Source organism: Thermobia domestica, chromosome 3 (genome assembly GCF_964235325.1).
Source record: "Thermobia domestica chromosome 3, izTheDome1.hap1.1, whole genome shotgun sequence".
Taxonomy (NCBI): Eukaryota; Metazoa; Arthropoda; class Insecta; order Zygentoma; family Lepismatidae; genus Thermobia; species Thermobia domestica.
In genome coordinates, this window is record NC_137456.1 from 9915233 (window position 1) to 10059411 (window position 144179).

Sequence of the window (144179 nt, forward strand, 5' to 3'; positions counted from 1 at the left end):
TTATCCACCCTAGTTGAAAATCTTATCTACGCCGCTGCAAGGAAATATTGAACGAGATACCTGAGACTAGTAGTAGTTTATAATTGAAAATGAGAGGGAATGCTCTGAATTTTCTGAGTGAGTATTTTCCTGAATGTAAGGTAAAGTTCGGTTATATTCTCGGGTGAACACAATTTTATTTTTGCATGTGGGCCTATTACGAATCTCTATATTTTGATAGTATTTTTTTTTTTTCAAATTTTGCCGCCTATTAAACGCCGTCCTGGGCGGTTGCACGGCTCGACCCTCCCCCCTCGCGCCGGCCCTAGCACAACTGATCAAACGTAATTTGAAATTAGTTTTGAAATGTTTAGATTGGTGGCGATTCTCACTTAACTATCAAGTCAGCATCGCTACTTTATTTCGTTTATTCCAGTTGATAGCACAAACGAATTTTTTTTTTGAACGGTACAATCTGGCACAAATGCCACTATTTTCGATAATAGTTCTTGAATTGCTAATTCATTTTGACATAAGTTTCCTTCCCGCCCCGCAATTTGCATCATGATGGTGCAGACGATTTAATGTTAGTGCTGCCATCTATAATGTCTTACTCATTGTGACAAATGACTATTTGGGATGCGCACATTACGTTTATTTCAATTTGTCAGCTGATTGTAGATGATGGTGAGTTGCAAAATATTTCAAGGGCAAGGTCGTCAGGATCACCAAATAATTATGTAGATTTGTAGAATGCGTACCGTAAGTCTAAATTATGTGAATTTTTGTGTTATTGTAGCATTTAAACATTTGTATACTATTTTCTCTGGTGGCAAAACTTGATAGATTTAAAGCACCGGTTATATACTAACTTGATAGAGGAAATATGATTTTTGGACCCGGATCAAGGTTTAAATTATTATGATATGTTTGCAAGATGTAAATTGCTAATGGGGATCTTACTAATCAAGTGAAACCTATTACTTCGTAAGACTAATGGGTTTTACGTCTGCGGACGGCTTCTACCAAATACCTTTGTAGACGGAATTTCTGTATTTTCCAGTAAAGTGAAATGAAATTATAGATTTGTATAGAAGGCAAAAATATAGACAACCAAGATAAAAATTTAGAGATGATGATACGTAACCTAACTTAACCAGTCTCGGACTGGGGGTTATAGGGCACCGGCAGGAGCCTCACAAAGTGTACTAAATTTCATCGTAATTTTTGCGGCCCCCTTCCCCCAGAGTAGGACCTGTACTGTTTCTTTATGGTGTTGCAATGGCTTGTCAAATCACTAGAGGGCCCCAGCAGGACTAAAGAAATGAAATCTTTGATTTTTACGTCCCACGATTATGCCGGTTAAGCTAAAGAAGACGGTGATGATGAGAAATGAATGAAATGGTAGAATGAAGAAAGTGGGAAAAAACGGGAGAACCCCGAGAAAACCCACAAGCACGGTGTTTGTCCACCACAGTCCACACGGCGTAAGCTGGAATCGAACCAGGGACCCCAAGCACCGGAGGTGAACGCTCTACCACTGAGCCAGGGGCCCCATTTTTCATATTGTTGAAATATATTCGTATTAGATTATGAACAAAGGGCCCCAAACAGGACTTTATAATACTATTAGTTTCATTCCAATAATGGGACCCCAAGATTATATTCTATGCTGGGAGCCACCGAAGTCTGGAAACGGAACAAACTACAACGTGTAACTATGCTTCAACACAACAGACATGTTTTATCTTATTTTCCACGTTATTCAATGTTCATTATTATATATATTAGAGAGGGCCCCGGTAGGGACCCCTGGCCAGTCCCAGCCTGAACCTAGCAACCTGTCATTGTAATAGGCAACCAAGATAAAAAAAAAAAAAAAATAGAGATGATTACCTACCCAATATTAAGCTTAGACCGTGTCCAAAAGTGCAAAGCTCGAAGTACACAATTGGAGTGCACACTCCGTTGCAGCATCTGATCGTGGTAGAATATGAAACACTGATAACTAAAAAAGAGACTTTCGTATGCCGGGAAAAAAAAATACTCAGTTTTATTTTCAGACAAGTTGAAGACTGAATGACTAGGTATTCAAGATAACGTACAGGTTTGCTTTTGGCGCACCATTAGAAAAGCCATAGTCTTTCACTAATTTATATCTCATTGTCTCCGGAAAGGTTTCCACTGGGCGACATGAAATTATGTCACTTGGCATAGTTAAAATTCAATGGGACCACCAGAAGTAATTGTTGAAAAATTACAATTTTATTACAATTTGCGTATAAATACGGCTTTCGATTATGTAACATAAAAATTGCAGTGCAGAACCACAAATCAACCTGTGCTAGGTGGCTACCAAAAGCATGAATGCTGCCTAACCGAGTCAGTACAGGGTGAAACTGGTGAGCTAGCGAGGAAGCGAGCGGGTGCGTTCGAAGAGAACAGGCCCGTCTGCGATGGTGGGTATGCGTGCAAGTGATGGTAGTGGAAATTAGTGGGTTTTGTCAATGATACGAGTTTCAGTAGCACGTGTCATGGTTTTATAACGCTTCACTTGTAAATATAAAATAGAGGTTCTGTACACTATGTAAAAATGTCCCACCCGTGCGAAATAGCATCTAATAGAACCACGTTTCATTTGCATTCACATATTTTACTTGTAATGATTTTACACCAATAACCATACAGTTGTAAACCTAAAGCTGCATTACTTTGTATTTAGTTCTGTCACCTGCAGAAATTTATTCCTTATAAACATGTCTTTTCATGCAAAGTGTTGAATTTTATCTGTTTATCTTCCAAAAAGTGGTGCGTCAAATCTTCACCTGCACCGAAGATAAAAAAATATCGTATAGATTGACAATATGGGGCAACTATCAGATGACTTGTAAAAGTGTTATATTCATTGTGCTAACAGTTTCAAAAGTTGTATTCAATAGAAAGTGGAACTTAAAGGCAATGACTATATGCATATTATGTTATATGCAAATTAAACTCGTAATACTATAAGAATTTACCGAACTATTAGCGATGACCTATTTTATTAGGCATGATGCGCGAGGGAATATTTCTTAACCCACCAGGAGGGTAGTAGCACTGCCTGTTAGGGCGCTGATGACAGTGCTGCGGGCCAGGGTTGGCAAAAACCATGGTTATTAATTTTGTGTGTGTGTGTGTGTTTAAACCAGATATTTTTAGTTTAAGTAATTTGCTCTATGTATTTATATCACATATGCACAGAAATAAGTATCTTTCGCCTTGGTGTTATTACGCAACAACCAGGTTTATGCTGGAAGGGGGTCATAAGCTTAAAGCGGAATTCAAACCGTTTCTCGACTTACATCCGAAAGAAATTTTTCCTCCGTTTGGAATCAAAACCGGGACTAATTGGCCACAAATACGATACGTTTGTCGACTCACTCACAAAGGACTCCTGATAAAAATATGTTGTACTGATCTTTACATACTTCTCAACATAATTGTCAAGAGTCATTTCAGAAGGACAAAAAGATAAATAGTTGCACAAGTGAAACCATTATACAGAATTACATATGGACAATTTCAAAATACTGCAGAGTACAGAAGAACTAATTTAGTCCAAGTTAGTTAACTACGATTTTTACAGTCCAAGTTAAAGAAATACAACTACTTAATTTGCATATCAGTAAGAAAAGTGAATAAAGATACGAATTATTTGAGACCACTTTGGCTCTGACCCATTTATACATAAATAGATACCAAAGATACTTTTGATTTTAATAAATTCCTCTCGTGGGGTTTGTATGACTCCCCCGCCCCAAAGTACGGCATTTCGATGCATTTTATCAATAGTAAACGTTATTAAAACGAAACCATATTTAGAATTTTTCTTTGTAATTGCATAACAATAATAATAAACTATAAAAAAATTACACAAGGAATATTCATAAACTTATGAAAATAAAAATAATAAAAGTTGCTTTTGTAGTATAATCTCTTTGAGTAACGAATGGGGAATGTAGGTCTGCATATAATACGAATAATATACGGGAGTGAGACGTGGTAAGCCACAAATGTGTGTTCATCAAAATTTTACGAACGCTTACACTTTTATGAACATTTTTTTTTTTTGTTTTTTGGTTTAAACCAGTTTTTTTTTTTTTTTTTGAAAAAACCAGCTGGTTCAAACCAGCCGACCCTAGTGCGGGCGCTTTTTTATTATTATTATTATTATTACAACCAATGATTTAATTTCTTAGTTCTTAAAAGTAACTTAAACATTCATTGCGAGTGAAAGCAGGTAACTAGCAAGAACATTATGGTTCCGAAGATACTGAATGGAGTACTATTTAGAGTAAATGTGGGACAAGTTTACTTTGGGAGGCACATAATGTATCAGGTCTTAGAGAGTTCGTATTGCGTATTATTGCTTCCTGTACGGTGAATTACTCAACAATGACACCTAAAGTAAGCTATTTCTACCATATTGTTTTAGTTACAGGCATACTATTCTAATGCCACATTGACTTGATTCATAGTCTTTCGTTGTAAGCGCTGCTATCGGCTGAAGAAATTCAACTCGCTTTCTCTCGCTTAGAAACAGCTGATCCCTTATTGGCTCAACGCGTGGGTGTGTGAGCTTTAGTTCGCATTTTTGCCACGGCTCAAGACATTTTGGTAGCACAATAGTTGGTTTATTTCTATCATATTGCGACAATAATAATGTTACTTAGGGTTTTATTTTATTTATTTTTTTATTTTATTTTATTTTTATTTTTATTTTTTTTAATTTTTTTTATTTTATTTTATTTTATTTTATTTTTTTTTTTTTTTTGAGAACGTATAGATTTTACCCGTAAATCTCCATATACTTAATCTACACCAAAAGTTACTACTTACGGAGGTGAAAGGAAGTGGTTGAGTAAAAGGGTTAAATTCCGAAGTTGGTCGTCCGTTTCTAGCAAAATTCCGAAAATTTACCGGGAAGAAAGGGATAATTTGCTCGTTTATGTGCTTGATAATATGTAAGGAAACCGCAAGTTGTGTTTATTTTTATGTAAGCGGTTATAAACATGGACCTATTTGGCAATCGGAGGTAACTGCTTCGTGCAAGTTTATCACATACTGTTTTCAACATTTTTACTACTGAACGAAACTTTAGAACACAACTGAAGAGAATATTGTAAATTTAGAAATTTACTTTCTTTGGGTTCACTCGAGCAAACGGTTCTACAAAATAGAAAATTTGTAGGTAAAATACGATGTGAAACATATTTCGTAAAAGAATTAGTGTGTGAATATAAATAATTACTGTCAGTGCACAGCACATTGAAATGATTTTTTTTTTTTTTTTTTTGTGATAGTGAAAGTGTTGTATGTGTTAGTATGCTCTTCCACTATTTATCCTCGTTTATGCGTACGCCCCCGTCGGTGATGCACCCTACGAACTCACAACTCACCTTACGCTGCAGCTCCTGCCCTGACTTGGTTAGATAGCATTCGTGCTTTTTAGTGTTCACCTAGCACAAGTTGGGTCGTGTATATGCACTGTAGTTTTTATCCATACGTCCACACTGTATTTATGCTGAGCCGTCCTGAAATCAATCAGCAAGTAGTAATGGAGCTCCTCGTTTAGTGTATGCTCTGCTGAAAGAAATACCTAATCTGAAAATGTAAGGAATGTGTCAAAATTTGGTAGAGTCGAGTAAGGCCCTTTCTTTTACTTGTTTTTTTTTTTTTTTAAATTTTTGAATTGTAAGGGGAGAAAAACAAGGAGTGTCCATGTGTATGCTTTAGCGGGAGCTTTGCCATATCTGTTGGTCACTCTTGGTACTATTTGACTGTATATGCCATGCATGCGTAGATGTAGAAATATCCGTGTAAAAAGGAGCAAAAATTTGACTAACCGTGTTCATTTTGTACGCGGTTTACAATATTAAAACAACGTTTTCTCGAAAATGCAGTTTTGTGACATTCCTTCTTTTTTCCCCTTATCCTTCATTTGTGTTTTCAATATTGATGTTGGTCAGTTCCATCCAAATGACCTTGTGCTGTGTGAAACTTACTGAATAAATATATCAATATGAAGTGACACTAAATTTTCGTCCAATTTATAATAGTTTCTTCTCGAGTAAATCATGCATTGCTTCTTGAATGAAGTGTTTTTTCAGTTGGTGATCATTAAACTTATTAATAGCCATAGATATCAGGTAGCTTTAGTTATACGAATATACCGGGAACGTATATCTATTAAACGAAAAAAAAATCACGGAATAGTGAAAATTCTCTCTACAAATTCTTATCACACAAAAGTACAACATTTGTTATTTTTTTTTTAATTCGTGGGGAAACAATATCCGATGCTATAAAAACATGGTCTCTGACAGTGGATACCGTAATCGAGAAAGTATACGACATATCAGATATTATTTCCCTACGAATACTGTAAAGGCTAGCTAGTACCTTTTATTTGGTAATATGCATTCTATTCACTCTTTTAGTCGTTATAACTTAACTGTGTAATGATTCTGAAGTTAATTTGATACCTCCCAACATAACAGGTATCGTGTTGCGTATAACTTCGATCACCCTATGTAATAAAACAAAAATTAGGTACTGAAGTTAAAAGTATAGTTTTCTGGTTTAATTTTGTTGGGTAAGGATAAGGATGTCATGTGAAGGAATATGTAGGAAATATTCGTGTGGCGGTCGAGTATTGCTGCTTGATGATTAATTCGTACTGAGTAAAAAATAATAATAATCAGGGTGGATTGATTTAAATCAGTCTGATTTAAATCAAGATTTAAATCACTTGATTTTTTTAATAAAAATCGTTGATTTAAATCGAATTCCGAAATAAATTAATTTAAAGTGAAAATAAGTAAAATCCCGTTTCTGTTTTGTTATTTCGATTATGGAAATTAATAATCATAATACAATGAGACTCAAATGTACAGTATAGTATGAAAACAAATGTCATGCAGAGGATGATTAGGGAAAATCCCGTTTTGAACAGGTAATGGAGCAATCCTGTTTTCTTCTTTTCGTAACATTGGGTTTGGGTTTTAAGATCGTTAACTATTCCAGCGGGGAAATCACTATCGACATTTAAGACGAAAATTCTTTTTTGTGCGTGTCTGTTTGTTTGTTCCTAGATAATAGGGTGTATTTAGAGGGATCCTATCCTCTCTCCATTTTTGTTTTTTGTTTTATAATTTTAGGCGAAATTTATGTTTTTCTTGCTGCAAGCTAGTTCTGAGTTTTTAAAAATAGGCCCCTGGCAAATATAAGTAACTTTTGTGAAAAAAAAAAGTGTCATTTTGATAAACGTTGCTGTACTTTTTCCTTAATGCTTAACCTTTTAAATTATATAATTAAATTATTCTATTTAAATTATATTATATTTTTAGGTGATAGGGTAGAATCTTCATTATTCGATTAAAAAAGTACCAATAAGGCTTTTTGCTTCGTTTTCTTCAAGACTGGAGGCATTCTAGAACATGTTACATATGCTTTCACGCCTTTCTGCGTTGAGGCATAGTGTGATGACGTCAAATTTAAAAAAATGATTTTTTTGTTATGCGTATTATTATTATTATTTGGCATTTTGCGGGTTATATTTTGCATTCAGAAGACTGAAATTTTGCACACTCGTTCAGTGCACCCCTTAATAATTTTCAGATGTTTTCAGATCTCTGTGGAAACAGCGGAATAAATAAACAATATTTTTAACAAAAACAGCTTTTTTCGTGATTTTCCCGTATCAGGTGGAGACATATGAATGGTACCGTTTCAAAGGCTGTTCTATTCTGAAGAAAATGATGTACGTAGTATGCTCCTAGGATAAATAGGTATGTCGCAGGAAACTATTATCTGAGATCCTGTTTTATACGGGAATCTGGGGTATTTGAGGAATATTATTTATCGCGGGCTTACTTTTGCACATACAAGATTGAAATTTTGCACATGTACTCAGTGCACCACTCAGTAGTTTTCAGATTTGTTTCAGATCTCTGCCTTAAAACAGGGGCAGGGTCCACAGAGGTTTTTTTTTTTTTTTTTTTTTTTTTTTTTTTTTTTTTTTTTTTTAAAGATATTTTTAACAGAAAATTCATTTTTTTCGTGATTTACCCGCCCCAGATACATGATGGAGACATTTGAAGGGATACGTTTGAAAATTTGTTTTATTCTGGAGAGAATAATGTACAAATCATGATCCTAGGATAAATATGGATGTCTGAGGAAATTTTTATATTACATCCGGGTCATCGTGGGAATGTTCTTAGCTCATTGTTAAATAATTTCCTCACCCTTACTACTTAAGATAGAAGCTTGAAATTTTGTACATACATTCAGTACACTCCTTAGTATTTCCCAGTTGATTTTGAGATCTGTGCGTTAACACAGGGGAATAAAGAGGGGATTAGAATTTTTAAAAAAAGTAAAAAAAATGCCGATTATTCTCAAAATTTCCCGCTTCAGGGACATGATAGGGAAATGTGAATATTACCGTTTCAAAAACTGTTCTATTCTAAAAAGAGTGATGTGTGTACCATGATCCTAGGATACATAACAATGATACTGTAGCTGCTTGTCTGAAAGTCTATAATTTACGTTTAAAAAGAGCCGTAATTTAAAAGGGTTAAGAAACATTGTTTGGGATTGATATAGGTTAACGATTGGGGATAATTCAAAATTCAACCCCAATACTTTCACTTAAATGGCATAATTAGCATTTAATACTAATTCCTAATGCTTTTTCTTCAGTTCGCGACTTGCATTATACGAGGAGAAAGATTTGATTTAAATCAAAAAAATCGATTTAAATCAAAAAAATCAACAAAAATGATTTTTTTGAAAAAAATCATGATTTTTTTCCACCCTGATAATAATAATAATAATTTGTTTAAAAGAAGTGTTGTAGCACACGAAATCATTGAGCAGGATGTCTGATTCCCTGCATTACAAATATATTGGAAGCTTGTTGCTGATGCATAATAATTTGTAATGAAAATAATTAACGGTGACGGTGTAGTGGCAGAGTTTATCTGTTGAAATTTAAGTAAACATTCGTTGTTATGAACGCATTGATTTTTAGGTAAAATACATTTGTAAGATTTAATACACTAATCTAATGCGAAAAGAGAAGGTGAACATGCAGCAAATAGTAACCTAAGAAATGTAGACTAATTATACACTTTTTTTCTTTAGAAATATACCAAGTAAATAAATAGCAATCAGAGTCGTTTTTCTTATTTCAAATAAAAATGTAGAGAAAACCCAGTAGTTTTAAGAAAATTCAGAAACGTTTGAACAGAAGTGATACAAGGGTAGATTCAGAAACAATGGTTTATAATGATCGCAGAGAAAAGGTTGACAGAAAATGAAATGGTACGGATAAAGTTTAAGAGGAACCCAACAGTAGATATAACAACCTTTCTAAATTATATATATATATTTTCTTTCGGTCGTTGCGCAGAATTATTCAAAATTTTCACATATTACTCCTTTTGAGTTCAGCGTTCCCACATGATAGTGGACTGCACGAATCTTTTGTGGGTTGCCAGACGCACTTCTGTGTGGGTCCGAACAGACTTGTGGCTGGTTAAACTTGCAATGCATTTGGGCACACCTCAATCCAGGGAAGGTGAGCGTCATTAAAATACACAAGTCAGATGCATAATTACATTTTCTTTTATGTAGTTATTTGGAAAACATACTTTAAACTTTCTAGTTTAGGGAGGTTACAAAATTATCGACATATAGGCCTATCGTAGTGTTACCAGTTGTTAAGCATATCACAATTTAAGAACGTTAATAGAGTGTCTGTTGTTTCTGAACCTACAGAAGAACCACATATTAAGAGGTTTTGATCACAAATTTTCGGAAGAGAAGAAAATTTCATTGATATTTTAAAAATTTACTCGCTAAACCTGTGCTCTCTACACAGCGCGTCATTCACATATGAACATGAGTCTCCTTGTCATTCCTCACAACACCTGTACATGTCCCTTTACAGACACAAGTGAAAGACGTCTTGATAAAAAGTCGCACGGGGTACCATAAAGGGGAGATTTTTTCGATTTTTTTTTCAATATCTCGTACCGTTTGCAAGATTTGAGCCTACTTCTGGTTGGAGTTTCTAATTCATGTATGATCAGTGTTTTCTTTCTTCTTGCATGCAGTATGTAATAATCAAATACATTACATATACAATTAATTATAATGTCAGTGATATATGGTGTTCATTGGGCAGAACACTCCAGACTGGAGAAATGGTTATCCTTCGTTTTTCATTATCATTTGGTCATGAAACAAACGCCGGAGAGATGTACTACCCCGTATACAAATGTGTGGTTGGAATGTATAACTCGTAGGGTATGGTACTTTACTTTTTTAAAATTTCAATACTTCCAGTGTACCTCCAAACAGTGTAATAAAGAAGTAACCCTCCTTCTTTAAATATTCAGTTAGAACTGAACAATGTACACAAAATCTCCAATCGGTCAGTGAGAACGGCATCTTTTTAGAGCTTGTGATTTCCGAGATATTATTGCAGAAAGAATTGATCACAAACATATACACGTCCACTGACATATAAACTTTACTTGGCCACAAAAATATAAACCTAACATTTTAATACAGTGAAACCTGTATTTAGCGGAATCGAGCGGGACTTGCAAAAATTTCCGTTAAAGTCAGGTTTTCGCTTAGTGGAGGTAGATCTTTCCTTTCTTTCTTTTTTTAAAAAAATATATGCTTATAAAGGGGCATACTGAGAAAATATATTGCTGTACGTACATTGTTCGATTACAGTACTTCTTTCTTCTACGAATAAATACACACACACACACAAAAAATTAATAAAATGAATATAAAATATACTATGCACACGTTTTTTTTTTTTTTTTTTTTTTTTTTTTTTTTTTTTTTTTTTTTCTGATAGCCAAGCAGGGTTTTCTGTGTACATTGCTGCTTGACTTTCCGCATACACTTTAGACTGAGAAATTATACTAAGTGAATCAGAATCATTTTTCCGTAAGGCAAATTTTTGCCTTTCCTTTAAACTTCTGAGAGCATTTTGATATGTATTTATTCTACACTTTTCTTGGAACTCTGTATCGTATTCCTCTTCTTCCTGTATCTTGTTTTCTTCCTTCCGACATTCCTTATGATTCTTGATTAAGTTGCGGGGATTAAGGACAATTTGTGGGGGGTGAGTATAAATAGTGGTTGGGGAAGGTCAACACTGTCCAGAAATATTTAACAAAAGAACGAACATTTTATCGCAAGCAGTGTAATGTATATGTCTCACAGAATGTCTAAACATCTTCTAAACGCTGTAGTCCGGAACTCAGAATTTTCCGTTAAATGTTTATTTTTCTTTCCGTTGTCCGCGTAACACAGTTTCCGCTTAATGAAGGGATTTTTTACACGTTTTGTTCTCCAAAATTCATGGGACCGTGAAATATTTCCGTTTAAGACAGTTTTCCGTTTAATAAAGGGTCCGTTGAAGACAGGTTTTACTGTATATAGATTCTATCCAATCGATCCACAGGTTGGGAAAAGATTCATGCATCGTATCATTTATGTGCTATTTTTCGAGAATGAAGGGTGGAATACCATCAAATTGTGCGCAGAAGTTTCTTTTTATCGAATGTTTACTTAGGAGAATTTTGGTATCAGGAGAAGAACATTACAACATTTTCATTAATATGTTGATTAGTATATCATAAATATTATTTTCCATCCCACTGAAGCTTTGCTTGGGCTCCTAACGTTTATAGTTACAATAACTTCTATCACTTTTTTTTTTTTTTTCAGGTGCTAACAGTGTTACTAGAAGAATGAAAGCAATGGATAAGCCTGTTGAAAATGGAGGTCCTGTGTCTGCAGGAAACAGTATTCAAGTTTGGCCAATGATGTGGTGGCTGCTGGGAACTTTATTTGTTCCCATTACATTTCCATTGTTAATCTATAAACTTATGGCGAGAAGGAACTATAGGAGAGAGAAACTTAAAGGAAAAGTAAGTGTTTATACACAGATAATGTGTTCGACAATTTTATAGCCCTTAGTGTGTGTATCATGAGCTTCATATTATTATATAAGGTACGGTTAATAATATCTGTGTCACAATTATAATGCACTGTTGTGGTCTACTGTGTAATAATGTAAACAGTCCGGAATCGACTCCCAGTTTTTATAAAATCCACTAATAACTACAGTATTTACAGAGAATACTATAGAGTACTTTCTCTAATTTGTAACGTAGAAATTTAGTAGTCCTTGACTGTGTGGTCGCAGACAGGATCTCTACAGAGCCCCGAACCAGGCGAAGCAAAGTGACGTAGGAATCCCCAATGCTCCGAAGCAAGCAATGAGGGTCTCCAAAGCAGGCTAAGCAACTGAGGTTGGAATCCAGATAGAGCCGCCCCGAAGCAGGCTTATCCAGGAGGAAAGGAATGGCCAAGAGTCCCACAGTAGATTAGAGCAGTGGTTCTCAAACTTTCCGATAACGCGGACCCCATATTCATTCAGGAAGTGATCTGCGGACCCCCTTGCAATGTTATCTGAAATTTCACATGCTATTAAATTATACTAATTAGAATTATCACTATCAAGAAAAGGATCAAGAAAAATAATGCAATAAATAATTTATTCTAAAGATACATGATTGTTTCCTAGTGAACGAAATTTCAATTGAAAATACCGTAATTTTAAGACTGAAAATCATTTTTTTTTTCAAAAAAAAAAAAAATTACTTGATAAACAACGTTCTCAAATATGAGGTCACTAATGTGATGAACGAAATTCTTTGTATTTTTCCATAATTGCATTGAAATCTAGAAAAATTTTTGTCACCATTAATCTTAGGTCCGATTCCACATTAAGACGATTTCGCTTTAAGGTTTTAATACTGCTAAGAGCAGAAAAGGTCTGCTCACACAAATATATGGTAGGGAAAGGCATCAAATGTTGCGATGACCTTTCACACAACTTTCTCTACTCAGCGCACACGCAAACCAATTTGAGTCAAGAGTTATTCGCAGTGGCATATCTAGGAACATTTTGGGAGGGGTTTCCCATTTTTTTTTTTTTTTATAGAAATCCCAGAATTGCGGGGATCTTGATGTTTATAAGCACAGGAATGACTAACATTTATTTCTTTTTCTTTAAAAAAATCTGGGATTGGTGGAAGCTTTTCGCCACTTGAAAATGAAATGCATCAGATTCCGAGGCGTCGTACAGTTAATGTACAACTGTTTTTTGAAAAAAGTGCCCTAAAAAGAAGAAATTTCTCTCACTTGAAGTAGTCCTATGTAACAGTTGGCCAAATGCAGGGCAGAAATTTAGTAAAGTAGGAAAACATTTAAATTTACAAACGTAGGTATAATTTCTAATTGCTTTCTTTTCAGTAACTGAAAAAAATACTTCTTGCGTAACAGCTGTGAGTTCCATTTTATTACAACAGATCTCAATTTTTAGGCGCCGCGGACCCCAATTTGAGAACTACTGGATTAGAGGCTTTGAGGGTAGGTTACTCCTAGTGCTCCAGGCAAGCAAGAGGAGGGGGTCAGAAAACTGGTGCCGGTCCGATGTCCAATATATAGGCGCCCCAGAGCGGCGGTGGTGCTGCTGCTGTCCTTGTCGTTATGAGATTTGTAGGAGGTACATGTGGTCTGTCGTCTGCTTGTCGTAGTAATTCCACGTGGTGTGTAATACTCCGACGTAAATCCATGTGGTGATGTTCACAAACAGAGGCATATGACATTGTACACAGAAGCACATGGTGCATTACAATAATTATCTTTATCCTGAATGTGATAGTCCTTTGGCCGAATGAAAATAATTGTGGGTTTTTGGAGACAGGTGCCATTAAGATTTGATTTCCTCGAAAGATCTGGCGGCTAGCGTTAACTTTCTTCAGTAGAAGAAGTGGACGATATTCAGAAAATTTTAGACGCAGCCAAATTATAAGACGAAAGATCTTGGTCCAAGAATTGACTCCAAGATAAGGAAACTGGAAAAGGAAGCCTTTCAACACTTTAATTTTCTTGATATTATTCTGCTAACTTAAAATGTAACTAATTACTCATAAATAATTAATAAGATAAAAGAAAAATAACTTTCGTTTTGTTTATATTAGCTCATTCAAACCTGTAATACGAGGGAAGATCAATAAGTAATGTACACCAGCTTACGAGGAGGAGAGTGTAATTGGTAACATATCAGGAATATGTGCATTAAAACTACTTTTACACACACTCGCATGAAAAAGTTCAAAGTATTTTAGGCCGTCCATTCTTAATGAGGTTTTCATAGTTCGCACCAAGCAAATGACGGGGTTGTACCTAACATATAGGTCCCAGGCCGCTTCCTTCCTTTTTCCCGATAATGTGCTCGCCGAGGGACGTCATCCCTCAAACGTGACGGGCTAACTTTCATAGATACCGAAAGCCCATAAATCTAAATCCTAAATCCCTACTTTTAAACATAGCCATCTTTGCACAATCAATTTCACTTCATCTTCGAAACTGAAACGTCTTCCAGATAAGAATTTATTCATCGAGCCAAAAAGATGGTAGTGTGGATCCTTGAAAATGAATTCGTTGGTCGTTACGAGTTGCCTCTTCAATGGCCGTAACTGTCCGTCCATGCTGTAGACGCCAGCACGTAGTTCACACGACCCTTTTCAAAGAATTCGTACAACCTGGAGATATTTCTACGGTCCATACGGTCTTTCCCATACACGCACATCATTTCCCGGTGAACTTCGCTCGGATTTTGTCCTGTTGCGTGTTTATCTTTTCTGTTGTATTTTACTCAAGTTTGCAGCTGTGCATGGGGTCCCGGGTTCAAACCCTGCTCCCGTCAAGTGAACTTTGTGGTGGACTAACACCGTGTGCGTGGGTTTTTCTCGGGGTTCTCCCGTTTCCTCACACTTTCTTCATTCCACTATTTCACTCATTTCTCATAATCACCGTCTCCATTAGCCTAACCGGCATAACCGTGGGACGTAAAACTTAAGATTTCATTTCATTTTCAAGTTTGCAGCTGTGAGCTTCTACGAGGGAAAGAACGAAATTTATTTGGTTCAAATCCTGAACCTTCTCCTTCACTAGTCCTTTAAAAAAAAAAAAAAAAAAAAAAAAAAAATCTTTGAGCCTGACATACTAAAGATAATACAAAATTTACCAGTTTTCTTTTGCTTGTTTTTCATAAGTGAAAGGAGAAAATAAAATGCACATTATCACATTCATAGATAATGTTATTCTAAAACAGTAAATATGAACCTGAAGAATTTTCAGTGTTACCAGAATAACATTTCCCCCAAAATCTAAGTTAAGGCACCGTCTATAGGAACGAAATCAACTGCATTTGATTACGTATCATATTGTCTTGGAATCCTGAGTACTATTTTTTTTTCTTCAAATAATAGTTGTATTTAGTTTGTAATTAACAAAATAGTTTTAACATGCAGTTTTTAAAATTAAATAATAATGTTATTTAAAAAATAGCTCACAGGATGCCAAAACAATATGGAACGTAATCAAATGCAGGTGATTTCGTTCCTCTAGTCGCTGCCTTAACCTAGATTTTGGGGGAAATGCTATTCTGGCATCACTGTTATTTTTATGGATGGCAACACTGAAAATTCTTGAGATTCATATTTTCTGTTGTAGAATAATATTATCTATGACTGTAGTAAACTGTATAACGTGCACGTGGTAAATTGTGTAAATTGTGAAAACGTGCATAAACTTATGCGGCAGATAATACCTATTAACGGTGGTTCAGTGGTAGAGCGCTAACCTCTTGTGCATGGGGTCTCTGGTTTGATTTCCGGTCAGGTAAGTTTGTGGTGGACAACATCGTGTCCGTGGGTCTTCTCGTGGTGCTCCCACTTTCTCATTCCACCAATTCTTCCATCATCATCATCATCCAGTTCCCTTAAACGCTGTCTCCCTTAATCTAAAAGAGCATAATCGTGGGACGTTAAACTGAAGATCTCATTTCATAAGCTCTTATTGAGTTATGAGTAATTTCAATTTGTGTTATACCACATTGACTTGACACCTAGTCTTCCGTTCCAGGCACTGCTATCGGCTGAAGGAATTCCACTCCCTTTCGCTAAGGTTCTCTCGCTTAGCAACAGCTGAACCCTTATTGGCTCAACGCGTGGGTGTTTCGAGGGTGTGAGCTTTAGTTCGCATTTTTGCCACAGCTCAAGACATTTTGGAAGCACTATACCTCCCTATAATGAATTTCTCATTTACGTACAAATAATTGTCTTATGTCATAAGAGGTTCCAGGTATTTAGAGGTTCCAGTGTATTAAGTATACAGGTATATGCTGAGAACGTTTTAGAGAAAGATAACTTTGCTTTCGAAGGGAACAAGAATAGTCGTAGAACATTTTGTCCAATAAAACTACTTCATATTTGAAAAAAAAAAAGGGAACTTTATTCTCTAACTTTCCCTAAGTGAGAAAATTGGCACCTATGTCATTCTTTATGTAATCTAGATATGTAATTTTACTACAGCTGTAGCTGTAATAAAGCACATCATTTGGCAAAAAAAATAAGATACACTTTCGTTGCTGTAATATGCAAAATATTCCTTGATACTTGCGAAAATGTGTATATTTATTTCTATGAATACTGTTAAATGTAGAATATACTATATTGTGCTAACATCCTTTTGCTTTTTTCAGGTGGTTCTAATTACAGGGGCAAGTTCTGGATTAGGAGAAGCATTAGCGCATGCATTTTATAAATGTGGCTGCAAAGTAATCCTTGCTTCGCGAAGAAAAGATGAACTGGAGAGGGTGAAAAACACTTTGCTTCGAGCACACCCGGTATGATTTCTACTTCACTGGTTTTCTTTTTAACTCTTAAGCTTCTTTTAATATTGAAATATATATATTATGGCGTCCCCAAATAGAATTTGAAGCACAAACTTACCTAACTGGAACTTAATACACTAGTAGGCATTCCAGTCTTACGTCTTTTCGTCACAAGTGGGCACTCGTCCAAATCTCACTTACCTTCACGTCCCCTCCGTATATCTCAACCTCACCCTCATGGATCCTGAGTATCCCTCAACCTTACTCTCACGACCCTCACCACTCCTAAACCTCACTTGCCCTCACTATCAATGAACCTCGCCCTCATGGCCCCTCAGTATCTCTCAACCTCGTTCTCACGACCCTCACCAACCCCACTCCTCATCATCCTCACGTCCTTTCAACTCCACCTCTCACCTCACGGACCCTCAGTAACCCTCGGCCTTATGGCTCGTCTATCGCTCGCCTTCACCCTAACGGCCATTCAGTATCTCTCAACCTCGAGTATGAGGTTCATCATCATCATAGGTATTCTGCCTTTATTGGCAGGTCATTTGCCGCAGCTGAGAAGCTTCCATGCTCCACGATCCTCCGCTAACTTCTTCGTCTTCGCGTATGATCTTTCTGTTTTTTATATCATCCATTAATTGTAGTCTCCTTCGCCCCCTCCCTCTCCCGACACCATACCCTCTAGGACGTCCCTCATGATACAATCTCTTCTTAGGCAATGTCCCAACAAGTTTCTCTTCCTCTTCCTAATAATATCTAAAAGTGTTCTTTTCTCACCCACCATTTCTAACACTCTCTCATTCGTTTTGCGCTCGACCCAACTAATTCTTTCCATTCTTCTCCACACCCACATTTCGAAGGCTTCCAGTCGATTTTCATCACCTTTACGTAATGTCCACGTTTCCGCCCCATACAGTACAACACTCCATACGAAGCATTTTATGAGTCTTTTTCTCAACTCTTTATTCAAGGTCCCACAAAACAGACTTTTCTTCCTCCTAAAGGCTTCTTTCGCCATTCCTACCCTTGCTTTTATTTCACGTTCGCACTTCATGTTATTACTAAGAATACTACCCAGATATCGGAAACTATTCACTTGTTCTATTTTCTCCCCTCCTACTTTTATATTTGACACAGACCCCTTCGTTCCAATCCCCATGGCTTTTGTCTTTCTAACATGTATTTTCATCCCATATTCTTCAAACCCCTTTCTCATTTTTTCTAACATTTTATTGATTTTCTTTTCAGATTCTGCAACAAGCGCCATATCATCTGCAAATCTTATGCATCTAATCATTCTACCTCCTACCGAAATACCATCATCATCATTTGAGGTTAAGAAATACTAAAATACGTACTAAAATTAATACAAAATTTACCATTATTCTTTTGCTTGTTTTTCATAAGTGAAAGGAGATAATGAAATGCAATTTACCACAATCATAGAAAATGATATTCTACAACAGAAAATATGAACCTGAAGAATTTTCAGTGTTACTTATTCATAGAAATTACAGTGTTGCCAGAATAAAATCCCCCCCCCCCAAAAAAAATCTAGGTTAAGGCAGCGACTAAAGGAGTGAACTCAATTGCATTTGATTACGTATCATGTCGTTTTGGTATCTTGTAAACTACTTTCTAAATAACATTATTATTTAATTTTAATAACTGTATGTTAAAACTATTTTGTATATTACAAACTAAATACAACTATTATTTAAAAAGTAGTTCACAGGATACCAAAACAATATGATACGTAATCAAATGCAGTCGAGTTCGTTCCTCTAGTCCCTGTCTTAATTTAGATTTTTGGGGAAATGTTATTCTGGCAACACTGTAATTTCTATGGATAAGTAACACTAAAAATTCTTCAGGTTCATATTGACGGTTGTAGAATAGCATTATCTATGATTGTGTAAGTTGCATTTCATTTATGAAAAACAAGCAAAATAAAATAAAAATGGTAAAGGCTCTTAAGGGGTAACCTCATAACGGTGCCCACCTACGTTTTCCGTATTCGAGTGTTTACTTCGGATGACACTTCACAGTGACGGGCTAACATGGCCACAGATGCCGAAAGCCCAGAAATCTAATTCTTAAACCTAGTGACGGGCTAACTTGACCATAGATGCCAAAAGCCCAGAAATCTAATTCATAATCCTAATCCTAGTGACGGGCTAACATGACCACAGATGCCGAAAGCCCAGAAATCTAACTCTTAATCCTAATCCTAGAGACGGGCTAACATGGCGATAGATGCAGAAAGCCCAGAAATATAATTCTTAAACCTAGAGACGGGCTAACATGGCGACAGATGCCAAAAGCCCAGAAATCTAATTCTTAATCCTAATCTTAGTGACGGGCTAACATGGCCATAGATGCCGAAAGCCCAGAAATCTAATTCTTAATCCTAATCCTAGTGACGGGCTAACATGGCGATAGATGCCGAAAGCCCAGAAATCTAATTCTTAAACCTAGTGACGGGCTAACATGGCGACAGATGCCGAAAGCCCAGAAATCTAATTCTTAAACCTAGTGACGGGCTAACATGGCCACAGATGCCGAAATCCCAGAAATCTAATTTCTAATCCTAATCTTAATGACGGACTAACATGGCCATAGATATCGAAAGCCCATAAATCTAATTCTAATAAGTTTTGCTGAAAGGCAAGTTCAGTTCACTTAACAAGAGCAGTAGAACAAAGTACTCATAGAAAACTGAAAAAGAGAGAACTGAAGTGGTACTGAAGAATTAGGATTTAAAAATACCACGTGTATTAAAACGCATTTACTTAGTCTGTGGACTATGGAACCCGAAGGTTGAATACTGCATTTGTAAAATCTCTCCATTGACTTCTGTCCCTTGCCAACTGGATCCAGTTTCTAGTTTCTACTTGCACACGTTAAATAATACTCCCCTAGCCGCGGCAACGATACGAACATCTTGCGTGATGTCGGAGTTTCTGGTCCCCGTTCGATCCCTAGTGAGAATACAGATTCTTTGAATTCTTCGCCTCAATTATGAGTTCTGATGTATACACCGTAAATTGTAGGTGAGGAAACAAAAACAACATCAGTAAGGGTGAAGGCTAAAAAAGAAAGTAGCTGGCGCTTGCAAAATGTAACAAATGTTTTTACTTTTAGAGGCGAAGCGCGGGAAATGAGATATTTAATAATTGTTCGTGAGATTTCCTTTTAGTCACTAGCCGTGGGAGCTCTAGTTGAGAATAAGTTAACACAATATTCACAGTTATAGAGTGATTCAAAACAACACCTACTACATTTGGGAGGTGATTCCTGACACCAAGATAAGATAAAAAGTATATACCAATCTGGGCGGACAAATGCTTCCTTTAGGAGTTATAGGCTGCCGAAAACGAAGGAAAATGAACTTTAAAGGTCTATAGCTCCAAAACTATGAGACCTACCATAGTCGGGTCAAAAACTAGTATGTGCTCTATCCAAATATCCAAGTTTGAGAATGCTGCGGTACTTCCGCAACGATTTTTATAGAAGAATACTTCAAATTGTGTGCCCGTACCCAAAATCCCTCTATAAAAATGCGCTTCGTGAGTACCTTAGGAGTGTGAAACATGTATTTTTGAATAGCCCACACATTAGTTTCTAGGTAATGTGTTGACTCGACTATGGTAGGTCTCATAGTTTTGGAGATATGGACCTTTAAAGTTAATTTTTTCCTCCTTTTGGCAGCCTATAACTTCGAAAGGAAGCATTTGTGCACCCAGCTTAATCTATACTTTTATCTTATCTTTATGTCAGGAATCACCTCCCAAATGTTGTCGCTGTTGTTTTAAAACACCCTGTATATCTTGAAATTTTGAAATAAGAACAGTAGACTATTAATACCAAATTATCATTAATTTTAAATAACTTTTTATTGAAGGAATTTTTAATATTTCTGACAGAGTATATACGCTCGTTTATTAAAACTAAAATACAGTGTAACGGTTTCGACGACTTACTGTTATTACTGTATTTTAGTTTTAGTAAATAAATGTATATACTGTGGTCAGAAGTGTTAATTATTCCTTTAGTGAACTTTTTATTATTTGAATCCATTTCATGTGAGTTATTAGACTTCATTTGATACGATTGTGAGAACCAGTATTGAACAGGGGCGTGTTTCTTGGATTTCATTCACTTTACACAAAACAAAAACATAGAATGTGGTCTTTTCTGTTTGAACGAAGTAGAAACATCGGTCATTTTTGAAAGTTTTCTTTCGTTTTCTATGAAGATCAATTGTTCAAATGTCATAAGCATTTTTTATGTACGTATTTACAAAGTACTTAGAGTTTCCGTCCACCCCACCATGTTAAGAATAAATCTGGTTACTAATCTCGTTTTGAAAAGCTGTGGGTAAAATTGGGTGAGGGAGAATAAAATACTATTTCTATGTGTTGTAAGTAAAAACACTGGAAGAGAATGAGGGCCCGTTGCCTATCACTGATTTTATTTTTGTGTGTATGTGTTAATAGTTCTATATAATGCGAATGTTTCCCTCTGATTCAGTTTGGGTAGTATATGATTCAATAGCGCTCAGAATCTTTCCATTTTGTTTTACTTCGCGGAAAGGGACATAAACGGAATTAAGGAGCGTTTTTTTATTGTTATTTTTTAATCCTTTAGTGACGAGTGTGGCATATACATAGCCAATAGCTTTCTTAAAAACCTGATATACTAAAAATAATACAAAATTTACCATTTTTCTTTCGCTTGTTTTTCATAAGTGGAAGAAGATAAAGAAATTCAACTTACCATAATCATAAATAATGCTATTCTACAACAGAAAATATGAATCTGAAGAATTTTCAATGTTGCCAGAATAAAATTTCCTCCAAAATCTAAGTTAAGGCAGTGACTAGAGAAACGAACTCAACTGCATTTGATTATGCATCATGTTGTTTTGGTGTCCTGTGAATTACTTTTTAAATAACATTATTTTAATAACCGTACGTTAAAACTATTTTGTTTATTGCATACTAAATACAACTATTATGTAAAATGTAGTTCACAGGATTCCAAGACATGATATGTAATCAAATGCAGTTGAGTTCATTCTTCTAGTTGCTGCCTTAACTTAGATTTTGGGGGAAATATTATTCTGGCAACACTGTAACTTTTATGAATGACAACACTTAAAAATCTTCAGGTTCATATTTTCTGTTGTAGCATTATCTATGATTGCGGTAAGTTGCATTTTATTATCTCCTTTCACTTATGAAAACAAGCAAAAGAAAAATGGTAAATTTTGGATCATTTTTAGTATGACAGGCTCTTAAGAACAGAAATACAGAAATATAGAACGGGTGTGGTTTATAAGCCACATTTACGTTTAATTTGTCAGATAAGTAATTCAATACCCAATTATAAGTTTGGATGGCTTTTATGGCGTCCATTTGTTCTCATCTGTAAAGAGTCCCTAAAATCGTTCCAAAAGGGTTAAACTATACTTTTTCACGCATTAGTGGTTCCATATTCCGAGTCGCGCTTCACGTTAAATATAATTTGAATGCTGAGGGTAATCGTTATAAAGTAGCTTCACTTGAAATTTACTAATTCAGGAAATCTAATTTAGAAAGGTGTTTGTGTTTGCAAACTACTACTACTATTACTATTACTATTATTATTATATTCTTTTTCTTGTTTTAGACTGTACCGACATATCCCCCGGTGGTCCTACCTCTTGATCTGGCTGATCTGAATTCATTACCTTCTCGCGTTTCAGAGGCTGTCAGTATTTACGGCCACATAGATATTCTTATCAACAATGGAGGCATAAGCTACAGAGGAATGATTAGTTCCACAAATATTGAAGTAGATATCAAAGTTATGGTTGTAAATTATTTTGGCCAAGTGGCTGTCACGAAAGGTATGTTGATTTAAATGTTTGATTTGCTTTATAAAATTCTTCAGATTAACATTTTTAACTCTAATGTTCTTTCAGAAATGAGATGTTTAATCTAATATCTGTAGACTTTTTCGAAATACAAATACAAGGGTGGTTCAGCATGCTCCGCCTCTGACATACAAGGAACCCCCGTAGGAAAACCAAACCACAATTGCTTTTCAATATAGTCCCCTGCAACGTGAACACACTTCTAATCGGCTTTCCAGTGTTTCAATTCCAGCGGGGGGGGGGGACTTTTGATTGGTCCTGCTACCATTTACTCACAACATCCATAACCTCTGAATCACTGGCATTTTTTTTCATGAATATGTTTCTTGATGTTGGGGAACAGGTGGAAGTCACTGGAGTCAGGTCTGTAGAATAAGGGGCATGGTGAACAATTTCGAGCTCTGCTGCATGAATTGCAGCAACTGCAACTTAGTAGGAGGTGTGGGCGGGAGCATTGTCACAATGGAACAACACACCACGAGCCAACATTCCGCGGCGTTTTTCCTTTATGGCAGTACGTAATTGTGCAATTAGGTTTGCAAAATAAACACCTATCATTGTCTTTCCCTGTTGGAGATAATCTATCAAAAGAATTCCTTCTGCATCCAAGAAAACAGATGCCATGACTTTTCCCTTTGATGGTTGAACCTTAAATTTCTTTGGTGTGGGGGGGGGGGCGCGGTGGCTCAGTGGTAGAGCGTTCACCTCCGGTGCTTGGGGTCCCTGGTTCGATCCCAGCTCGCGTCGTATGGACTTTGTGGTGGACAAACACCGTGCTCGTGGGTTTTCTCGGGGTTCTCCCGTTTCCTCCCACTCTTCATTCCACCATTTCACTCATCTCTCATCATCGTCGTCTCCTTTAGCCCAACCGGCATAACCGTGGGACGTTAAACTTAAAGATTTCATTTCATTTTTTTTTCTTTGGCGGTGGAGAATTGGGGCGTTTCCATTGTATACTTCGGTGTTTACATTCGGGATTAAAGTGGTGAACCCACATTTCATCCATTGTAACAAATCTCTTCAGAAACTTTGGCTTCTCAGCCTTTATTGTCCATAATAGGTTCTGACTTGTCACACAGCGTGTCCTCTTTTGGTCGGCCGTCAGCATTCACGGGACCCAACGTGCAGAGATCTTTACAATTAACAAATGTTTATGTAGAATGGAATGCACTCTGCCAGTTGAGATGCCACATGTCTCAGTTATATGGCGCCTGACAGTCACTCACCGGTCTGCTAAAATCACGTCATGCACTTCTGTAATATTTTCTGGTGTAGTCAGATGGACCACCACCATGCTCATCTTTACAGCTGTGCCGACTACATTTAAATTCAGGCACCATCTCTTCACTAGGTCATATATAGGCTAAAGTTTCCAAGAGTTCCCACTATATCTGCATGGATGTCCTTCGGTGTTAGATTTTTCTTGAGTAAATATTTTATCACTGCTCGGACCTCTGACTTTTCCATTTCTTCAAATGTGGCTACACTTCTTACTGATCATCAGCCTGTAACAAAAAGAGAAATTGTTGTAAATTCTTGAAACTTTGTGGATATTAGTCTAAAGTATACCAATATTATGTATAAAATTACAAGTCTACTGTCACTAGAAATCGGTCAGGAGCGTAGCATACTGAACCGCCGTCGTATCCTGAAGTTTTGATAAAATATAGGAAAGAAATAATGCTTAAAGTGTATTACATATTTATTACAAAGTTAAATGAAGTAATTATATTTCCGATTGCATTTGAAATGAAGAGTAAGTGCAAGAACCAGCAGAAGAACGTTGTTGTATACCAATGTTTGGATGTTTATAATGTTTATTCATGTTTGTAGACCGATGGTAGCATACACTAGTGAGCTTTTATAAAGAACCCGCCCTTCATCTCAAATAAATTGGAAATACGATCACTTCATTAAAGCTTTAGACAAAAAAATATATTTTCGAAGAGTGAAGATCAGAGCCAGGAGTCATACTTGGAGTCCCTGAATTACTGCACTGATACGTTAACCATAATACTATACAGTTCTAACTTACACTATCAAACTATTTTCACTTTGTCTAAAGCTATTGATTTAGTATCTTGTTTTCAGAATCAAAATGGTTTAGTAGTTTTGCCTGAATATTTAGTTATAAGTAGAGATGCAAGGGCTCGGAAAAAAAAACGGCTTTTTTGGAAAAAAACTCGGTTTTTTCTGCTTTGCTTTTTTGCTTGGGAAATTTTGGGCTTTTTTCAAAATACTGCTTTAAATTGATAAAACAGACTTTGTATCGCTTCTCTATAACACAAAAAATCATTTAATTAGTGGTTGATGCTGATAATAATATAAAACATCGAAAATAAACTATGAATTTCGAAAAAATATTTCAAACAATTTTTCTTCAACATATTTACATTATGAATTCCACAGGATTAACCAATGTATATAATAAGAATTTTTTAACCTCCTATATACAAAAGTAAGCAGAGTTGGCAAGAACCGTGGTTGTTTTTGAAAATGCCAAAAACCCGTTTTTTGGGGGATGTTTAAACCAGGCTTTTTTTATTTAGATTTTTTGCTTTATGTATTTATATTACATATCCACAGAAATAAGTTTGTTTCGCCTTGATGTTATTATGCAACAGCGGGGTTATGCCGGAAGAACTCCCATAAGCTTAAAGAACTGCGGTCAATAAATTTCTTAAGTTGAGAATCTCCCGCCCTAGCCATTGGGAAAATCCCGTCATTACTTGAAATGTAAGACAATAACGGGAAAATCCTGTTATTGCTTTGCATGTAAAATTTAAAGGTCAACGTACCATAGTCAGTACGCTAAAACTGAGGTATTAAATTACAAATTTAGTACGTAGATATCATTGAAAATCCAATCCAAGCTAATGTTGGAAGCTACGTAGGCAATCGATAAATTTTGCCAATTTCTATCAATATATTTAAGCAATATTGGCTTCTTTATAAAACAACACGCATTTAGGAATGCAGAAATATACAATTTGTTTTGTTTCGTATATTTAGACTTAACATCCTTACGAAATACCGAGGTTATCAAGAAGAAGACTTTCGCTTAAACTGACATCCGAACCGCTACTTGGGTTACGCATGAAAGAAGGTTTGTGGTTCGACCGAGAATTGAACATGGGACACCTTGATTAAAAGGTGAAAGGGAAATAAAACTATTGCAGGTGATTTGATATCTGGAAACGTCAACATGAAGTTCACAGGATTCGCATTTTTCATTCTTTTTATTTTTGTGGTTTAAACCAGTTATTAAAAAAAAAGTTGGTGTAAACCAGCCAACCCTAAAAGTAACACTTCTTTTTAAAGAATAAACAAATAACTAGCAAAATAGTATGTAGTATTTTTACTTCAAAATATTCCATACCCTCTTTTTGAAACAAAATAAAATTAAAATAAAACATAAGAGAAATACTTAGATTTATATGATACAGTTAAAGGCTGCACATCTAGAGCTTTTGGTTCTGTACATTCTTGAAATTCTACAGTTAAGTTTTATAGAACCACCATCACAGTTTACCCAATCCTCAAGTTTTCTGAATTTTTAACAAGAGGGATTCAACATATGATTACGGAACTCCCCCCCCCCCCCAAAAAAAAAGAAAGGATAACGGAATATATTTAAGTTAAGCTAAATACAACTGCACAACAAACATGACTGAGTGATTAGCTTTTGCGCTTCTATCGGGAAGTCCGGGATTCAACCAGCATTCGACCATTCTGACAAAGCTTTTCTTCATTCCATTTGTGAATGTAGAAATAGTGTGTGTACTGTGAGTTGGGCGACTTCCTTTTTTATTGTTTTTAAATCGTTATTATTACTAATTACCAGCAGTGACGGTTTTGCGAAGGTTAGAGGGGCGGTCTTTCGGACTGAAGCCCGTTCCCCAAAGTTACGAAATGTCTGCAACAAACGAAATATCTATTATTTATGCCTTTACTCATAAACTTTAAGCTCCCGTCAAATAAAAATTACGAATGTTTAAAAAAACTAAACATTAGTAAGAAACCCTTCCCAAAATACTTTTCTAAATCCGCCACTGATTCTCAGTATAAAATGATTTTTAAAGTTGTATCCGGAAGATTATTGCTAAACATATAAATCAAACGAAATATTAGTTATGCCTGTACTCATAAACTTCAAGCACTTCCCAAATAAAATTAGGATTTTTTAGGAAACGACACAATCAGAAAAACCCCTCCTAAAGTACTTTTCTAAATCCGCTACTGATTATTTGTATAAATTGGTATTCAAGGTTGTGTCCGGAAAATTATTGCTAAATCACTTCACAGCTACAGTATAACAGAAATGTGGAAGTACGGTTTGACGGATATATTGAAGAACGTACGCTTTGACGGATAAATAAAAAACGGGCAAGTTTAACTTTTGCACTAGAAGCTGGAGTACTAAAAGCTCTTAGAAATGAAACACGGATGACAAACTAGAGAAGAAAAAAGATGTCGATAACTCAAAAGTTAAAATAAAGTTAAATAGCCTCTAAAATTACCCTCAAATACTACATTCTTCATGTTAGCTTTAATTCGTAAAACATGTGCTCCATCCATCTTGATGGTGAATTTCAGAGCGAAATATCACATTCAGGTCATGGAATTCTTATCTAACTATAGAATATACTATAAGAAAGCTATTTAGATAGAAAAATCATGAAGTTGAAAAAAGCCAAAATTTCCAAAATTCTCGTTTTTTCCCCAAAAAAGCCGGCTTTTTATGTGAAAAAAAACATCGATTCAAAAAAGCCGGCTTTTTTGCATCTCTAGTTATAAGGGATATTGCAATATGTGATCATTTTTATGCTGCACTCACATTTCGATTTAAAGATATATTGGATGTAATATACTTTTTGCCTTTTTTTGTGATAATTTACATGATTGTGAATACTTGCCACATGTCCCGAATTAGGCGAGACTCTCAAACTTTCAGAAAGTTTTCAGCGTCCCGATTACGTCTAAGAAGGACGCATTATATGAAGGGATCCCAAATTTATCCATAACAGTTATAAAGTATGCAACAGAAATTCGTGGTGGTAGTTGTAAATTTTACCCACGATGTGTACCTATGACTATCGAGATATTGCTAACATTTTATGCAGTGAGATCACCGCAAATGGTAATATTCTTTGTAAATATTCAGTGGTTTATAACTTCTGTTTAAATAACCACCAACAAGCTGACACTTCGAGTTTTCTGTTTTTGGTTTGGGGCTGCGGTGGCTCAGTGGTAGAGCGTTCACCTCTGGTGCTTGGGGTTCCGGGTTCGATCCCAGGCCCCGCCAAGTGAACTTTGTGGTGGACAAACACCGTGTGCGTGGGTTTTCTCGGGGTTCTCCCGTTTCCTCCCACTTTCTTCATTCCACCATTTCATTCATTACTCATTATCACCGTCTCCTTTAGCCTAACCGGCATAACCGTGGGACGTAAAACTTAAAGATTTCATTTTTAATAAATTGGGTATGAGAAACCGGCGATCCGCACATATTGGATAAGTGTATCATGCTTTATGACACAAAATCTTGCAGTGTGACGTTACACGATTATGCCCTTTAGGCTAAGGGAGATGAATGATTAAGGCACGTGAATGATGATGGAAAATTGGTGGAATGAGATTGTGGGAGGAAACGGGAATACCCCAAGAAAACTTAGTTGACCGGGAATCGAACCTGGGACCCCATGCACCACAGGTAAGCTCCCTATCACTGAGCCACTGTACCTCTCGTATCATGCTTTAGACCTACCAAGTTAAGTGGCAATCGTTATTGTACCTATATATAGGGTGTTTCAAAACAACACCGATAATGTTTGGAAAGTGATTCCTGACACCAGGATAAGACAAAAAGTATAGACCAACCTGGGTGCAGAAATCAGTCATTTCGGAGTTACAGGCTGCCGAAAATACGAAAAAGTTCACTTTAACCCTTTCGGGATTTTATGGTACAATTTGTACCATACGGGTGTTTCATGGTACATTGCGTTATGACTCTCCTATTTGAGCTTTTTCGTGCGGTTTTTTGTTTTTCAAGTCCAGAGACATTGTAGAAGATCTTACGTATGGTTTCACACCTTCCTGCGTTGAGACATAGGAGGTGGTGACGTCATAATTTTAAAATATATGTTTTCTTTTATTAAGCCTATGTTCATTATTTTTTGGCGGGCTTATATTTGCACGTAGAAGATTGAAATTTTGCACAAACATTCAGTCCACCGAGTAGTATTTACCAGATTTTTTTTTTTTTTTTTTTCAGATTTCTGCGTTAAAACAGGGGGAGTCCAGAGTTCGTTCTATTCGTATTTAAAAAATACTTATTGCTGTTTTTGAATGCACTATTGTATGGACTAAACGTGTATGCTACTCATACTCCATACTCCAATACTTCACATTTTGGATTTTTGCGCAGGTTTTGCGGCGTTTCGGACCACTGTGCATTGTGGGGATTCTTGATAAAATTTCTCCCGCCCTTACTATTCAAGATAGAAACTTGAAATTTGGCACACACATTCAGGCTACCAAGTACTATTTATCAAATTTTTTTGAGATCTCTACGTTCACACAGGGCCGTTCCAGAAGGGCCCAAAGTGTGAAAAAAATACCCCGAAATTTTCCCTTTAACATCACTTTTCCCTCTCCTGGTATATGATATGGGCATGCAAGTGGTACCATTTGAAAGCCTGCTCCATTCTGAAGAGAATGAGGTATGAACCATGATCCTAGGATAAACAGTGACGATGCAGTAGCTGCTTGACTGAAAGTCTAAAAAATACCCCAAAAACCCAAAATCCCGAAAGGGTTAAAGATCCATAGCTCCAATATTGGTGGAATCTACCGTAGTGGGGTCAAGACTTCATTGAGGAACTAATACGAGGTATCTATCGGTCCGAAAGCCATGAAGAAGTCACGAAATCAGAAAACGGTCATGAAAGTCAAGAAAAAAATCGCGAAATTTAGCATTTGGTTTTTTTTTTTTTTTTTTTTTTAAATCTGTACGAATATAAGCACAGACTGGAAAATTTTGTTCTATAAAACATCAAAATTCACCACTAAAAATGCCCTTATGATGTGCTTTAGACGCTACTGAATCCAAGCAAAGTGTTCTTCTATCGCATGCATGAAAATTCGGCGTAATTTACACCCAAATTCGCTCTTGAGAATGTTAGGAAATTTTATGGTTTGGTAAAGAAAAGGTCACGAAAAACTCACGAAATTTCATTTTGGAATTTTAGTAGACACCCTGTAATATGTGCGGCACAGTGCCCTATCCAAAAGTATGTGTTTCAGAATCCTAAGGGACTGACGCAACTATTTTTATAAAGGGAGTTTGGCTACGGGCATATAATTTGAAGTACTTACCAACTACCTCTATAAAAATTGCCCCTGAAGTACCACAGGATTCTGAAACACGGATATTTGGATAGGGCACACACTAGTTTCTAAGTGAAGTCTCGACCTGACTATAGTAGGTCCCATAGTATTGGAGCTATAAACCTTTAAAGTTCTTTTTTCATGTTTTCGGCAGCCGATAATTCCGAAATGACAATTTCTGCATCCAGGTTGGTCTATATATATATGTATGTCTTATTTTGGTCAGGAATCACCTCCCAAACATTGTCGGTGTTGTTTTGAAACACTCTGTATATATGTATATATAATAGTACTTAATTGTGAAACTATTCTCATGAGATTTTCTTTTAATGTAGCTGTATTGCCGTCTATGATGGAGAGGCGGGAGGGACATATTGTTGCTGTGAGCAGTGTGCAAGGCCGAATGGCAATTCCTTACAGGTAGGTTAAACAATTCCTATAGTATAATATTGCTCATGACATGTTATTGTAAAAGAACGCTCCCACGAGACCATTTGGTTTTTAGAAGCTAATTATTTGTTCTGCAAATCATTTATCGTACAGGACATCCGTGTTTCTCCTAAGTTACGTTCAGTAATCTCAGTAAGGTGTTTCGATCTAGGGAGAAAATAAGGAAAAAAGCAGTACGTAAAGGAACACACAGCCTTGCAAAGAGAATTTTTTTTTTTATTTTCTTTTTTATTTGTCGTTATATATGTTCATAGAAAGTGGCTTTACTGGAAAACAAAATACTTTGTAAGTATACACTGTCTTCAATAATTTTGTCCAATTTCCAAAAAGCCAATTCAAATCGCAAAGGACATTTATTTGACTCCAACGCTTAGATGATTTGCTTTTCCTAAGTATTAAGAACTAGTGACCTGAAGATAGTTGCTATGGTATCTACAGTTCCACGAATCTAGTTTTGAGGATTATTTTGAAAGCTATTTGCAGATTTCCAGCTTACTTGCATCGCCTCTGGTTGTCTATTCTGCAGCAGATCACTCATAGTACCAACCATTCTAAAATCTTCTCCCTATTACAAAAAAAAAAAAAAAAAAAAAAAAAAAAAAAAAAAAAAAAAAAAAGCTTGGCTTAATGACATCGAAAAGTCGGAAGACATGAGAATATCCCGTGGAAACACGCCCTTACGGATCAGAGTAGAACAAAGAGAATTGGAAGAGGTCGATAGTTTCAAGTATCTGGGAAGTATTTTGACGAGAGACGCTTAACCGTACCAAAGAGATCAGGTCAAGAATTGCCATGGCTAAAGAAGCATTCAACAAGAAAAGATCACTCTTAACTAGCAGGCTCAATATTGTACTTAGAAATTGTAGAAGAAATTGGTCAAGTGCTATTTCTGTAGCATTGGACTGTATGATTCAGAGACTTGGACATTACGGAAGTTAGAGAATAAATATTTTGGAGAGCTTCGAAATATGGTGTTGGAGGAAAATGGAGAGGAGAAAATGAACAAAGAAAGCAACAAACGAAAATGTTTTGAAACAGATAGGAGAAAGGAGGACACTTCTAGCTAACATCCTTCGTAGGAAGGCTAATTGGATTGGACACATCTTGCGAAGAAATTGTCTTCGTCACATCGCCATAGAAGGAAATATAGAAGGGAAGCGAGGAATAGGAAAAACACAGCCGATCGATGATTTTGAGAAATAAAAGAAAATATTGGGAGTTAAAATAGGAATCTGAAAATCAAGAAATATGGAAGAAACATTTCTAAGCCCAAATCTAAAATTAAAAAAGAAAGAAAAAATCATTAGTCCCAGGACCTGCCGAAAGGAAGAATACTTTAATAATAATAATAATAATAATAATAATAATAATAATAATAATAATAATGAAAGGATCATATCTACATTTACGGCGAAATTTTCTTTGCACAGTTATTGTCTTGGTCTCCGAAAATCATATCACACACTGATCCTTGTGTTTTGGCGTCATTTTATTTAGTCATTCTGAAACAAAACTAAACAACACTAGAAATTAGTGACATACAAACAAATTTGGTGAATTGTACATTTTGAAGGGGACCGAAATGTTCTTTGTAGTTTAACTTTGGAATTGGGACTGATTATAATCGTAGCGGGAGTTTGAGATCCATTTTGTATATATATATATATATATATATATATATATGTATTGGCTGGGTATGTAATTCTCTGTATAATGTATGTGATAGCATAAAGACACAATGTTTGTATTACAGTTATTTTGTAAATCGACTATAATGATTGTGTAAATTTAGATATTGTCCAGTGTGACTAGAGATACTAGAACCGTCCACCTTATATGCATTAAAGTGTTTGGCGAATTGGTTCGAAACATTCATGCTGTAAGAGTCTGCTATGTTAAGCTTGTTATCATTGCAAGTAAGTCTGCTAACTATCGCGCTAGTTTCTACCCTTTGGTATAAATAAACTGTTTTTATTGCTATGATAAGTAGGGATCTTGCATTCAATGGCACATCCAGGAAGGGTGCGATCGGGGCAGTTGCCTCCCCCCCCCTCCGAAGAGGAAACTTTCTTATTTTATATATATATAAATAAAAGCAATCTCAGAGTTTGGAGCTCTTAAAAGTAGCTCTAAGTAGCAGTATTACAACCCTCCCCCCCAGAAGTCCGTCCTGGACCCGCCCCTGCTTGCATCTACGATCGGATTGTAGTATGAATTTATCCCATACTACAAAAATGGGATAAATTGCAATATACTCACAAAATCTTCAAGTTTTAGCTATGCCATTACAAATGCTCTATGTGCCCACCACCAGCAGCACCAACAGCATCTAGACGATAGCTAAATTGTACCATTTCATCGGAAGTGCGAGGCCGACCTGGATTCTTACCTTTGCACAAGCATCCTGTCTCTTCAAATTGGCGATAACAACGACAAATGTTTTTGGGTGCAGGAGGATCAATGCCAAAACGCTGATGAAAAGCATGCTGGACCGAAATCACTGACTAAGTCTTTGCAAACTGCAGCACGCAAATCGCCTTCTGTTGAGCGGACGCCATCTTATTTCTGATTGACTGCAAACTGAGACTATTGACTAACATCTAACGGCAATTTTCTGAAACTCTAAGCCACGGTCATTCACACAACACTCATTTCCTTGCCAGCATGTTTCGTAATTATTACCGTTCAAAATCAGGTCATTCTTTGTGAAACACGGTGTAAATACGTTTTGATATGCTTAGATAAGGAAATGTATAGTAAAACCGATTAATACTACCAGATAACCTAGAGATAAATATAGACCTTATCTTGTATCCGGGAAAACAAAAGCTTTTCCAGTTAGTGTCCTTGCTCTCCGGGAACTTTCTCGTTGGCTAAACTGTTAATATGTAGAAGAATTCTTTCCTTGCTGTGGAGTCCGTACAAGAGTTATAATAAATTTAGTCCTCGCTTCAAAATCTGTATTGAGCATTGCCTCTTGAAAACGTGTCCTATAGCCACTAGTAACAAAGATAAGCTACTGTGGAATTTCCTATTTCGATATGACTTATTCATTACTTTGAAGCGGGCTGTCTATCTTAATAACCAACCTCACCCTAGGAACTTTATTTCTATGCTTTAAATGCCAAGTTCGTTTCTGAATCATTACCAGCCATAATTACACATTATATGAGTAAAGTGTATTTATACTGACTTCTGAAAGAGCTTAATCGAAATTGGAAAGCACAAGTAGTTAATATTTTCAAGGAGTTCTATTTTTAGTACGGTCTGATCAGTGGCGTATTTAGGATTTTGTTTCGGGGGGACCTATGCACAACACGGTGAAGAAGGAAGCAATTGCCCACCTGAGCTGGAGAATTAAATATATTTTAATCGATTGTCTATTAATATACTAGGATGTCGATGGAGGATCTTACCCCCCCCCCTCCCGCCCAAGTAAATTTCAAATGACTCTCCTGCAAACAACGTTGAATAGTTGTAATCTCATTTCAACTTAACTGATTTCATTTTAGAAAAGTGGAAATGTTCAGTTTTATCTGTGTACGTTTTTACCTGAAAGAAAATGTTGAGACAAGTTGGAGCTGAAATATAGTACTAATTGCAGTTTTAATGGCAAGAATTGCAGACTGGTAAATCGTATGTGACATGATAGACACAAAATGTAGCTGTGAATCTAACCTTTTATTCTATTCATAGGAGAAAAAGGAAGCATCCTCTTGACCTACCTAATTTCCCGGGCTACTTATTCCCCTCCCTCTTGATTTTCTTGAATTCAAACATTTATCTTTCTTTATAACTAAACGATGTAAATATTCTTTTGATATGGGAGACCCGGGTTCGATTCCCGACGGGAGCTCATGTGGTTCGGATTCCACGTTCATCAGTAGGTTCGCGTCTCATATAGTCTCGCTGTTGAACGGGACGCTAAACTAAAATCAACTCAACTCATATTTCTTTGATATAACTAAAATCTTGTTAAGTTGATATCCGTGCAAGTTGGTGTGGAACACCAGTTTCGCTTATCAGTTCTTCTTAGTTTTGGTGTTACTAACGACGGACGACTTGAATCACAACTAACAACGGTTCAAAGTATAATAGGAGAAACGAAAGAAAGTAACAAATAAGAAAAAGAAACAGAAGAGTAGAATGGACGAAAGAAAGAAAGAAAGAAAAAGAATGCAATTATTACATGAAATGAAATTTGGCAAATACAGTATATTTCTGAACAAAGAGCATAAGAAAATGGTCAGTGAAATTCGTAGAAATGGTAAGAAGGATTATTGCTGTACGTGGAATGCGAAAAACTAACAACAGTTTCGGTGGCACTGATACCTTTGTCGACGACCTAAGTGCTTCTAAACTAAAGTTCCTGCCTCCCTTTGGAAAACCTTTCAGAGAGAGAGAGAGAAAAAAAAATAAATTTTTATTTCTTCTCAAAATTCTAACAAACTAAGCTTCTTGGAAAAAGTACGATGCATATATTATAGGTTTGTCACTCGTTTCCTTCCTGTGAGTAAAATACGGAATTAATTTCCTGATAACTGTAATTCACTTTTCAGCTAGTTGACTTTTTTTTTTTTTTTTTTTTTTTTTTTTTTTTTTTTTTTTTAATAGTGTCCAACTAGCCATCCATATGATAAACGGCTTTCCCAAAGAACTGCTTTTCATGTGGCTAATCAGTATACTTGTAAAGCATGTTGTGTTACCGAAAACAATTGTGTGGTTCAATAGTTTTTTTTTTTTTTTTTTTTCGGAATGTCTTATATGTCTCTTTGTTCTGGAATTAATGTCACGTTTTGTCGTTTAAATACTATTGCATTTGTAGGTGACTTCGTAAACGTTAGATCATGTTTTATAAAATAATTCTTATCACCTACCCTGTAGGTAAGAGGGCCATTTTCTGTGTTCATATTTTCTTCTGTTAGCCTGAAACACAAATCGTTCTTTCCTAATTACTATGGAGTCTGTTTTATTGTCGATTACGTAAAATTCACATAACCAGGTTCCACAATTCTGCACAATTGTAACCGTTAATCAAATAAAGTGAATCAAATATTTTTCATTATACATCAAACACACCCACATCTATAATGGTCCCTCTGCAGGTCTGTTGGCTAGCGGATGCTTCTTTGGTATAAGTAATGTAAGTTTCGATTCCCGATTTTCTACTGATTCTTTCTGTACGCAAGAGTTCATTGCAGGGTGCGAATTACGGCTAGGGATGGTGGGGAATATCCCCCTCTGGAAAGCTTTTATCCCTGGCTGGAAAGCAGAAAAAAATTCCCCAAGGGAGGACGCTATTTTCCCCTCCTACCCGCGGTTATATTTCTTACATCATTCAAATTCTTCAATTCAATATGCTAAACGTAAATACAAGAAATATGCTGAATTGTAGTTAAAAGAAGGACGTCATAGTGCTCTTGACAATCCGAGAGGGCGTAAAGGGAGTACTCCGAATGAAGGAGAGAGAAGGAACTGTTTCATTTTCATTAAGGATTATGTTTTATTATGCTTCATTGACCAAATTTTATACAAACTAGCTGAACCTGCGCTCTCTACACAGCGCATCATTCGCATATGAGCAAAAATCTCCTTCTCATTCCTCACCACATATGTACATGTCCCTTTACAGACACAAGTGACAGACGTCTTGATAAAAAAAAAAAAAAAAAAAAAAAAAAAAAAATCGGCAAGGGGTATCATAAAGGGGAGATTTTTTCGATTATTTTTTCTCAATATCTCGCACCGTTTGCAAGATTTGAGCCTACTTCCGGTTGGAGTTTCTAATTCATGTATGACAAGTGTTTTCTTTTTTCTTGCATGCAGTACGTAATAAGCAAATGCATTACATATACAATTAATTATAATGTCAGTTATATATGGTGTTCATTGGGCAAAACACTCAAAAAATAAAGATTTATCTTAAGACTCGAGAAATGGTTATCCTTCCTTTTTCACTATTATTTGGCCATGGAACAAACGCCTGAGACATATACAACCCCAATATACAACATTCTGGTGTTGGAATGTATAACGCATAGGATGTGATGCTTTAGTTTTTTTTTTTTTTTTTTTTTAATTTCAACACTTCCAATGTACCCGTAAAAATGTAATAAAAGAAATAGTGGCCATGTTTTTTAAATATTCGATTAGAACTGGACAATCTACATGAAATTGGCAATCGATCAGTGAAAACGTCATCTTTCTAGAGCCTGTAGTTTCCGAGATCTCATTGTCGAAAGGATTGCCCACAAACATAAATGTAGTTTAAAAGAGCTCCAAAGATGGCAGCACAATTCATTTGCATTTATTTCGCAGAAGGCTTATTAAAGGCAAAGGCCTTCCAACAATAATTTAAAAGGATAAAAATTTTCTGAAAAATATTTCTTTAGGTAATTTATTTAAAGTACACTCTTTTAAAAATATTTGTCTTTGTTATAAACGTGAAATCACAAATAACAGTAAATCAAAGGTTTAAAAGCTAAGGTTATAGGCTAGAGTTCGGTCGCTCTTAATTCGTAATGTAGCATTTTAATAGATAGTAGTGTAAGTGCTGTAGGAAATGAGGAGAAAAGATTAAGATTGTTTCGTCAAGGAACTGTTGATCTTAATTGGGCGTGAACTCGTACTGAGGATTGTAGAACAAGGGTGAGCAAAGAATTTATTTTCAGTACGTAAACCTGTATATTATGTTATAGGCATATTGTAGTTTGAATATACATGAATACTCTGTACAGACCTGCCCTATTGTGTACATATAACAGCAGAAGGAGATTGGTTAAGTACATTAATCACATACTTGTGTACAGGCTAGCAGAAGGGAAGGTTAGCTTAGGTGTTTTTTGAAAAAGAAATGTTAGCGAGATCTGCTGCTGTAGGTTACGATAAAAATGGTATAATACTGATGTACTTTTCCCCCAAACCAAAGCCAAGTGTGTTAAGTTTAATCGTTGTTGGTTGAGTTGGCACGATTATATAATTTGGTATAAACTTTTTTTTTTTTACTTTATTCCAACCCCCCCCCCTCCCTGGAAATATCGCCTAATTCGCACCCTGGTTCATTGTATTAAATGGCAGTACAGACGGCTCGGAAACTCTTTATATGATTGTATATTTCCTTCAAAGTTATTCTTTTCTCTCTACCCGTATTTGTGTGTGGGTGTGGGCGCGCGCGCAAGTGTATATTTAGAAAACACATGCAAGAGGATCGCTACCAGAAAACTATCGCAGATTGTAAATCTGCGTATAACAGTCAGGAGCGTCATTTCAGATTTTGCTTGGGGGGGGCAAGACCTCTTGATATAAGTAAAATTTCGCGTTTTTCACTGATTTACTACTATTCTAATGATAAAATCTATATACATCTCAAACTCAGGGGGGGGCAAATGCCCCTCCCTGCCCTCCCTAAATGACGCCCCTGATAACAGTTGAATTTGACAGAAAGAGGGGGAGGGGAACACCAATTACCCCTATTTATGACCTCTGGACGTAATCCGTATATGCAGAAATATGGATAATTGGGAAAATCATCAAAATGTGAATATGTTCTGAGTTTCTTTAAAAAAGAAAAAAAAAATCTCCAAGCGTTTTCATATAATAAAAACGTAGACTTAATGTATGTTAAAAATAAGGTCATTTTTACTAGAAATAGCTAAAAAAAATCCATACGTGTTAACGTTGGATTAAAGAAGAATTTGAATAAATTACGTTTTGACATTCAAATGTATACAGTTTGCGTTTCGGTAAGTTTTTTTTTCTTTCTTTTTTCCCCTCAAATGTAACTTTTTATTTCGTAATATCCGAACTCCAGTCATTCGGATCGATAATTGGTGGTATAGTGTAAATAGTGTACCGTAAACTAACTAACTAACTAACTAACTAACTAACTCTATGGCCTATGGAACCCGGAGGTTCAATGCCGCGTTCACAAAAGCTCTCCACTGACTTCTATCCTTAGCTAACTGGATCCAGTTTCTACTTTGTATTCCTATCTCTGCGAGATCCATCTTAATATTGTCCTCCCATTTGCACCTAGGTCTTCCTATTGGTCGTTTTCCGATGGGTCTTCCAGTCAAGACTTTGAAAGCGTTTCTGCCTTCTCCCATTCTAGCTACATGACCTACCCACCTAAGCCTCCTAGACTTGACGACCCTAACAATGCTGGGTAAACCATATTAATTATGTAGTTCCTCGGTATGAAGTTTCCGCCATTCCTCATTCCCGTTCCTCTTGGGTCCGAATATTCTTCTCAGGATCTTGTTCTCAAATCTTTCAGTCTTATGCTCTTCCCTCAGAGCAAGCGACCATGTTTCGCAACCATACAAAACAACAGGCATGATTATCGTTTTATATATTTTAAGCTTCAAATCCTTCGACAGAATTCGCGACGACAAGAGATTTCGAACCGAATAGTAACACGAATTCCCTGCTTTTAGTCGACATTTAATTTCTTCGTGAATATGATTTTCGTCTGTTAATATCGATCCTAAATATTTGAAAATATCCACTTTGTCAAAAGTATTATTTAATATTTTAACGCATCCACAATTTGCCGTATTACGGTCCCGACGCACTTCCATGTATTTAGTTTTCTCTCCATTTACTTCTAAACCCATGTCCCTGCAAGCGTTTAATAAGATCTCTGCATTATCATCCCCTATTAAATTTACATCATCAGCATATGCCATAACCTGGTGAATACCGTTCAGCTCTAGGCCCTGGTTGCTATATTTGATTTTCCTTATGGCATATTCCAGCACAAAGTTAAATAATAATGGCGACAACGCATCTCCTTGTTTCAGATCATTTTCGACGTGAAAGCTCGCGGACAAAAATTTTCCTACCCGGACTTTACTTTGGGATTCAGTTAAACATATCTTAATTAATTTAATTAGCTTTCTCGGTATTCCAAGTTCTGTAAGAACGTTGTATAATGTTTCTCTCCTAACCGAGTCGTACGCCTTTCTAAAATCAAGAAATTCGTACGACTCGGTTAGGAGAGAAACGTTATACAACGTTCTTACAGAACTTGGAATAGCCTAATAAATTTATATTGTTTAATGTGACAGATATACGGAGGATAGTCAAAATGTTCCCGGAATTCTGTTGTTTTGGTATTTGTGAGCCAATCACAATGAATCGTGTACAATACAGTCCTTAGGTTGTCTAATTATAAATATGACAAGTATGAACAGGTCATAAACAATCAGTTTACGAGGAGTGTAACTAAACGGAGGAGTGTGTGTGCTGATCAGTTGTCTCAATTTCACAAATCGAGCAACCGCGCAAACATCAAGTACATGTGCAAATTCGGGAAAATTTGCTTCTGAGACTTTGATAGCCTTGAAACAGTTTAACACCATCGGATGTTTGGCTTTTCCCAAATGGGTCTCAACGGTACACGTTTCGATACCGTAGAAGAGATCAATTCCAACGCGACGACTAAATTTCGGAAAATAACAAAAACGGACTTTCGTCAGTGTTTCCAACAATCGCAGGAGCGGTGGAGCAAGGGTATGTATTCCGAAGGTGCCTACACTCTAGGCCAGTGGTTTTCAAAGTGGGGTACGCGGACCCCTGGGGGTCCGTGGGACGTAGCGAAAGGGTTCGCGACGCCAAAAATTTTAAATGTGTTATAATAAAATGGAACTCACAGCTGTTATGCAAAAAGTATTTTTTTCAGTTACTAAAAAGTAAGCAATTAGGAATTATACTTACGTTTGTAAATTTAAATGTTTTCCTACTTTACTAAATTTCTGCTCTATGAGTATAAAGAGTTGACTAAAATGGCATTGCAACATTTAATGTCTTTCCTTACTTAAGTGAACAGACCTTTTCTGCTCTTTGCAGTATTAAAGCCTGAAAGTGAAATCGTTTTAATGTGGAATCGGACTTAAGATTAATGGTGACAAAACTTATTCCGGATTTCAGTGCAATTATGGAAAAACAGAAATAATTTCATACCTCATATTAGTGACCCCACATTTGAGAACATTGTTTATCAAGTGAATTTCCTTTTAATAAAGCATATTGATTTTCAGTCTTGAAAGTTGCTGTATTTTCAATTGAAATTTCGTTCACTAGGAAACATTCATGTATCTTTAGAATAAATTACTTATTGCAATATTTTTCTTGATCTTTTTCTTGTCAGTGGTAATTCTAATCAGTACAGCTTTTAATACCATGTGAAATTTCAGATAGCATAGCAAGGGGGTCCGCGAATCACTTTCCGAATGAACAGGGGGTCCGCGAATCACTTTCCGAATGAAAAGGGGGTCCGCGGATCACTTTCCGAATGAACAGGGGGTCCGCGGATCACTTTCCGAATGAACAGGGGGTCCGCGAATCACTTTCCGAATGAACAGGAGGTCCGCGAATCACTTTCTGAATGAACAGGGGGTCCGCGAATCACTTTCCGAATGAACAGGGGGTCCGCGAATCACTTTCTGAATGAACAGGGGGTCCGCGAATCACTTTCCGAATGCACAGGGGGTCTGCGTTATAGAAAGGTTTGAGAACCACTGCTCTAGGCGATTAAGTAAATGTGTACTTATATTGTGGTAGTAGAGAGCTACAACAAAATTCTGGAAACTTTCTGATTGCCCCTCATATAATTATATTATTGTAGAAAGTATACTATTCCTAAACGAATTTCGTTCTCACTTACATGTTCGTTATATAAAATTATACATAGTCAAGATTGTCATTGAATTGTAATGTATTATTATTATTATTATTATTATTATTTTGTTTGTTTGTTTGAAAATGTGCAAATTATATCTCATTTTCTCTAAGTTGGACAGATTTCAGTACAGCTGGTGGTAGCCTATAGGGTTTCACTATATTTATGTACACAAACTGAAGCAAACTTTAGTAAACTTTGTTCTATTTCAGATCCGCGTATGCAGCCTCAAAACATGCTGTGCAAGCATTTTATGATACTCTGCGGGCAGAGGTCAACGATCATTCCATCAAAGTGACTGTTGTCAGTCCAGGGTACATTCGCACAAATCTTTCAGTCAATGCGGTCACAGGGTCAGGTCAAGCTCATGGAGGTACGTATTTCTTTAAGAGATATGACTGGTTACTGGAATTTAGTGTTCCAAATAACCGTAATGCGTTCAGATTTTCCTGGACCCCGACCCTGTGCATCAAAAGCATGCACCCTAGCCACTAGGCCAACAATGAGGGCCGGGGTCATAATATTAGTTGCTTTGAGATTATTTCTAATAATTCCGTGAATTATAAATTTTTTCCCTTCGTTTAGTATCATATATTAACACACGTTTTGAATAATAATGTACAATAATTTTAGCACTAACCCTTTACTGCGTCCAATATTCATTAAATATTACATTCCAAACGGTTTCGGTAGGCTGTTTAGAATAGAATATTCTTCGGTAGATCGTTTCAAATGGTTATCATCTTCCTCAGTGGAATTTGGATAATTTACTATCAAACTATTTTATTTCTCGCAATGTCAGGTTCTTCACAGGAAACGGCTTTGTATTGAAGGAGTTGTTCAAGTGTAAGGAATTGTTTATTCGAGTTCTAAAGGATGCAATGCATAAGTATCGGAAGTCTTGTAGATTAGCTGCGGCCGCGGTGGCTCAGTGCTAGAGCTTTCACCTCTGGTGCACGGAGTCCTTGGTTCGATCCCAGCTCGCACCAAGTGAGTTTTTATGGTGGACAAACAGCGTGTGCGTAGGTATTCTTGGGGTTCTCCCGTTTCCTCCTACTTCCTTCATTCCACCATTTCATTTATTTCTCATCACCGTCTCCTTTAGCCTAGCCCGCATTATCGTGGGATGTAAAACTGAAAGATATCATTTTCTTTTTCTTATAGATTAGCTCTGTCCGTCTGTTCACAGGTGTCAAAGCAAAAACAATAGAAGATATGGATAAGTGGTTTTCTCAAATTGATTTAGCGTCCCAAAAATAGCTCTCTGTTCAAACCGAAAATGGTAGAAATCAACCATTTCCGATTTCAACGGTTATCGCCATAGAACAAAATCTGTAACAGATAGCGACATTTTTTTTCAGTCGATTCAGCGTCTCAAGAGAACATTGTTACTGCTCGCAGCACACTACGGAAACCGGAACTGGTCGAAATTTACTAGTATTTCCGGTTTCAATATTGGCTTCAATAGAGCAGAAAGGTTAGATATATATATGTAGAAGTGGTTTCCTGCAATTGATTCAGCGTCGTAAGTATAAGTTCTATCGCTTCCGTTAAGCCTCTATTCAAACCAGAAGCGATAGAAATCAACCGTTTCCAGTTTTAACGTTGATTGCCATAGAACAAAAACTATAATAGATAGCAATAAGCATTTTTTTTTTCACTCTACTCAGCACCTCAAGAAAACAGTATCATCACCTGCAACACTACCAAAACCGGAAGTGTTTAAAATTTGCTAATACTTCCGGTTTCAATACTTATTTTCTTAGAACAAAAACGTTAATAGATAGAAAAGCAGGTTTTTGACTCAGATTTAACATCTCAAGAATGAGTTTTAACTCTTTTATCTCTCTGTTCAAACTAGAAATGGTGAAAATTTACGATTTCCGGTTATAACACTATTTGCATAATGGATAAAACGGAAATAGATAGTACAAGCAGTTTTTTTATGTCGATTCAGTACCACGCAAATATGTTTGAGGTTCGATGTTATTCCTCTGTTGCAACCGGAAATGGTATCAATTTCCACTTCCGGTTTCAATAGTCATCCATAGAACGAAAACAGTCAGAGGTACCGAAAATGGCTTTTTGATATCGATTCATCGTCCGAGGAATTGGTTCTACTTTTGATCTAACTCCGCTATTGCAACCAGTAGTTACAGATTTACCGCTTCGAGTTTTGAGTGTTGAATTCACATACTTTGAAAATCTATTTTTTAGTTTCACACTTTGAAACGAAACTCACCTGTTATTACTATTTTCTTAACCTCATGATTAAACTCTGCATTTTGTATTTTCAGTGTAATTTTAAATATCTTTTCTTATATTTCCGGGCAATGTATGATTTTAAATTATGCACTAACCAGTTTGAAGAAGAAGAAGAAGAAAATACGAAAAAGAAGAGAGAATCAAAAATTGATAATTTGTGATGAGTTTTTGTCTTTACGTTGTCATAGCAACGTTTTGTAAATAAACGGTATAATTCAGGAGCCATCATAAAAGGGATGTACGCATAATCATAAAGGTGTGTGTTTTTTATTTCAATAAGTGTGTGCCACAATAAAAGCCAGGAAAGCTAAACGCAGCATAAATTGTTTTAAGTGATTTTTGTAATTTAATCTAGCTATAATTATGACTGACGACCTGTGTATAACGAGTTACGTTATAACTTCAACTTGCATAGTATAATCAAGGGTCAGAGCTTACCCACATTTGTTCTTCTTTTGTATTGGCTCTTCCAAAAACGGGTTTGTCTGCCACCGCCTTTATTAGACAAACATAAGTTTTATAAACGAAAAGGCACTCGCTCGCAATGTTCATTAAAAGAAAAAAAAAAGTTTCCTATTTGCCCTTACCCGACAGTAGAGAGGCAATAATATATTGTTTTTGAGAAAAAATGAAATGAAATCTTTGAGTTTTACGTCCCACGGTTATGCCGGTTAGGCTAAAGGAGACGGTGATTATGAGAAATGGATGAAATGGTGGAATGAAGAAAGTGGGAGGAAACGGAAGAACCCCGAGAAAACCCACGCACACGGTGTTTGGCCACCACAAAGTTCACTTGGCGGGGGCTGGGATCGAACCCGGGACCCCAAGCACCAGAGCTGAACGCTCTACCACTGAGCCACCGCGGCCCCATTGTTTTTGAGAATTTCAACAAAAAGGGATAATGGAATGCGTCAGACTTGCAGGATCTGACGTAGGTAGTCGAATGGTGCACACAATGGGCTCAGTAGCTCCCATAGTACTCGTAGTTCTGCGAGAAGGCGGTTTACTCAGCACTCGGGTACTCATGCGTGGACAAGAATTCATTGTGCTTCATGAAGGTCAACGGACGCAATGCGTTCGAACTGGGCGCATGGTTGGCTGGCTGGCCTGTGATGGTGGTGCACGTACAAGCTATAACACCAAGATAGTGATGCGTGTATGGAAGCAGTCGATAGAAGAGAGTACATAGCAGCAATCCAGAAATGGATCGCGCAACTTAGTGATAACATTACAGGGTGACAGACATCCTATCGGCATGGCCGCACAGCATTGTGCATAGTAACAGGTTATGGGCTTACCTTCTGCATCTGCTGTTCAGTGGCGTCTGTTTATCACTGAACTGGCGGCAGATATGCCTTTGCTTGAGCTTTCATTAAGCCAGAACCACAAACGCGTCCACAGTGGGTGCATGATCACGGTAGCTGGCGTATTATATAACATGGCAAGCGGTCTTGTTTCGTCATGTGACGGGTCTGCTTCAAGTACTCCGGATATATCTGTGTTTGCTGCGTAAAAGGTGTTAAGTTCAAAAATCATAGTCATTTGACAATTTTCTGCTTTTGTAAAGTCTTAAAACAAAAGGTTTATTAAACGCGAAGTGTTGAGTGTTTTAAATCTGTTAAATTGTTCCCCACAAAGTATCAGAACATCAGAATTTCCCTTTTTCAGTCCAAACGTTCCACAATACAAATAATTGTTTTCATCAGTAATGTAAATGCTCTTCTCACGCGTGCACAGTAACTCTGCCCTATATAACGGTTTAGACGTCTTTTAACAGTAAATATAAACCTAGTATTACAGCATACACATAGGAAAATAACACCTGGAACGCAAGAGGTTAAACGAAAGTGATTTTCATTATGACACTGACAACACAACAGTACACAATAGTGAATGAGATATAGGACAAAATTATGGTAAAGAAAAACTAATTGTGCAACGATGAGATATATATCAATAAACCAGCTGAACAAAACGACATGCTTTGAGGACAAATTCTTATGCGTAGTTTTTGAGAAAATCGAATTTTTCGGGCGTTAAAAACTGTCCTTCGCTCGCAATAATGATTGATTGTTTCTGCTGGAAGAGATGGTTTATTTATTTTCATCGAACTTAAAAAGTTCGTTATTGGATTCTGTGTGTGTGTCTGTGATTTGCGAATTTTTCAATTTTGATCACTCCATTCGATAGAGCATCATAAACTATCAGAAAGAAGTGATGGAATTTTTCTTGCGTTCCCGAGATATTGACCAAAAAAATAGTTCCGATTCCGGGAACCGTAAGTCAGAGAGAGAGAGAGAGAGATTTTGCGAATTTTTCAATTTTGAGCATGTGTCTTCGTAAAACATCATATCGTAGAACGTTTTAACAGAACTCTTAAAAGAAAACATGTGGAAAAAATTTAGTACTCAAGGAAATTATAAATGGATAGATATATTTTTTGAGTATAATAATAAAGTAAATAGAACAATTGGTATAAAGCCTGTAGAAGTTAATAAGAAAAATTAAATTAGCTCGTGGAGTATTCTCAACTGGTTATTTGTTTTGTAACGCGAAGAAACATGCTGTTGACTAGCAGGGTGTGTCTATTATTTGATTTGTACTAATGCTAATGAGTCGTAACATTCCTTTCAAGTACTTTCTCTGTCTGTCCTTTCCCATGTCTAACAATTATTTGCTGGTTGGTCTGCAAATTTCATTTAAGCTTTTTTTTTTTTTCCTTTTTTTTCTTTTGCAGTAATGGACGAGACGACAGCATCGGGATTTTTACCAAGCGAAGTAGCAGAGAAGATAGTTCGAGCTGTGACGAACGAACAGAAAGAAGTGACCATTTCAACGATTACTCCTAAGATAGCTATATTTATCAGAACTTTAATACCTTCTTTATACTTTTGGATCATGAATAACAGGGCTCGGCGACTGTTAAAAGATTATTTGCGAGATAACGAACAGGAATCGTAGGAAAATAAAGAAGAAATTTGGAAATTTTTAAACTCAGATACTCATGATGTACAATGTGAAGGCAAGATCCTAAAATCTCAAGAGAGATTATTTTTTTTCCTAATATCATATCATGAATACCCAGGAACCTCTTGTACACAGTATTTGCCTCTTGTGTTGTATAGTGATCTAACGCACTAGATGTTCGTTTTTTATGTTTTCTGTATTTTTGCTAAAAGGTGTATTTTTTGTACGTGTAATGAGTAAAATGTTACTGATATTTTGAATAAAATGTTAATGTTGTATTATAAGCACAATAAGCGACTCATTTATTTAATTACTTAACAATAACATTCAATGTTTGTCAGCAAGAGTATAAGAACCAAATATGACTTTTTGTAGACACAGGATGAAATATATTGGCGACCATGGGCCACAGAAAATTCTATGGGTCAAAATAAAGCGAAAAAGTTACCATAGGCGGCTCGTGAGGAAAGTCAACACTGGCAAAAACTAGTTGTATTGCTTGATTTAATTTTCAGTTGAGGGTCCCTTTCAGCAGAGAGCCTATATGAGATGTGGACCTACAGCTTAATATGCGATCGTAACCACATGAGCTCACGGCCATAAACGAACCCGGGTCTCCCACGCCAAAGGCTCGTATGCTAACCGCTTAGCCACGAGGGAGCTCTTTATTACTCGAAACTAAGGAAACAAAAGGTTACCTAATGTATTGACTGTTGTATACAATAATTAGTACATTAAGAAAATTTTCATCGTTCAGTTTCAAGGGAAAAAAAAAAATAATTGGGTCACCTCTCACGAGCCGCCTCTGATAATTATACATACACCCTCCAGGCCTCCTTCAAACCAAAATTTTGACGGTATAGCAACGTCGTAGAGAAGTGTTAGAGCATAGGAAGAATGCAGCAAATAGTTTCATTGATTTTTTCCAGATGGCAGTTGAAACCGTTAGACGTACCCCATCTATTAACGTCACTGTAAGTTAATGAATAAACACAATCACTTACTAGGAGAGGTGAAAAAAATATATACACAAATTTCTAAAAATGTGACTTTTCTTGAAGCATGATATAAAAACATGTTAATAAATGGAATTAGTATAAACTTCTACCGGATTTAACTGCCATCTGACGATAATTGTTATAACTTCTTGATGGATTCACAGAGCAATGCTGCTAATGGTTCAAGGTTTATCTACGACGTTATCATGTCCAATTTTGGTTGGCCCTAATGCTTGAAGGAGGTTCCGAAGGGTATAAAATTATGTAGCATTTTCCTTTTGACCTGTAGAATAGTATTCTGTGATCTGTAGGCGCCATTTTTAGAACACTCAATATACACTGCTGTTTATGAAAACTGCAACACGAAGAAGGAATTCCTGCAGTGTGGTCAAACGCACAGAACTTGTACGGCAGAGTATAATGTAACAAAGGTTGTTATTCCTTCATCAGGATAACGTTTGCGTAGGTTCAGAAGAATCTTCGGTTTAATGTACGGAGTAGTACTACAAGAGAGTCAGTTTACGCAGCACTCAACGGTGTATATAAAACGAACACAAAACGCGTGGGCGAGCGTCAATATGCCTCGTCGACAACTGCGTTCGAATGGGACAATATGGCCGGTCTACGGAAAGGCAACTCTTTGTATTGCGGTGGAAGCAATAGATAGAAGAACCATATGCAGTGACAAGCAGAACCGCTCAATGTGGCCACATAATGGAATGACGGATCATACAGTGTCGTCCAAAGTATTTACACAACACTGAAACACAATGTGGACTCCTCTACGTTAACGGTACGATAGCATCTGATGAACGCTGAACTGGTGGCATTATTGTTTGCATGGGCGTCCGTTGACCCAGAACCACAATGGGCGCATAAACAGCGCCATGAGCGATAGATGGTCGTGTTTTTTGGACCTGTCCTACAATGATCTGTACAGGACGTCCCTGGAGGAGATCGCGTCCATTTGGGAGATTATTCTAAACAAACCAGTTCCTATGTGTCCTATTCCCAACAGTTTGAGATTGATTATTGCTGATCTTATATTTATTCTACAGATGTGAGACATAGCACACTTGAATAGTGATGGATAGGGGGAGGAGTTTTTCGCAAGTTGCGAAATCGTGAAAGTTTTCCAACAAAGCCGCGAGTTGGTTTTTCAGTAAACTACGTCAGATTGAGTAAGGAAATAAATATTTTGAAGTCGCGACAAATTGCGAATTTTTCAAAACGTCAAATTCTGTTGTTAAAATATAGAAATATAAAGTACAATTTTCCAAGCAATGTTTAGCTTTTGCAACTAACACCGCTGGTTACTATTACCGTTTCAAGTTCATAGCTAGTAGTTGTGGAATGTGGAACATTCAGCGTCGTGCTAATATTGTTTAAAAGGTGCGGGGAAAAGTCACTTTAAAGGGAAATACCTTGAAAGAAAACCAGGAATTGAATGAAATGTTCGAAAGCCTTGGAAAATTATTTGTTCCCTCATTTGTTGGATGCCTCTGGAATCCTGATATAAACTTTGTGCAAGCTTTTTGTTCACATTCCAGGATTTTCAAAGAAAATTGCAATGCATGAACCTTTGTATGCTGATTTTCATAAGAGTTTTAAGGAAGTTGTGATGCAGAGTCGAGATGTCAATGTGATTGATATTTTACTTGCACAGAGAACCAAAGGGGAGGAAAATTTAAATTTCAGTAACTTGTGCCCGTCTGCAGGCTTCCATAACGAATACTGTGATCTTTTTTTCTTTTTGAAATACAGTTTGGTAGTGATAGAAGACTACAAATGAAAGATGAAAATGTGGAAACGTGCAACATGCTGCACTTTTCAGCAGAATAAAAATTTGCAGACGAGATATAAAAGATACCGTGCTAATGTATTGTATATATGTTTTTCCCTTTTGCATGTGTGTGTATGTTTTTGGCGTATAGCTAATATGCTTGTATGGAGTTTTGTGATGACAATCGTAAAGATACTGTGCTAGTGTATTTTAAGTTTTTGGACATTTGTTAGTAACTGCATAAAGAATAACTTCATTGTCCTAATCAGTATTATTATTTATTACTTTTATTGGGCCTATAGTACAGTTCGTTATTTAGCGACAAAATTAGAAATTCTATCTCAAAATGCGACAAAATACGAAAATTTAATTTCAGATGCGAAATGTTTAATTTCAAATTGCGAAAAACTCCTGCCCCTAGTGATGCAGTAGTCTTCCCAATGTATGCAGCATGTGGTATTGTGAATGAATGGAAGGCAATGGAGTGATGTGCTTGAAAACAATTTAAAAGGCCTTTTTTTTTTTTTTCATTCAATAGATTTTGGTTAGCAATACTGTTGCCAAATACCGAGAAGAGTACTTGATCTTTCAAAAGATACTTTTACATATAGGTGTCCAAACGTATTTATTTTATAGTGAACTAAGTAGGAACAGAGAAAGAATTAATTCTAATTGAAGTAATGTAGTTTAATGAAGAGTTGTGTTGATTTTGAGTTTAATATCCCTTTCAGCAGCAAGGCTATATGAGACGGGACCTATTGATTAACGTGGAATCCGAATCATGAGCTCCCGCCGGGAATCGAACTTGGGTATCCCTTGCCAAAGGTGTGTACGATTACCGCTTAGACACGAAGGAGCTCTAGTTTAATGAAGTGTGTGAAAAGTCGTGAACATGTAAAGAATACCTTTCCCCCACATAAGCGACAGTGTTTCGCTCACTACAGAATACAGTACGTTTGCACAGTACTTGGAAACAGTGTTACCAACCAAAATTAGTTGGGCCATTTAGTTTTTGGAATTGTTTTAAATAAATCTCTCAATTACCTTCTATTCATTTAGAATAATGTTACATGCTGCAGATTGTTGGAAATGCCATTCCATCACCATTCAAATGCGCTATATCTAACTTCTATAGATTGACTACAGGATGAGCAATAAATATTTTCATTTACCATAGTAAAAAATGGTTAACAACCTGTAGCTCTCAAACCGTTGAAAGTAGGACACATGGTCATAGAAACTTCTTTTGCTTAGAATGACCTCCCCTATCATCTCCCAAAGGGAGGCAATTTTTTTACCGGGACACACTGTATAAATAAAGATGAATGCAACTATGCTCGTTAACAACTGGACTGCCGCGCCTATTTTAAGTATTTTTGTTATATGAGTGGACACTGGCCTAATTTAGGCTTTAGTACACTTTCGGCCAAGGCGATAAGGGGTGTGACATGTAAAAGTAATCGAATACGACAGATATTAGCGTTCAATCCATAGTTTTGAGGTCGCTGACATGAATACTGATACTCTCAATGCTGTTTAAGTGCATCGGCGTTGTGGATAGGAAGGGGAAGACATCTTGACGGATTTTTTGTGATTACAGCTTCATTGAAATGCGTATTCTAAGGGGGTAGGGGTTCAAATACTTCCCATAAACCTGTTCTATTTGAAGAAGGTGCATTTGAGGTAGTACGGTTCCGGGGAAAAGACCTCTCGTATTTGGAAAGGGCATTATGAGAATTGTGGTGGGGATAAGGCAGCGGAGGGAGTATCGATCGATATCTGTATACGTACCATTTTCAGTAGTCACAATACCATGACGCGGTGAATATGATGCGTTTGTTGAAGAGCAGTATATTTGTAATGGTAGTTCTGTGATTACTAGTCAACGGGCATTTCGCATTCGGTTCGGACTTGGCTGATATAATTCTGTTCCGGATAGAAAAACTATTCAAGTTTGGGTCTCAAATTGTAAAGCAACATGTTCTGTACGGAGAAAAAAATCGCCTGGCCAACCTATTTAAGTGCTGAACGCTTTGGAGATTGCTGGATGGACGTTCTCACACGCGCCACATTTTCCGATGTTGTTACGGTCCGAGGTTGGCCAGGTTAAGTGATGTGTGGTCAGCACATTTATCTCAAAGAGTTTGATACTGGACTTCCTAGGCCTACCAGATTGCTTTTCAGTTGAGTGACGAATGGTTACCACATGGATCGCAACTAAAATGTAAATGGGTTTTCAGATCTAGTATATAGCCTTGGAAATTAGGGGTCACCAGTTTACACTATCACGTCCTCATTGCGTAGTGCGGGCTTTGCCTACACATACAGCCCTGACCGTTGTTAGCTCAGACTTTTGACGTGCTTCCAAATCTAGACGTTTCAATATAGCTATATATGTCTAGATTTGTCTGAGAAAAAAAAAAATGTCACGCCCCCACTTGGCGCCGCCAAGTTGATCATCTAGATCCAAAACGCATCTGGGGTGTTCTTTGGTCCATGCTTGACTTGACCATTTTTTTTTTTTTTTTTTTTAAAGGTTCAAAACATATTACAAGAGTTTCATAAGCGTTTACGTAATACAACCTACGTTATGGTAACTTTTGTTACCATAAATCCTAAAATGGTTAACATAAATCTATCTTTTCTAATACCTAAATTTCCTTGGCTATTCTTAACTGCTATAATGAAGGAAGCAGGTTACAAAAAACCAACTAAATAATGACATACAACTCAACATAGGTTTTTTTGAACACATTTACAATTTTAGCACATTTCGTTAAGATTAACCAAGACTCACCTATAGCGTGCCCATAGCAAAAAAAGCACTGGTAAAGAAGAGTTGAAACACCACAATTTATCACTTTCAACATCAAGGGCATTTGCTTCAAATATTGTCTAGTAACTATGACCCAAGTTTTATGCAATATATTTGACATTTATACCAAGTAATGAATAACGTATTATGTTTCGCGTAATCCTTTACGAATATAGTGTTGTGAGTGTATGAATTTTCTGACAATATTTACGAGTAAAAGTCCTGCCATCTGTTTTTCTTATGTGTACAAGGAACATAGTGCACATAAGAACAAGAAATGGTGTTAACACTGATTGATAGTCATTGTAAACGTCAGAAAACTCATACGCTCACAAAACTATTTTCGTGAAGAATTACTAGAAATATAATATGTTAGAGGGGTAATCAAATAACACCCTTAAGTGGTAACTTTAGTGAATTGTTTCAACAGCATCTTTCTTTTCTTTTCTTTTTTCTTTTGTGTGTGTGTGTAAAAGGTTTCTATTCCTAGTATGATACCTACAATCAATCCTGTTGTCTTCACAAATATTGGTTTTACATTTTATTCAACTTTTCCATGTGTAATGACTACTAAAATCTTAAAAATTTCTTGCAGGTTTTAATGTTTTGTGTGGGGAAAAAACACTGGAATAAAATATTAAAAAACCATGTGAAGCCAAAGATCTTCATTACTGCCTAGCTGTCGAAGGAACAGGATTGGTTGCCAAAATCGAAAGTGATCGCAAGAAGTCGTGAAGCTTGACATACCAATTTCAGCACCTAATAGAACGCAACGGTGTGTCCCGGGCATCAACTCCCATTCATGAAATTTTATCAGTGTCGTTTCTTGCGCTATACGGAGAATATCCACTGAGGGTCCAATGTCGCTAGATTTCGTTTTGTTTATTGTTGTTGTTTTATGTTTATGCTATTATATCTTTGAATTCAAATTATTGTTACTAAAAATGAAATCTTTAGTTTTACGTCCCAAGATTATCCCGGCTAGGCTAAAGGAGACGGTGATGATAAGACGTGAATAAAATGGTGGAATGAAGAGTGGGAGGAAACGGAAAACCCCGAGAAAACTCACACGGCGTTTGTCCACCACAAGCTCACTTGACGCGAGCTGGGATCGAACCAAGGACCCCATGCACCAGAGGTGAATGCTCTACCACTGTGTCACCGTGGCCACTAACCATTGTTATTGTTCGTGCTAGTTTTTTTTTCCTCGCTCGGTCGCCATGCCTTCAAAGTTTGGCAACACTGTTGATGCATTTCTACTGTTTCACGTTTTCTCAAGTGTGTGCTCGGAATGCAGCTCGACGAATCATACCGAATTCTTCTGATGCATGACGCAGGAGGCAAACCAGTTCTATGATTAGAGTAGAGCCCAGGCTTCACGAGTCGTCGCGGTCACTATAGGAATATAAGTATTCTCTTAGAGCCTATGTATTTCAACTGTGCCCTTCTGGCGCTGTTGTTGATGTGTGTTCCCGCTTCCTCGAAAGAGAGGAACAAGTTGCTGTGCTGAAATCCTTCAATAGCTAGATGCGGAAGCGTTGCCACAATGAATTATTTCACGGACTTCGCTGTGCTCTGTCTTGTTAGACATTCTAAGTAGCCTACAATCTTCACTCGTCAAGACCAAACGAGTGAATGACAAATTGGCAGCTCAGCTGATATCATTCACTTCTTTTCCCTAAGCAAACGGAGGGTTTCCTCCGTCAGAGGCTGGCGGAGGTGGAGGAGAAATATGTTTCGCATATTTTCCGAGGGCACACCTGAAATAGACAGGCTCTAGGATTTCCAAAGTACATAATAGATGATTTTCTGTTAATCACAATATTGGTTTGTTCATAAGTTGGATTAGGAACAGTGAGAAAGAGGTACAAAACAACATTTCTTGCATTCTTTGTATTACAAAAATGGCATTTTTTTCTTTAAAATCTACATTATTTCACAACTATAAAATGCACATTGTGCACAAATTCATATTTCAAGCCTCATGTAATTAGCTCCAAAACGCTGTAAAAGACTGACCACACTGTTTTCTTCTAGGAAAAAAAATCAACAATCACTCCAAACACTCGATCCATTTCATTGTTGACACCACCTTTTTAATGTTTCTTGCATTCATATATATATATTTGTGTGTATATTTCGTCCTGTTCGTGCAACACGCTTTACTCCTAATAGGATTGTCACTTATACATGTCATATAACCTCCATGCACAAAATGCAATTGCAATCAACGATACCGTGCTGTGAAGGATTTTTCGCTTTGTATCGTCACGTCTAACCAGTACAACTGCGTTTGCTGATGTTAAGCTTTGTAAAGGAAGCTTCGATAACCTCTTCGGGTCATTCTCTACTTGATACTTGCAACAAGGGTCGAACTGCCATGACACTGTATATAATCCCGTACAAAATATAGATAAGCCACCTAATGGTGTACATATTAGAGGTTTGTCTGTCCAAATTAGACCTGCAAAACACACACAAGATAAAATTATTATTATTACGATAGTCACCACTAAAACTGTACATGTATAAGGAATTAACCCATTGGTACAAATATTTCCTCAAAATTACAATGCGTTCAGGCCAGGTGCTTATTACAGTGAATTTCAGAAAAATTGGAACACTGTACATTATATTTTAAAATCACTTACTGGAAACGATAAGAGTATTTCCGTAATGTTTACATGAAAATGTTAGACTATTATGAAACATGTGGTTTTGTAATAATCAAAAACAATGCTACATTACAATAATCAAAAAAATGAAAAATGAAATGAAATCTTTGAGTTTTACGTCCCACGATTATACTCACTAGGCTAAAGGAGACGGTGATGATGAGAAATGAATGAAATGATAGAATGAAGAAAGTGAGAGGAAACGGAAGAACCCCGAGGAAACCAACGCACGACACTTGTTCAGCACAAAATTGACTTGACGCGAGGTGGGATCGAACCAAGGACCCCCATGCACCAGAGGTGAACGTTCTACCACTGAGACACCGCGGCACGGCCCCTAACTTACTCTAAAGAGTTCTAAAGACAAAGACTAAATTAGTAGCGGGGGGAGAGGCTTGTAGGAGAGAGGTGAAACGGAAATTTTCTGTAAGCCCGCCCTAATGGGTTAACAGTTTGATCTTTGAATTCTTCTACTGCCACTACCAATTTCAATTTTCAGGTATTGTGTAAATGCCACCAAGTACCAATGTTACTAACTAAGTATAAAAACACACTAGCTAGAATTATCTTCAAGGCAAATCAAGTTGAAAGATTTCTGACGAAATAATACTAAATACAGTTGAACCAGGATTTCCAACTCCGGAAATAAACATAAAATTAAAAACTTCAGTTTAACGTCACACGCCTATGCCCTTTAGGCTCCGAGAGACGGATAATTAAGGCAAGATAATGATGGAAGAATTGGTGAAATGAAAGTGTAGAAGGAAACGGAAACGCATGGACAGTCCACCACAAACTTACTTGGCGGGGATTGAACCAGAAACCGCACGCACCATAGGTAAGCACTCTGGCACTAAGCCACCGTGGCCTGCAAGTCTTGAACAAACCAGCCCCGATCAGTCGAACTACTGAAAATATGTCAGACCAATGCGAACATGGCCATAGCTCACAAATATATAGAATATCTTGCGTAATACGTGAGTTCTGTTCTAACGTGGTCTTATTATTACAGACTATTTACAAACTGGCAAACACATTTTTAAATATAACCAAATTTTTATTGTCTTAAATTTTAGTGATGGACAAACTTAATTTAATAATGAAACACTAACTGAGCTGGAAGTAAATACGGAATCTAGGACTAAAAACTCTAAAGACCAAACGCAAGTGCTACAAACGTCTTACCTGAATGTTATTTTGCACCGCACACAACATAATACAGGAAGCAAGATGGCTCGGTTGTAGAACCAACGTTAAAGGAAAGGGTCCCTGGTTCAATTCCAAAGCACACGAGCATGTTTCAGGATATGGTAATTTCTATACGTACGCATTGAACCGTTTCCTTCCATTTCTCGTTCCACCAACTTTTTACTTATAATTCAGTTACCCTTTCACCCTAAAAGCACAATCACGATATTGAACTCAAGTTTATTATGATAAAAAGGCCTTGTGTCCATTTTAAACACAAACTAAACACTGTCTATAATCTTATTATAAATTAACTAGAAATGTTACAGTTTCGGAAGTATATCACTTCCTTCTTCAGACTACTACTCCAACTGAAATCATAAATCTTTGGCCTTTAAACTAGGTGTTTCTAGGTCAATAATGCTTATTTTAGTTGCAGAGTGCTATGTTTTGCAAGAAGAACGCACGCATAAGTACAATGTGCACCAGAATAATAAGGATTGCTTCTCTGTAAATCTAGTACTAAAAAAGCTGCCACTGGTTTTCCGAAAGAAACTATTACGGAAATTTTAAAACAAAAATGATAACAAAAGTACGTTCTCTCGATAAACCCCGGCGAAAAAATTGAACTGCTCGAATTCAAAAACGTAGATGATTTTGATAGAAGCGTAATCAGAAAATCTGCTTAAGAGTCTTCACTACAGCGAAATTAAACTACCGGTAATTTTAGATTTTTTCTGTAATATCTTCAAAACAAAAATATTCCAAAAACCAGAAACGTGGCGAACTAGACAATACGATTTTGCATGTGATGCCGTTATCACAACTCATCTATCTGCTTTCGATTTGCAACTGTAGATAGATTTAGCATTTTTGTGGGTTCTGTAAATAGCGGCAAAATCTATCTACAGTTGCAAATCGAAAGCAGATAGATGAGTTGTGATAATGGCATCACATTAAAATCGTATTGTCTAGTTCACTACGTTTCTGCTTTTCGAATATTTTTATTTCTTTTGAAAATATTACAGGAAAAACTCTAAAATTAGCAGTAGTTTAATTTCGCTGTAGTGAAGACCCTCAAGGAAAAGATCTTTTCAATTTTTGATCCACAAAGACAAGAAATAATAATAATAATAAAAACTAACCCGTAATATTTTCTTTTTTCAAAAGTTAATGAAGTGAACTGAATTTACATATAAAAGTACTTCTTTAGGTAAGAAATTGTTAACAGAAAGAATAGATACGTTATTTTTTTAAAAACTGAAGAACAAATAAATATATATATGTTTAAAAAATTATACGCACAATAAAAATAGGAGACATCCCATGTTTATTTATGAGACACGAGATAAGTCCATACTCACCACTTTTGAAGAACAAGGAAGAACACACTGAAACCCCTAAGAAAGTACAGCTAGGAAACAACAGATTACTGTTGTTTACGCTAGGAGAAATTCAGGCCTTGCGCAAATCACATTGACAACAATTAAAAATCTATGGAGAACTACTACCAATAAATTATATCTTTGTTTAATGTTCGACCCTTTATTCCAGCGTTTCCCAACAGGTGTGCCGCGAATGGACCGCTGGTGTGCAGCGAAGAAATCGAAACAAAATTATTAATTCTATAGCAACCAAATTGCAAGACATAGGTAAAAAATTATATCTTTGTATTTCATATTACTATGAATTTCTACCATGGAAAAATTACTGTAATTGCAATATATTATTCTACATCTATTACTGTGTAGCAGACAGTATTTCGGCTCGTGCACGTTTCCACGGTTAGCTGCTATGTTACGTTTCAATTGAGAGTCATACTAACACCGAGAAATGGAAGCACTTGTACGGTACGCGTCAATTGAACGTTCACAGAACATTCATTCGCACGTGAATGACAGAACAACACTTTGTTCAACAGCTGTGTTTTGACTTCGACGCATCGCAAGCTGTGTGATTGCAATAATATGCACCGGTTTTGGTTAAAACAGCAAAGTTAAAAGCACAAGACATTTATTTGTTCGTTCGTTATTTAGTGATCTTCGTTCTTAGTGAAAGGTTGGATACAGTTTTCGAAAAAAAAAAAGTATTTTTAACAATCTGAGTCCTATATTTCATTGCAATTGTTTCTATTTTAAAATTAGAATAAAAAATAAGCATAATGAATTAGCATAGGGGAAAACCAGTGATCGAGCTTTCATCTCTGTGAGAAGGAGATCAGTAATCACAGAAAAAAAAATACCATGGTACTTTATATTTGCAAATAATAATATCTATGAGTGTGCCACAAGTTGAACAAGTTGGGAAACGCTGCTTTATGTTCTTTATGGAACTGAGATAGTACCAAACGCAAGTGAAAACTACAGTATTGGTGGAACGAGTTTGTGAGAAGGAAAGATAGAGCCGCGAAACAACACACGGGGACGTTGCAGTTCACTAAGAGCTCACATGGTCAGGAATAGAACCAGAGGCTCCTTACACTGGAAGTGAACACACTGAACCAACGTGCTCCTTATCACCAAGAAATGAATACTGTTTCGCAACGGTTTCTCAAGAACAGTTTTTGTGAAATATTTCAAACAATTTAGTTATAGTATTAGGTAATGCTTCGTATCAACACTAATATTAAGCTCTGCAAAATAACAAACAATATCCTTTTGATTCCCATATATTAAAGCCCAATTTGAACAAAGTATGAGGGGCGGACAATATATGTATAGAAATGTTTTAGATATTTACATTCAAATTATGTACGAAATGCAGCAATATCTGATGAGACTAATGTGTTAATTTTTATGCTTCTAGGTTCAAAATAGGGATGGCCGCAACCGGCTTTCGGCTCTGAACGGATTCGGTTCCGGAACCGGGTTTTCGGATTCAGGTCTGGAACCGGGTCTCCAAGAACCGGAAATTTGTAGCCATCCCTACGCTAAACCCGAGCTGTGAACAGTGTGTTAAAGGCAATGGTGCAAGCGACATGCAGGCGCCCAGGCGGCGGCCGCTTGTCTCATTTGGCTAAACACCCACTGGTGGGCCAAAAATCTGGGGGGCATAAGCAGGTCTGGGCCGGGGAGGGCACAAGCGCGTGATGCTCTTTGCAGTGTTTTGAAAGTGAACTTTGTACCTCCTTTACGGGTCTTTTGGATCCAAGACTGGAACCGGTTCCGGAACCGGACTTCCAAGAACAGGTTCCAACGGACGGCCACTAGTTCAAAACCGTTGAAGATATGGCGTCTGGAAAGACTGAAAGTGTAGAAGTGGCAAAAGTGGAATATCGCGCAATCATGAAGTTCCTCCATCTAAAGGGGATGAAAGCCAAGGGCATCTATGCCGAGATCAAAACTGTTTATGGTGACAAGTGCCCATCCTTAAGCGCTATTAAAACATGGAAGAGACAGCTGAAATGTGGACGGATGAGTTTGGAGGTCGAATCTAGAGAGGGAAGACCGTGTTCAACGATTGATGATGATAAGATTTGGAAAGTGGAACTGCTAGTGATGGATGACAGACGAATAATCATAAACACTATTGTCAATGAGTTGAAGATTTCCCATGGCTCAGTATGCACTTCCTTGTATGATCACCTGCACCTATTCAAAGTGTCCGCACGGTGGTTTCCCAGGTTACTCATTCCTTTTCAAAAACAGCAATGCGCTGATTGTGCATCGGAAGTGTTGACTCTCTGCGTACCCAATGAGAACTTTTTCGATCGTTTCCTGACAATGGATGAATGCTGGGTTTATCACATCGACCCAGAGACTAAAGTGATAAGTAAACAGTGGAAATGTAGCAGCTCTCCACCCCCTAAAAAAGGCCCATGTGCAGTCTTCTGCTAAGTAATTCCTGCTTTTAGTTTTCTGGGATTGCTAGGGCGTTATTCTTAAGTATTACTAACTTATGGGTATAGTATGACTGGAACATATTACAGTGGGCTGCTGGAAAAACTTCAGGATGTCCTAAAGGAAAAGCGCCGTTCCCCCTCCCTTACAGATGTTCGCCTGTAGGTTGATCATGTTCCCGCCCACAACGCCCAGGAAACCATGAATCTTGTCCAACGCCTAGGGTCACCAATTACTTCCCCATCCTCCATATTCACTTGACTTTGCGCCATCATATTTCTTCTTGTTTCCAAAACTGGAACAGTAACTGAAAGGACGGCGTTTTTCTTCAGATGCGGATATCATTGCTGCAGTGTAGCAATGGTTTTCCAGCCAAAGAGGGGTTGTGGAAGCTACAAGACCGGTTACAAAAATGTCTCACTTTGCTTAGTGACTACGCAGAGAAAGACTAAGCACATGTCTGCATTTGGCTCTTCACTCTCAACCCCTTCATAGTGAGAGCAAAAACATACTGACCGCCCCCTTCTAATCCAAAATAATACATTACAATTTCGTCAATTTCAGATAAGTATTTCATGAAAAATCGATGAATCGGCCGATTTTCCCTTACATCTTACCTTCTACAGCTTTAAGAAAGAAAGATGAAGAAGAAAAAAGAGTAAACAATTCCAACTGGACTGAGAATGGAATCCGGGTGTTCGACCAATAGTACCAGTGCGCTAAGTAAAAACGTGTGACTGCATTTAAAGCCATAGTGTTTACCGCACTGGCATTGTGACCCGAAAAATGAAATCTAGTTATGCCTCTCAGGTATATATCTTCTAACACTAAGACCCATTATGAAATAACTCGTGGAAGGAAATACAGGGTGTCTACTAAAATTCCAAAATGAAATTTCGTGACCTTTTCTTCACCAAATCATAATTTCCTAACATTTTCAAGAGCAAATTTGGGTGCGACTTAGGCCGAATTTTCATCCATGCGATAGAAACGTACTTTGCTTGCGATTTGGTAGCGTCTAAAGCCGACCATTGACATTTTTGGCGGTGAATTTTGACGTTTTATAGAACGAAATATTCCAATCTATTATTACATTTGTACAGTTTTAACAAATCGTGACCCAAAAGCTAAATTTAGTGACTTTCATGACCGATTTCTGATTTCGTGACGGATAGACACCCTGAAATAGGAAGATAGAAAGGAAACCTACAAAAATGAAATGAAATATTTCAGTTTATGTCCCACGATTACACCGTATAGGCTAAAGGAGACGGTGATGATGAGAATGAACGAAATGGCATAATGAAGAAAGTGGGAGGAAACAGGAGAATTTCGAGAATATCCACGTGGTGTTTGTCCACCAAAAAGCCCACTTGGCATGAAATACATCAAACCAGAGGTGAACGCTCTACCACTGAGCCACTACGATCCCATGATAATCCACAGACAAAATGCTGTCTACCACGAACTTACACGGCCTCGAATTGAACCATGAACTCCTTGTACCAATGTGTACTGCACTTTCACTGAGCCATCACGCCTTGGTGACCGGCGTTCAATTCTTACCCCAGTCGATTTTTTTTTAACTCTAGATTTTCACTGAGATAGATAGTTTAGTGGAAGCAAAAGGATATGCACCTAATTCTCCATGAACGAGTGAAAAAATATGTTTCAAAACAATAAAATTAGAATCCCTCACTTGAATAAATAAATAAAATTTTGTGTGAATGTGTATGTACAATGTGTCTACTGAAAATTGAGAAAGCGAAAGCAAGAACGTTGAAGCGGAGAATTTATATCAGAAAAAGGCCATTTATTAGATGAATCAACAGGTAACTTTCAAATAATATGAAATGAAATTAAATTTTTGAAAAAATGAAATGAAATCGAGTTTTACGTCCCACGGTTATGCCGGTTTGGCTAAAGGGGACGGTGATAATGAGAGATGAGTGAAATGGTGGAATGAAGAAAATGGGAGGAAACGGGAGAACCCCGAGAAAACCAACCCACACGGTGTTTGTCCACTACAAAGTTCACTTGGCGGCAGCAGGGTTTCAAATAATAATTTAAAAGTTGGCAATATGGCTCTTCCTTGTTTACTGCGTGTTTACTCAACAAAAGAAAGAATAAAAAAAAAAAAAAAAAATGGTGAACTATCATTATACCTGTCACTATGGCTGAGATCCCCGTAAGAACAGCCGTTTTATGCAAACAATTCCCCACTGCAATCCAGCGAGCTGTTTCGTCTCCTAGTCGTGAGGGTTCTACAACTATTACGTGACATCCAGCTTCCAGGGCGCGTTCCAGCTCCAACTCAAATGTTTCATGAGCACTTTCACTGTCATACACTTCCCGTATGATGGCTACATCAGAGGGATCCAACTCCCTAAAACAATAAACGCAAAAAAATTACATTTACAGATATTTACATTCACTCATAGTTTTCTCTCAACAGAACAACACTTAATAGAAGACACCAAATAAAGAAAAAAAAATATCAGATTGAACATACAGGGAACGAAAAACCGCTCTTCACAAACTAATAGATAATAAGTATTTTATGAAATAACTGTAAAACAAAGTATCTATCTATTAAAATACTACAAAAATGCCTGAACTCCAACCTCTAACTTTGGATTTAAACCTTTGATTTCACGTTTAACAAAGACAATATTTTAAAGTATGTGTACTTTAAATAAATTATTATTTAAGTACATCTTTTTTATAAAGTTTATGTTTTAAAGCTATTATTCAAAGCCTTTGTATTTTAATAAGCCCTCTCCAAAATCAATGCAAATGAATTGTGCTGCCATCTTTGGAGTTCTTTTAAACTATATGATTGTGGCCAATCCTTTCGACAATGAGATCTCGGAAACTACAGGCTCTAGAAAGATGACGTTTTCACTGATCGATTACAAATTTCATGTAGATTGTCCAGTTCTAATTGAATATTTATAAAACATGGCCACTATTTCTTTATTACATTTTTACGGGTACACTGGAAGAGTTGAAATAAAAAAAAAAAAAAATAAAAAAACTAAAGCATCACATCCTACGCGTTATACATTCCAACACTACATTGTTGTATATAGGGATTGTATGTGTGTCAGGCATTTTTTTCATGCTCAAATAATAATGAAAAAGGAAGGATAACCATTTTTCCATTCTAAGATGAATCTTTATTTTTGGAGTGTTTTGCCCAATGAACACCATATATAACTTACATTATAATTACTTGTATATGTAATGAATTTGCTTATTACATACTGCATGCAAGAAGAAAGAAAACACTGGTCATACATGAATTAGAAACTCCAACCGGAAGTAGGCTCAAATCTTGCAAACGGTGCGAGATACTGAGAAAAATAATCGAAAGAAAATCTCCCCTTTTTGATACCTTTGGCTCTCTTTATCAATAAGTCTTTTACTTGTGTCTGTAAAAGGATATGTACAGATGTGACGAATAACAAGGAAATTCATGCTCATATGTGAATGGTGCGCTGTGTAGAGAGCGCAGGTTCAGCTGGTTACCTATATATTATGGTAGGTTTATATGTTTGTGGTCAATCCTTTCGACGAGTTCTCGAAAACCACAAGTGCTAGAAACGTGCTATCGGTGGTCCACTCCAAATTTTGTGTAGACTTGCCAGCTCTCATTCAATTAAAAAGAAAGAAAAAAAAAACTATTTTTCTATTCCTCATTTTAGGCGTTGTTGCTGAATGGGTTATGTCTGTGGACTCGGATGCAACTGCTGGTAAAAACTTTACACGAATACTATAGTAGTGGCTCAGATATCAGTCTAAACCAGTGATCGCCAAACCGTCGATTGCGAGCTACTAGTACCTCGCGGGAACATTTTCGGTAGGTCGCGTTAACACTCCGGTTGGCCAACCTTGATTACTAAACTGAGATGACGCTAACGACAACAACTGACTGTTTATCCTGCACAATGCCATTGTCAGTCTCATTTCGCACTTGTTTGCATACGCATTGGGTTGTGCATGTTGAGTTTTTTGTGCGTATATTAGACATCTGCTAACTTGGATAGCTTGATTTCACATTTCCTAGAAACGCTTTTTTTTTTTTTTTTTTTTTTTTTTTTTTTTTTTTTTTTTTTTTTTTTTTTTTTTTTTTAGCTCAAAGGAAAATCTAAAAACGGTACGGTAGCTTAGAAACTTCATAAGTTTGGCATCCACTGCTCTAAACTATATCCCATCTTACAAAGCCTCCTGCCTGAACAAGTCGATTGATCGGATCAAAAACCCCAACTGTATAAAACCTATATACTCATTCTAAAATTATCTAATGTAAGGATTTACGGTTTTTGTTCTACGTAGCATTCTCATAGGATATACATTCTTAAAATTTTCTCACCTAGTTCTTTCATTTGATACTCCATTCAAAATGTTCAATAACTGAATTTTGGAGCCTAACATGATGGAGTCAATAGTGTAGGATATGTAACACAATGTCACCATACAATTGGTCTTTTCACAGGAAATGCGCGTTTCTTCGCGTGTCTTAATTTTGCATTAAAATGAAAATGTGGTAGGGATGGACGTATGGCCTTTTCGCAATGACTGATTAAATTAATCTCTTGAGTAATGATTAATACTACATAGTAACTCCCTCTCGATACATCTACTATTAGAACCGAAAAACGCATTACTTTTTGTTCTATTATAATTTATGCTACCGGTACACATGGTTCTATTCGTTCTTTTCGGATTCAAACAGTTCCGGTTCTGTAACTGATTCATTTAATTCTAATATGTGTAGATGGTGCAACATGACTGGTTCTTGAGTAATATTTAATAGTAATTTTTATTTGTTTTCCTACGGTAACAGGTGAAATAAATAATGTTAACTAAACGTGTTACCTTCTCACTTTACTCTTGTGGCATTACTCGACCAGCAGGTTCTACCAAATTTTGACACATTTCTTACATTTTCAGGTTAGCGTACAGCTTGTATTTCTTTTGGCAGAGCAAACATTAAATGAGGAGCTCCATTATTACTTGCAGATTCACTTCACGACGGCTCAGTATAAATACAGTGTGAATGTACGCATAAAAACTACAGCGAATAAAACACGAACCGAGGCCACTAAAAAGCACGAATGCTGTCTAATCGAGTCAAGGCAGAAGCGCAGCAGGGGGGCCCAAGTGGCAGCGACCAGGGTGTGGCCACCGGGAGCAGGCGCGTAACGACGGTGGGTATATGCATAAACGAGGTGGATTACAATGGCTCACTCTATGTTACAAAACCGGGCCATCCCTTCATTTAATCAAATCACTTGCAAATCGAAGATGTAAACTGGAACACTGAATTGTGTACGGCACAAACTATAATTACTCCGCATCTTCTACCAATGTATAAAAACGGAAGATAACCTTCGCCGCTGATCTAGTGACTAGCGCGTGCGCCTTTGGTGGTCCAAGGTTCGATTTACGGCGTGGAACCACAAAAAGAATTTAAATTTATTTCACTATCCTATAACGTTAAACTGAAATTTTACTTATTCTCATTCCAAAATTGGAAGTTAGTTAAAAACAGAGTTGGCTGGTTTAAACCAAAAAACGAAAAACGTTTGTAAAAGTGTAAGTGTTTGTAAAATCTTGATGAACACACATTTGTGGGTTATCATGTTTCACTCCCGTATATCATTCGTATTATATTCAGACCTAAATCCCCATTCATTACTCAAAAAGGTTATACTACAAAAGCAACTTTTTTTTTTTATAAGTTTATAAATGTTTGTGATTTTTTGTAGTTATTATTGTTATGTAATTGGAATCAAAGAAAAATTCTAAATATTGTTTCGTTTTAATAATGTTTACTATCGATAAAATACATCGAAATGCTGTACTTTTGTGTCTGTGTGGGCGGGGGTGGGGTCATACAAACCCCACGAGAGGCATTTAGTGAAATGAGGATCTTTGGTATCTATTTATGTATAAATGAAAATGAAATCTTTGAATTTTACGTCCCACAGTTATGCCGGTTAGGCTAAAGGAGACGGTGATGATGAGAGATGAGTGAAATGGTGGAATGAAGAAAGTGGGAGGAAACGGGAGAACCCCGAGAAAACCCACGAGCACGGTGTTTGTCCACCACAAAGTTCACTTGGCAAGGGCTGGGATCGAACCCGGGACCCCAAGCACCAGAGGTGAACGCTCTACCACTGAGCCACCGCGCCCCCTTATGTATAAATGAGTCTGAGTCAAAGTGGACTCAAATGACTCTTGACAATTATATTAAGAAGCATGTAAAGATCAGTACAACGTATTTTCATCAGAGCTCCTTCGTGAGTGAGTCGGCAGACGTATCGCATTTGTGGCCAATTAGTCCTGGTTCCGAGTTCAAATGGAGGACAATTTCTCTCGGATGTAACTCGAGAAGCGGTTTTTATTCCGCTTTAAGTTTATGTGGCCCTTTCCAGCATAACACGGTTGTTGCATAATAACATCAAGGCGAAACAAACTTATTTCTGTCCATATATGATATGAATACATAGAGCAAATTATTTGAACCAATTTTTTTTTTTTTTTTTTCATAAAACCATGGTTTTTGCCAACCCTGGTTTAAAATGGTAATCACGGAGAATTGTGTTGTATGAAGTATCCCATTATACACGTCTTTTTGGAAGGAATGTAACTTTCCCTTTAAGAAGCAACAAAGTTTTAGCAAACTAAACCTAACTTCCCCTCGTTACACTCTTACACCTAAACAACTTATTCTCCATATATTACTTGTTTTGAAATGAATTGGTTTAAGTAAATATTTGCCATTCCGACTATATCGGCACGAAATTTAACATCTGACTCCAGAAGCCAGACTTGTGTTTGATTGTCCGCTCACAAAGTAAAAGGCAAATTGCCTATCACCGAATTATCTGGTCTTCAATTGCTATTAGATATTTTGCGCCCAGTTTTAATGTATACAGGTCAATTCGTAGGAACAAATAGAAATAAACGAGCGATTTTAAATTTCAAGGCACAATTCATTTTGTCTTGACTATTTGGAGAGGTGAATAAATTATTTCCGAAGGACACTAAATACCTATCGTTCTATATATTTTTTACTTTCATTTAATAGAACTTTAACAAAAACATTTCAAAAGGTGAATTATATTATTATATTTCATAAAGTTCGAAATCATTACTTGCTATTTAACGCTTCTCTACGTTCAATGATTTCTTGGGTTCAACTGAAGTAAGTGACACGCTTTTATAGACACAATATTCTTGTTTTCTGATTTTTGTCCCAATGTAATACCTACGAATATCCTTGGTTTATAGTTATTATGAATACCCACTCTCAGAATAAATCATTTCAGCTAATTTAGCCAGAAAAGCAAACACACCTGTCAGCAGTAACATCCTCCATCTTCGTAAAGAACCAGCTGCTTCCCACAGCACAACAAGAAAACAACAAGTGAAGAACACAAATCGCAAATAACAACAATAACAAACTAGCAGCGTTATTAGTTTCTGCGTTCAACTGAATTAAATTTTGTTGGTTTTCACACTTCTGAAGAGTAAGAATTCAATATACTGTAATAATTGTACCTTTCTTTAAATAAGAACCACCGCAATTCAAATTCAACGTTTCTTTTTCTACTAATGTGAAAAATGTTTTGCTATTTCAGGTTTAGCAGAACGTGAATGAATGCACGTTATGACCTTCAAACATGTATTATGTATTACCTTAAGAAAGGTAGGAATTAAATTACAGGGTGGAGCAGTGAATTTCACTAAAATTCTCATCAGACTTATATACTGATAAAGAGCATACGTGTCGCAGATGCAGTACATATATTGTGTAATATATTAAATTTTCTATTCTCCAAAATTAATTCATAAAAAATAAAATTTGAGAAAATGTTCAAAATATTTACTTCAGACCCGTATTTAGGCAAGTAAGTGTTATTCTGTGTTCGAGCACAGGGTAGGGTTGCCACCTGGCCAGTTTTATACCGGTCTGGCCGGGTATATTGCTGTTATTTTGATTAATGCCGGTGGTCGGTCAAACTCCTCACAAACCCCTTTATGATCTGTTTTTCAAATATAAATCTAGTTCGAAGTATAGATTTAAAAGGTAACTTTCATTCTGTAAATCCAAAACTGTCACCTTTCACCATCTATCAAAGATTAGCATATTTTGTTCATCTGTTTAAAGAATTTTAAAGAGATTATAGGGACTGTATCAAGGAAAATTTGAAAATGACTTGTAAGGAATTTTATACATTTGTTGAGAGTGAAAAAGGACTTTAAAGCAATTTCCTGTAGTTGAAGTATAAGTTTAAAGAATAAATTTCATTTTCCAAATCCAAAATTGTCACGTAAAGATTCATCTGTTTCGATTATTTTAAAGAAATGGCAGTTACTGATAAATACAATAAAATGATCAATGCCGATTTCAGTTTCTCATTTATAGCACACTGTATCTATTAAGATTATTAGTAAATGTACAAAGGATTATGCAGAATACAGGTGCTAAAGCACTTTTGTTCACGATAGTACATTTCCTTCCCATGGATGGGTACAAACCACAGGCATCATTTCAGACTTTGCTTCAAGTGTACCACCGACATAACACTTTCACGTTTTGTACTGGTATATTAGTAGAAAATCTATTAAAGTATACGTATTCCTTAAACTCTTCGGAGGGGGGAGCAATTGCCCCCTCCTGCCTCCTCTGGTCCGAACAGAAATACTTCACACTTAGGGAATTTTCGGGGTGCCAGTTTTTTTTATTTTCCACAGTTGGCAACCCTACTACAGAATTTAGGGGTCGGATTTTTTATATATATACTTTTTTTAAAAGATTCGCAATAAAGTAATATTTAAAACTAGCAACCGGCAGATTCTCGCTCAAGCTTGAGAAAATATGTTAATGTGTTTAATACTGTCTAATTATAGTAGTTACTAATTAGCTAGATTATTTGATTATTTTTATAAAGTCATCCTCTCCCACCCTCATCCCAAGGGGTGAGGATGAACTTGAACGTCATGCAAACTGATACTGTTAAACTCAGTGACATCATAAACTATGAATTCAAGACTAATATCTGTCGTTTTCGATTACCTTTAAAATCTCGCCCCCTCCCTGGTGAGTGGAGTACAACTTTGAAGTTGAATTGGATTAAAACTGTCACTATTCATCTCAGCGACCCAGGGCCGGATTAACTGGGGGGCTTAGGGGGACTATATCCCCGAGCCTCCAGGTGGACAGGGGCCCCGAATCTTACCAAAATCTCAACTGACTATCTAAAAAGAATCGTGTATATACAATCATCATAAAATAGAATATGACAAAAAATGTGAAACATTTTTCCCTACTGTACTTTCACAGAAATGTATTAAGTGAAGTCAGCAGGGGCTACATTAAAAAAAAAAAAAAATAATAAGCCTCGGGTCTCCAGATGGGTTAATCCAGCCCTGCAGCGACTCCAAAAACTATGAATTCAACTTTACTGTGTGTTTCAGATGTAAAGCATCACGGGCAGTGGCCAATGGAGCACGATATTCCGCGCGGTGTTGCCGGATTTTGGACTCCCCTTTCCGTTTTCTCGCTCTTCCTCCAGTTGAGATTATGACACATACTGACACAATGACACAATGTAAATGTACTATTCCAGCAAACTCAAGAATTTTGACTGTGCATCCTAGAAGTATATATAGCTACTAAATTACTTACATTTTAACTTTTCCAGTGGAAATGCTAAACGCTTGTCTTCAACACTACTTTCACTATCATCTATGTCAGTTAATATTTCGTCTTTGAATCTGAGTCTTGTAAATTTATTTTTATGGCAAATGAACTATAATATGGTGATCAACTATAATATTGTCGGATCGCCACCCCTAACTTCTACCAGCCCCACACCTTACATTTTTGGGCTGACTATCGGCCTGCTGGAGATGATTGCCTACTTTGAAAACAATAATTAGGATCTAAAGTTCATTCAACGAACCTTCTGATCCTGATGTAAACATTGCAGAATTGTATTACTCCGCCAGCCATCGGATGATTGGCTATCGGTCAGCGCTTCTTTCGAGAAGCACGTGCTTGTACCCTGTCGATGTTTTACTTATTCCCCGCATGTGACCATATTGTTAACTGTGATTCGCGCTAAAGTTGGGTCAAAACCATTTTCAATGCATGCGTATTCTGTGTTGTTTGTTGACTAATTGTAAGGAATTCTGGTATTGAGCCTTATAAGCAAGGACTATTTTCTTCTACCGCATGGGTGTTCTAAGGCTCTAACCAATAAAATCGAACAATCACCACGTGTATTTGTTTACATAAGGTACTGACCGTTCCTTGAATAAACTTTAGGTGAAATTTCGACTATTTTATTATACCGCATTGACTTGATCCCTAGTCTTCCGTTGCAAGCGCTGCTATCGTCTGAATGAATTCCACTCGCTTAGCAACAGCTGAACCCTTATTGGCTCAACGCAAGGGTGTGTGAGGGTGTGAACTTTAGTTCGCATTTTTGCCACGGCTCAAGACATTTTGGCAGCACAATAGTCATCTGTGCCTCATTTTATCTCTATCCATCAGAGATTATAAGAAAATGAAAATGAAATGAAATCTTTCGGTTTAACGTCCTACGCTTATGCCTGTTTAGCTAAGGGAGACGAATGATCGAGGCAAATCAATAATGATGGAAGAATTGGTGAAATGAGGATGTGGGAGGAAACGGGAGTATCCCGAGAAAACCCACAGACACAACATTGTCCACCACAAACTTACTTCTCCCGGAATCGAATCAGGGACCCCACGCAACAGAGATAAGTGCTCTCTCTACCTCTATAGCCAGCGTGTTTCCGAGATTATAAGAAGAGTATAACGTTTGGTACAAAACTTGTGTTAGTTTTGTGTTTGACAAATGGTGTTTGCGTGAGTTTTCGTAGGGTTCTCCCATTCACTCTAACTTTCTTCATCAAACTATTTAGCTCAGTGTTGAATTCAGGCATGTTCAAGGGGCGATAACCCCCTAGAATTGATATGCTCCCTAGAATGTCTAGCAGGGCCGCCCACAGGGGGGATGTATGGCGCAAGCTGCGCCATTGAGAAAAACTTTGGGGGGGATTTTATTCTACTTTCGAACTAGCAATTTTACTGTCGGAATAGCATTAAAACACGATTTTGAGAAGCTAATTTTCAAAAAATTTCCGGGGTGAACCCCGTACCCCCTGCTTCGATACTCGATGAATGAAGTACCGCGCAAGTAGCCGTATGAAAGGAAAGGTTGGTTCGTTTTAAGAGAGAAGAGCCGCCCACAGGAGGGATGAATGGCGCAAGTTGTGCCATCGAGAAAAAAATTGGGGGGAATAAAAAAATTGGGGAAGAATTTTACTCTAATGTCGAATAAGTAATTTTGCTGTCGTCAGAATAACATTGGAACACGATGCGATTTTTTTTTAAATCTCGAGAATGAATCCCCCTACCCCCTGCTTAGAAACTCTATGAATGAAGTACCGCGCAAGTTGCTATATGAAAGGATGGCGCCAAGTTCTGGTGAACAATAGTTACAAACACTCAAGGAATCACTTTCAAATTTAGATTTGAAACTTGCCTATGTTGTCTGTTGAACATTATAAAGTAGTTTGACATAATTGTGAGCTAGTGGTAACCATAGAAACAACAGCCAAGTTTCAAATCTAAATTTGAAGTGAGCCAGTGAGTGTTTGTAACTGTTGTCCACCAGAATTTGGCGCCTATTTTTGTGATTTCAATTCTTTTTAAGGCCACTCGTACTTGGCTCCTTGACAGGAATTTTTTTTTTTTTTTTTTTTTTTTGATATCACTTCTTTTTGTAGGCTAATTTCGAGGATAACATTTTCTTTTGGTATCAAACTCAATAACTTGTAACTTGCGTCTTACTTTTCATGTACAAGGAAATTATATCAATATTTTGTAAAGAAAAAAAATAATACTACTAATTGTAAAAAAGAATACCTGTGTCATACGCAGTGTGTAGAAGTTTTTATACCCTTCAATATCCTTATAGAACATATTTAGTATTGTACACTACCAAGACTACTAATAAAAGTAATGCCATTTTTATAATTACTACTGCCCCTACCACTACTACAAGCATTCTATAATACTACTACAAGAAATAAAAACAACAACAAAAATAACAATTACTAGTACTATAAAAACTACTGCTACACTGGGCAATTGTTTTTAGAGGACTTGAGTTTTGAGGAGGGAAGAGATTATTAGTTTTGGGGGGGAGTGCGCCATCAGCTTTGGGGGGGATGGGCACCCCTGAGTACATGCATTGAAATATTTTCGTTTTTCTGTTTAGTTCTTTCGGAAATAAACATTTTAAAAGCAAAGATTTTTTTTTTTGTATTTTAATGAAAATTAGTATTTTTTTTGCTCAAGCTAATTGTTCTAATCAACAAATCGTGTTCTCGTATAAAGTCGAAGTTAAATAAAAGCTTGGAAATTAGATACAGACGCACACAAACGCTTCACAACGTTAGTTAGGGAAAAACGGCAATATTTTGGTTACTGTAACCGACCAGACAGCAACAAGTCGCGAGTTTTGTTGCGACAAATTCCTGCTGTTCTATTGAGTTGAGTTGATTTAGTTTAGCGTCCCGTTCAGCAGCGAGGCTATATGAGACGTGGACCTACTGATTAACGTGGAATCCGAACCACATGAGCTCCCGCCGGGAATCGAACCCGGGTCTCCCACGCCAAAGGCGCGCACGCTAACCGCTTAGCCACGAAGGAGCTCTGCTGTTCTATTGAAATCTAGGACAAAGCCCCCTGCCGTTAAATTTTCATTGCCCCCTCTTGTACAAAAGTCTGAATTTAACACTAATTTAGCTCATTATTATTATTGTCCCTTGGACTCGAAACATGATTAACATATGTTAAAACTTAAAAAAAAAAAAAAAATGTTGAAAAGCATTTTCACTTTAAGAAGTAAAGAAAACGCACTATAAAGAAAACTAATTATCGCTCAGTGTGTTGAACACGAATAGATCCGTACGCGCCTTTGGCATGGGAGACCCGGGTTCGATTCCCGGCGGAAGCCCATGTGGTTTGGATTCCACGCTAATCAGTAGGTCCACGTCTCATATAGCCTCGCTGCTGAACGGGACGTTAAACCCAAAATCAACTCAACTCAACACGAATAGCTCCCTCACTGCTCCCTAAAAATAATCTTAGCTATATGTTATTGGCAGCTATTCAAATATAGGTATTATTATTATTATTATTATTATTATTATTATTATTATTATTATTATTATTATTATTATTATTATTATTATTATTATTATTATTATTATTATTATTATCTCTTATATTGACTCAGTTGATCTCAAATTACATCTTAATAAGTTATCAAACATTGGTCTATTCCCAACGTTCATTAGATGTTGTAAAATCTACTTATCAAATGAAACTTTTAAAGTAAAAATTGGCAACGTAACATCTAATCAAGTCAAATAGGGAAGAGAATACCTCAGAAACTTCTAGTTGGGCCACTTTCTTTCTCTCTATTTTTGAATGATTTACCCGAAAGAAAAAAAAAATGAAAAAATGCTGTTATACGAATATGACATAAAACTTTTTAGGATAGTTAATAAACAGTGTAATAACTATCTGCTACAGAAAGACTTATAGTAAATTACTAGTTAGAAAATAATGTATTAAAATTTCAACCTTAGACTAAAATGCATAATTGTGGAACGTTAAACTAGAAGATTTCATGTCATTTCAATTATTAAACATCAACTTTCAAAAACTAAATATATGATATTCAGTGTAACTGACGACCCATTATGTCATTGTCTTTCGTTACATATATTTTACAACTAACAGTAGAGTGAACAGACATATTAGAGAAGGTCTTTCTTTTTCCTTCGTTTTAACATTCATGTACTCCATTGTGGCCAAGTAGTTAACTTACATTTCTTCTCGCACGTAATTCTGGGCTATATTCGAGATAGTGGAACGTGTCTCGAATACAAAACTTGAGCTGCTTTCTGGCAATATGGTTAGTATCTGTGTCTATGACGCGGAGACCCGGGTTTAATACAGTAGCGTAGTCAGGATGTGTGTTTGGGGGGGGGGCAAGTGCTGTTATATGTACATATAGAAAAATGACAAACAAAAAATATATAAATATAAAAATATATTTAAAAATTACAAACATCAAAGTACCAAAGTACATTGTCGGACCTCTTTGGGGGGCCGGCCCCTCTGCCCCCTTCCCTATGCTACTGGTTCAATACCATTCGGGAGTTAATTTGGTTCAAACCTCACGTTAAGTTGTAGGCCCATGTTTCATATATAGCCCAGGAGCTAAAAGGAACACTAAATCCCAACCTCAACTACCATCCAAATACAAAACAAATACAAATCGAATACAAATCAAGCTTTAAACAGTAGACTCTACCATATGTACCCTTGATATATTATTTAAAATCCAATTAATTAGGATATTTTGATATTCACATTATAATGTCTACTTATTTCAGTCTATAATGACCGACTGTTACTACTAAGAGTGAGAGATCTCGTGCTTTAAATATTGAGTCTGCATGGTTTGGAGGTCTATCGTACTTTCCCAATGTAAAATGAACCTCATTTGCTTTTTTCATTACTGAAAAGATCTTCAATGACAAATAGACAGAATTTATGCCAGAGGCTCTTTAAAGCCCTAGAAGAAAGCTCCAAATGATCTTGAGAACGGTACTTCTCGCCATTTTGACTGTATCATGATTTGGTGGGAAATTTCTGTGATAAATCCATTTCATTTCTACTCTCGTCTCCCTGAAAAAAAAGTTAAAATCTGCCAAGGTTTACCAAGAAATGATTTATCAGCTACGATTAAGCAGTAGTTTGAATTCTGTTTAAAAGGTAAAATTAGTTTCCAAGAAGATGTTGCATCACACTGCAAAACTGACTCTACGGAGAGGTGAGATCGGTGCTTTGGACTTTCTATTTCAAACAGATTGGCCGTTCAATAAAATCCACTGAACAATATGTGTAGTGTATTGACTGGCAACATTAGTAGTATACGTATTGTAATAAATGTATCTAGCAACACTGTGTAGGAGGATGACAGGCAGGTTTGAGATAGTATGCTACATTGTGTTATGGAATATTGTTTAAGTATTAATAAATAGTATGTAAAAAAATTGTTCCTATTAATTAACCATGTAAAAAGTATATATAATACAATAAGTTATTGTCCATAGTCGAAAAATGAAATTGCCAGACAATCTTACGAATTTTTTGGTAAAGACAGAAGCAAATATTTCAATGGAAAACGCTCTAAAATAATGGGTAAATGACCTGAAATTGAATCCATACAAGACAAGAGTGATCATTTTGAAAAACGATTTTCGCACTGTTTTCCTAATTGCGAAGTAGCTCAAGTGGTAGGGCGTTGGGAGATAATGGGTTCGATTCCCGCTGTCAACCATCCTGAATAAGGTTTTCCAGGGTTTTCCTCAGTCCTACCAGGCAAATGCCGGGATAGTAGGCCTACGTACTAAACAGACCCTGGCCGATACCTTCCCAAATCCTTTCCATTGTTGTTGTTATTGTTGTTGTTGGATATCCAGTATAAAATGGCCTCTGAGCTGTATCTGGTGATTGTTAAAAAAAATTAATAAATAAATAAATACTACATCTCAGGCTTAGAACAAGAACAATTAAGTCGCATGATATAATCGTATTAACCCTTTCACAGAGGAAGTCGACTTTTGTCGACAGAACCAAATTTCCTTAACATGCGAATGTCGACGATAGTCGACGTGTTAAACTTTGTTTGTCCGTATCTTGGCTTTGTCGAGAGTAGTCGCCAAAGTTGTACCGTTCATTTTTGTTTGTGTTCTATTGTTTTCGATAAACAATAGAAATCACACAGAAAACCTTTGGCGACTACAATCGACAAACTCAAGATACAGACAAATTTTAACACGTCGACTATAATCGACATTCGCAGGTTAGGGAATTTTTTTCCGTCGCCTTCCACAGTGAAAGGGTTAAATGACAAAAAAAATGAAATCAAGTGAAATCTTTGAGTTTTAAGTCTCACGTTATGCCGGTTAGGCTAAAGGAGACGGTGAGAAATGAATGAAATAAAGAAAATGGAAGACCCCGTGAAAACCCACGAGTATGGTGTTTGCTCACCACAAAGTCCACACGGCGCGAGCTGGGATCGAACCAGGGACCCTAAGCACCGGAAGTGAACGCTCTACCACAGAGCCACCGCGCCCCCATGTATTAAATGACAGTACGACTCTAATTTCAGTATGGGAAGCCCAAGAAATTCAACATATTTTCATATATTAGTGTGACCAAGGGTTAGACAATTAGATCAAGGGAGCGAACATAGAACTTCTCACATTTACAATACCATTAGCAGTGGTACAATCTCGGCACTATCATGTTTCGAGGGAAAAAAGAAAATCAAGAGAATTGTTATGTGATATCTGTAACATACAGATGACATTACAAGGGACAATATAAGAATGTATGAAATAAAACAGAACTTCCCCATTTTTCCTTTATTTTCTGACAGATGGTCTTCAAAATCATTGCATGCACTTCCGCAAAATACATTGCAAACCTTGACCTATATACTACATCACGTCGTGACCAATGACTCGTCTGGTCGTAATATAAAACACAAAGAATAAAAAGCAATCCAATGTTGATTTTGTGGACATGCAATGAGAATTTCCGCTTAAGGTTATAAACCTGAAGCGATCGCGTGATAGAAGAGTGGCTCTGTTTAGAATTGGAGAAAGATTAAAAAATAAACTGTAAGTTAAAATACCACAATATAGTTATAAAATATTCAGGGCCGGATTCAGGATTTTCTGACCGGGGGTGCACAAATAACTACCGGTACATTTGAATTAAATTTAAAGTTTCTAAAAGCCTTTAGGCATCTGTGGGTGAATGAGGAATCACCCTGGAAATGCTCAGTATCTGGTCTCGGGTTCTTCTCTCCTCCTAGTCTCTAATTTCTCCCCTATTTTGACTGGAAAAATGATATATTACTTTGCTTGATAAATCCTTTGCCTACAATCTTCAGAAAATCGAGTTAAAGTATTGCTTTTGCTAAACTCCGCTTTCTCTTAAGCCCTAAACGGAAACATGACGGCAGAAATATTCAGAAAGTGTTGCTATTTTCACTGTTTGCTTCTGATTTTAGAGAGTGTATATTTACAAGTAAGGGAGGGGTACTTGCTCGGAATGCGCACGAGACGAGTTGAGACAGGATTTTCCTGACAAAATTCGAGTCGAGACACGGCTCTTCCAATAGAGAAATATGCATTTTTCGAGTTGAGACACCAGTTTTACAGCACATTTTCGAGACGAGATAGTCACAAATCTTGTGTCGTGCGCATCCCTATAACTTGCACTATTGCACCCCTTTAAATCCAGCCCTGAAAATATTGCTTCTTACGAAAGATTTATATTAAACAAGCCTTCGGCTAGCTGGAGACTTTGCCCCTAGACCCCACACATATTCTCAGCCTACGACCTCGTACTTTTCATATCCATAGCATGTTTCTAATCTTAAGGGATTTGGAGATATGGTTATCTTATTTTAACAACTGCAACCAGCACTCCTTGTTTTCTTATCGCCTTTCTTCTTTCGTTGTAAGGAAAATATTTAAGGTTGGTTTAAAGGGACAAGTTTTGCCGATAGATGGCACTATTGTCTTCGTATCTCTCTCATGTATTTTTTATCTTTCACGAAAATTAACGATTTCTCTTACAAATTTCAATCTACAGACTTTCAAATTTTTAGAAAGGGAACTTCATAATCTATCGAAGGCAATAATCCGTGCCGATTTTTTATTTAGAATTTTCTTCATTGTTGAAATGGGTTGATTGTTGAAATGGGTATCCAAACCTTTAACAATGGAACTGTTTCAACAATGAAGAAAATTCTAAATAAAAAAATCTGCACGGGTTGTTCCCTTTAATAGGTTATGAAGTTCCTTCTCTAAAAATTTGAAGTCTCTAGGTTGAAATTTATAAAAGAAATTGTAAATTTTCGTGAAAGGTAAAAAAATACACGGGAGATATACGAAGATTGTAGTGACATCTATCGACAAAACTTGTTCCTTTACACTAACCTTAAAATGGCGGAAACACGTCTTTTAATTATTTTAAATGAAAAGAGTAAGTGACAAATTTTATGTCACTAACCTTAATCGATTTCGAACTATGGTTATGTAATTTTAACAGAGATAAGAAAGACAGATGATTAAGGCAAGTGAATGTTGATGGAAGAATCGGTGGAATGAGAGTGTGGGAGGAAACTGGAGTACCCTCAGAAAACCACGAACACGATATTGTTCACGACAAACTTACTTGTGTAGGGATCGAACCAGGAACGTTACACACCAGAGGTAGGCGCCCTACCACTGAATCATCGTGTTGTCCACATTGATTGCTAATCGCTTCAACTACCAGTATAAATCCATTTATAGCCTATATGTTTCCGCATGATTCTCTTTACCCTCTTTACCATAGTTTATTAAGCGTTGTTATTATTACTTATTTTCAAGCAATTCAAATCGCTCTGTCTTAAGCTGGAAACTTAACGAAAGTATGCTTTATATTTGATAACAAAGTCGTTATTAAACTTAATACTTTCTCTTAGAAAGGCGCAAACAAGTTTATTATGTTTACAGCACATATAATTAATAAATTAAGAATTTATTGTTCCAACTTTATGAGAGAATATCTCATATGTCACTTACGTTAGAGAGAAAAAAATACACATAATCAATTCAGATTTGGTATATACAGGGTGTTTCAAAACAACACCAACAAGGTTTGGGGGGGTGATTTCTGACACTAGGAATGCGCACGAGACAAGATTTGTGGCTGTCTCGTCTCGAAAATGTGTTGTAAAAGTGATGTCTCGACTCGAAAAATGTATATTTTTGTATTGGAAGAGCCGTGTCTCGACTCGAATTTTCTCAGGAAAATCCTGTCTCGACTTGTCTCGTGCGCTTCCCTATCTGACACCAAGATAAGACAAAAAGTATAGACCAACCTGGATGCACAAATGCTTCCTTTCGGAGTTATAGGCTGCCGAAAACATGAAAAAATTAACTTTGCAGGTCCATAGCTCCAAAACTATGGGACCTACCGTAGTCGGGTCAAGACTTCACTTAGGAACTAATATGTCCCCTATCCAAAAATGTTTCAGAATATCGCGGTAATTCCGCAACAATCTTTATGAAGGTAGTTGGTGACTACTTCAAATTATATATCCGTGACCGAACTCCCTCTATAAAAAAAGTTGTGGAAGCACCTTAGAATTCTATATAACTCCGAAACTTAACCTATAACTCCGAAAGGAAGCATTTGTGCACCCAGGTTGGTCTATACTTTTTGTCTTATCTTGGTGTCAGGAATCACCTCCCAAACGTTGTCGGTGTTGTTATTATGTGTTATTATTATACCAAATTATTATTATTATTATTATTTGTCAAATAACTTGCTGTTTTTCTGTTTTATTTTTCTACTATACAAGAACATAACATTGTCCATACATTTTCCCGAACACACAATATAATCCTTATTACACAAAATTTAGTTCATCAATATTGCCACGTATGCTTCCGTAGCTATAGCCACGTGGTTAGTAACTCACAGGAGGTCCCAGTTTTGAGACATAAGTGAAGATTTGGTATTATTAAACGCTTTCAGAGGCATGGGTTTGGAAGTAAATGCAGAGAAAATTAAATACATTAAAGTTGGCCGGGATCGTAATACTGCAAATTATAGATGCGCCAAAATATCAAATAATACTTTCCATAAAGTGAATACTAGGATGAGTATTAACAGACAAAAATCATATCTTCAAAGAAATAAATGTCGACTAAAACCAGGGAATTCGTGTTATTATTCAGTTCAAAATCTCTTGTCGTCCCGAATTCTGTGGAAGAATTTAAAGCTTAAAATATACAGAACGATAATCATGCCTGTTGTTCTGTATGGTTGCGAAACATAGTCGCTTACTTTAGAACACACATTGAAAGTATTTGAGAATAAAGTCCTAAGACGAATATTCAGTCCCAAGAGGAACGGGAGTGGGGAATGGCGGAAACTTCATAACGAGGAACTATATAATTTATACCGTTTACCTAACATTGTTAGGGTCGTCAAGTCTAGGAGGCCAATGGAAGAAAGTAGAAACCTTTTCAAAGTTTTAACTGTAAATCCAATGGGAAAATGACCATTAGGAAGCTATAAGGCATAGACATAGATAGGAAAGCAATATTAAGATGGATCTCGGAGAAATAGGAGTGCAAAATAGAAACTGGATCCAGTTGGCTAAGGACAGAAGTCAATGAGGAGATTTTGTGAATGTGGAACTGAACCTCCGGGTTCCATAGGCCATGGAGTGAGCGAGTTAGTTAAGTGGACATTTGGGTTTCACTAAGGATAAAAATGGAACTTTCCATGGATATCTCGATATCTCGGTCTTGAATCATTCGCGGAATGTAGAGAGACCGAAACTAATATATTCATTTTCCTACCATGACAATCGTTGAGGCGCTTTCTAGTTTGTCCTTTCTTTCTGCATAGGAAGGAATTAGCGCTGACCTTCATTAATTAGCCATATCACTCTGGTATTGCCGGAGAAGGAAATATGGAAATAACTAGGCCACAGTCAATGAACAGGAATCGAACTTGAAACTTTTTAATGAACAATTACGTTCCCTTCTTTTCGGTTTTCCTCAATACCCAGAGAAGATAATAGTACTAATCTTCATTTGGGTGGTTGCGAGATACATGAATATTTTTAAAAAAAATCTCAAATAACATTTTCTTCCAAAAAAAAATAATATTATAAAGGAAGTACCCATATTTGTTCTACCAAAGAAGTTTAAGTATGATGAATTTTAAGACGTAAGTTACTGCATAATAATAATAATAATAATAATAATAATAATAATAATAATAATAATAATAATAATAATAATAATAATAATAATAAAGTTACTAACTCTATGACCTATGTAACCCCTAAGGTGTAACAGGCCGCACACACAAAAGCTCTAGTTCTCAAAATCTCTCCACTGACTTCTATCCTTAGCCAACTAGATCCAGTTTCTACTTTGAATTCCTATTTCTGCTACATCCATCTTAATATTGTCCTCCCTTCTGCAGCTAGGTCTTCCTAATGGTCGTTTTCCCATTGGTCTTCCAGTCAAGACTTTGAAAGCGTTTCTACTTTCTTCCATTCTGGCTACATGACCTGCCCATCTGGGTGTTTTAAATTTGATGACCCTATAACCCTAACAATATTTGGTAAACGGTGTAAATTATGGAGTTCCTCGTTATGAAGTTTCCGCCACTCCCCATTCCCGTTTCTCTTGGGTCTGAATATTCGTCTTAGGATTTTATTCTCAGATACTTTCAGTCTGTGTTCTTCCCTCAGAGTAAGCGACCATGTTTCGCAACGATAGAGCACAACATGCATGATTCTCTTATATATTTTAAGTTTCAAATTCGTCGACAGAATTCGCGACAGAAGAGATTACTTTGAACAGAATAATAACACGAATTTCCTGGTTTTAGTCGATATTTAATTTCTTCTTGGATATGATTTTGGTCTGTTAACATTGATTACTTCTCGTGCGTGAGGTCCTTGGTTTGATTCCCGGCGAAGTAAGTTTGTGCTGGACAAGATGGTGCTCGTGGATTTTCTTGAGGTACTCTCGCTACCTCCTGCTTTCTCATTCCACCAATTCTTCCATTATCATTCATTTGCTTTAATAATACTAGTCGACAAAAATACTTTTTCTTTGGTACACGGAAGAAAATACCTGATTCCAATAGAACTAGAATTCGAATCTGCAATCAGTTTTTCTCCATCACCCTCAGTTTTCCCGTGACAGAGGGATTTTTGGGAAATTTCTCCCTTTTTTTTTACCATGTTCATACCTGTAGCTTGGGTACCCTTAGGTATACTAACACACAAATTGTATTGTATGTTAGCTTGATTTATACTTAGTAAGCCCTCTAAGTTTCATAAGAATCGCATTATTCTTTCTAGAGAAATAAACATATTTATATAAAAATATGCTATGTGTACTGTTCATTTTACCATATTTATTAGTGCAGATAAAATCACATATAACTTCCACAAAATTACAATATAAGCACGGTTTATACCTCATTTGACTTCCAATAAAACATATTTTCAATGATGTGTACACCAAGTTGCCATTTTTGTGTGAGGGAATTTCTAGAGGGATTTTGTTGGAAATTCCCTCCAAAAAGTAGTTTATAAGATTTTTTTGTCTCAACTTACTATTTGTATATAGTAATACAAAAACAGGAACGGCACTAAAACATAATTTTGTTTCTACTTAATAAATAATACAAAAGAAGTGAGTGGTATCTTCTTAATAAATGAACACTTACCTTAACTAAAATGTTTTAGTTGTCGACTTTCTTCTGTGTTTGGCTTCTGGAACATCTCTTTTGAGTGTCCAACAGTAATCAGCTAGCATTTTTGAACTCCACTGTTCCTGGTATCTCTTCTCCATGAAGAAAATGTCCTGATGAAAACGTTCCCCATGCTCATCACTAACAGCACCAAGGTTTTCAGAAAAGAAATCCAGGTGGGAGTCTAGAAAGTGAACTTTAAGGGACATGTTGCAACCCATTTCTTTGAATGATTGCAGGAAATCACTCACAATTTCACGGTAATTTGGGACTTTCTGGTTTCCTAAAAAATCTCTGTTAAACATTTAAATGAACACCAAGCTACTTTCTCAACCGGAGTTAAGACATCAACAAATTTTTGGTCACGAATGAAACATCTTATTTGTGGGCCTACAAAAATCCCTTCTTTGATTTTAGCAGGATTTTAGCTTTGAACTAACCCGAGGAAATCTTTCCTTGAGGTAAAAAAAAAAAAAAAAAAAAAAAAAAACCTGCATTACTTTTGTCCATTGCCTTAACAAAGTTTTTGAAGAGCCCCAACTTTATGTGAAGAGGAAGTAGAATTATCTTATCAGGGCTCACCAGTGAGGAATAAACAACATTCTTCTGTCCAAGAGTTAATACACGCTTTGGCCATTCCTTTTTGATGTAATGTTCCGCTTTGTTCCTTCTGTCCCATTCGCAGAGGAAAGAACAATATTTCGTATAACCAAGCTGCAAACCCATTAACAATGAAATAACTTTTAAATCACAGCAAACGGCCCACTTGTATTTCTCATACTGAATTCTTTCTAACACTATTTTGATGTTTTCATAGGTTTCCTTCATATTAGTTGCATAAGCCAAAGGAAATTTGTTGCCATTGCGCAAAAGGACAGCCTTCAATCTAGTTTTGGAAGAGTCAATAAACAATCTCCACTCTGTACTTATATGTGCATGTCCGAGTGTATCCATCACAGCACAGATATTATTATAATACTAAATCATTTTCTTGAGAATAGTAGTTTTGAAACTCTGTATGACGGTTTCGAAAAATATACACTTTAGTGTCACGATGGAGCATATTCCAGCCTTTAAGTCTAGAAGCAAGAAGTTCTGCCTGTATCTTGGAGAGTTTTAAATCCCGTACGAGGTCATTTAGTTCTCCCTGAGTTATCAGATGGGGATCCAATGTAGATGTGCTTCCTACATAAGTAGGATCATCTTCTTCATTTGGAACTTCAGTAGTTGCCTCAAGTACGTAATCCTCAATTATCGTAAGGTGAGGAGGAGGTACTGGTACAGGTAATTCTGCACTGTGTGGAACTGGCCTAATTGCTGATGACAAATTAGGGTACTGTACTGTGTGGTTAGATTTACTGGTTATTTCTTTCATCTGTGTCATACAAAAGTAGCAGTCTGAAGAATGATCTTTTGGTTCCCTCCAGATCATCGGTACTGCGAAGTTCATGTTTCATTCACCATTTGCCCACCCAGTCAGACGTTTCGCGCAAGTACAACAAATGTAGTGAGGATCTCAATTCTTATCTTGGTCTCCCACACAGCAACCAAAATATAACTGATAACACTTCCTCACAAGTGAAGTAAAACATCGACGGTGGAGTAAAACAAAACCACACAACACAATCTATTCGAACTCCACAATGCACAAACATTTCAACTTACACGCGGCCACATCTAAAACACGTCCAGCTTGGGCCGTCACTCAACGCTACTAAGTCTTAGGCTAATTGAGTAAGCGTTACCCCCTGTAGCGAACGCGGCCAAAGTGGCTATTCAGTAATTTTACTTTCGCCAGATGTGCAAATCATACTGTGAGCCAGTCAGGGTTTACAGGTCTTTTTGCCAGGTCCAGGTGTGTAATAGCAGAGTTCCAAAACTCTGCACAAACCATCTTCCAAGCAGCTGTTTCTTGCTACAATCCCTTTGCCTGGCAACACGCCTTTCCTTTTTTCCCTTCCTTTTGAAATCTTTTAAACAGCAGGCGGTCTATTGTTCCGACCCGCACAAAATACGCTCAAGCTGACGTTTTCTCAGCGATGTTATTGCTTTTGCGTTTATGATTAGCCATCTACATTTAAATACATGGTCAGCGTATTCCAAGAGTACGCATGAACAATAAATACGCTTTGCGATCGCCTCAAGTAGCCGGGTACTAACAGTCTTCAGGCTATGTGAGTCTCAATTTTTTATGCATTGTTGCCAGATCAAAATATTAGAAAGTGTCTTATTTTCCACAGAAAGCATGCGTGTATTTGTGCTTGTATTTGAGTATCCATCTATGTGCCGACAATAATACGTCAACGTTAGGTTTTTGTGTTTGGTTTTTGCCTTGCATAGTATATTGTTTATTACCTATAAATAGACACACTAGTTTATATCTCTAGACAGAATAATGCGATTCACATGAAATTAACATTATTTATGAAGTAGACATAAAACTATGTTTTAGTGCCGTTCCTGTTTTTGTATTACTATATACAAATAGTAAGTTGAGACAAAAAAAATCTTATAAACTACTTTTTGGAGGGAATTTCCAACAAAATCCCTCTAGAAATTCCCTCACACAAAAATGGCAACTTGGTGTACACATCATTGAAAATATGTTTTATTGGAAGTCAAATGAGGTATAAACCGTGCTTATATTGTAATTTTGTGGAAGTTATATGTGATTTTATCTGCATAATAAATATGGTAAAATGAACAGTACACATAGCATATTTTTATATAAATATGTTTATTTCTCTAGAAAGAATAATGCGATTCTTATGAAACTTAGAGGGCTTACTAAGTACAAATCAAGCTAACATACAATACAATTTGTGTGTTTGTATACCTAAGGGTATCCGAGCTACAGGTACAAAAATTGTAAAGAAAAAAAATAGGGGAAATTTCCCAAAAATCCCTCTGTCACGGGAAAACTGAGGGTGATGGAGAAAAACTGATTGCAGATTCGAATTCTACGTGAAAAGTTCTATTAGAATCAGGTATTTTCATTTCTGTGCCAAAATCTTGTTGACTAGTGTAATCATCTCCCTTAGCCTAAAGGTCATAATCGTGGGACGTTAAGCTCAAGAATTTCATTTTCCATTGAAGTCTAAGGGATATCTCGTGGATATTTCCGTCATCCTTATAATTTCTACCGCGAGTCTGAATATTCCGGGGGACGTTCATGAGACATGTGGGACATTCAAAGGACTTCCCGTAGACATGTGCTAAAATACTTCACTTTATGCTACAAGAATTTTAAGAATGATAAAAAAAAAAATGGATCAAGAGATTGCGATCTTGGGCAATAATTAGTTTTAGGATCAGGGGCCACAAAATATTTCAACGGCCCCTAAATCGAGTTTTCGTATTTTTTACGAAATAAGCACATCATACTGAGTTTAGTTTGGGTTTGGCTACACTGTGTATAGTTCTCCAGATATAAGGCGTACAAGAAACTTTTTGATTGAAAATAATGAATCTTTAGATCCAACAAAAAATAAAAATAAATAAATAATAAATAAAAAAAAGGAAAAACGTATGGGTCAATAATATGTACCTATTGAATTTCCTTAAACATTCGTCTAATTAGATACGTATTTCTTTACTTCTAATCTACTAATGATGAGGTAATTTTTTTTCGAAGAAAATTGTTTGAGAGAAAAAAAAGACGACTAATAACCGGATATATTTCACTAAGAAGTAAAATCATTATTATTAAACTTTCGCCTTCTCGTTTGCCTGGAAGATGAGTCTATTGCGCATGCGCACACTGGAATTTAATCCGTAACTTTATGTTTTGGCGGCGCTCTCGCTGTGCATAGAAGCATAACGCGCTCAGGTGCTTACAAGATCCAGACCGACGGAAGATTTCGCTGTGATGGCTAAGTTATTAAGTGTGCTGTGTGTTTCTGTGTTGGTGTTGGAATTCGGCGTCGTTTCATTATCGGAGGACGCAACTACGAAACGGCAAAAAAGAAATGTAGCGGCTGGTAAGTTCATTATTTGTTCGAAGAAATTAACTGGAGGAGTGCAATACTGTATACTAATAATTTATTTATTTACGTTTATTGCGGGATAAAATATACTTTTACAAACCTAAATATCTTTGCGGCTCTCAGGTTCGATTTCCATAGTGAGATAACTGGGGGATATTACTTGCATTATGGGATAGATACTCCGATCCAGCCAGTGTCATGCCAGGGGGTAAGACGGCCCTTCAGCGCAGAAGTAAGGGGGCGCAAAATTCGAGAGGAAAAAGAAAAGAAAAGAAGGAAAGAAAAAAAGAGAGGAAAATTAATTGGATTATTCAACAGCAGTATTTTTGAATCTAATACTTAATTTGACCAAGTGGTCCTATAATGTTTCTCATATTAGGAAAATGCATGTGCACGTATATAAAATGAAAGGAAAAAGTAATATAAAATACTCACAGTCATGGAAAAGCAGGGTTTATTTTTGAAAATTTTCTTACGCATCGCGCCAAGCATGGTGGCGCTTCGCGACTAGTTTGTCGACCTTACTCATATGTACGGGGGCGCCGTCTATACTCTCGCCCTGGGCGCTGATTTTTCACGGCACGGCACTGAATCCAATAAAACAGAAACAATAAGGTAGAAAGGGAATGTGCTGATCACACATTGTAGTGCGTCAACTAGTCGACCATAACATTCTTGATGGACTGTACCACTATCATATATATATATGTATGCAAGGGCGGATCCAAGGAGATAAAATGGGCTTCAATTCTGCTTTACACTGGATAAAACGGCAAATTATGGTTTAGCCCCTCCCTTGATCATATCCTGGATCCGCCATTGTATATATATAATATTGTAAACAGGACGTAAATAAAAAAATACATAGGTAAATGGTAATCCACTCTCCTATGGTGGAAAGGATTTCTAGTTCGACCCAGTAGCATTATTTGAGATTTTCCCAAGAGGGTTGACTCACCACCCTCGTAAGAACGATGGTCCACCAACGTAAGAATTACACATTTTTTATTAGTATATTCGTGAACAATTTATTAGAAAATGTGAGTTTCTAAAATTCAGGTTGGGCAATTGCCCCCGTGTCCTTCCCAAATGTTGCCTCTGGTTCGACCACCTACGGTGTACATCATCATCTTTGTGGATTTTTTCGAGTTTTTTCGTCTTCCCTCTTCAATCTTCTTTTCATCATTTTAACTCTCATCGCTAATTATCTGTATCCTTTAGTCTATGGGAAGGGGGTACCTTGGCTCAGTTGTGGAGCGTCCTACCTCTGGTGTGTGGGGTCCCTGGTTCGATTCCAAGTCAATGTGGTGGACAACATTATGTCCGTAGGTTTTCTCGAGTACACCATTTTCTCCCACATTATCATTCCACCATCATTCCCTTTTCTTAAGAGGCTTCATCCCGGCGAAATTAAAATACCGCTAATTTTACAGTAATTATATATCTTCAAATAGATAAAATATAATCGAAATGTGGAACAAGAGCGCCCTGGACAATATCATTTTACATGAGAAATCGTTATCACGACTCACTTATCTGCTTTTGATTTCGAGCCATTTTGAAAATCGGCATTTATTTTCGCGTTTTGTAAACGGCTGGAAACGGAAAGCCACTAGGTGACTTGTGATAACGGTACCTCACACAAAATAATATTGTCTAGGGCGCTCTTGTTCCATATTTCAATTATCTTTTATCTATTTGAAGATATCACATAATTACTGTAAAATTAGCGGTATTTTAATTTTGCCGAGATGAGGCCTCTTAAGCATTCGTCTTCCTTAGCCTGAAGGGCATAAACGTGGGACGTGAACTGAAAACTTTTTTGTCCTTTGGTTTACGACTCGTTCATAAAGGAAAACTAGGCAGACGGATGATTATTTCTTTGCTTCTATTCTTTGCGAAGTTTTCTTAACATTAATAGCAGGAACATTACAATAAGTTGTGTAAAACGTTAAAGTTTTACCTACCATATATGGTAACAAGCTTCATCGTCAAAATGGAAAAGATATTAACTTATGTTTAGGTCGGGAAAATGTGTTTTGTGTTTAGGTAAAGGTCCTGTACCTAAACTAAAAAAATAGGGGTAATATCATTTAAATCAGAGACCGCCGAAATATTTCTTGCCTAGAGTCAAAATATCTAGAACATAACCTCGGGACGTTGAATATAAGAATCAAGTTTTACAACGTTATAATTGGCGTGCTAGTAGATTGTGAGTAGTCATAGATCGGGTTCAGAATATCTTGGAAAATTCGTAACTATATCTACATAATCCATGGGGACGCCTCACAGGACTCATATTTGTCCTTGGACATACAGCAGTAGAAGCTTTAAAGACGATGGAATATCCACGGGACTTCAATAGGATGTTCCTTTCATGGAACAATATATTTGGATGTCTAAGAGCCGTCCTCTCACTTTCCCCAAAGAGCCCAGAAATGTCTCTCAGAAATCTCGTTTCCGAAACACAAGCAGATGTTTGAATTCCCAATTAATATATAGGGAATATCCAATGACAATGGGACGTTCCGATATCCTGTAGATATCCTTTGGACATCCACTGGCAATGGGACGTTCCAATATGCAGTAGAAATCCTTTGGACATCCAATCGCAATGGATGGTTATGATGTCCGGTAAACATTCTTTAGACGTCCACTGGAAATGGAATATTATGATATCCGGTAGACATCCTTTTGGCGTCCAGGGGACTTCATTGTGCTCTGCTTTGTGTATATGTGTATCTACTAACTGCTGCGTTTTCTCTCTTTTTTCTGAGTTAATTATTCTGAGTAAAATTATTTATCAATAAAGAAACTGTTTAAGACTTTCACTTAAATACTTTAGTATAGGGAGGCAGCATGTATTCCTATCACCTACAATGAGGAGTGTATACCAAAGATATTAGAGAGCTATTATCACCTGTAAAGCAAAATTCTTATTAGAAATCCTTAATAACTTCTAATTAAATAAAGGGGGCGCGGTGGCTCAGTGGTAGAGCGTTCACCTCCGTTGCTTGTGTGAACTTTGTGGTGGACAAACACCGTGCTGGTGGGTTTTCTCGGGGTTCTCCCGTTTCCTCCCACTTTCTTCATCCCACCATTTCACTCATCTCTCATTATCACCGTCTCCTTTAGCCTAACCGGCATAATCGTGGGACGTAAAACTTAAAGATTTAATTTCATTTCATTTCTAATTAAATAAACATAACATCATAGATTTAAGAATTTCAGATGGTGGTTATTACTACCAATCATTTTTCATTGGTTAAGACCTAGTTTGGCAATATTTGTATTGGGATTTCTGGAAAAAAGCATATTTTGTATTATCTGACTGAGTCCCATCCAAGAACATTGTGTTAATATTTTGGAAATATTTTAGTAAATGCAATTAATAGGATATTAATTAGATTTTCGATAGATTTTGGTTCTTCTTTTTGGCTCACTTCAATTAAAAACACATACGCAGATAAATATTTATTACATACTATATTGATCTGAATATAAGCCGCACATTTTATCCAAATTTCAATTGTGAAGAATTAGGATGCGTCTTATATTTGCGACCATTCGTCATACCGTATGCTGTTAAAAATACGCTGATTTCTCATTTTGAAATATCGAAAAGCAACAAACAATAACCTTTTTAAAAAAAAACTAGTTGCATTCTAGACACCGTAATGTTATTCAACAAGACCATTCTTGAAAGTGTCGGAATTCTTGATAAGATACTCTTTGCCACTAATATACATTTCTACTGAAATGGATCTACTGGTTTGTCACCGGTACCAACGAACATGCAGTGACAAAAGAATCATCAAGCACAGGATAAATCATAAAATATTATCTATCTAATAATATTTCCCTGACTCTGCCGGTAAATGATTACTGGTATTTTCTCTTCTTTCCTTGCCTTATATTCGGGTATCATCTTTTTGTTTCTTTTTTCGCCCCTTCAAATTTGAGAACACGGCTTATACATGGGGATGTCTCATACGAGAATTTGGGCTAATATGATGTACTATTGATCTATTGGAATCTAGGTGATAGAAGATCGTTCAACCTTTTATTTATTCCATAAAGTTTTGTTATGTACCATATTGATCCGAACATAAGCCGCACATTTTATCCAAATTTCAATTGTCAAGAATTAGGATGTATGCTCCAACACCTTATAATCCTTGGGCCTCTGAAAAAATCATCAATTTATTCTACTTTTTAACAACCGGTTCTCTCTCTCTCTCTTTATTTATATATAACTTTGTACAGATTCTAGAACACATTAAAATAGGGAGTTCTTTTTCAAACACACTGTATATATATATATATATATATATATATATATATATATATATATATATATATATATATATATATATATATCAGTAGCGTAGCGTGGTATTCCGAAATAGGGATGCCAAAGTTAGTCACTTGTGCGATACAATACTGCTGCAATCAGCAGTACGAGAGGAAATATATGATACCGAGGAAATATGGGATTATAAAAAAAATACGGGGCCAGGCTACCATAATTGGTAGCTTAGTGGGACATACAGAAGCAAATGCGTGGATTACCTTAGAAGCTAACAAGCAATTGTCTCAGCTCCTTCTTGCCACTACCATTGTGACGACAAAACTTGCCCCATTGTTGAATGAACATTGTTTTCAGTATACTTAGTTCCCTTCATTTCTTTTTCGTGGGAAGCTTCTTTCTATTTCTTCACACACCATCCCTCAATCTCGTTATATATATATATATATATATATATATAGGTAGATAGATAGATAATGTCGCCCTTAGAAATTTGTCATCTTGGGTCCGGAACTCAGTGTATACGTATATCATTTGAAGATGTAGAAAGCACTTAAAACAACTCAGGGGGTCTGTTTCTGTGTGTCTATTTTGCTGTCAGATATCCAGACTCGAAGGGTCCAAGCAATCTTTGCGAGGAACGGGGAGTGCTGGCTCTCTTGGCCTACCAGATCGGTGACCGTGATTCTACATAATGCTTTATATCTATGCTTGTGTGTGAGCTCCCTCAGAGTTTCTTGCTACGCCACTGGGCATACTATGTATTTGTAATGAAGATTAAAAGTTTGCGTTTAATTACGATTACAATTACGATGTATTTAATTAGGACTAAAGCATAACTCTTTTTATACTATTATTTACATAACCGACGTGCTTCAAAAAGGCATTGAACTAGCCATTTCTGTTTTGTTCTATTTCCTTGCAGTTCGCACTCGTACGTTCTGTATAGCTTAGTTCAAAATAGATAGAGTTGGAAATACTTGAGAATATGCCAGCTTATATCTAAAGCAAAATGTAGAGTTGCGAGGGGTGAAGAGGAGTGAGAAAGCAAGTAGTTGAGCATGCGCATTCGACACAAAGCAGACGAAAACCCCGATTCTTGTAGTAGGCCTGGATGCCCAAGGAACATAGCGTACAAGAGGAAAGAATAAATGTGCATTTGAGTGACGCGCATGCGTAGGTTCCGCTTGTCAAAGTAAAGCGAGAGAGCGCATTCAGAAGATTGCAGTGGAAATATTTGTGATAATTACAAGCAAACAATTTATATATAATGAAATACGTACTTTTTTAACAGGGAATGCCGGGCGTACTGGCGTTCCCTTATGCTACGCCGCTGATATATATATATATATATATATATATATACAGTGTGTTTGAAAAAGAACTCCCTATTTTAATGTGTTCTAGAATCTGTACAAAGTTGCATACACTATTCTAGGTTGTGGTGTTTGATTCATCAACTCTCCAAATTTGGCTCCTCTGCAGTTGGCAGGTCTGCTTGACCTTGAGACGGCACTGGGTATGGCCACAAAGTTCCGGTTTCGGCGGAACCGGTTCCACGAAGAACCGGTTCTCGGAGATCGGTTATAAGAACCGGTTCCAGACCTGGATCCGAAAGCCCGGTTCCAGAATCGGATTTTAGGGACCGGTTCCAGACCTGGATCCGAAAACCCGGTTCCAGAACCGGATCTTAGAAACCGGTTTCAGATCTAGATTTGAAAACCCGGTTCCAGAACAGGATCTAAGGAACCGGTTCCAGACCTGGATCCGAAAGCCCCCAAAGACTCGTAAAGGAGGCACAAAGTTCGTTTCAGCATCGAGGCTATATTAGACGTGGACATACAGTTTAAGGTGGAATCTAACCACAGTAATTCGTTCAAATATCAAGGTGCTCCCTCCAGAGAACAGACTGCGGACTTCGTGCACCAAACGTGCGCGTTTTAGCTATTACATCAGCGGGGGACAGCAAATTCTCTACTGTATATAACTGAGAAACTTAATTTTACATTATAAGTTTAATCCATATTACAATAAAGCAAAATACAAGTTTCCTACACTTCTACAGTTACTGAAGGTGTTCAGAGTGGTTGCCGTTAGTAAGCAGTGGCGATACCAGTGTTTCTTTGAGAAAAAATGTTCGGGAGAGGCACAGACATTTTATTTGATCTCCTCCGGGGGGCATTCTCAGAGCTCCGGGGGAAGCAATACACCCCAAAAAACATGTCTGGAAGAAACACTGATCATAACTGCGAGTGATTGTCTGAGCAACGTCGGTCAATGTATTCGTGGTGGGAATTACAGCACGTGGAGTTTTCTTCACGAAGGTTCCCCAACATAGCCAGCTTTCTGCGATACACATCCTTTAGTCCCCGGCGATTTGTAGCGTTTGCAAAGCGTTTTTATTGCTCATGCATACGCTTGGAATACGCTGACCATGTATTTAAATGTAGATGGCTAAGCACAAACGCGAAAGCAATAAAAACACGGAGAAAACGTCAGCCCGACCGAATTTGGTGCGGTTCGGAACCAGCAATAGACCATCTGCTGTTTAAAAGATGTCAAAAGGGAGGAGAAAAAGGAAAGAAGTGTTGGTGGGCAAGGGGATATTAGCAAGAAACAGCTGCTTTGAAGATACTTTGTGCAGAGTACTGGAACTCTGCTATTATAGACCTGGACTTAGCAAGAAAGACCTGGGAACCCTGACTGGCTCACAGTATGATTTATAACTCTAGCGAAAGTACAGTTACCAAATAGCCACCTTGGTCGCGTTCGCTCTAGCGGGTAACGCTTCGAAAACACATTCTCAACTAGCCACAGACTTAGGCTTTCTGTGGGGAAGTGTTTGTATGGGCGTGTACTGCAAAATATGATGATTCTTTGGTAATATTCTTCTGAAGTACAAGGAGCCACGGTAGAGCGCTTAATTCGGTTCGATCTGCGGCCAAGTAAGTTTGGTGGACATTTGACCCTGGGTATTCCCAGGGTACTCCTGTTTCCTCCCACATTCCGCCGATTCTTCTATCAGCATTCACTTCTCATAACCATCCACCCCCGTTAGCCTAAAAAGCATAAACGTGCGATGTTAAACTGAAATACATTTCATTTCATTTTTCTCAACTACAGTTAAGCCTTTATAAAAGCTCAGTAATTCGCTCATTGACTGTATTAAAAATAAAAGTAACCGAATAAACAATTTTATTATTAAATACTAATAACGTAGGTAGAAGCAACCAATCAAGATGGTTTATGGGGGTTGATGGGGAAAAAACCCATCTGTCTAGTACTAGTTGTCTGTATGTAATCCTGTTGACATCAGCTTTTGATCGAAATTTGGTTGTAACTCCTGGTCAGTTGAAGGAATCAATTAAATATTTATTTTCAAATCACAGGAAATACTTTCTCTGCAAAACTCATACAAGCTGAGAATAATACCTGTCTGTTATGACGAGGTTATTAAATCGTTCGAGCTTAAAAAAAAAAAAAAAAAAAAAAAAAAAAAAAATGTCGGCGTCCGTCTCAGAGTCTCTGTGAAAGATTTTCTATAACAGTCTATATATGATATGTTTGCGGCCCAAAAAAAAATATCTTTCGTATTATGAAGATGCCAGCTATTGAAAGCTGTCTGTTAAGCGAGGTTTTACTGTGCTACTTTAAACTAGACTTACGTTTCTCAAATGTCAAGATTTCATCGGTCATTTTATATCACTATCAAACATTCATGTTATATTCATGAGAATGCCAGCATACTTTTAAATTGTGTATATTTTTATATATAAACAAGTAGCATACATCAGAAACAAATTGTCCTTTTCTTCTTCTGATTTGTGAAAATTTGTTCTACCCAAGGTGGCTTTGCGTGATAAAAGATAAGTATCTTCGTAGTTCGTGGCACGCATTGCTTCGTCTGTCTGTATGAGGAGTGTTCTCCCTGATAAATATTTGTTTAAACACCCCCCGTTTTCTTAACACAATTAAAACAATTCCAAGATACCAAAATAGTGGAGAGCATAAAATTTAATGCTTTCATTTTGTGAACATTTAGAAATAAAAGAGGGCCACTCTATTAACATATGAGTATAAACTCTACAAGTGTGGGTCTAGTGAACAAACTCCATGGCTCTGGATAAGTAGAGTAACAAATAAAACACAGTTCTGACCAGAGCAGAATGAAATATATCAAAAACTATAATTACAATGTGTTACAGTTTCAAGGACCTAACGTCCTCTTCATAGTTTTTAATATATTTCATTCTGCTCTGGTCAGAACTATGTTTTATTTGTGGGTCTAGGTATATACATTCGTTACTCCATAGAGTTTACTTACAAATTAGTGAGACTCTTGCTTATTTCTGCAATATTCAGTCCTTAGCATTCCATATCTAGAAAATATAAAGCTGTTCCCAAATTGAATTACGCCATCACTGGGTCAAAAACATGCCTTCCAATTCCGTATCTAATAACTATGGCATATATGATTAAAATTGTGATATTTTAAGTTAAATAATGGTACTCACTAAAAATCTAACGTAAGTGAAAATTTGCAATAACAAATCTGCCATATAATATTATAAAGAAATTATCTCATGCCTTCAGAGATTCTATTCTATTAGCGCATTTAGAATTAAATCAGGAGCTCCTCCGTGGCTAAGCGGTTGCGTACGCTCCTTTGGCGTGGGAGACCCGGGTTCGATTCCCGGCGGGAGCTCATGTGGTTCGGATTCCACGTTAATCAGTAGGCCCACGTCTCATATAGCCTCGCTGCTGAAAGGGACGCTAAACTAAAATCAACTCACCTCAGAATTAAATCACTCAGAACCACCCACATATGTAAAGATTAACAATATCGGTGTAAGAGTCTTGTTCGATTGGTGATTTTCTATTTTTACTCGGCATGCTTGCACGAAGTAGTTTTGTTTCGTAATCTAACGAGAAGCGTAGAAGCCAAGAGCAATAACGAGGAACGAAAGTAGGCAAGTATCACATTTATGGGAAGTTAGAGACCCGAAGTCACTAGGGCGGGTGCTATCAGAAGTCACTGTGACACATACTTCGGGTAAATAAAGTGTACGAACGTATATATGGTATGCAAATACTTTTCTCATGGAGGTTTACATGACAGTGATGCTTACGTTACTCATTTACCTTACTATTTTAGTTAGCAATATAACGTCAGCATAAATATGTTATTTACATATTACTCTTTCTTCTTCAAATGGCAGATTCTACCCGTGTTTTTCCCAAATATTGGCATCCAGATTCTTATTTATACATTAATAGTCTAATAATAACATACTATTCAATGTCAATGTAAACTTACTTCGAAGTTTTCTTGTTTTGTAATGAACAGCAGACCATGCAAAATTTGCTCGAGATCAGCCGAATCGTTTAGAAGACAAAAGTCTCAAATACGCAAAAATCCTCAAATACGTTATTAGGCGTGTAGTTTTACTATACGGATCCATAACATAAGTAGTAGTAGTAGTAGGAATGGGTTAGAAGCTCCGCAGGGGTTAGTTGGGTTCTGTTCTCGATATGAAATGGGCAAATTAAAGACTTGCCCAAATTTTTCTTGCCCCTTTTACGATCTATGTATCCGTATAGTAAAACAAGTGTACCTCTCCGCGAAATAGTTCATCCGCCTCCACATACAGTGCCTCTTATAACATCAAAAACAACCAAAAAATACAACCATTTTCTTAACTTTTACTATTCCCCTTACCTAACTTTCACTCATTCTTCCTCACAAACTTAAATAAATTCTTCAATTGACCCGATAAATTTCCTAAAATTGATCTGGCGATACATCAGTTAACCCGCCCCTGTATATACTAGCTTATTGTACTTTATACGTACACTTGTTAAGAATAAAATTTACATTCTTTGGTATCACCAATCAGGACATAAGTTTTGAGATTCTATGTGTTCATTAATGTTGTAAAAGGCATTGACGCTGTACTTTTATATAATAATCTTATAGTTTTAAATTTATCCATAGGCAAATACAGCACATAAGTTGGTAACGTATTTATAAATGTTACAGAAGACAATAGCTGATTTTAATTTTAGATAATCTACTATAGGATTTGTCAATTTGTTTACACGATCTAGTATTATAAGATCTAGTAGTAGGTCATATAACAGAGCGGACCTCAATTCTCTTTGAATGCTCCCAAAATAAAGGAATTAAATTTTATGCACTCCATCATTTTGGTATCTTAGAATTGTTGGATATAGTATACGTAAGACCGTCTGAGTTCCAGAAGAAGCTGGACGCTCATACTTCTAGGGATTATTCATTGAGTATCTACGAACTTAGAAAGGGGGTAACAAACCACTTTCATTTACTTATCCACTGATACGAAAATAAAAAAGAACGTACCTATTTGCCCTTGTACTTTATATGCTATAGCGCATTACATTATATGCAACAAGGATTTTGGTCTGCATCATGATATAAATTTAAAAATATTTAACATTTTTCGAATCGAAATCAACAAAATTTATTCTAGAAAGTAAAAATAGAATGTTAAGCACATATAATGAAGACAACGCAGTGATTTAATTTGGTAACGTATAAATATATCATATGAAGTATCCTCGCGCACGGAAGACTGGGGGTTCTCATGTATACTATTACCGAATTGTTTTAAGTGGACTAATAAAATGGGGAGTATATTTATTAATTTCATATAGTGGTGAACACTGCTGATGCACAAAGACCAAACAATGGCCTCTCACAACATACGAATGTACTTCACTTTTATCATGCAAGGCCATCTCAGGTACAACACGCGTTTACAAATCAGAAGAAGAAAAAGTAAATTTGTTTGTGATGTACGTTGTGGTTTATTGGAGCGTTAGATTTCGGAAACATGTAGATTTGTAAGTGTTTCAGCTTGCAAAACTGTCAAAACAAACAAATTCTCTGTAATAATCTTTTATTTATTTATTTAAAAATTCAAGAACAAAGAAATGTGTCACAATGAGTAATGAGATGGATGTACGTTCTCCGATTGGACTTCCGATTGATATCTATTACGACCGCAATATGGTTCTGTATTCTTGGAATTACCAGAAAGTGGAAAAGGAGGGACTATCTTTGGTGAATCTTGCAGGTATATCCGTTATCTCTAATGTGAATTTAGTGACAAATGCTTTCAACAAATTACCTTCATCTTTAAAATTATTTTTATTGAAGATTGCAATTACGAGTTACAACGACAAAGCAGTACAGGATATTATATCGTTATGGCCTTTTCAATCTGTAATCTTATCAGATATACTTCCCGAGTTTGGAACAAATGTGTGCTGGGATATGTTAATTAAAGATCCAGTCGAGAACTACAAAGAATATGAATATTTACTTAATTTTATCACGAAATGTTGTGGTTTTATGCTGAGCAAAATTCAACAAGTAATCGAAAAAGAATCCATGAATTTGCTACTGGTGGATCTGAGTGGATTCCCCATCGATCCAACAGACTTGTTAAATTTTATAATTTTTTTCAGGCAACATATCATAAAGAAAGGACAGCTTGTCTCACGTGTGCCATGCAAATACACTGCCACAAACATGTTATTATTGTAAACTGTTTCATAACAACGAACAATTTATTAACAGTCTGGAAAACGCTACGTGTATTCTATCAATACAGATCAAGCACAGAACTACATTTTTCAAGGATAAGAATAAAATCAATTCACAAACCAGAGTTGATAAAATTGTTACAGCTGCTAAACCCAGATTACGTTAGAGCTTTAGAGTTAGACATTGAGAATAAAAATATTTCAGATATATCTGAAGTACTAAGTCGTTTCCGTAAGCTCGAAACTTTAGTCCTTTGTCGTAAAATCATTATGTCTAACGTGCATGAACAACCTCCGTGGGTTTCAAAAATTGGTTTAGTCTTGGAGAATTATCCTTTACTAAGACGACTGGATCTATCCTCAACCAAGATAACGAATAACTTGCCCTCAATTCTCAAAAATTTACATTGCGGTCTTCAAGTATTATCTCTATATAATTGCGATATATCCTCCGATGATTTGTGTTTTCTTACCACATCTAAACATGTACATTCTTTACTAGAACTTGATATAAGTAACAATAATTTTAAGAATTGCGTTACTGAAGTTGCTAATTTTATAAATGCGGTGAAGCACCAGCTCCAAGTACTTCATATGTATAAGATTCGCATTAAGAAAACTGAAGATGTTATAAAGGTAATTACTAGCTTAACACAGTGCCAAAAGTTAAGATTTTTAAAACTCCATTATATGAACTACGAAGAAATTATTATGAAATTAGGTATTATTCCAACTTTGGAAGTGTTAGTGATATCAGAGCCATCAGATTTCTCTTTTTTTCTTGCTTATCACAGAGACATTGGTCTACAAATAGAAAGAGGTAGATCAGATTTGAAAAAAGCTTTTATCACTTGTAGAGAATCAGTGAATCGAAATGGTACAAAATTACCACCTTGTGAAATAAAATTTGAACATTGGGACGGTTGGGAATAGCTGAGTGTTCTCTGGTGTTCAGCTGCAAACCACGAGCAGTTATATATAAAGATTGACCTGATTGATGAACTATAAGAGAACTGAAACAAGAATCATTATAATACAAAAAAAATCTGTTATATCAGTGAATGAAACTGTGTTTGCCATAAATTAATAGATCCAAATGTTAACGCAGTTTACAGAGTTACTCTTTTCATCAAGGAAAAAAAAATAAACTGATCAATTAGTTCTAAAATTCTTTACAAACGAACATTTTAGTAACCATAGTATTTCCAGAAATTAGGTTAAAAGGTTCATATTAGTTAAGCTTAAAATCTTATACGAAACTTGCTCCAACAGCCAAATTTTGTATGTATATTTCTGAACGTGTATTGAACTGAATACGATTTTATGTATTGTGTTCTCCAAACATTTGTTACTCTAAGGTTAAGATTTTAAAAAAAAAGAAAAAATTAGGTATTAAAAGCAATGAACCATTTTATTTTATTTTTATTTTTATATAATTGTCATTCTACAACTTTTCATTGGGGACTTTAGTAGTTCTACTCAAGAGCTCTTGATACTGAAATACAGTAGACTCCCGAGTACCCGGTCTAATGTGGCGGGAGGGCAGGCCAGATAACAAAAGAGTCGGATAGGCCGGAGTTCTATGAACTCATTTCTTTTCTCCACTAATACCAGACGACAAGTTTGTATACCAAAGTGTTTGTACGTACTGTGCAGTTATAATCAGGAACATCGGCAAGCGGACTGTATTAGGTCCGTTACACATTGATGAAACAATGAACAAGGAGCAGAACGCTGCTCTTTTCCTTGTATTTTGTACACGACACATAGGAGGATCGTAGGAGACACCCACTTCCAATACCTTGGCAATGTTTCCAATGCAACGCCTTGCCTTTCTCATTTAACTACGATAAAAGAAAACTAGGGCGGATAGTCGCGAGCCGAATACTCGAAAGTCTATTGTATTCTTAAAATGAAGTTTAGTGATTTTCCACTTTGAATATATTCTTTAAATTCTGATGCAAGGCACAAATATTGTAGGAAAAATAACAACGTATTCGAACCGCATAATTATATTTGTAATTAGCATACTGTATAAAGCATAAAGCTATTAAAGAAATGGAAAATAGTTGATACTGTCAACACTGCTTAGAGGCTCCACCCTACCCGCCACAAGAACGAAAAGATTTTTCAGTCACTGTGAGAATGTGATTATGTTGATGTAAGGGTAGGTGTTTACGGTCTGTTCTATGACAGTAAATGGATGCTAGAGAGCCAAGCCAGAACACGTGAACAGGGTAACATCAAGCATCGTGACATATGATCTGTTGCCAACTTTCATGTACATTAATCAAATTTGCAAACTCCATATTAAAATAACTAAAATTTGTGTTCGATCGTTCCTTTTTCGTATACATGAATAAATGTTTATATATATAAAAAAAAAAATCTTCGTATTAATTAAGAAGGCGCATGACCTTATGACTACACTTATTTACTGAACAATCCGTGAAGTTGATAAGGAAAAGGGCTATAAGTATTAAATTCAAGGATGTTATAAACAGAGGATCTCCCCATATGTATCTCCATCGTATTAAATCGGTGAAGTCAAAAAGCAACCGAGCATCGGCACGTCTGATTGGCTACTCTCGTTTCTACCATCGTCTGATTGACTATTTTCGTTTCCGCCATGATTGTTGGCTCAAAACATTGCGATCCTATTGAGCGGAGTGGGCAGAGTAGGGGTGGCGAAACTGTGACGTATGGCTTCAAGATTTTATTGTAAGGGCAGATCCTCTATTTATAAAATCCTTGATTAAATTAGAATATTTGAAGATACGTATGGCTAAACATAACGTTCCGTGCACTTTTTCCTGCAGTGAACCTAGTATTTCGAACTTTATAATGTTCTTTTTCAAATTAACATAGCTCACTAGCCAACATAGCATAACATAAACATTTCAACAAATGGACATAGTTAATGATTAAGTTTCAACTGTACGCAATCCAAGGAGCTCATGTTTTCACATTTATATCAACGAACCCAATTCTTAAGGGATAGTTGGAGTTGTGGTGGCTCAGTGGTAGAGCGTTCACTTCTGGTGCATGAGATTCTTGGATCGATTCCAGCTCGCGCCAAGTGGACTTTGTGGTGGACAAACACCGTGTGCGTGGGTTTTCTCGGTGTTCTCCCGTTTGCTTCCACTTTTTTCATTCCACCATTTCATTCATTTCTCATCATCACCGTATCCTTTAGCCTAACCGTCATAACTGAGGGATATAAAACTCAAAGATTTCATTTCATTAAAAAAAAAAAAATCATTTATTTTCGAACTGCTCCAAGGAGCCACTGTGGCTTAGTGGTAGAGCGTATACCTCTGGTGTATAGGGGTTCTGGTTTTCATGCTAGCTCACGCCAAGTGGGCTTAATAGTGGACAAACACCGTGTGCGCAGTTTCTTTTTTCGTTTCCTCCCACTTTCTTCATTCTACCATTTTATACATTTTAATCATCACCGTCTTTGTTAGCATACACGGCATAATCATCACATAAGCCTGAATGATATCATATTTAATTTTTTATAACGAAATTAAGATATAGTTTGGTCTACATAAGAGATTCATGGAAAATAGACAGTTTACTCGAATTTTTTTAAATTTTATGTATTCTCTCATATTTTCAACGAACTTAAAAAGGTTCATTACTCAATTCTGTCTCTCTGTGTATGTATGTGTCTGTTATTTGCAAATTTTTAAATTTTGAGTCCTGCATTCGATAGAGGATGAAAAAGTATCTGACAGAATATTTCGCATCACTCTTACCCAGTGTGGTATCCAGGATTTTCTGAGGGGGAGGTTAACCGAGACCAAAATAACCAGTCACACTGAAACTCTTCAAAATGACATGCGACAATATTCTTTATCCCTGACAACACTGATGCGTAGAACGGAGGAAAGTATTTTAAAAAGGGTGATATGCAGGAAAAAAGTTCTCTCATTCTGGCTTCTGTTTTTTTTTTTTTTTTTTTTTTTTTCGTACTTGACAAATGTTATATTATTTTACTTGGTGAATCCTTTTCCTTCAACCTTCAGAAAATCGACTTGCTTTTGCAGAGCTTTGCTTTCTTTTAAGGCCCAAATGGAAACGTGTTTACAGAAAGTTTCGGAAAGTGTTGCTTTTTCATTGCTAGCTTCTCATTTTAGATAGTGTACATTTGCAACGAAGAGGGGGGGGGAGCACACGTGCACCGGTGCACCCCCTAAATCCTGGCCTGCTCTTACCGTTCCTGAGATATTGGCCAAAACGTTCCGATTTTGGGAGATTTAAGAAGCCATATCTCGGGAACCGTAAGTCATAGGAAGATCATATTGGTGTTGATCAATGCCTAAGAGGATGGTGAACATTTTGGTACCAAATTATAACCGGTAGTCACTGGTCAACTGGCCACCGGTCCCGATTTTGCCCAAAAGAGTTCCGATTTCGGGAGATTTAATGAGCCATATCTCGGAACCGTAAGTCATAGAAAGATGATATTTTGCGAATTTTTCAATTTTGAGCATGTGTCTTAATGAAACAACATATCATAGAACGTTTCAACAGAACTCTTAAACAAAACATGTGTAAAAAATTTAGTATTCAAGGAAATTACAAATGAATAGATATATTACAAAAATAGTTTAACCCACAAATCCTCAGTGTATCACATTGCTTTTCAATGAGTATCACAGGTATCACATTGATTTCCTGTTGACCTTATAAAGTTAGTTTCAAACGTTTTACACAAATACCCATTGTACTTTATAAGCCACACATAAACCTTTGTAGCAAGGTTTGTTTCGTTCCTTTTCTTCAAGTTTTAGCAATTTTATTCAATTTTTGATGTCAGTAGCTGCATGTGGCTCATGGAATTCTCGAGTGCCTTTCATCTTCCGGATATATTTTATTTATTCCCATGATAAGTAAGTATTTAACTCCCTAATAATTTATTTTTCCTGTATCTAAAAGGGTCAATAATTACTCTGGTAAAATAGTAATTGTTCATGTACTAAATTAAAGTTGTAAACTACGTCTGTCCCTCGCTGAGCCACAGGTGTCATATTGGGTTTCCAATTCATTCAAAAACACTTTTTTTTTTTTTTTTTTGATATTTCTGTTATCTAAGACCCTCATTTAGTGAACTATGAAAGTTTTGTTCAAAAATTCTTGCTTGAACAATGTTTGGGTTTTTGTGGGTTAATGAGTATAATAATAAAGTACACAGAACAATTGATATAAAGCCTGTAGAAGTTAAAAAGATTTTTTCTTGTTCTGGCAATGCTGTTGGAGCATTATCAACTGGTTCTTCTATATTTCCTTTTATATTCATAAATTCCTTGGCAAATTGGTATTAAAATGTTGCGTGACTGAGATATAAGAGGAGCAAGCACTAAGACTCATAACCTTAGGTAAGTAAATAAAGAGATCTGCAATTGAAGTACTTAAGAAACTTTCAAGTTGCCAAACACCTTTGTCAGTAAATATTTATTTAGAGGTTTCACGTAGCTTTTTTTTTTTTTTTTTTTAACCACTAGCAGCGCATTTCCATGATTGAATGTCAACAAGTCAAGGTTAGGTTACGGATAACACATGGCTGTGCAACTTAGTCGATATGCATCACTGTTGAAAATATGTAATTCTCTGTTTACATGGATAACTAACAGTGTTTTTGTGCACCATATATATTTATGAACTTTAGCAATGTTTTCTCAAGGGAATTGACCCTTGTGGAGGATATAAACAATTCAACATAATGTTTCTTTGCAGCAATGCAATTTAGACTTTCGTACATTGAACTATCCATAAAGAACTGGGTTCGTTGACATAAATGCGAAAACATAAGTCACCTGGATTACATACAAAAATTCAAACGTAATTACTATTTTGTTTATTGTGGAAGTTCAGCGTCCCTTTTCAGCAGTGAGGCTATATAAGACGTGAATCTATTGTTTAAGTTTGAATTGAATGCGTGCAAATCACTTCTACCGGCATGGGCGCCCGAAGAAAATTTTCTAGGGGAGTATTTCCCTGGTTGATATATTACGTCTAGTATTTAATATACGTGGTTTGCTATGTTACGTATACATTTTCGTGAGCCAAAGTTGCGCCCCCTGCCTCAACTTCAGGCGCCCATGCCTACTGGGGATTGAATCCAAGAACTTGTGTGCAAGATTAGCGGCGAGGGCTCATACATCTATAGTATTCCCTGCGGCGCAAAACGTCTGTAGACTATTGAACTGGGGAGACAAAATACTTACTTGTAAAGTCACTGCAGAAAAAAAAGGTGTTTAGTTTGAATAAAACTGTGTACTATTCAAAGCTAAAATATTGGCCCCGCATGGCTTAGTCGTTAATGCTCACGTCTTTGGTGTAAGCGGTTTCGGGTTCGATTCTCTGTGGGGACACTCGGTCGAAAAATTGTAAAAGCTTTTTGCAGGCCAGCCATCTGGAATGAGGTTTTCGTCATTCACTCCAGGCAAATGGAGAGATGGTACCTAATATGTAAGTCCCAGATCGCTTCCTTACTTCCCTTTTTCTCAGATAGTGTGATCACCGAGGGACATCATCTCTCATACGTGAGAATCGAAAGCCGAAAGCTCAGAAATCTAATTCCTAAATCCTAAATCAAAGCTGAAACATTATTAGTCTTTCCTGCCTCTGTGCTAAAGGAAATAGATTATTAATGGCAGTAAATTATAATGGTAGAATTGGTAATATGAAAAAAAAAAAATGAGAGAAAAATAACAACTTTGACAAAACTCATAACCACAGAGGTGATCACCTCTAACTTACATAACCCGAGATCGAACATAGAACCTTACGAATAAGAGACGAGTATTTAGAAATATGTATAAAAAAGAGCCAATGTTTGCCACGAGACAAGAAAGAAAGATTTTTCGTCTCGTCTTGTAAATTTTGTAGAAAAACGAATCTTTCAGTTTAACGTCCCACGATTATGCTTAAAGGAGACGGTGATGATGAGAAATGAACTAAGTGCTGGAATGAAGAAAGTGGGAGGAAACGGAAAAACCCGAGAAAACCATAAACATGATGTTTTGTCCACCACAAAGCTTACTTTGCGCGAGCTGAAATCGAACCAAGGACCCCATGCACCAGCTATGAACGCTCTACCAAGAGCCACCGCGGCCCACGGTTATGTCCTTTAGGTTAAGAAAGGTGATGATTAAAGCAAGTGAATTATGATGGAAGAGTTGGTGGAATGAGAAAGTGGGAGGAAACTGGAGTACACCGAGAAAACCCACGGATACGACGTTATTTGCCATAAACTTACTTGGACGGGTATCGAACCAGGGACCCCACGCACCAGAAGTAAGCGCTCTACCACTGAGCCAATGTAAACCCATAAATTTTGTAAAAGTCTTTTCTCGTCTCAATTGTCGAAGAATTCTTTCGTCTCGTCTCAATCCTAGAAAAGCCTTTTTCGTCTCGTCTCAATCGTCAAAGAATTCTTTCGTCTCGTCTCAATCCTAGAAAAGCCTTTTTCGTCTCGTCTCAATCCTAGAAAAGCCTTTTTCGTCTCGTCTCAATCCTAGAAAAGCCTTTTTCGTCTCGTCTCAATCCTAGAAAAGCCTTTTTCGTCTCGTCTCATTCCGTATTGTAAATTTAAATAGGGCCGTGCCGTGGAAAATCAGCGCCCTGAGCGAGAGTATACGACGGCGCCCGCATACATATATTCCAAGCAATTTTTCCTATCTTTTTTTCCTTTTGTCTCCCGAATTTTTTGCCCCCTTACTTCGGCGCCCGGGGCCGTCACCCCGCTCACCCCCCGCACGGCACGGCCCTGAATTTATATCCAAAATTTGTGCTCTGATTTTTTCTGTCTTAATTTCATCTACAAATTTTCAGAATTATTCCGCATCACGAGTAGTTCATATAGGATGTGTCACAACTATATTTAAACCATTGAAAGAGATCGTGTAATGACTTGAATCTCCGAAGGAGTCAGGTCAGGCATCCGACAATTAACGCTATGCGAAATTCTTTTGGTAAAACTGAGAGCGAAAGCTGAGAAATAAAAATTCTTTAAGTATTAAAAAAAATAAAAAAACGCAGGAGAAACAAATCGGTTTAAAGTATTACGGAAAAAAATGTAAGCATCCGTTTGGGGAAACTGAAGCTACAGCAGAAATGCATATATTATGATGCTATTCATTCGTAAAATTAATCAAATGATAGCTATATAAATATTTCATCACTAATTTGGAATGTTAATGTGGATTTTCTCTTCCGTTTATTAGAAATATTTTGTGAAAATGCAGGTGCATACTTCTGCATTAGTTTTCTGTTTTCTCTGTTTTTTTTTTTTTTTTTTTCCTCAAACTTGCTACCTCTATTCGATCAGCGAGTTTCTTATTAAACTAGAGCAGAGGGAATGCGTTATTACATTCCTTACTCCATTATTCCACATATGTACACTCATGTCCAAAATTATTGTCGCATGTCTATAAATATGTTGTTGTAGGAATATAATTTGCTAAGGAATTAGCCTGGTATTTCTTATAATGTTAGCATGTGTATAAGCGCCAAAGATATTTATGTGGCAAATTTCATGACAAAAGAGCTGCAAATAAGAACTATGGAACGAAAATAAAACTTTCTTGTCCATTTAGCAACATTTTGTTTTACTCATTCTAATTTTTGTATTTATAATTCTTTTCCTATCAAATTTACCACAAATATACATTTCCTGATTATACACATAGTATCATTATTAAAAGTAAACTGCAAAATCATTTGCATATTATATTGTTACAAGAAGACAGTTATAGATATGCGACAATCATTTTGGACATGAGTGTACATGCACACACAGTGGCGTATCGAGGAGGGATTTGCTGAGGATTTAACCCCATGATTGAGTATTTTATATATTTTTGAAATGGGAAGGACTTTAATTCTTAAATCATGGAGTTGCAACAATCTCTGTGTGTTGAAGAGATTTAATTTTTACGTTTAGCATTACATCAATTTTAAATGTCTAGAAAGTGTGAACGTAGTAGAGTATATGCTTTTCCAGGAAAGGCAAGGAGACGAAGAGTTATTTTATTGAAATTAAAGAAAGACAGTCGTAGGCTATTTGTAGCTATTTGAGTGTTCACCTAATAGTCCAAACCTAACGAAGTTTGAAGAATGTGCATAATACTTGAGGTACCGAACCATAATTGCATTACGTATACAGGATATTCCTAATTCTAATGCATACATTTCCAGAGGAAGGTATTGTGTCGTACAGCACGGCCCCACAGTTAGAGGAGAGTAAAAGTCTATTTCTTTTATTTTTATGTAAAAAAAAAAACTCCATTAACAAACTCGGTAGAAGTAATTGATCTACCTCTCTGTTACAAAAGACAAAATTAAATATGTCGCATCCGTTCAAGAGTTATCGTGCGGAGTAACGGACGGACGGAGCTACTAACCACACAATTTTATAAATGAAATGACATCTTTCCTTACTCTAAGGGAGACGGATGATTAAAGCAAGTGAATGATAGTAGAAGAATTGGTGGAATGTGAAAGTGGGAGGAGATGAAAGTATCCACGAGAAAACCCACAAACACAATGTTGTCCACAACAAACTTACTTGGCCGTGGATCGAACTAAGGACCCCATGCAACCCATATTTACTAGACCCTACGCGCTCTATCACTGAGACATTGTCCCCGGCACAATTTTGTGTCTCACTGCATAAATCCTAATAATAAATGCATAGGATTGTATTGACATTGTAAAAGATAATAATGTAGTTTCTTGTATGTCAGTGTGGCTAATAATTGTATACCAATTGACGTCATCTCCATTTCCCAAACTGCAAAATCATATATAATTATCCACGTGCATAGTATAGGCTATATCAATCAAGGTGCATAGTTTTAGCCGCGTGAATAAAGTTTGACGAGTTTCACTCATGCACACATTTATTGTTGCACGCACTTTTTGGGGAAGTTTTGTCCATGATTCAAGGCAAAGTGGAATAAATAAAAATGTCTTTGACCTCTGGACACGAGAAGAATTTGCCAAAGAACAGATTTTTTTTTTACAAACTATTCAAGGAGAACTCATTATGTATGATCGACAGAAATCATGTGTGTTTTCGTGTGTGTGTATGTGATCTTGTATAATGAAATACAAAGACATAATGCTTTGGACGGCAATAAAGATAGTTTCGTGGTCAACGCTAGTCCTATAAATTTTTCACCCTGGAGAGGTTGCCAGCATAAAAAGTAATATAATATTATCTTGTATCTTGCGAGTTTCATAAAAGTGCGACCAACTAGTGGCGTACACAGAGGGAGATTCCAGACTTTACCCTCCCCTTAAGAAGATAAAAAATATACATTTATTTATACTATCTATCTATCGATCTATCTAACTATATATATATATATATATATATATATATATATATATATATATATATATATATATATAGATGGTGATCAGAAAAATGGAAACACCTATAGTTGGCAACACGTCAGATGTATGGGTTGGCAGTGGTGTCGTGGCGCCCGCAGCGCCGGACCGCTGGTGGTGGTGCGTTAGGTCGGTCTTCATACTACGTCAGGCACAGTGGAACAGCAGTGTCCAGTGGCTGCAGCAGACGGAGGTAGTGTAAAATGGGAGACCTCTCAGATTTTCAAAGAGGGCAAATTGTTGGTGCGCGGTTATGTGGAGTGAGTGTGACGGCAGTGGCTACTGTGTTAGGTGTGTCGCGTGGGACAGTGTCGAAGGTGATGACGGCCTACACAACACACGGGAAAACCACATCGGGGAAGCGGAACACTGGGTTGAAGAAAATCATGAGTGACAGGTCACGCCGGGTATTAAAGCGCATTGTCACGCAGAACCATCGTGCCACTGCGGAGCAAGTGACTGAGGAACTCAATCAGCACCTCCCCCACCCTGTTTCGACAATCACAGTCCGCCGCGAATTACATGACATGAACTTATGGGGTCGTGTTGCACGGGCCAAACCGCTCATCAGGGACCATAACGCTTTCTCACGCCGCAAATGGTGCCGCGACCATGCAACTTGGACCGTTGAGGACTGGAAACGTGTCATATGGTCGGATGAGTCATCCTTCACCCTATTCCCAACCACGGTCCGTGTTTATGTGTGGAGAACGACCAAAGAAGCTTATGATCTGCAGTGTCTCCGCCCAACTGTGAAACATGGCGGTGGCTCGGTGATGCTGTGGGTCGCCATATCATGGTTTTCATTCGGTCCTGTGGTCACACTTAGCGGAAAAATCACTGCCAACGATTATGTCGCAATTTTAGGAGACCACTTGCATCCTATGGTCCGGATGTTGTTCCTGGACAATAACGCCATCTTCCAGAATGATAATGCACCCATTCACACAGCTGGCGCTGTTGCAGCGTGGTTTGAGGAACATCGAGATGAAGTTCAACACCTCCCCTGGCCCGCCCAATCCCCAGATCTCAACATAATTAAACATCTGTGGTCCGTCTTGGAAACACAACTCCGGCGACGATTTCCACCTCCATCCTCTCTCACAGAACTGGCCGATGCCCTGCACGAGGAATGGTGTAAAATTCCACTTGCTACCATTCACGACCTCTATGCCTCCATCCCACGTCACATCAAGGCTGTTCTGAAGGCGAAAGGTGGCCCGACACCATATTAATCTGGTAAGTTGCAATTTCGTTCAGGTGTTTCCATTTTTCTGATCACCATCTGTATATATATATATATAGTATATATGCTATACGAGGAGAAGTCAAAAAGTAAATGGAACTTACAATTTCTCGCACTAGAGGTTTGTAACACTGCTAGTATCCAGCGCTGAATTAGTGTCATCTGCAACACTTCTATACAACGTGTCACTCTTATTCTCGCGTTAGTCGTTGGAGAGTAGCAGACTGTTAAACATGGCAGCTCCTTTGTCGATTTGCACCAAAGAGGAAATTATTCGTCCAATGCAAGCGCAATATGGTGACAGCTGTTTATCGCGAATCAAGATCTACGAATAGAGGTCATCGACTTCAACGACTGAGGACAATTTAAAATTCGTTGAGGGTATGGTGACGGAAAACAGACGAAATCCAAGCGATTTTCATATGTTTTTACCAATTCAGAAGATTTGCAACCGATGCAGAAGTCATTGATGGGGTACAAAATTTGTTACAGGTGCAACCGAGAAACTTTTTTCCCCGACGGATTCAAAAAACTGTTAAAACGTTAAGAAAGTGCGTTGAGTAGAGGGAGATTACGTAGAAAAATAATGTATGTTTCAGTTTTCTATCATTAGAATAAATATACTTCTTCTCAAGTCCCTTTATTTTTGACTCTCCTCGTGTATATAGAAGGTAGGTCAATTCTACATATTTTTGCAAACACAAGAACTAAAGGTTGGTGATCGATGAATTTTATGTACTCTTATACTATAGATGATAGGGTTTAGTAGTTTTAAGTTGATCCTGATACTATTCAACTAATGCTATTGAATACATTTCAATGAGTATTGGTTTCACATGTTCTTTAGACCAGGGCCGGATTAAGAGAGGAGCTTAGGTGTGCTACAGCCCCGGGCCTCCACTCTTATCAAAATCTCAATTGGCTATCTAAAAAGAATCATGAAGATACAATTATGAAATATATTCCCTTAACTATCCGACTGTACTTTCACAGTAATGTATTAGGTGAAGTCAGCAGGGCCCAAATATTTTTTTTCTAGCCCCGGGTCTCCAGATGGATTAATCCAGAAAGACTATACTTGTCACCTACACTAAACACGTATTCAACCCCAAAAAAACATTTGTTGCACTATTTTTAATATTGTAACGCACATCTGTATTACTCAATATTGAGCTCGATATGGACCTCTGACCCACCATTGAACACAACAACCATGGGCGCCCGAAGGGGAGGGCAGGGTGGGGCCCGAGACCCCCCTGGCTCAAGAAAATGTACACGTAATATAGCAAACCAGTAAATTAAATAATATAGCAGACGTAATATAGCAACTATGGAATGGGCCCCCTCTAGAAAAATGTCTTCGGGTGCCCCTGACAACAACTGGTTATAATGTAACCTACCGCGAACCGTCTTTATTATGTAGGATATGTCATTATTGAGTTGGACGTTAAAGTCTTGCTTTCTGTTCTGTCCGTGTCGGATATGTGCAATCTTGGGAAGTAACGTAAGCGTTACAAATTTTTAAGTAACATACCTAGTTTGCATTACATTTCGGACAAGTAACTACAATATATTATGTATTTTTTTTGGGGGGGGGGGAAGTGTTTGTTTCCTTTAAGTGAATTTCCCAGAATGGAGCAATGGAGCTATGTCAGTGACCGACAGTCAGTCACCGACACACAGAGAAACAGATGAGATCTTAGTGTCACTTGCTGTTTTTGAAAGATTAGTACAGCCTCAGGAAAATCGCGTGTACTGATTGCATTGCAAGTACTTGGAAGATTTTGTCATAGATTTTGAAAACTCCAAATCAATACATTCAGTGAGTGAACTGCGAGTGCAATGGTACCGGTAGTCTATTTTACTTTAATTGCTGTTGTTTTTATAAAGATGATAAACGAAAATGTTTTAATAATAATAATAATAATAATAATAATAATAATAATAATAATAATAATAATAATAATAATAATAATAATAATAATAATAATAATAATAATAATAATAATAATAATAATAATAGTTGTAGTACGAAAATTGAAATTATATATATATACACTAGCATATATTACCCGCTTTGCTGGCTTGATATGAAAATTTAAATGCACAACTCCCTATCTCATGTACTTAGTACCCGTGAAATATGCTGTTTTTATTTTTAATGGCATCGATTTAAACGGCATCGGAAAGATCATTGATCATCTCGGCGACCCCGAAAACCATGGATTCTACACTAATATTAGCCATTTTTGATCATTTTATTATCTCTTTCTCTTCCAAGATGCGGGGCTAAATTTGGTTTTAAATGGGATCGGAAGTGTCACTGTTCATCTGAATGATTCCGGAAGCTATGGATTCGACACTAATATGGGTTATTTTTGATCAGTTTTATGTATTTCCCTTTCCCCCTCCCCAAGATGCGGGGCTGAATTTGAATTTAAACAGCATCAGAAGTGTAACTGTTGATCGAAAGTATCACTGTTCAGCTAAGTGACCCAGAAAACTATAAATTCGACACTGATAGTGGCCATTTTCCATCATTTTTGTATATCTCTTTCTCCCCGTCCCCCAAGTGGTGGGGCTGATTTTGGATTTAAACCGGATCGGAAATGTCACTGTTTATCTGAATGATCCCGAAAACTATGGATTAGACACTAATATTGATCATTTTCGATCATTATTTTATATATATAGCTTCCCCTCTTCCTGATGCGGCACACGGCATTAGAATTGTCACTCTTAATCTCAGCTACTCCTAAGACTATGGATTCTATACTAATATTAGTCATTTTTGATCATTTTAAGTGTTTACCCCCTCCCCTACGTTGTAGCCCTCCCTCCCCAACTATCAGAGATGAACTTGAATTGAAACATCATCAGAAGTGTCACTGTTTCTCTCATCGACCCCGAAAACTATGGATTCAACACTAATATCATTTTTTATCATGTTTTAAATTTCTCTCCCCCACCCCTACGTTGCATCGTCAATGCGAAAGCTAATTGGTAAAGGGCAAATCATATTACAATATTTTCTTGCTATGTGTTGTCAAGTAATACAGTGTCGACAGAACTCCCTTCAAAAAAGGACATTTCCTTATTTGACTTTTAAAAGAAATTTCCTGGACATTTTAGGGCCCGAAAAGGAGGACAGGTCCATGTAAAAGAAAAGAGGATGTCTAGTTGATTTGCAGTTTAGCGTCTCGTTCAGCAACGAGGCTATATAAGACTTGAACCTGCAGTTTAACATGAGATCTGAACCACATGAGCTCCTACCGGGAATTTAAGAAGATCCGCTAATCACATAGCCACGAGATAGTTTAAGAAGGCATGTGGTAGGGGTACTCCGGTATATTAGCTTATGCTGTTCATGTATTATATGTCTCTTCTTCAATTATATTCTACCAATTACATAATCTTTACTTGCATCACTAATTAATCTTGTTTAACGATGTTAAGAGGTCCCATCACGACGAAATTAAAATCCCGCTAATTTTATGGTGATTATGTGATATCTTCAAAAAGATAAAAGAAAATCGAAAAGTGGAACAAGAGCTCTCTAGACAATATTATTTTACATGAGATACCGTTATTACGACTCACTTATCTGCTTTCGATTTCCAGCCATTTAGAAAATCGGAATTTATTTTCGCGTTTATAAATCGCGTTTATAAATGGCTGCAAACGATGACTCTTGATAACGGTACCTTATGGAAAATAATATTGCTTAGCGAGCTCTTGTTTCACATTTCGATTATCTTTTATTTGTTTGAAGATACCACATAATTACTGTAAAATTAACGATGTTTTAATTTCGCAGTGATAAGGCCTCTTAAACAAAAGATTATCTTTCCTCTAACCGGTAAGTGTCATTTATGGAGAGCAGGAGAGTTTCAGAAACATACGCTTTTTAATAAATTGCGTACTAATATACTAACGAAAAAAAGTGAAATTCTTATGTCATTGGGACAGCCTTACCTTCCCTAGCAGAAACTGAAATAACCCACTGTATTGATATCACATGTAGCCCCAAATAATGTCCCTGTTACTATTTAATAATCATAGCTTGGAAAAGAGGAGATTTCATGAGAAACCATTAGAACATTGACTTAATCTCAAGACCAAAACTCTATGCTATCTACTCTATTAAAATCAGGTTAAGTTGATCTCTCAATTGGGTCATGGTCATGACATTCTACATTTGTAATAAAACATATTAACATCTATATGATGTCACTTACATGCTCTTATTACGTTACATTGTTAAAATGTACGAATTATTGTCGACATTTAATTGTGGGAAAATTTACAGAAGAACGAAGGCTTTTGGAGAAGTGAAGTAATGTGAAACTCCTGCCAAGTTATTCGTTCGTCTTCATTAGGAGGAAATATCTGTTACTTAATTCTGAAATTTCACAAAATAACAAAAGAAACAATTAACTTTATACCTTTGCAGTAGTAGTTACAACATTTTATGGAAAAACAAGGTCAATGTTTTCAAACTGTTACATATTTCTGTGAAAATTGAATTCTTTGCGTATGAGGTTATAAATGAATAAAGAATAATAAATAATAAATAATATAAAATAATAAATAATATACATTTTTGGGGGAGGGGAAGGTTGTAATTTTTCTGAGCTGTTTTCACTAGGGATGCCGCTCGGAGTGCCCGGGTGCGAAATGTACTGTTGGTCTACTGACCAACGAACTAAATCTATGAGTTTAAATATTAAATAACATATCATTTAATTATCTATGACGTTTATAACTTATAATTAGGCCTGGTTGCCAGATTTCTGAAGCTCCAAACTGGAACATTGTTAATGCAAATATTTTATCAAAAATTCTCGTGAGGAATATGTCAACTTAACAAGACACATGCACATTGAAAATTCATAGTGCACGTTAAAAAAAATCTAATATAATATTTATTCTTACGCATCACTCAGAGTTCAAATAAATTTACACTGCATAAATATTAGTATACACAAAGACAATATTTTGATTTGCTGCACCAAATAATAATAATAATAATAATAATAATAATAATAATAATAATAATAATAATAATAATAATAATATTTAATAATAATAATAATAATAATAATAATAATAATAATAATAATAATAATAATAATAATAATAATAATAATAATAATAATAATAATAATAATAGAAGTATATTATTGCTATACCAGTCAGTGATCCACATGTCATAGCTTATGATAAGATGACAGAAAAAAAATGTCAACAGAGCTTATGATTACTGAAATTTGTGTTCAGATGAACCTTGAAAATGGCCTCAACTTTTCCACAAACGGGTTGTGAAAAATAGGACTTCTCTTCAGTAGCAAGAAGCTCTAAAAATATGTGAAAAGTAAGTAGGCGTCAATAACCACTAATGTTTCGTGTTACTTTCCTTTAGTTTGACACAGCATATGTTTGGTTAGTAGTGGCAGTCAGAGGCGGATCTACAAGGTAAAAACTGGGGATGGGGGCAACCACAACTCAGACTATGATAGATATAGCATGAGTAGGGTTGCCATAATTTTGTACGGACTGTTTGTATTTTTGGACCCATGTCCGTGTCCGTACCGTACAAAGTATGAAAGAGGAAAATGTCCGTATTTGACAGTTTATGGAGCTGCCCGAAAAAAATCCCAGTCAGGAATCGCTAAAATCCCGGGCGAAAAGAATTCGGTTTTCATCATATAACTTATGTTTTTAGTTGCTATTAATAAAGTAGGTTGTTTTTTTAGAAAATGTGTCTCATTTTTCCATTCCAGAGTTCTTTTTTGGTTAGATTTAATATACGTAATTTAATTGCATGATATTTTATATTTGTGTTAATGAAAACAATATAAAAACACATTAGTTTCCAATAGTGTTTTAAGTATTACAGTGAACAATTGTGTGATAAGCTAAAAAGGTAATTTTTAGGTAAGAAATTTCGAAATATCTATTCTCTGTTTGGCCACCGTATCTTTGATGGCTCGTCATTTTAAGACTTTTCCGTATTTTGGATCAACAATTTATGATAACCCTAAGCATGAGTTTACTATAAACTTTCAAAAATATATAAATAATAGCTTCAATTATTTTTGTCACTCAAAACACTGAGGCCCTAGGCCCCCCGACCCAGGACCGTAGCCAGCCCCAAAACTTAGGGGGGGCGGCTGAAGTTAGGGGGGTCGATCCAACCATATGATATTTCATCACCATATTATAGTTGTTTTGCAAGCCTACTGTAAAACTTTTAGGGGGCCAGCAAAAATTTAGGGGAGCCCGCCCCCCGTAGATCCCCCCTGGATACGGGCCTGCCCCGACCCCGGGCTAGATTCACCTCTGGTATCAACAGAAGGTTGATATATCAATGGTAAAACATGCAGAAACCTTCAATTTCAAATAGATCTATTTGTCCCCAATTATAGAAATGTCGCTGCTCTGATGATTTCTGTGTTTCTAAAGGAATATCCCACATTATTTTACTTTCAACAGTCTTTCGATCGGACATTCGAAATTAAGCTTGCTCTTAATGTTGGAGCACATAGGTCAGCCTAGATAGTGCATAGTGCTCTTTATCGTTGTACGTATGTTCCTTACAGATTTTCTAGGTGCTGCTACAAACTCAATTCTTTTCCCAGTTTCTTTATTTCATGCCAAAGGGGAAAATCTAGTTCGTACACAAGAAGGGAGTGTGTAGTGTCCGTACACAAACACATGGTGTTATATCTGTTACGCTGTACATAATCCTATTAAAGCACATAACCATGATTATCTGTATCCTTCCCGAGCTGACGGATGACACATTATTTCCATCTATTTGCGGCTGTAGAAATTGGATCTGGCTAAGCAACAGAATTATGCGGAACCGGTTCTACCATATGTGCAACAAGCGGGGGGGGGGGGGGGAGATTTCGAGGGGTGGCAAAATCTGTCATACCTATATTATTTAAAATAAATATTTTTTGTTGGAAACAGACTTCATGACGATGGTAGTTAAATTTACTAAGCTGATCTATTTGAATACTACATTCATAAATCATATTTAGGGTTTAATTAGTTTAAGGTCACATGGACAGTGTTAAAGTAAATGGTCAAACAAATCCCAGCATGAATTAGAATTGTTGCACTGGAATTGCAAACATAGTATATTGAGATTGAAGCTTGATATTGAGCTCTATAAAAAGAATTACCATCTTTTCTTGGCTTTATCTTTCACAAACATAATAGATTAGTATTTAATGGAAAAAACCGCCACGAAATTTTATTTGTAGTTTAGGCCTTTCTGAGTGCGAGTACATTTTCTCTCCCCTTTGTTATTCATGGTGGGGTGGCATACTTAAAATCGTGACTTTTAAGATTTGTTTTCTCTGCAGAAAGGGTGGACGACAATTGATGTCGTTGGACGGGACGGTAAATTTCCTAGAGACAGCATTGCCTGTACGTAGCCTGGTACAGAAAATCTTGTGTGATACAAAATCCTTCTATAGGCTAAAAATCGTTTTTTTTTTCAGTCTAAGTATTCGTGTTCATTGGACACGTATTGTAACGGTAAAAGTCGTTTCATACTTCATCCAGTTCAAAGGTATTTTTAAATAAATGTTCTTATGGTTCTACGAAATATAGGTTGAGTAACACTATTTATAAAAAGATATAATTATTCAGTTGCAAAGCAAAAATAAAAAGTAGCACAATCTTGCATATAACCTCAACATTTTTTCTCTCTCTGTAAAAGAATTTTCCACGTTCAGTTGGGAACCACTGAGTGGATCGCTTGCTGCTCTGATTTTCACTTTCAAGGAAAAATTTCAACACCTTGGAAACGGATATTGGGTTTTCTAACGAAAAAAGAGAAAGACAATAATATTACGTGCAACAGAAGAAGAAACAAAAAAAAAAAATCGAACTCTAATGCAACAATACTGATTGTTACACGCAAATAAGTCGCGAGGATGTTTCATTACTAAGTTGTCTGTCTAGTCATCAACAACCAAAATACATTTTTCTTCTTCACTTGCGTAATTGTTATCTTGCAACTGTTTTAGAAAAGCTATTCGTAAAATCTTCAATATTTTGCTTTATTGCATAACATACGTAACACAACAAACTTGTTTGTGGAGACCATATATTTTAAAATCATTACCACTCGCGACTAATTAGATTTTCTGTTAATCAAGAAGAACAGAACATTATTGTATGTGTTCTGTTATACTATTTGAAATGTGGTTATATCTGAATCTTTGTGAACACGACTTTTTTTCTAATGTAGTTTTTCTTGCTCTAGTTGAACTAGGGTAATGATGTTTTTCTGTTATTCTCATGGTTTGCTTTCACAATCGTTGTTAGCAACTTCAGACTTAGGAAAGTATACAGAAACAACAGACACATATTACCTGTAAACTCGCTCACATGATCTTTAATTATATAAAAAGAAAAAAGCTTTCCCATATGTTGTTAAATTAAAGCATCCTACTTCGTAAACAATTACTAATTTGTGCCATGTTACCTAAATTTTTGATGAATAAGCATCTTGGTGTCAAAAGGAACAGTGCAGCGAATGATATTTCCTGTTGAAACAGTCTATGCTGTATTGTATTCCTGGTTATATAAATATGATTTTAGACATTCGGATTAATATCTACTTGCGATTTAGAGATGGCTATTCATAGTTAATTGCTATAAATTATTATTATTAATGTATCTCGGTTTAAACTAGGGATGGGCAAAACCGGTTTCTATAAAAACCGAAATCCGAAAAACCTACATTTCGGTTTTCTCCAAAAACCGGTTTCGATTTTCTCCGAAACCGGATCGGTTTTCACCGAAACTGGTTTCGGTGTAAAACTTTTCGAAAACACATAAGACTCTTTCTGTGGAAATGGATTCGGTTTCCGGAGAACAACGTAACACCATTCTGGTCAGAAATAGAACAAATTTAAAAAAACGAATCGGTTTTGAAGAAAACCGAAACCGGATCAGGTAAAAAAAACCGAACCGGTTTTGAAGAAAACCGAAAACCGAAAAACCTGTTTTTGTGCCCACCACTAGTTTAAACCGGTTTCAGCTTTACTAATCTGACGACCGTCTCTGGCAAGTGCAGATTATTTGAAGAGTTCTTCTTCCCCAAAGAACTTTTTGACCACATGATAGGTGGCTAGTATTACTGATGTTTTGAGATTTGTTAGTAGATATTTTGCGTTTATCTGTTCAAGTTATGTCACAGTACTTTTAGGAACAACTGCTGTAGTTGAAACAATGATTAGTTTTACTGTAACTTTCTGACTTTTCCATAACATTTTGATTTCGTCTGCCAGGTCTTTATATTTTTCACACTGAATGTTGCACGTATTTTATGAGTCAATGGTGCTGCTACATCCATGACGGTTATTTCTTGGTCGATTTTATTGATAATAGTGATGTAGGGTCTGTTTGCAGGTACCGTTACATCTGTTCTGATTTCTCGATCCCAGCTGAGTTTGCATTTATCATTTTCAAGTACTGGACTTGGTTCGTATTTGTAGTATGGTTTGATATCGGTGATTAGTTCCATGCTATGTGCCAAAAACTGGTGAATGTTTTTTGAAACATTGTTGTGTCTTTTTAGATAGTCTGTGGGAGCCATCATACGGTCATTACTATTATTATTATTATTATTATTATTATTATTATTATTATTATTATTATTATTATTATTATTATTATTATTATTATGTATAAAACATATTATTATTATGTTAGGCTATGTAAAAAAAACAGTATACCGCAAGGGTCGCCCTTGGGCCCCCTCTCATTTTCTTTATTTTTAAATGATCTTGCAGAAAAAAATCAAATACTCTAAAATTCTACTATATGCTGACGATATGAAGTTGTTCAGATTAGTCAACAATGAGTTCGATAATTATTTACTGCAACAAGGCTTAAATGCAGTAAACATGTGGTGTAGAAACAATTTTTTAAAAATTAATGATAAGAAAACAAAATTTATGACATACACCAATAACACTCAATATTATGTCAGTAAATATGAGGTCAACAGAGTACTAATAAAGAAAGTAAGCAGTATTAAAGACTTAGTGGCGATCGCTTCCCTCCCCCCCAGAAGAGGAAACTTTCTTGTTTTAGTATATATATAAATAAAACCCATCCCAAAGTTTGTAGCTCTTAAAAGTAGCTCTAAGTAGCAGTATTACAACCCATCGCCCTCACCTAGAAGTCCGTCCTGGATCCGCCCCTGTAAAGACCTAGGTATAACATTTGACTGTCAGTTAAAGTTTTCTAATAACATAAATTGTATTGTACATGGTGCCAGAAGGTGCCATAGGTTTTATTTTTAAACAGTGGCCTGTATTTCAAAGAGATAAAACGTATGTATTTTTATATAAATTACTTGTAAGACCAAAATTAGAATTTGGTTCGGTAATTTGGAACAGCATTTCTAAAACTTTGACAAACAAGATTGAATCTGTGCAAAAATGTTTCATTCGACTTCTATGTTTTAAAATGAAAATGAGCTACTACTCACATAGCTATGAATATTAAAGTCTTATGAATAGACGAAAAAAATTTCGACAGAGTATGCATGCAAAAAATATTAGATAATGTTTATATCAGTGAATATTGTTTACAAAACATAGGTTTTAAAGTACCAAATCATAGCATAAGAAATACCACGATTTTAGTTCCTCTGAATTGGAAATGTGAAATCTTAAAAAGATCGACAGATTCTTTAAGCTCATTTTAGACTTACTGTATTAAATAATGTGAAAGCTTTATGTGATCTGATTGATAGTTTTTAACCAATGATATTTAGAAACATTAAGCCAAAATGTAACTTTATGACTGCTGTTCTTAGATTCTTGTTGTTTTAGATAGGCCTAGATGGAGAACTTGATAATTTTTACTGCGTTGACAAGAAATTATTTCTGCTTAACTGACTTTTATTTGCATTGTGTTTTATATTAGTACTCTTCTTTTTGTGTGTTTTCTTATTTATTATTATTATTAGTAGTAATAGTATTCCATCGCAATGTAATGTTGTGATACCACGTGTTGTATTTTTGCCAAAAGCTGTTCGCGGCACTAAAATAAAGGTTATTATTATTATTATTATTATTATTATTATTATTATTATTATTATTATTATTATTATTATTATTATTATTATTATTATTATTATTATTATTATGTACTGGAGTATAATTTCAGTGATATGATTTTACTGATCCGTTCCTAAAGTGTAGTTATATCTATATGTCGCTCGCGTTTTCAAAGTGAATTTGCATTATAAATAAATTTACAATTACTAAGTTCAATGTAATTATTAAATAATAAAATTGTATCTATATAACGAAATTTAATTTTCACGATATAAGTGACATTTAAATACAGGGTGTGTCAAAAAGAACTTGTACAATTTTGAAAACTCATATTGATTTATTTATATAGCTTGCAGGGGTAAAAGTGTATCTGAAAAGGTAGGGGGACGCATTACGTCACGCCGTCCCCCGTTCTTATATTTGCCCATTGTATTTTTTTTAGGAAGTAGAGGACGCCATAGATATTTATTTGGAAGTGGGGTAACGGCGTCCCCCCGCGTTACCCCTCACTTTTACCCCTTGCTTGCAGACATGGTTTTCGCAGGGTTGAAAAAAACGTTTTTTTAAAAAAAGAACAAAAAAAAACGTTTTTATGTTTAAAACATGTTTTTTTTGTTTAAAACGTTTTAAACAAATTACTTTGTTTTAAACAAAAAAAAACATGTTTAAAATGTTTATTTTGTTTAAAACAATAATTTAAATAGGTATATATATCACATTTTTACACTCTTAGGTACTTCTTGCCATCTATATTCAACCGCTAGATCAAATTTCGGGAACTTCCCTAATCTCGATCCGCCCAAATGTTCAATTCCGGAGAAAGAAATCGGGATTTTCCCGATCTCCGTTCACAGAATATGTAATTTAGTTTCTTTGTGTAACGTTCTACTGGTCGTCTGCATTCTTAATCTTGAAACTCCCATTGACGCAACTGCTGTGTCAGGGCTTTAAACCTCAATGGCTCAGTCTTAAACCTCAAATTAAGGCTGGAAGATGGTTTTGGTAGCAATTTATTCCTGAAAGATGCAGCTTTGCTGGTGTGCATTTTATGTATGTGGGAGGAGGGTAATTATCGTGTTTTTTTGTTTTGTTTTTTCAACAGTTTTTGGGGGGCTATTCCCCCTCTTGGGGTATAGACTTATAAAAATTGTTACGTGAAGCAATGAAGTAGGCCACTACATGGTAATATCGTGTATTTGTACTTCTTGCTTATATGGGGGAGCAGGAAGGGGCCAAAGTTAGCCGATTTTTGGAGTTTAAGGTTTTTGACGTAAATTACATTTATTTTTACAACAAACATCAATAGCTCAGTCCTTAATTAAGCTAGAAAGATGATTTGGTACCAAAGTATTTTTGAGGGATAAAGCTTTCCGTCAGTTGCATTTTATGTATATAGGGAGTACGTATGTACGGCCGAGAGAGGGAGGATGAAGTTTTTTTTTCATCAATTTTTTTCATCAGGTTTTGGCGGATATTCCTCCCCCCTTTGTGGTACATGCATAAAAATTGGTATGTGAAGCAATGAAGTAGTCGCCTATATGATAATAACCTGTATTTGTGCTTGTTGTTTATAGAGGAAGAGGGGGTCAAATTTGGTTAATTTACATTTATTTTTATGACGGTCCCATATAACACAAGATATATTTCACTGAGGTGGTCTAAACATTGTTCAGCGTAAGCTCTAAACTCCGATAAACAAAATATGTGTATCCTTCCGCTTGTCACAAATACGATTGGCTAGTGATGTATCACTCCCACTCCCCACGGGGAGGAGCAAATTATGCACGTGCATTTTGACAATACTGTCTCGTGTTGTCCAGATACTTACAGCAGCAGCAGAAAAGAAAAAAAAAAACTCGAAAGATTTTAAAAATATATATTTGAATTTCGCTGGTAAACAATTGTTGCTTAGTGAGTAAAGGTTTGCCTTGTTGGTGTTTCACCACAACACTCGCGGAACCGGGATTCATGCCAGTCATCTTTCAGACTTTAAAAGCAGAACACCCGTCCACAGTTGAGTTGGCGCCATAATTACTGCGCATGCGTAGTGTTTATTTCTATTGTTTCATTAGCCACACTCGATTGCAGTATTATTAGATAATCCGTATTATATTTTTGTCATTTATAATAATATAGCAGTTTTATAAGAAGCTTCATAGTAAAATTAATAATGCAATCACATGAACTATTTTGGGTAGGAGTACAAGCGTCGGTAGGACAACAGCAAATAAGCGAGATTTAGTTTCACGTGGCTTTGTTTATCGCAGTTTAGAGCTTACGCCGAACAATGTATAGAAGCATAATTATTGTTCGTATACATGATGTGTGCAGCAAAAATGATTTGCATATGGACATGGTACTATAGTGGGGGAGGAGAGAGAATGCCTAATTCAATGAATGTTTTTCTGCGCATATATATATTTTTTAATATTTCCTACATAAAACGAATTCATTACGCAATGGCAGCAATGGCTACCATTTCTTATATTATTGTCACAAGTATGTGGCCTACACATTAGCATCATTTTGTCAGCGTAGGGTGGTTGCAAGGGTTGCCAGGGTCCCGCAAAGTCAATATTTTCATATTTTTAATGATTTTTTATGTCTGTTCTTTTTCTACGAATACCGCGGGAATTTCACGAATGTTACCTCGTTGGAATTTGTGGTCTATAAGCTTTCCAATAGTGTATAACTCGTGACTTTGTGATAATTAGGGGGGTCACCAGAGCCCCGAACGTGAGAGTCTACAATTTTGTTAAAATTCCTGGCGGGTGTCTAGATTTAATTGTGTTGTTATGCCGTAGACACTAATCATTATTAGCTACCCATGTTGCAGATAGAGATGTATCTTGAAAACTGTTTAGTTAAAATGTCATTTGCTCCTTGTAGGCTAGTCACTGCTCTTTCCTATGAGTTGTATTGTATTTGTCAGAGCATTTCTTCTGGCTTATGACGTGAGAACTGTTATTATTATGGAAATGATAGTGATCAAAAAATACCCAAGTTTCGAATTTGTGAATTTGGATCTTAGAATAGTGTATAGTGTGTTTAACCTCCGTTATTCTTGGAAATTAAGAAATGTTCAAATACTTCACTTGAATTTCTGTTGGTTTAGTTATACGCACACTGATGTGCAGAATTTCGTTCAGTAATTGCTGTTATAATAAGAATATATCTCTGCTTGTAATTTACTCAATGCACAAATCCTGCGGAGGATGGGTTGTTTGTTAGAAAATTAAATTAGCTTCTTAAATATGATATTTTAGTTGTTTTAAACATGTCCAACCAGCATCGAAAAAAAAACACGTTTAAAACAATTTGTTTAAAACAAACTGAATAAAACAACAGCCCCCGTTTTAAACATGTTTTAAACACTTGTTTTAAACATTTTGTTTTAAACATATCAACCCTGGGTTTTCGTGTGATTTTGTAGGAAAATACATCAAGTTTACCTTATATCTGAAGAGGTTCTATATGGCTTCCACTGGTGATGCAGCACGCATTCCATCTGAAGTCTCACTTGCTCTGCAACGTCTTCAGACGTACGGGGACGACCTGGGGATCGATTGGGCTTGTGCAGAGTCGTTCTGAAGCGTGATTAGTGCCATACTAAAGAGCTCGACTAACATACGTATGTCTCCTGCAGTAGTCAGGCCTTTAGTATGACGCTAATCATACATCGAAACGACTCTGCATAAGGCTTGTTGTGTCTTACTGAACATCCAGTTTCAATAAAACACTTATGCCTCTGATAAATAGTAGGCCTACTGGGAAGATCTTTAACATACTTTGTACGAAAATTATGTTGCACAGTTATCGCAGACTTCGATTCTTCAAACGAAAACACAAAGCTATAGCACGCTCGGAACCAGTAAAGGCAGCCATCTTTGCTGCAACTGCCGCTAGCGCTTGTGGTGGCTTGTTTCTGAACTAGTGTACTACGTGAGTCAAAACTTGATGTAGTTTGGTACAAAATGACACCGAAACCGTGCCTGTAAAATAAACGAATGAATCAATATGGGTTTCCAAAGTTGTAAAATTCTTTTTGATACACCCTGTATGTTTGAAGAGGATAGTAGAAACCAAACCGATTCATTTCAAAGAAAACAGAAGAGTGATTACTCACATAAATCAATGGGCTAATGAAAGAAAGGAAGAAAAAGAAAAAGAAAAATTGGGAGGTATTGAACACTGTTAATTTTTCTTTGCCTCAGTCTAATTTTGAAGGAACAATTTCCGCCTACACAATATAGTAACACCTTGAAGCAGAACGTAAATCACAAACCATTACTAATTTACAAGTTTTCTATCTAAGGCTTCCTACAACTAACGTACTGTACAGTGTGTGTTCTAGCTTTATTAAATTAAGAATGTGTTTTTCTTTATAACAATCATGAACACAATGAAACATCGTTCAGGTGTTTTCTTGTGGTAAGTAACAAAGAATTGAATTTTATGATCTGTTTCAATGTTTAATCACTTAAAACACGTGTTACACCTTGATATAATATAGTTAGTACGGGAAAAGGTAAACAAGAAGCAACACGATCACCTTTGGCTTGGAACACCCGGGTTCGATTCCCGGTGGGAGTTCATGTGGTTGGGATTTGATGTTAAGCTATAGGTCCACGTCTCGCATAGCCTCGCTGCTGAAAGAGATACTAAAATCAAATCAAACAAGAATTTTAGAAAAACCAAAAAATGGATCAAAATATTCCGATTTTGACCAATAATTAGTTTTTGGATCAGGGGTCACAAAATATTTGAACGGCCCCTAAATCGAGTTTTCGTATTTTGTACGGAATAAGTACATCATACTGAGTTAAATGATAGTTTGGATTTGGCTACACTATATGTAGTTCTCCAGATATAAGACGTACAAGAAAAAAATTGCTTGAAATATATTGGTTCTTTTGATCCAATAATAATAATGAATGAAAAAAAAAAAAAAACACACACACACACACACAAAAGGTAGATCCGATTTTATGGTTTTAAAAAAATCAAATGCATCAAAATTTTAGCCGATAAACAATCGAGTATCGACGCATACTGATTGGATCGATACAAGATAAATCAACATTAAGTTACAATTACTACAAGTGTTCCATAGTACTCGCCTTTGGCGTGTGGGGCCGCGGTGGCTCAGTGGTAGAGCGTTGACCTCTGGTGCTTGGGGTCCCGGGTTCGATCCCAGCCCTCGCCAAGTGAACTTTGTGGTGGACAAACATCGGTGCTCTCCCGTTTCCTCCCATTCCACCATTTCATTCATTACTCATCATCATAACCGGCATAACTGTGGGACGTAAAACTCATAGATCTCATTTCGCCTTTGGCGTGGAAGACCCAGGTTCAATTCCTGGCGGGAGCTCATGTGGTTCGGATTCCACGTTAATCAGTAAGTCCACGTCTCATATAGCCTCGCTGCTGAACGGGACGTTAAATTCAAACTTAACTCAAGTGTTCCATAGGAGAATATTATGGAACTTCAGGTGAAGGTTTAATTAGGTCTGCCAAAAATTTGTAATTTTACGATTCATATTGTTGCTAAAAAATAGGTGTATATAATTATAATAAACAAACTTCAACCTACGATTGTGTTCTAACGTGACAAACAAATAGTCTGTTTTCTAACGTGAAAACCTAAACTAGCCTAAGGTAATCCTAAACAATCGAAGTTTACTTAACCTAATCTACACAGCTACTCAAAGTAAACTCACCGTACTCAACCGAAACTAATCTAAGCCACACGTATCTAGCTAAGTTTTATCTAAGCTACACTCACCAACGGTAAGGTAACTTAAGTTAAGCGTAACTTTAGCTTACCTAAGCTATACGTAACCCTAAGGTACCGAAGCTAACAATCTGCAAGCTACAGATAACTGACCAAGCCAAACCTAACTTACGTAACTTACATTACAGTATTACCTACAGTATGATTAGTTATATTGAAGCATAGAAATTATATATGTATGCTTCATTAATATGTATATTTACTATATATATGTATGTTTGTCATTTAATTGCTTAGTGAGTCAAAACCATTGGATTATTCAGATTCTTTTCCAGTGCCTTTATACAGAACTTCGTCTTCTGTGTCGTCGAGGGTTTTTCAAGATAGAACTGTTTTTAACCTCACAACCGACAATTTCTCTCGAGTCTCTAAAAAAGCATTGCAATTAACGCTGCTCTGGCTAAACCGAGTCTACACGATGGGGTTTTTGCGATATTTTTAGGAACTTTTTTCTATTGTTGCGATAAGCAGTGTCGTCTATTTTACTGGCCGTGTTTCGATACTGATTCTAAGCTGAGAAGCATTTTTCGAACCAATGAAAATATCATCGTCATCATCATCATCAGACATCTGCGATTATCGGCAGGTCATTTGCTGACACTGAGAAGCTTCTATGCTCTGAGGTCTACCGCTAACCTCTTTGTTTTAACGTACGATTTTAATATCGTCCATCAATTGTAGCTTTCTTCACCTCTTCTCTCCTTTTCCTGCCACCATGCCTTCTAGCACCTCCGTTATGACACAGTTCCTTCTTAGCCAATGTCCCAACCAGTTTCTCTTCCTCTTCTTAATAACATCTAAAATTGTTTTTTTTTCTCTCCCACCATTTCTAACACTCTCATTCGTTTTCCGCTCAACCCAGCTAATTCTCTCCATTCTTCTCCACACCCACATTTCCAAAGCTTCCAATCGTTTTTCATTATTTTTGCGTAATGTCCATATTTCTACCTCATATAGTACAATACTCCACAAAAAGTATTTAAGGAGTAATTTTCTCTACTCTTTACTCTAGGTTCCACAAAATAGACTTTTCTTCCTCCTAAAGGCTTCTTTCGCCATTCCTATCCTTGCTTTTATTTCACGTTCGCACTTCATGTCATGACTAATAATAGTACCACGTATCGAAAACTGGTTATCTGTTCTATTTTCTTCCCTCTCCTACATCTATATCTGACACCAACCGCTTCGTTCCAATCACCATGCCTTTTGTTTTTCTTTCTAACATTTATTTAGTATTTTTTCTATTAAAAAACAAGTGAAAAAATCGGCTTTACAATTGGGTAAATATGGTGTACAATGGTTACGAATAATTTATTCATAAGCACATATATACTTAGTACATTGATGTACCCTGAAGCAGGGGTAAAAGTGGATATGAAAAGGTAGAGGGGCGGTAGGTAGCGGGTAGAGGGACGGTACGCCAACCCGTCCTCCTGCCTATCTTTGCCCATTGTAATTTCTTAGGAACTGGGGGAACGCCGTACATATTTTTTGAAGGTGAGAGGACGGCGTCCCTCCACACTTTTACCCCTGCCCTGAAGTAAATCTAAGCTAGGAAATCTAAGGTTGCTGTACTCTTTAAAAGCGTAAGGACTATATTTATTTGAAGAAACATTACATTTATAGTTACGGCATTTTTCATGTGGCATACTAAAAATTCTGCACGAAATTTTACAATATGATTTTCTTTCGAATCAGTAGCGTCTTTTGAGATTTGGACGGGAATCAAGATTTCCACCTACAGAAGTTTCATGTTTTTTTTTTCTTTTTGTTAATACACTAACTTACAAGTGATTTTTTAAAAAAACGTGAATCTCAAACTCAAGGGGGCAATTGCCGCTTGCTTTCCCTAATGATGCCCCTGCTTCGAATGTAAATTTTACAATTTCATTTCATTTATTTAATTCTTCCGGAACTTTTGTTATGAGCTGAGTGAACAAACATGGCGGTGAAGATTTTGTTAAGTTTATTCTGTATATGCCAACACCTTTTATTCAAAGCATTCTTGAAGTTAAATACGATGTTATTATTTGTTCAAGTATGTTGCGATGTAAGAATGAATTTCGATTTTTGAACTGGTTGTAGACAAGGCTGGCCAGAGGCCATTTCCCGCTCGCTTCTACTCCAGAAAGAACAAATATTAAAAATTAGTATTTTAACTATGCTACTCCATCATGAACAACGAAGAAGAGGAAAAGTGCACTCGCACTCAGAAAGGCCTAAACACTACAAATACAATCAAATTGTGTCTGTTTTTTTCGTTAATAATAATCTGTTATATTAGTGAAAGATAAAGGAAACACACTTCCAAATGAAAGATGATAATCTTTTTTTTATAGAATTCAATATCAAGCTTCAGTCTCAATATGTCAGTTTGCGATTCCATTGCACCTAGTTCTTTTATGTTTATTTCTTGATTTTCCTTCTACATCTGTTAAAAAAAAATAAATTTAAAAACACTTGTTTTCGCCTTCAATGATAAGAAACTTGTTCCTCACAAAGGCAAGACTAGTTTTCATATCAAAACTGTGACAACTAACTAAATGGAACAGGTGTTCGCTACTGTTCGAGAATTGAGTTCTTGTATTTGACAACAATCAAGCAATTCATGCTGGGATTTGTTTGACCATTTGCTTTAGCACTGTCCATGTGACAAACTAATGCGACCTAAACATGATTTATGAATGCAGTATTCAAATAGAAAGGCCAACTTAGTAAATTTAACTACCATCATCATGAAATATGTTTACAACAAGAAATATTTATTTTAAATAATATAGTTATGACAGATTTTGTCACCCTGTGCAAATGCACGTGTTGCACATACGGTAGAGCCGGTCCTGGTTGTAAAATATTTCTATGTAAGAAATCAGGAATGCAGTAATAATTAAATATAATCCAAGAAACATAAAATAATCAACACCACTTAAATTGGCTGTAAATTCTTTCATTCCAGTTCATAATTAATAAAAATACCTTTCTTTTTCGCAGTTCACTATTAGATGCGGATGTTTTTTTGTGAAACTGGAAATTCCTTTTATCGATTAGTACACTACTAACGATACGAGATATTATTATAATACCTCCAATAATGATTTTCTCATTTCTTTCGGAAGGAAAAGAGAAGGGAAAAGAAATGTCATAAATTCTGCAATTATTAGTTTCTCAATTAAGTCTGGTTAGAATACAGTTCATAATATGGAAGAGGGGGAGTCTCAGGATGTATATGCTGAACTTAAAAGTATTTTTACGGTTTCAAGTAGCTTTCTTTTGGTTAACATCCGACGAATATGCTCTTAAGGCTACGTGAAACGGATGATTAAGGCAAGTGAATGAGACGATCGAAGAATTGGTGGAATGAGAAAGTGGGAGGAAACTTACTTGGTCGGGGATCGAATCAGAGACCCCACGCACCAGAGGTAAGTGCTCTACCACCGAGCCATCTTAAATGACCTATATTAGTGACGAATTCATAGTTTTCGGGGTCACTGAGATGAATAGTGACACTTCCAATGACATCTAAGTCCTAATTCAGCCCCCATTGATGTGAATAGGGTGAGAAGAGGTAAAAAAAAGAAAAGACAATTGCACAATGATTGAGATTAGTGTTGAATCCAATTTTCGGGCTCCTTCTGATATTTAAGCCCAGATTTAGCCAAGAATATGGATGTCAGCTGGCCCAGGAATTAACAGGTACCTCGTGATTATTTATTCTACTGAATTCTTTACTTTTGACGAGGGCAACGCTAAAGAAGTTGCTTGTAGTTATTTATTATACACAGTTTCTTATACAGTATTTCGACAGAGGCTACGCCGAAGGAGTTTCACTTCGTTCTTTGTTCTGCTCTGTTCTTTATTTTAAATATTGTGTACAAACATTATTCTTCCCGTGCAACTCCGGGTATTTCAGTTAGTTTCGGATCAAAACAAACGTATTCCTATACGTGTAACACACGATAGAACCAGTCATCCATATGCTATTCAGTTTTGCAGCATACGCTATTTGTGCTTGACACTACATTTTTGTCCTTCAATCATATTGTCGACAGCCCCACAATCTTACAGACGTATTCCAGTGATGAGAGATGACATACGACAAGGACAAATACATGAATGAAAAAAAAATGGCAAACAGATTTCTCGTAACGGTTTCTTCTGAATAACAACTGGATGGTGTTTTTGTTTGGGTGTCTACCAGTTAGGTCAATGATCTCATAGTTTAATATTGTTAAATCTATGGTTGTTTGCTTAATTTTTACACGCGTACATTGCACAATCATATCAAAAGTGTATAGGCCTACTCATTTCCTGTTGATATTTCGCCCCCGCATAGTGTAGTCACAGGATCCTGAGAAGAATATTCGGACCCAAGAGGAACGAGAATGGGGAATGGCGGAAGCTTCATAACGAGGAACTACATAGTTTATACGGTTTACCCAACATTGTTAGGGTCGTCAAGTCTAGGAGGCTTAGGTGGGCAGGTCATGTAGCTAGAATGGAAGAAAGTAGAAACGCTTTTAAAGTCTTGACTGGTAGACCCATAGAAAAACGACCATTAGGAAGACCTAGGCGCAGATGGGAGGATAATATTAATTAAGATGGATCTCGCAGAGATAGGAATACAAAGTAGAAACTGGATCCAATTAGCTAAGAATAGAAGTCAGTGGAGAGCTTTTGTGAACGCGGCACTGAACCTCCGGGTTCCATAGGCCATAGAGTTAGTTAGTTAGTTATAGTGTAGTCACTAACATTTTCGCCTTTGATGCGAACGCTCTTAGGCTCGATTCCCGGTGGGGAGACTCGATCGAAAAATTGTAACAGCCTTTTCAGGCCAGAAATCCTGAGTGAGGTTTTTCCCGTATTTTCCTCATTTACACCAGGAAAATGACGGAATGGTACCTAATACACAGGTCCCAGGCCACTTCATTCCTTTCTCCTTCCCTGGATAACAAAATGAAAATGAAATGAAATCTGTAAGTTTTACGTCCCGCCGTTATGCTGGCCAAGTTAAAGAAGAAGAAATGAATGAAATGATGGAATGAAGAAAGTGGGAGGAAACGGAAGAACCCTGAGAAAACCACGTACATGCTGTTAGTCCACCATAAAGTTTGTTTGGCGCAAGCTGGCACCGAATCAAATACCCCATGTACTAAATGTGAGCGTTTACACGAAGAAATATGTACTAAATTAAGTGTATCTTTTCCATATGTTTGATATGATATTCTTCAAATTTTGTGTGCACATAAAATTATGATGGGAAGCTTATAACTTTGTTTCCAAGTACAAAGGAACACGGAACAAGCATTAAAAGAGTCAGATTTATTGTGAGCAATTGTTTACAAATATTTTAATGGACTAAGCATTCAACATAAAGAGTTAGAACAGTGTTATTTTTGACAATTTCCTTGTCAATTGTGCCATAATTTTGTTTTTCCGGTCTGCACAACATTGTATAGCGCTAATATTGTTGCAATAACAACGAACCTAATACTACTACTAATAAAAATGTGTAGTTTGTACTCTGTAAAGGGTAATTTCTTCATTTCCTAAAAATTTTTGAGGAAAGTGACGGATTCAAGGTTGTTGAAAGTTTATACACAAACTCACAAGGACACAGGAAAGACAGTATTTATTGCACGGAAACAGGGTAAAAATTTGTTTTATGTACCGTGAACACACGCGACAAAATGTTTGTTTACTTTTCAGCTTTTTATAACTATCAATGTTTGCAAGAAAAAAAAAGTGAGGTGAGGAGCTTAACCCTCAATATGCACTTAAAAGTACACGGTTTTCAATAGGGTTCGATACGAGCGCGCTGAGTTTTATTTATTTATTTTTGATTGTTACATCCCACGTTTGTGTCATTTAGGCTAAAGGAGACGAGGGAAAATAATAGTGAGGCAAAGAGTACATGATAATATGTAAAACCAATGGCGCAAGCGGGATGCAAACCCTAATGCTGTAGAATTAGATTGCTCTACCACACTGTTAAAGAGAATTTCTTAAATTTGAGAAACTGTTTCTTATCTGTGCACCGAGACAATATTTTCTTAGAAATGAGATTCGGCAATTCTCATTGATAAGGAAAGTAACATTATATTTTCTCGTTTCGCTTTATACAACCTCATCTACTTTTCTTCATTTCTCATTAATGAGAGTTTCAAATTCTTGTTTCTAAGAAAAGATATTCTCGGTGCACAGATACGAAATGATTTCTGAAATTTAAGAAAGTATTTTTAACCGTGCAGCAATTACGTACAATTTATTCTCTCGCAGTTCAGGGGGTGTTTACCCCTTCATTCCCCATGTTGTCCGATATTAAAAAAAAAAAAAACATGTCCTACTTTTGATTCCTTTATCCACTGCAAGAGTTTCAAACAAATCTGCAATGTGCCTTGCTAGTTATGGCATTGCTAAAAGGTATCATATTCTAGCATGTTCGCAGTTTAGGAGGGTGTTTACCCCTTCATCCCCCACATTGGCTAATATATAAAGAAAAACACGTATGTCCTACTTTTGATTACTTTATTCATTTCAGGAGTTTCAAGCAAATCGGAGTGTGACACTTGGAAAATCTTGCTTGTTAGTTGTCGGGATTTGACCAAAATATTTTTGGTAATTCTGGTTCAATAATGTGGTTTGTATTTTTCCCCCCTGACAAACAAGGAAATAAATTACACTCACACTGGGAATTGAACCCGAGCGGTCACATTGGTTGGTAAGTTCTAAATAGTGAGATACGTGTTTTATGTTTAAATATAGCACTCGGTTGATTTTCCTAGGAAATGTCCTTACAATCCCCTCCCCACTCTTGATGATTACAATGTAAACACTGTCATACATGGAAAATTGAAACTATGTAATAGCCTACGATAGTTGGGAAATCATTACTTTAAGGTACACGACGATTAACACACGCACAATAATTTATCAGTTATTACGAGTGTGTTTCGTGTTTGATAACAATCCTTCACGCACGAAATGATTCATTTGATGAGCGCTCATTTCTTCGTAATTAATTCGTCTTTTAATTGTTTAGATCTTTTAAGGATGTCGAAACGCACAAGATCGGTAGATCTAATCTATCTTAATTTAAAAATGAGATGTTAGTATTTTTGTGTTATGCAACTCATATATGTTATTATATTATATATAATCAAAGGAAAGAGGATATGTAAGGATTGCAACAGGAAATATTTCGCAGAAGATATCAACGGCGCTTTCTCTGTGCCTCGAACGCATCTGAATGCATTACAAGGATGGACACTTTCCCGGATGATATTGGAGTCGAGGCACGTATCTTTGAATAAGCGAGAATCAATCACTTGCTTTTGTGAATGCAGAGTGTGCTTCACTGAAGAAACGCTGCTTGAGTCCTATGGATTGCGAACATGTGACAGACAAATTAGAACAACCCAGCTCTCTCCTTGTTTTTTAAAGATATTAAACAATACTTTGAACAAAGGAAGGGGAAATATAATTCCGTTAACAGAAACCAAAGCGTTTTGAAATAGTTATATTCTAATTCGAAAGCAGTGGCGTAGGGAAGGGGGGCAGAGGGGCCGGGCCCCCCCCCAAAGCGGTCCGAGAATATACTTTGATACTTTGATGTTTGTAATTTTTATATATTTTTATGTTTATATATTTTTTTGTTTGTATTTTTTCTATATGTACCTATAACAGCACTTGCCCCCCCAAAAAAAACACACATCCTGGCTACGCTACTGTTCGAAAGAGTCAATGACATTCTAAGAAAATGTTGTAACGAGTTACTTAACCCGATATGGACGACGAAAACAAATTTGTAACGTTTCAACACATTGTTGTATTGCAAGCCCGAGCATTTTTTTATTCGAAACGACGAACGTTTCATATCCGTTACGTTTCGAGGATTATATTTGACAAGTAGCGAAGCCTGGCGTCTTCAGTGTGGATCACAGCTTGATACCGAAAACAATTTTTTTCTTCAACAGGAAAATAATTCCGTCCATAAAGGGTTAAATTTAGTCAGGTCCGTATCCACGGGGGTCTAGGGGGGCGGGCCCCTCTAAATTTTTGCTACCCCCTAAAATTTTCACAGTAGGCTTGCAAATGAACTATAATATGATGATGAACTATAATATGGTTGGATTGCCCCCCCCCCTAACTTCTACCGCCCGCTCACTAAAGTTTTGGGCTGCCTACCGGCCTGAATTTAGCTCATACCTTTCTCATTCAGTATGGTCAGTAAATTAAATTTTCCAGTTTAACGTCCTACGACCTTTAGGCTAAGAGAAACGGATGATTAAGGCAAGTGAATGATGATGATGAAAGAATTTGTGGAATGAGAATATGGGAGGAAACAGGAGTACCCCGAGAAAACCAACAGACACGATATTGTCCACCCACAAACTTACTTGGCCGGGGATTGAACCAGTGCACCCCACGCACTAAAAGTAAGCGCATCTACCACTGAACCACAATTATGATCAGTGAAAAGTATGTTAGTTGTGAGTATTTTCAGTTGAAAAAAAGAAACTGGTGAAAAAATATTTTGATTGTGAATAGTGGCATATGCGAGAGAGTTTTGGGATTTTAATTCTCCTTGAGCAATACGTATATGCAAAAATTAACATTACTGTATTAAGATATGTTTACAGTAGGGAGGGCCAGAACCGGTTCCTGGTGGAACCGGTTTTCGGGTCTGAACGGATCCGGTTCTAGAAGATCCGGTTCCGGAACCGGTTTTTCGGATCCAGGTCTGGAACCGGTTCCCAAGATCCAGTTCTGGAACTGGGTTTTCGAAACCAGGTCTGGAACCGGTTCCGGAACCGGTACTGAAAACCGGATCTTTGTGGCCATCCCTATTTCACAGACACCTGAAATTAAATGAATTTAGGAGCTTGAACCCTCTCTTTACGAACTCCTGTGGCTCTTTTCAGTTGTATAAAACTTTATTCGGTGATAAATATTCTAGTTGTAAATCTTTCAGTTGTGATAATCACGTAACACCTAAGTTGTCCTGATATGTATTCCTACAAATGAAATATCCTCTCTTATACTTTCTCAATGATTCTAATATCTAATAGTTCCCTTCGCTCTCTTGCTGCAGCCTCCATTAAAAATGTTTTTCTTATATTTTGGGGCTGTAGGAAGATATTTCAAGGTAACTGCTGAAAATTACACCTTCAGAGAAATATTCCTAATTATATTTGGCCATATTAAGGACTATGTTGCTAATTAGCAACACATAATTAGTTGTTTTAGTACAATGTAGCTTATAAATAAACATTCTGTATTTTGTATCCAAAATACAAAAACACTTTAATAATTGTGATATCATGATCAGGAAGACGTGTTTCAACCTAAGAACAAAACAAACAAAAGAATTTTAACCAGACCTAATATATATGTATAGTAGTGTGTGTGTGTGTGTGTAAAAATTCCCGTCATCTTGAAAGAATATTAAATTGAGAACCTCTCTGATGAAATTCTGCTTAAGCCACTGATTGAGCAATCTACTAAGATGATTTACAGCAGTAACGTAAGTTATAATTTCAACAATTATTTCAACTCAGCCTATTTATTTATATAGACGTAATGTGTAACATGTAACAACAGTAATAAAAAATAGACTACAGATTTGTACAGGGTGTCCGAGAAGTCCTTCCCTGATTACAGAAATTACCAACCACGGTGCAGAGACAGTTCCAGACAACATTTGGGAGGACTCCACCTGATGTCAAGAGCATTAAAGCCTGGTATGAGAAGTTCAAGAACACAGGGTCGGTTGCTGACCTTCCGAGGTCTGGTCGACCATGAATCTCAGCAGACACGGTGGAGGCTGTGCGGCAGTCTTTTCTGAGAAGTCCTAAGAAATCGGTGCGCAGGGTCTTTTATAGTTTGTAAACAATTCAACACCAGTTTCATATTTCTATCTTATTTCTAGCCTGAGTTATCAATTTCTGTAATCAGGGAAGGACTTCTCGGACACCCTGTATATCCAAATAGTTTCTAATTTATGCAAACATAAACTAACTCTTAGCCCTATGGAACCCGAAGATTCAATGCCGCGTTCACAAAAGCTCTCCATTGACTTCTATCCTTAGCTAACTGGATCCAGTTTCTAATTTGTATTCCTATTTATGCTACATCCGTATTAATATTGTCCTCCCATCTATGCCTAGATCTTCCTAATGGGCGTTTTAAAACTGGATTAGATTTACAATTAAAACTTTGAATGCGATCCTACTTTCTTCCATTATGATTACATGATCTACCCACCCGAGCCTGTTAGATTTGATTATCTTAACAATGTTTGGTAAACTATATAAATTATGTAGTTCCTCGTTATGAAGTTTTCGCCATTCACCATTCCCATTTCTCTTGTGTCCGAATATTCGTCTCAAGATCTTGTTCCCAAATACAGTCAGCGTTCTTCCCTCAGAGTAAGCGACCATGTTTCGCAACCATTCAGAACATCAGGCATGGATATCGTTTTATATATTTTAAGCTTCAAATTACTCCACAGAACTCACGACAACAAAAGATTTTGAACTGAATAATAACATGAATTCCCTACTTTCAGTCGACATTTAATTTCTTCACACAGAGAAAAATCCGTTCTCCGGACAGCGGTATATTGTACAAATATACGGTATCTTCTTGCTTACTATAGAAATCAGTACGGGGCATACGTTATCTGTATGCTACATACGCACTGCCCTCAGATGTTACATCATGCCGTTGCAGGATGTCTGACATCTAACAGTTTTCCGTATATCACATGCATATACTTATGTTACCTTCGTCAGCTATATGTTATATATATATGTCCATTTATATGTGAGATCCTCACCGCCTACATTGTTTCATACGGAAAATACGTATAGATGGACCACTTATACAGAAAGTATTATAAAACTTGCGTTTTCAGTTATACGCCTGCTGTACGTTAAGTCCAAAAAGTACAGGAATTACGCATGTAACCTATCTTTTTAAGTACACCACCTACATTTTTTTTTCTCAGTGCATGAATGTGGTTTTCGTCTGTTAATATTGGTGACAGATATTTGAAAGTATCCACTTCATTCAAACATACTGACTAAAACCTAACCTAACTTAATATATAATGAAATGCTTATCAATACGAAGGGAAGAGTATCAGAAATTGTTGATTTCTACTAATTATTGCACTTCCAACTTTCATGATAACATAATTAATAGGTTAGTAATTAAAATCTACAAAATGTCTAGATTGTTTAAAGATAATATCTGAAATCATGGATTTAAAAAAATGCATGTGTTAAGAATTCCATTTACGATATGTATTAGAAAATTGTTTACATGAGAGCGAACAGGATGCATATAAGTACTTGATCCGGTTCCGCATTTGTGGAGCGGATATTTCGGGCCAAAAGCATAAAATGAAGACGCTTCATTCCGTGAAGGCAAAATAATGATAGTTCCGCAAGGACTCACGATTAAGGATATATGGCTTCCCCTTTCCAGCGTGATATTATTTGTGAATTTTTTGTGAGAGATCGGACGATAATGTGTATTGTCAGCTCATTTCCAGATTTCCAAACAATTTCAAGGTATTTATTTCTCTCTGTTTTGTAGCTAACGTTCACAAATATGCTAACTCATATGCTCCTAATGTTCTTTACCTGGTGCCCCCTCCCTTTCGCTGGTTGAACATACTGTTTTTCTTCTGACATTTTTTTGCGATTTCAGGCGCAGAATTGAATTCTAAAATTTTCAATAATAATAATAATAATAATAATAATAATAATAATAATAATAATAATAATAATAATAATAATAATAATAATAATAATAATAATAATAAATTTGTTTTTATCTGATAAGTTTTTGAAGCACGTGTTCTCTTCTGAAGTAGCAATTTCTACTCATTTTTTGATCATTATGTAAAGAATTTTAATAGCTAAACTTGAGCTATTTACACAGCGCACAATTCTAATATGAGCGTGAATCTCCTTCCCACTTCTCACTATATCTGTGTAATTCCCTTTATGAATACAAGTAAAGGACAGGGAGACACTCAAAGGGAGTGAATTGCTATAGACTAACATCTAAGTTTTCTAACTGTGGGACGTTAAACTTGAAGGGCCTTATGCAGAGTCGTTTTGACGTCTGATTATGGTAATACTACGAGATTGACTAACAGATGGTTATCAAAAGTGTATTCAGAGTCTCTGATTAGGACGTAGTAATCGACGGAGTTCATTACATGCGACTAATTAATCTAGAGCAGAGGATACCATTTAGCCACGGTTTAGCTTGTGCGATACATTTCGGATTTTGTGTCATGTATTTCCATTTTTACAGACTACGCATGCGCACATCTCTTTTCCGTAGTTGCCACATTTATTTTTCTCACCGATGCATTGGGGTTCTATAAGTTAATCATACCCAAGTCATCATTTTAGTTCTACTCAAACTAAACTCTGAATATCAAAAAGTGCACCTTCCTTAGTAAAGATTTAGTATCCTTACTAACTAGTCTGTGACTAACCCTCGATTAACGAATTCTCTCTGAATACCGCCCAAAGATTTCATTTTTTCTAGATTGACAACACCTATACTTTTGTTATCTTTTTCCTACATTGTGTTTTTAAAATTAGGTGTTTTCAAAGAAGTTCACCTAGTTTATATTATGATGTGCCATATTGAATTCTTTCTTGTGTGTGTGTTTTCTTGCCTTAATGGAAATAAATGTGTTTTGAGCATGGGCGGATTCAGGAGTTGTCTGCTGTGGGGGGCGGGTTTTCCGGGGATTTGGTATACCCCTGAGTCGAGTGGAGTGATCCGGGAGTTTTACAACAGGAAATTAATATAAAAACTTCATTCTTAAGCAATTTCTTGTATAATTCTCTACAACCAACATAAGAGGATTTTTTTTTTTTTTTTCAGAAAGTCGTTGCCAGGGGATCTAAGTCTCTCCGTGTTTCCCCTTGTAACTGCAAAGAAGCTTCCAATGGTTTTCAGTCATTATGGAAATAGAAATACAATCTTTTAGACAATACCCTCACTGTATTTCAATATTTAGTTAGCCCTTATGTTGATGTCAAAATCATAATAAAACACCGCCTCTGCTTTTCCCCTACTTTGAACACTGGCGAAAATGATAGTGATTTGTATTACAATACAGTATATCTTGGAGTCAGTACGGGACAGGCGTAGACACCGGAGGAAGGGACATTTGCTCCCTCCGATCTCGTTACTGGCCGCGAAGTGCACTAAAAGTAGAATATTATTATAATTGATGTGAAAGAAACTAAAATCATTAAGTTTTACGTCCCACGTTTATGCCGGTTAGGCAAAAGGAAACGGTGATGATGAGAAATGAATGAAATGGCGGAATAAATAAAGTGGGAGGAAACGGGTGAACCCCAAGAAAACTCCCACACACGGTGTTTTCCAACCACAAAGCTCATTTGGCGGGAGCTGGAATCGAACCAGGGACCCCATGCACCAGAGGTAAGCGCTCTACCACTGAACCACCGCAGCTCCCATTGATGTGAAAGAGACAAAATTGGAGTAAGTAATTTATTCACGCTGGGTATTGATTTCACACCTACATCATTGGCCCCAGACTTTGAAAATCGATGGGACGGCCCTGGGATAGAAATTAGAAGGAACGTAGAGAATGTTATTTCTCATACGTTCCCTCTAACCCCAAGGATAATGATTTTCAAGCAAAAGTGAATGTGTGGACAGGAAACTGTTAAGCAAGTGAACTATGTGAAACTCCTTCAATCTGTATGCAAACGTCCATCTTTATTTATATATGAACAGAAAGTGAAAACAACCTTCAAATTCTTTCACATTTCCTGTTCCGTTTTATTTTATACAACTACACAATAAATATCTAGGTGGTATTGTAATTATTTTTTTTTTATTATAAACTGCATCTCTGATGCAGCTGTTGATAAGAAACGATCTGCGAAAGCCCCCTTATACACTTCAACAGTTTGTATTGTGCACACTCGAGTGCAACGAACGATAAATAAGGCCCATTAGATATTCATTCAACGCATGCGTAATATCTAACGTTTCTGTAAGTAATCATTGTCTGGATTTTATTGTCAATTGTAAAGACGCATTACTCGACAAACAGTACGCAATATATCCCTTTATCTGTTCACCTACTAGATTTCCAAACTGAGTTATGGATAAGTATTGGAAGACTTGCAGTATAGCTATGTCCATTCGTCTCTTGACACGCATCAACGTATCTTCCAAAAATTTGCTGACCGCAGCGCAACGTTCAAATATACGTTATGAAATTTTACATCGAATGTCCTCAACTAAAACGCAAGTTCTCCGTTGCGTTGACGCAAACCTGTACGGAATGATCCGTAAAGCAAAAACGATTTTTTTTTTCTTTAATTATAATGGATTCAATTTCCAAGAATTTGTTCCATCTCTAGTATATAAAATTACATGAACCGATTTACTGGCAAGAATTACAGGTACGTCCGGGTTATGTGGAAAGTTGAAGTTTGGCATGCTTATACACCGTAGCTTTAGGAAAGAAAGCAACAGATTTTTTTTTTTTTTTTTTACATTTTCAGGAGGAGGTAAAAAGTGAGATGAAAAAATCCCCATATTATTTAAATGGGATATTTTTTTTTTTTTTTTTTTTTTTTTGCAGACGGAGAAAATCATATTTTTAAGTTATTGGAAACGGAATAAAAACTTGAAATTTGGTATGCTTGTAGGCAGTGTTTCTTCCAGACATTTTTGAGGGACACTGCCCCGCCAGGAGCTGTGAAAGTGTTCCCAGAGGAGACCAAAATAATACATCTATAATAATAAATTATACCAAAACCGTGTGAAAATAATATGTGCCCCTCCGAATACTAAGTGTCCCCTCCCCGGAACACTTTTTCTGAAAAAAAAAACTGCTTGTAGTTTTTGATAGCGTTATCTAAGTAAACCAACAAAAATTAAAAATTCCAACTTTAATGGGTTCTTATGAGGAAATGAAAAAAATCTTCCCATGTTATTTAAACCTTTTAGGCACCCCGGGAAGTAGGCCTATACAATGGTCAAATTTGGCATGTTTGTAGCCTCCCGAAACTAAACTGTAGAAAAATTGCCAAAAGTGAATAATTTTATTTCTAATAAAGCCGAAAGTTGTAGACATTCATAAAAACTTTTCTATTTAGCTACATGTAAACTCTGCCAACAGTATTCAGAGGAGTTTTTACGTTTGATTATCGTCGTACTAAGACTTTGACTAACTCCCGTATTTACAAACTCATATGTTAGATAATACATGATTTATATAGTATTTAAAAAAATAGTCTAAGATTCAGAAACGCCATTTTATGAGGACAGAATATGAAACAAAAGATAGATATGAATTGTGAATTGAGGAAACTATGTTTTTGTTCACTTTATGCTTAGTCAATGCGTGCTGTGTACGTGAGAGGAGAGAGTTCGTTCGTTGTAAAAACTAAGTTGTAACTTAATAGTGAAATCATGCGTTACCATTTTTTCTTTCTTTTCTAATATAGTTTCACTGGTCAGATGGTTGGAAAGACGTCTCATTAGTTATTGCGACAATATCCTTTCATACTTCAAACGTTCAATCATTGCTTAAATTCTCCCTTAGTATTTATTAATTCTTTATGTCTTCTGCAGAAATTAACTTTTCATAAATATGTCTTTATATACCAAGTACTCAATGTTATATACAGTGATCGTAGGTTTCCTTAAGAAATATTCTCTCGTCTCACACAAGATTTTTCCTTTTCTTATCAAATTTTCCCTAGTTTATTGAGTATCCAATTTCTATGACAGAACTTAGGTAATAAGGTTTAGCTATATTAAAGGAAGTGCCAATCAAATTTATTTATTTATTTATTTATTTATTTTTTTGCTTTTATTTATTTTACTTTTTTCTTGACGTTTCTACAAAATAACGAAAAAATACACACAAATACACCCGCTAAGAATGGATACAAATTATGCTTCTTTGAAGAACCTTCCCCCCCCACACACACACTATTGCTATTGTATTGGTTCATTTGTGAAGAACAAAGAAAAGTTCATAAATATTTATATTGGTCAACACTACTCTATGCGAGAATTTCCCTGGCTTTTCATGTTTTATCGAAAAAGATCCCATTTTCCCTTTTCGCTAAATTTCTCTCAGACTACGAACACTGGTTGTATCCAGGGGAGACAAGCACCCGCTCCTCAAAAGAAAACACGACTCTTTCTGTGTTATTTCAACAAGACCAGCCGACGAGAGTATCATTTCTGGCAGTATTCACTGTTCTCACTCTATTGTTACTATAGTACGAAAGGTATAACGCCGTTGGCTTCCCGCGAAAAGTTGTAGTGACGTTTATGGGTGTTGCCAGCTTTGTTACTCGTGGCTCGCTGAGCGCAGTAGACGGTTTGGTGGTGATTGGCTACCCTCTTACCACACCTCCAGTGAGGAGCAGATCCAAGCGCGGGAAGCTAACGACGTTATACCTTTTGAACTATACAAACTAGCTAATATTCGCAACTGTTACAGCGGGTAATATTTCGCATGCTCTCTGACCTATCCATGCTTTTGCGAAAGAATGAAGAGATACACACCTTCTGAGGCCGAAGATCTAATGTATAACAATAATGTTAAAACATTTTTCTATGATGATGTGCCCCGTTATCCTCAGCAGCAAAGTGAATCAACATAAATCTTCAGACAGAGACTGGTCAGATGATATTCAGTATATTTAGGTCAGATGATATTCAGTATATTTAGGTCAGATGATATTCAGTACATTTAGGTCAGATGATATTCAGCATATTTAAAGAATAAAAGGAAGCAACTTTAAATTGAACTATACAGAGGTTTTATACATACTATTATTGCCAAAATTGTTGCTGTAAAGCGGTTTGCTAAGTTTGTCTTGTTCTGTGTCGCCACTGGTAGAAGAAGAAGAGTTCTGTTACGCACAGTGAAGCTAACCTGAAACGCTATAAAATCCAATTTTGAGGGAAACAAAAACTCTCATTTTGCATCTTAATTTTCCACATACTATTATTATTATTATTATTATTATTATTATTATTATTATTATTATTATTATTATTATTATTATTATTATTATTATTATTATCATTATTATCATTATTATTATTATTATTATTATTATTATTATTATTATTATTATTATTATTATTATTATTATTATTATTATTATTATTAATTTTGGTCTTCAGCCTTAATAAATTAGTTTGTAAATAACATTTTCCTTAATCGAAAACAATTTCTTATGTTGTCAGAAATGTAGTGACTCCATCACATCCTTGTATTATCATCTTATACTGAGCTGATTGATACTTAATAAAAAAGAAAAAGAATAAAAAAAAACTTGGTTCTCCACACATATTCTGTGGAACGCTTGGAATTTTGATTGTTTCTCGTTCGATATTTTGTTTTCTTCCTTTCGTTCGTTCATTGTTTTTATTTTATTCTTTT

The 144179-nt window shown here is 36.5% G+C and overlaps 3 protein-coding genes across 4 annotated transcripts in view; 2 read left to right on the top strand and 1 right to left on the bottom strand.

Moving 5' to 3' along the window:
* The first annotated feature begins 533 nt into the window (after window positions 1-533).
* Window positions 534-46775, top strand: LOC145682401 (dehydrogenase/reductase SDR family protein 7-like). Of its 2 annotated transcripts, none has more exons than XM_081754010.1 (7): window positions 534-666; window positions 11782-11984; window positions 16673-16816; window positions 22487-22706; window positions 30455-30539; window positions 41463-41623; window positions 46253-46775. In XM_081754010.1, the coding sequence occupies exons 1-7, from the start codon at window positions 606-608 to the stop codon at window positions 46474-46476; spliced, it is 1098 nt and encodes a 365-aa protein (XP_081610136.1). In that variant the 5' UTR covers window positions 534-605; the 3' UTR covers window positions 46477-46775. The 2 variants fall into 2 exon arrangements, with proteins under 2 accessions (XP_081610136.1, XP_081610137.1); XM_081754011.1 differs by having other exon boundaries at window positions 611-741.
* A 7181-nt stretch (window positions 46776-53956) lies between these two features.
* LOC145682403 (transmembrane protein 11 homolog, mitochondrial-like) lies at window positions 53957-67302 on the bottom strand. Its single transcript, XM_081754012.1, has 3 exons — window positions 67148-67302; window positions 61946-62166; window positions 53957-54542 (listed from the first exon to the last, which is right to left on the bottom strand). Exons 1-3 carry the CDS (start codon window positions 67168-67170, stop codon window positions 54259-54261), a joined length of 528 nt encoding a protein of 175 aa, XP_081610138.1. The 5' UTR covers window positions 67171-67302; the 3' UTR covers window positions 53957-54258.
* An 18776-nt stretch (window positions 67303-86078) lies between these two features.
* LOC145682404 (uncharacterized) overlaps window positions 86079-144179 on the top strand; it is a 121179-nt gene continuing 63078 nt past the window's right edge. The window contains exon 1 of the mRNA XM_081754013.1: window positions 86079-86246. Coding sequence (XP_081610139.1) covers window positions 86135-86246 — 112 coding nt within the window. The 5' untranslated portion in view covers window positions 86079-86134. The remainder of the gene's footprint in view (window positions 86247-144179) is intronic.

Bases quoted from the DNA above. Each gene is read 5' to 3' on its own strand.
- LOC145682401 (XM_081754010.1), top strand. From the start codon at position 606: ATGACTATTTGGGATGCGCACATTACGTTTATTTCAATTTGTCAGCTG. The intron at 11,985-16,672 runs GTAAGTGTTTAT...TGCTTTTTTCAG, and splicing joins GAGAGAAACTTAAAGGAAAA to GTGGTTCTAATTACAGGGGC. The intron at 41,624-46,252 runs GTACGTATTTCT...TTTCTTTTGCAG, and splicing joins GTCAGGTCAAGCTCATGGAG to TAATGGACGAGACGACAGCA.
- LOC145682403 (XM_081754012.1), bottom strand. From the start codon at position 67,170: ATGGAGGATGTTACTGCTGACAG. The intron at 62,167-67,147 runs GTGTGTTTGCTT...TTATTGTTTTAG, and splicing joins GAGGATGTTACTGCTGACAG to GGAGTTGGATCCCTCTGATG. The intron at 54,543-61,945 runs GTATAATGATAG...TGTGTTTTGCAG, and splicing joins GATCTCAGCCATAGTGACAG to GTCTAATTTGGACAGACAAA.